The 144179-nt window shown below is 46.0% G+C and overlaps 1 protein-coding gene across 1 annotated transcript; it reads left to right on the top strand.

Moving 5' to 3' along the window:
• Positions 1-51252: 51252 nt before the first annotated feature.
• On the top strand, positions 51253-113758 carry LOC138293932 (deoxyuridine 5'-triphosphate nucleotidohydrolase-like). Its single transcript, XM_069233210.1, has 2 exons — positions 51253-51633; positions 113639-113758. Exons 1-2 carry the CDS (start codon positions 51253-51255, stop codon positions 113756-113758), a joined length of 501 nt encoding a protein of 166 aa, XP_069089311.1.
• The last annotated feature ends 30421 nt before the right edge of the window (positions 113759-144179 follow it).

Raw genomic sequence — 144179 nt, 5'->3', positions numbered from 1 at the left:
ATCCTAATTTCATTGCACTGACTTTAATAGTTAAAACTTCAAACCCAGATTAAATCTCTGTATGCATTTATTTGAACTAAAATTAGATTTTTTATATTTGAGTTTGGACTTTGCTTGGAATTAGCAGCAAAGAAGTACTATTTGGCTGTTGCAGATTTGGTTCACTCTGATAGATGGTCTATGCATTCTACAGTTTACCTGGGTCCTGTTATCCAAATAGCTTTGTCTCATGTTTCTTCTACCTTAATTCAATATATTAATTCAATATGAAGGGGTGGTAGATTTTGTATGAATATGATTGTTTTGTGTATAGTTCACAGAATTTGTCACTCAAATGCTCTGATGATTATTATAGCATCCATTCTAAAGAAGCTTGTCGTGGACCCTGACAATGTATCCCACTATTGACCCATCACTGGTCTTCCTTGCATGGCAAAGACACTTGAAACAGTTGCTACCTAAAAAGTGTCCCCCACCTACAGTCAGCCTGCTGTGTGACTTTTAGTAAAACTCTAGAGCACACTGGAGCATGGAGAAGACTCTTCTGAACTTCATGGAAGAACAGTCAATACTTCCCCTTCCTTTTTTGGCATGGCCAAAGAGTCTCCCTAACTCTCACTGTGGTCATGTTCCAGTTGGAACATTGCAATGTCTTATACACCGGGCTCCCTGGCATATTTCTCTCACAACTCTAGAGATTCAAAAATGTAATAGCTTGGATTTAAACAGCATAACCACATCCAGGGTCTGAAAGCAATCCACCTACTTTCATTAGAAGAAAGAGGGACAGACAAAACACTTACGGCCTCATTACGAGTTTGACAGTCTTTGGGAAGCCTGCCACGGTGTCGGCCGCCAAATGACTGCCATGTTGGTGGTAATCCAACTCCTGTATTAAGAGTTACAGTGTGAAGTCTGCCAAAAAACAGCAACATTTGCAAAACTGCCAGGACACTGGAGGACAGAAAAGAAGCGGTTCCATCACCAGCACCACCAGCCTGACAAAATTCCACCCATCAAAGTACCATCTATAAATCACCACAGCGGTTCTTCCATTGCGGAAAACCATTGGCGGTGAGAAACGTGGCGGTCTCAGCTCACTTCTGTCAGAACACCACACCAAATTGGATACTTTGAATACCCCACACCTGACACACACATCAACACACCAGACACACCTACTCACTGCATCCAGAAAGCCATATGCATACACGGAGAAGCCTAAAAGATAAGATTTTGTACTTGTACACTATAGGCACATATACACATTTCACTCAGCATGCACCCCATATCAGCACAACAATCACAATACACATATCACTAGCACACACAATCCACTACAACCATCTCCCACTCGCATCTCCACATCCACTCCTCACCAATTACCCAACACTGCACCCATACACTCACAACACCCCCACACACAGTCTACACAACCATTACCATGTCCCCACAAAAACACCCACGTTTCACTGATGATGAGCTGAGGGTCATGGTGGATGAAATAGTAAGGGTAGAGCCACACCTGTTTGGAGCACAGGTCCAACAAGCATATATGCCAGGAAAATGGAGTTGTGGCAAGGAATAGTCAACAGGGTCAATTCTATAGGCAGTCATCTACGCACAAGGGAGGACATCAGGAAGAGATGGAACGACCTACAGGGGACGGTGTAATCTGCGCGATCCAGGTACCAGCTATCAGTACAGAAGACTGGCAGTGGGCATTCGCCTCCTCCCCCTACTTTCACATAATGGGAGGAGAAGGTCTTGGACATACCACATGCTGAGGGCCTGACAGGCATACCTGGGGGAATGGAGTCTGGTAAGTACCCACGACATTTATGTCACACAATTGTCTTGTCCTGCATGCACCCTCACCACCTAAACACACCCTAATTAACTATTTTACTTACTACACCTCTCACCAAATTACCTAATGCCCCTCACTGGCATGCCACTTCTCCAATGAGCCCAACTGTGCTCAAACCCTCTGGAAATGGCACATTAACTACTGACTAATTATATCACTATGCCTCCCAGAGTGCACTACCCCATCATTGTGAAAATCTGGAATGTGCACACCATACCTACATGGATACCATTGCAGGGATACTGAGGGACATCAATACCACCCTGATGACTTTTTCTACACAAAATCTGGCCCCTTCCACTAGCAATGAAACATCAGCCCCTTCAACATCTGTGGCTGCTAGTTGAATGGAGGCCTTGTCGGGGAAGGTCATGCCTCAGACACCCCTCCCTCCGTAGCGGAAGAACCCCTCCTACACACAAACGTCGACATCTACCCAGACATCCAGGAGGAACAGATGCCAAGACCAAACCCACTGCAAGGAAGTAAACCTCTACTGATTAGTCCCCCTGGTGTGCCACAGATGCACCCTGTTGACTGTTCCGAAATCTAACTCAATTTTCACATGGTACAAGGACACTGGACTTGTGTTACCAACTGGTATAGCAGCTACCCTCATGAAATCATCCACCATGACTTCACCCATCACTGTTATGTTCATTTATTTTATATAATTGTTACAGATTTCCTTTTGACAATCATGGTTACACCCCACATAAACAACACTGATAGATTTCTGGCATGTACACTTCTTATGTCTGTCAGCAATTCTCATCTGCTTCTGTACACAGCATTTAAACCAAGGTTGCTGAGCCAAACATGATCTAGGCAAATCTGTGAGTAAAAGGAAAAAAGGATAGGACATTTCACAAAACATTTCTCACATCTGAGAAGTCATTCTCAGAAGTGTAAGTATGCATCTGCTGTAACGATACATGAGACTGCAGAACACTTGGTCCTGTACACAATAGAAGCATTCAGTCTGCATTCAAAACTTAGCCATAGGCATTTGAGCTCACTACACTCCTGCAGATGATGCAAGAAAGGAGGTCTGATGCCAGGCATCTACATCTGGTTGTACAATTACATCACAACAATAGGCCTAGTTCACATACCCGTCTGACAGTTGAGGTACTGATTGATGAGATCTGTCCTAGAGCCTCCAGCTTCATCTCCCTCTGGCTCTTCATCACTTGGCATATCACCATTTCCACCCACAGGTTCAGCTGTGCCTCCCTCATCTGCTACCAATGGTATCTGATCTCTCAGGGCTAGATTGTGGAGCATGCAGCAGGCAGCTATCATTTGACATGCATAGTGGGGAGAGCAGGGGAGGGCTCCTCAAGATAAGTTCCTGCACCTAAATCTTGTCTTCAGGAGCCTAAAAGTCCGTTCAACTACACAACTTGTCCTCCCATGGGTTTCATTGTAGCGAACTTCCCCTGGCGTGGTTGGGTACCTCACTGGTGTCAACAGCCAAGGACTGTTTGGATAGCCAGAGTCTCCTGTCAACACAATATGAGAACAACACAAACATGTATGTGTGACATGATTTATTGTGATGACAGGAGACATAAATCGCAAACACACATTTCAATGGTAACTTACCAAAAAGCCAGGCCCTCTCTGCGTGTGATTGTGTTATTAGCAGTGGGACATTGCTGTTTCGCTTGATGAAGGAATCATGCACTGAACCTGTATGCTTGGCTGTGACTTGTGAGATGTACTTGTCTGCCAAACACAAGACCTGAACGTTGATTTAGTTGTCGTTTTTCCCGTTCTTAAACACCTATTCATTTGCACTGAGAGGGAACAAGGCTACATGGGTGCCATCAATGGCTCCTATCACATGTGGAATGTGTCCCATCTCATAAAAGTCTACCTTCACATAGGCCAAAACCACTAGGTGGGGAAACCTGAGGTAGCTGTCCAGGTGTTTCAACAATGCACGCAGTACATTCTTCAAAACCAGACTGAACATGGGCTGAGACATCCCTGCTGTTAGAGCCACTGTATTCTGAAAGGACCCTGTGCCCAGAAAGCATAGCAATGAGAAGACTTGAATGATGGGACGTATGGAATAGGAATTGTAAAATGAAAGGCATCAAATCTGGCTCGAACTGATTATAAAGATCTATGATGGTATGACAATTTAGACAATATGTCTGAATAACATGTCATTCCTCTATGGTGTGCAGGTCTACTAGTGGATGGTACACTGGTGGTTGTCTTACTCTCCTCATGGCAGGGTAACTATGTGAAAACATGTAAACATTGTATGAGAAATGCAGAATGCACACATCATGTACAGCTAAGTACATTTTTCATACTTAACAGCTGTAGAGGACAGCTACTAAGTCTGACATTTACAGTACTGCACATAGATATGCATCCGATTACACCATCCTTGGTGCACATTGCCAACTATAGCAATGGGATAGAACTTATGAGACAACTGTCACTGTCAATGTGTGTGAGACTAAACTGTTAAACATGATTCACAAATATTGTTGGACTTCATCAACATTTTCCTGACAAATAGAAACCTCTGAGTAGCTGTACATAGCTATCACCACATGTCCTCAAACAACAAAGTATTTACAGTACAGATGTACAAAATGTCACCCAAACATGAGGGCAGTACATACAGATGTACAGCTCAACACAGGGTTAAGTAAATGATACAAATTAGGAAACACTTTCATACATGAAATGTGCTCAAAATGACAGGCACCTGACCTATTGTACTGGACAGGTAGAAGTGATCTAAGTCCACTGGAGGAAATTGTCATAGCAGTAGGCTGTCACAACCCCGTTGTAACTTGCCATTGGAAGACATTGCTACCTTTGGCAGCTTTGGCCAATGTCAATGCCACATCCTGCAGGTGACAGGGCCTCTGCCTTCAGCCCTGAAGAGCTGGAGAAGCTAGTGGAGGAGGTCCTGCCCCTGTATTAACAGCTATATGGTGCACTAGAGGAGCAGGTGAGTCCAAAATCATACCGATGTCTGATAGGTGGGGTGTTTGACAGTGTACCATTGATGTAAGCTTGTGAAGGTGTTGATGCATGCAAATGGTATATTGTGAAGGTGTGTGAGTTGAGAGGATGGGAATGTATGCCAACTTGCTGTGACTGATGTGTACTGTCCACTCCTATTGGTATGGTGCATGTGGACATCCCTGTCTCCTTTCGCCTGTGTCATCCAAGCAGGTCAACGTCCATCAGAAGAAGGAGATTTGGCGTGCCATCGCCAAGCAAGTGTGGATCACAGCTGGCGGAGCATCCACTATAGGGAGAAGTGGAAGGGCAGGAGACGCTTGGCCCGGAAGACCTCTGGGACCCAGCTGGGGATGTACTCACAACGAGGGAGGGGTGCCCGTTGGACACTGACCCCCCTAATGGCCTTTATTTTGGCAGTGGTCTACCCTAGGTTGATGGCCATTTCAGGGCAGCACAGCAGCCACAAGGGGGTAAGTACTGACAGAAACCATGTACTTTCCTCAGATAGTTTGGTGTATGCTGTCTCAGTATTGCAGCTGTGACAATGTTGTAGATGCTACAGTTATGTTGACTACTGGGAATACATGGTACTCCAGTTGCCAATGTACAAACAGAGGTATGGCCTTTGGATTGGGCATGGAAACGTATTGATGTGTTGACTACTGGGAATACATGGGACTCCGGTTGCCAATATACAAACAGATATCTGGCCTTGGGATTGTGCATAGAAACGGGTTGATCACCTGTGTCCATCAAAAAATATGACTGCATGTGGAGATGTGTAGGAAGTTGGCTCTGTATAAACTATCTCAAAGTGAGCGATAGTGTGCACAGAGTCCAAAGGTTCTCCTTAGAGCAGGGGCCTTCAAACTGGGGGGCGGGCCCCCCTTGGGGGTCCTCAAGTGATCCCGTGGGGGCACCAAGCTCTGGTCAAAACAGTTATTACACAAATAACAGTATTTTGTTTTAAGCAAAAACGTTATTGCATTTTTAAAAAGGTAACAGTACTTAACTGCAATGTTTAAATACATCTAGACATATTTAAACATTGCCATCTTTATAAAATAATTGTGAAAAAATGTTGAAGTGGGGTCACAATGATTTTTATTTTTCAACTGGGGGGGCGCAGCATTAAAAAGTTTGGAGACCACTGCCTTAGAGGTTGATAGTGGCAAAATTAGATAATGACAATGCTCTATTTTGTGGTAGTGTGGTCGAGCAGTAGGCTTATCAGAGGGTATTGTTTAGCATTTGTTGTAGACACACAGGCAATAAATGAGAACACACACTCAAAGACTTAACTCCAGGCCAATAGGTTTTTATATAGAAAAATATATTTTCTTAATTTATTTTTAGAACCACAAGATCTAAATTTCAGGTAAGTACATACATTATAAGGTACTTCACATAGGTAAGTATAGAACTTTGATTTAAAACAGTAGTACACACAGTTTTGGTTAAAATGGCAATAAGCTATTTTAAAAGTGGACTCTTCAAAAATCAACAGTTCCTGGGGGAGGTAGGTAATCGTTAGTTTCTCATGTAAGTAAAGCACTTACACAGTCAGTCTCCTGGGCATAGGGAGCCCACTGTTGGGGGTTCAAGGCAACCCCAAAGCCACAGCACCAGCAACACAGGGCGGGATAGGTGCAGAGGTCAAAGGAGGGCCCAAACCACATAGGTGCCTATGGAGAACAGAGGTGCTCCGGTTCCAATCTGCTAGCAGGTAAGTACCCACATCCTCAGGGAGCAGACCAGGGGGGTTTTGTAGAGCACCGGGGACACACACACAAGCACACAAAACACACCCTCAGAGGCACAGGGGTGGCCGGGTGCAGTGTGCAAAGTAGGTGTTGGGTTTGCTGTAGAAAACAATGGAGGGACCACTCTGGCGAAGCAGGCAGGGCACGGGGGGCTTCTCGGGCAGCCACCGACTGGATAGGTGAGAGCCCCTGCTGGTCACTCCTGCACTGGTCGGTAGTTCCTCATGGTCCTGGGGGCTGTGGGTGCAGTGCTTGGTCCAGGCGTCGGGTTCCTTTGTTACCAGGCAGTTGCGGTCAGGTGGAGCCTCTGGATCCTCTATGCAGGCGTTGCTGTGGGGTGCAGGGTGGTCGACTCAGGGTGTCCACATCTTTGGAGTCGCCTGGGAGTCCTCTATGCAGTTTTGGTTTCTCCAAACTAGAGCCGGTGGCATTGGTGCAGAGTGTGAAGACTCACGCTTCTGGCTTGAAGTGAGAGTCTCTTTAAAGTTGGTTTCTTGTTGCTGTTTTGTAGTTGTTTCTGGACAGAGCCGCTGTCCTCTGGAGGTTCTTGGTCCTTTAGGTGCAGGTCAGTCCTCTGAGTCCTCAGAGGTCGCTGGTCCCGCTGGATGCATCGCTGTGCATGTTCTTTGAGTCGGGAGACAGGCCGGTAGGGCTGGGGACAAGTCAGTTGTCGTCTCTGTCGTCTCTGTGGGTCTTTCAGGTCAGCAGTCCTTCTTCTTTCTTCAGGTTGCAGGAATGTGATTTACTGGGTTCAGGGTGACCCCTAAATACTACATTTAAGGGTGTGTTTAGGTCTGGGGGGCAGTAGCCAGTGGCTACTGTCCTTGAGAGTGGTCACACCCTCCTTGTGCCTCCTCCCTGAGGGTAATGGGGCACATCCCTATCCCTATTGGGGGAATACTCCAAAATAAGATGGAGGATTTCTTAAGTCATGGGTCACCTCAGCTCAGGACACCTTAGGGGCTGTCCTGACTGGTGGGTGACTCCTCCTTGTTTTTCTCCTTATCTCCTCCTGACTTGCCGCTAATAGTGGGTGCTGTGTCCAGAGGGGCGGGCATCTCCACTAGCTGGGATGCCCTGGGGCGGTGTACAACAGGCATGAGCCTTTGAGGCTCACCGCCAGGTGTTACAGTTCCTGCAGGGGGAAGTGAGAAGCATCTCCACCCAGTGCATGCTTTGTTCGGGCCAGAGTGACAAAGGCACTCACCCCATGTGGCCAGAAACTCATCTGGTTGTGGCAGGCTGGCAGGAACTGTTCAGCCTAGCACTAGGAGTCTGACTGGTATACAGGGGCATCTCTAAGATGACCTCTGTGTGCATTTTTCAATAAATCCCACACTGGCATCAGTTTGGATTTATTGTTTTGAGAAGTTTAATACCAAACTTCCCAGATTTCAGTGTAGCCATTATGGAACTGTGGAGTTCGTGTTTGACAAACTCCCAGACCATATAGGGGGTCATTCTGACCCTGGCGGCCAGTGACCGCCAGGGTCACCGACCACGGGAGCACCGCCAACAGGCTGGCGGTGCTCCCGAGGGCATTCTGCCTGCGGCGGTTCAGCCGCGGTCAGAAAGGGTAAACCGGCGGTCTCCCGCCGGTTTACCGCTGCCCCATTGAATCCTCCATGGCGGCGGAGCGCGCTCCGCCGCCATGGGGATTCAGACACCCCCTACCGCCATCCTGTTCATGGCGGGAAACCCGCCATGAACAGGATGGCGGTAGGGGGTGCAGCGGGGCCCCTGGGGGCCCCTGCAGTGCCCATGCCAATGGCATGGGCACTGCAGCGGCCCCCGTAAGAGGGCCCGCAAAGTATTTCAGTGTCTGCTTTGCAGACACTGAAATACGCGACGGGTGCAACTGCACCCGTCGCACCCCTGCAACTACGCCGGCTCAATTCTGAGCCGGCGTCCTCGTTGCAGGGGCATTTCTGCTGGGCCGGCGGGCGCTCTTTCGGAGAGCGCCTGCCGGCCCAGCGGAAATGTTTAAATGGCCGCTGCGGTCTTTTGACCGCGGTGCGGTCATTTCACGGCGGTACCTTGGCGGACGGCCTCCGCCGTCTGCCAAGGTTAAAATCACCCCCATAGTCTTTATGGCTACCCTGCACTTACAATGTCTGAGGTTTGGCTCAGACCCTGTAGCGGGATAGTGCTCATGCAACTATGCCCTCACCTGTGGTATAGTGCAGGTACAGTTTAGGTAAAGAACACTGATGCTGAGGCCTGGTTAGCAGGATCCCAGCACACTTTCAATCACAAGTAGCATCAACAAAAGGCAAAAGGTTAGGGGGTAACTATGCCCAGGGAGGCATTTCCCTACAAGATGCACATGTGACTGAGCCACATGTGTGACTCTACCCAGCCATATATGTTTGTAAGCTGCTGTGTCATCCTTCCCACCAAGTGTCTCCAGGTCCAATCATCCAAATAGTGTGTTATGTAGCTCTAAGGTCTCAGACCACTCCTATTTCAATGGATCTGCTCTATGTGCAACATTGGGTCTGACATATTAGCTACAGGTCCTAGTTTCTTGTGTCCTGAAATAGTTCTAGACTTCATGTGAGGCTGGCATTCAAATCAGGCAATTGGTATCACCAATATAGCACTGTCCCTATGAGGTTTCAGGAGGTGTCCTCAGTGTCACATCATAATCATACACTGGGATATGTGAAGTTTGTAAAGGATGGACATCCCACAATGGGGGATTTATGTTGTCTATTAGCCCTTACAATTTCTTGGCATTACATTGGCATGTGGACAAATAACTTGTATCCCAATTTGTTTGTTGTAGAGAAGGAAGTGGGTAGGCTGTTTGACCCTTTGCCCATGTGCATTGTCCATGCTAGATATACCAATGCCATACCTATAATAGTGCTACATATGGTATTGGCTGCCTACATTATGTCTCAATGGATACTTCGTTGATGAGCATATATAGTAGGCTATTTTTCCTAAACTTATCTTAGCTGATCTTGGCTGTTTGAACAGGTTTGATTTTAACTCTGCTCATATTAGCCTGATTTAATGGTGTAGCAGAAGTTCCATTCCACATTCACCTCTTGGTGTTGTGGGGTATGTTGTCAGTAAAACAGCTGTAGTGTAGGTGCATGTGTCATTCATGGGTACATTTGTTTTCAGTTGTGCAAGTATTAAGTCAGGACTTAGCTAGTGGGAATCATATGTCAGGATAGCTGTAAGTGATGCATTTGTACTCATGTTGTCATGTAGTGGCTTTGAATCCGCATGTCAAGTGAAATGTTATGAGCCCTCCTAGAAAATTGTATGCTGTCCATAGTTGTGTTGCTGTAACTATGCTCTCTGTGATTGTCTGTGGATGTATCATGCATGTTCTAGATAGCCCCCAGTTGCAGTACATGGAGGAGTTGTGTATTTGACAATGTCTCTGAATAGTGACTGCAGAAAATCCTGTAAAATTCTTTACAAGTATTTACATAGTTGTTTTCCACACATGAAATGTCAAATTGTGATAGCCACTGTATGGGACTGCCACATGTTGTGTATTCATCAGAGAATGTTGCCATTGTGTGAGTCATGTACAGAATGTTCAGCTAGTCATGTGGTTGGAAGGCAAGTTGCTGTGTCGTATGTGAAGTGAGATGAATTTCCATGGATCATGACTTTTGTTGAAGGACTGGGCAGGTGTGGAGTCAGAGTATCCATGCTATTGCATTATCTGTCACCTGCATTTGCTCAGACTGATAAGATGATGGACAGTGATCTGGATGGGGATTAAATGTTTGCTTTAGCCAGGTCATGATGAGCATGATGCCTTAGAGTTACAGGTGGTTTGATGGGATGGTCAAGTAGTGCTCAAATACTTGCCTTATGATGTCGGTGAGACAGATGACAAATGGGACAGTTGCAAGTGTCATTTTTTGACATGATGTATGCTCTAAAGGGTTTTTAACTAGGACTTTCCTAACAGGAGATGTATTCCTACTGTTGTGCATGTTGTAATGTGCTGTGTGTGAAGAATGTGATGAACCTCTCTCTCCCTCTCTCTCCCTCTCTCTCCCTCTCGCTCTCCCATTTGTATGCATCAGCATCGGGAGGCAAATGAGATGGGGCACAGGCAGGTTGGGAAGCTGCCTGCCACGGGACCCAGAGTGCTGAGACCACCGACAGCGAGGGACCCAGTGGCCCGGAGGGGAGTGCCACAGGGGAGACAGGATCTACATAATCATCCTTAGACTCCCCCTCCAGTGTACACTCCCTGGAGGTGATGGACCTATCTGGGACCACCTCAGCACCATCATTGTCTGCCACCCCCTTCCTACCACCACCCTCCATGTAGCTACCCACCCAGTTGGCAGTGCCTGCTCACCCAAGAAGGTGGGCATCTCTTTTTCCACAGGTACCTTTGCCTCTGCCCCAGCCAGTACTGCTGCCCTCAGTGAGGTCCATCTCTGGGGGTCAGTCCACCATCGTGAATGACATCCAGGGACTGGCAGCTCAAGTACAACAGAGCAATGCGTTCTTGGAGGGCATTCACGGTGGCCTACAGAGATCCTTTGAGGCTCTGGCCTCCACTCTGAAGGGAGCCAGTGTCCCTTTGTCTCCCGTCCCCCCCTCCACCTACCTCTTCCCAATACCAAACCTCTCTCCCCATCCAAAGCACATCTACACACAGGCATGCATCCACCTCAACAGACAAAGGTAGCTCAGACAAACACAAGCACCACAAGACCCACCACCGACATGCATACAAGCAACATCCACCTGCAGGCACACCAACATCCACTCCCTCAAATGACTCCCCTTCCACCCCCTCCTTTACAGACACAACACTAGACACACCTGTAACCACCACACCATCATTCACGGATCCAGCCACCAGTCCTATCTTACCCACAGTCAGCACAATAGCAGACCTGCAGACATCTACCCCAGTCACCACATCCGCAGCCACCACAACCACCGACACCCCACATGCAGCACATGTACCTTACCTGCAGACACCACACCAACAGACAGTCACCCATCCACCATGGCATCTCCAAGCAAATCATCTCCCCCTCCTTCCAAAACAACTAAATGCCCACACTCACCCACCCAACAGACATCCAGCACTCACAAGCATTTCACACATGCACTTGCACCCAAGTTATCCACGAAGACACATCTTACAACCACTCCTTCTCCCTCCACTCCCAAAAACTTTTGCCATGACCGCCCCTGTGTGTCTAAGAAGCATTTCTTCTCAGAGTTTTCTCTGTTCCCGACCCCTCTTCCACCCTGCGATACCTCCAAATGCCCTGTGTCCCTCCCAAGTCCAGCTCTTCCACCTCCAAGACCTTCCCTCCCACTGGGTAGTGCCCATGCCCCTCCCCCTGCCAAGAAGTCTACCACTCCAAAGCCCAGGCCCTAGGACCCACCTCCCAAACCCAAAGACCCTCCTCCCAAACCCATACCCAGGCCCAAGGACCCCCTATCAAGCCCAATCGTTCTTTACCCCCTTCACCCATAAGGTGCCTGCATGCCCCCTTGATGCCCCTACATTGTGGAGTTCATTTTGCAGGCAGGAGTCAAGTAGGGCACAGTGAAGTGCCATTTGTGCCTTTGGCAGCATGTACATTGGACTGGCCAATGGCCTTGTGAATGTAAATAGTACCTTATTTCTTTACAATTTGACCTTCTAAATACATCTGGGCCAATCTGGTGTTGGATTCAAAGGCAACATACTCGTCTTGCCTTTCTTTCTACATGACTGTTTAGTGTTTTTGTGCTTTGGTTCGTGTTTGTGTGACATGTGTGTGTGTTGGTTGTGCTAGCCGTGGCTGCATGTGTGTGTGTGGCCCTGCCATTAGTCCTACTGTCATTATGTATATTGGGTGCAGGATGTGTTTATGTTTGTTTCATACATGTGTGTAGCTAAATTGTGTATTGTTTGTGTTGCCATCTGTTATAGTGGTGTTGTGTGCCTATCTGTCATTGCTGTGTGTGCTTCCATGTGTGTGGTGATGGTTGTGTCATATGCATTGTGTGTTGTGTGGGCGTGGTATGACATATAGAAGGTTATATGGCAGTGTGTTAGTGTTGATTGGTTGTGTGGTGTTGGTACGTGTTGTTGTCAGTTTCTGTTTCCATGGGTCGGTGTGCAGTGACATTGTTTACGGAAGCATTTGTGTAATTGCAGTTGTGATTGAATTGTGTGACTCTGTGATATTGTGTATGATTGTGTTAGACAGTGGAGGTGATGTGTGTGTGCGTGGGCTGGTGTGTGTATGGCATGTGTGTGTTGGCCGTGGTGTGTGTAGTTTGGGTGTGCATGTATGTAGTATGTGTGTGTGTGTGTGTGTGTGTGTGTGTGTATGAAGTGTGGTGTGTGGTTACATGTGTGCGTGGCCATTGCAAGCCGTCCCGGCTGTGTGTGTTGTGTGTGCATGTGTACTAACGACTTTCCCTCCAGTGTGTGCTAGGTGGGTGTACTTACGGTTGTTGTCTTCATCTTCGTCGCTGGTTCCATAGTCATTGTGCGAGCAGGAGCGGTGGGAGGACTTCGAGTTGATGTTCCATGCCATCTCCGGACAACTATGGCTTCCTGAAGGTGAGTGTCTCCTTTTATTCTAATAATTTCTGCCAGTTTTTGCTGGTGGTGCGACCGCAGCAGAAACCTTGGCCGTGTGCAGCCTCGTAATGTATCTGGCGAAAACATGGTCCCCGCTGGTCTGAAGGTCCCTACTGCCGTTCCCGGTGGCCTGACCACACTGGCGGTACTGGTGGTAGTTTGGCTGTGTTCTGTTGGGAACACCACCATGGTCATAATTTGACGGTCTTCACCGCCGGGCTATTGCCAGTATGACCGCCGCCACCAACATGGCAGTCCTGAGACTGCAAACCTGTAATGACCCCCTAAGTAACGAAAAGCAGTGCTTCAAATTGCTTTGCGTTACTTTCAGGGTACTTTCCAGTGCAAAACAAGATTTGCGCTAGAAAATAAATGAGGAAAAAACATTGTGTGCTGTTTAGCATCACTTTTGTGATGCTAACCCAGCGCAAAATGTTTGTAAATCTCTCTTGTAGTTGCCAAATTTTGTGCAAATCTGTCCACAGGGTCAAAATTGGCAAATGAAAAAATACTTTCTAAATGGAATAAGTGTCTCAACCATAATTACATATATACATATCTGTATATATATATATATATTTATATATTTATATGCATTACGAATATATGTTTGTTTTCGATAGACATATTGATATATTGATATATGATTACATTTCAAAAACACATTCTAATGAATTTCTTTTTAACATTGCATTACTATTTAATTCTTGTAAGAAGAAAAACATTTTGTACAGAGTAATACATAGGTGGTCATTACAACATTGGTGGTAAAAGCTGCTTACCGCCGTGCAGAAGACCGCCAACATACCGCCACGGCCGCGGAATTCCGCCACAGCTATTATGACCCACATCTCGAAATCGGACAAAATTCAGACACCCACACAAGTCCGCCACACCAAAGGTCAGTGATAAACTGGCGAAAAAAAAACCTCCACCGTCACGCCAACAGAAATACGCCCACGCTATCACGACCCACGAATCCACGCGGCGGTCTTTCAAACGCCGTATTCCATTGGCGGTACACACCGTTGCGCTCAAAATACACACACTCCTACAAAACACTACACATTGGACTATTCGAAATACACACACCAGATACACATACACACACCACTCCCACACACCCATTACAATATAAAACACACACCCACATCACCCACAAACCCCTACGACCAATATTACAGAGAGAAGGCCAGAGAGAGACACCACCAGCCACAAGCTAGCATCCACAGGCACTCAATCACCCACACAACTTCCACAAACAAAACACCACACACCACTACATATCACCACACTTATCACCACACACACCACCCCACACATCACCTTCACCACCCCATGGCACGGCAAAGACACCCCAGGTTCTCGGAGGAGGAGCTCAGGGTCATGGTGGAGGAAATCGTCCGGGTAGAGCCACAGCTATTTGGAGCACAGGTGCAGCACACCTCAATTGCAAGGAAGATGGAGCTATGGCGAAGAATAGTCGACAGGGTCAACGCAGTGGAACAGCACCCAAGAAATCGGGACGACATCAGGAAGAGGTGGAACGACCAAGACACCACCTGGCGGTTCAGCGGACTGGCGGCGGACCCCCAACTCCTCCCCCACAACTAACAACATGGGAGGAGCAGGTCTTGGCGATTCTGCATCCTGAGGGCCTCGCAGGAGTCGGTGGAGGAATGGACTCTGATCAAATCTTTACCACTATATTCCCCACCCTTCCTGCATGCCATCACAAACTCCTACCCCTACCCTCACCCTCATCACTCCACCACCTCACATATACCCCACTATCACAAACCACCCATCCCAACACCAAGCCCTGCATGCAACCCCAACGCATGGACACCCATCACTAAAGCATGCCCACTGCACATTCCCATACAACCCCCTAAACCATCATCACACAAGTCCCCACATAGGAATGCAAGCACTGGGGTACACCGATCACCCACCCATTGTCCACCATGACACACACAGATGTAATAATTAAGCTTTTACACCCCTGCAGGACCACTACCCAACGTCACCAGACAGGAGAGTCCTGACATCTCCACCCCACCCACAGAAGAGGCCCACAGTGATGACAGCAGCTCTGTCCAACTGGATCCAGATGACCACCCCGGACCATCGTGGGCCTCGGGACAGTCGGTTCCCCTCGCACAGGCACAGCCCACCACAGACCTTCCACCCTCTGGTAACACCAGCACAGTACCCACCCAGCGGGCCCATACCTCCATCCCCAGGACACGTCAATGAGCTGTGTGTCCACCACTACAGGGAACTCAGGATAACCCACCACCCCAACAACAACAGGGAGCTGGGGGCAGTGGCAGTGGGCACACGGTCCAGGGGACGCAGGCCCAGGAACACAGGGGAACTGGGAGGGCTGCTGTGCGACAGGGGGCGACAGGCCAAGGGAACCCACTCTCCACAAGACCCTCTCCTCCATCATGGGAGCATACCACCACTCCCAGGAGATGATGGCAACGGTCCTGGCCAAGTTTCAGGAGACCCAGCGCATGCAGGAGGAACAGTATTTGGGGTTCAGGGAGGAACTCAGAACCATCAGCTCCGCCCTGGGCACCATCGTAAGGGTGATGAAGGAAATACTCAACACCAGGAGGGACACTGTGGCACTCCAAGAGGCCCCTGACACTAGCATGGACGATGAACTGCCCACCACCTCCGCCGGCGCTAGTGGACAGGAGGCACCGCCACAGGACCACCACACCAGCACCCCACCCCCTGCAGACGGAGAACCACCCCGCAAGCGGTCCCTGAGATCCAGGAACAAGACAGAGCACGATGCCAAGACCCCCGCCAAGAAATGAGACCACCCTGATTGTCAACCCACTGTCCCACTTTGTCACCCTGTCCATATTGGACCTGCCCCAGCTCCACTTCCTATGCCCATATGGGCAATGCACCTATGAGACAAATAGACTGGACTCTGCCATGGACACTCCTCCGCCATCACCCCTCACCATTTTACTTCCCCCTCAAATATTTTGTATGTAAATAAAAACAACTAAAGCACCAAAAGATCTGGAGTCTGTGATTTTGAAATAGTATATTTTCAATGACAGTGACAAAATTTCCAGGAAATAGTAATGTCGACATACCTATGGCACACAGCTCTAGTCCATGAGGAATCTAAGCAGATGACACACGTTGGAACCCACATCTGTGAAACCGTAAGGGAAAGTGACAACTCAGTGACCATACACTGGGTGAAATCGACAGACAGGATAGAGGTAGAAGTGTAAAAGTACTTGTAGTAGGCAGGAATGTATTATCACCTGTGTTTCACTGGAAATATTGCTGGATGACTGAGTCCCTGTTGTCAATGTCTTCTTCCTCTGCTTCCTCCTCATCACTGTCCACAGGCTTCACAGCTGCCACAACACCGCCATCTGGACCATCCTCCTGCAGAAAAGGCACCTGTCGTCGTAAAGCCAAGTTATGAAGCATACAGCAGGCCACGATGATCTGGCACACCTTCTTTGGTGAGTAGAATAGGGATCCACCTGTCATATGGAGGCACCTAAACCTGGCCTTCAGGAGGCCAAAGGTGCGTTCGATCACCCTCCTAGTCCGCCCATGGGTCTCATTGTAGCGTTCCTCTGCCCTGGTCCTGGGATTCCTCACTGGGGTCAGTAGCCATGACAGGTTGGGGTAACCAGAGTCCCCTAATAGCCACACCCGGTGCCTCTGTAGTTGACCCATCACAGAAGGGATGCTGCTATTCCGCATGATGTAGGCGTCATGCACTGAGCCAGGGAACATGGCATTCACAAGGGAGATGTACTGGTCTGCCAAACATACCATCTGTACATTCATGGAATGATAACTCTTCCGGTTCCTGTACACCTGTTCACTCCTGTGGGGGGGTGGACCAAAGCCACATGGGTCCCATCAATGGCACCTATGATGTTGGGGATATGTCCAAGGGCATAAAAGTCACCTTTCACTGTAGGCAAGTCTTCCACCTGAGGGAAAACGATGTAGCTCCGCATGTGTTTCAGCAGGGCAGACAACACTCTGGACAACACGATGGGAAACATTGGCTGGGACATCCCTGATGCCATTGCCACAGTTGTTTGAAAAGACCCACTTGCAAGGAAATGGAGCGCTGATAGCACCTGCACTTGAGGGGGGATTCTAGTGGGATGGCGGATTGCTGACATCAGGTCTGGCTCCAACTGGGTACACAGTTCCTGGATAGTGGCACGGTCAAACCTGTAGGTGATGATCAAATGTCGTTCCTCCATTGTCGACAGGTCCACCAGCGGTCGGTACACCGGAGGATTCCGCCATCTCCTCACATGTCCCAGCGGACGGTGCCTATTACGGACAACAGCGAGCACAGTGTCAAAAAACTCAGAGGTATGTACCCACAGTCTGCACAGAACACCAATCATACACAAAATCTGGCCTGTATGTGTGTTTAAAGTAGGCCTAGGTATGTGTGACGCAGTTGGTAATTAGGCAATGTGGGCCCCTGAAATGGCAGCTGCCTGACCTCTAAAGCGGGACAATGGGATGTGAGGTAACTGCGCCGGCGTTGTACACCGTTGCGGTAGGCGGTCAAAGACCGCAGCACAATGCTGCATTGGTTAACATTGAACCCTATGGGTCCCAGGAGCCAATGATGATGTACGTCAGCAGTGATGGTACGCACCGCCGCGGACGTGATCGCCATTTTCTAACTGTTTAATCACTTGATACCTGATCTTCGACAGGCGAGGACCTACACTGCAAGTGCTGCTGTGACGTCGGTCTGGAAGAGACAATGGCTTGAGCGTCTGGGGAAAGGGCCCCTGCCTTCACTGCAGAGGAGTTGGAGAAGCTCGTCGACAGGGTCCTCCCCAGTACACGCTACTCTACGGTCCTCCAGACAAACAGGTAAGTACACAGGGAGCATGTTGTATGGGCTATGCCTGTGTGGAGAGGGCTGGTTGTAAGAAGCAAGGGGGCAGAGTTCTGCGTGCATGAAAGACGGTGAATGCATGTGCCACATGGCAAGGGTAGGGATGGGGGCCACTCACTTTGACGGTGCAGTTGGTAATCACTTTTCTTCTTCCCCTGTACATTTCATGTAGGTAAGAGCCCACCAGAAGAAGGATATTTGGCGTGCCATCGCCAAGGACATCCGGACCCTGGGGGTCCACCACAGACGGATCACCCACTGCCGGAAGAGATGGGAGGACATTCGCCGCTGGAGCAAGAAGACGGCGGAGGCTCAGCTGGGGATGGCCTCCCAACGTGGGAGGGGTGCCCGTCGAACCATGAGCCCCCTGATGTTCCGGATCCTGGCGGTGGCCTTCCCTGAGTTGGATGCACGCTTGAGGGCATCACAGCAGACACAAGGGGGGTGAGTACACTATCATTCAGCTGACTTTGCCCGCAGTGAAGGTGTCTGGGTGGGGGAGGAGGGCTGTGGGTTCCCCTAGGCCAGGGCGAGTTCCATAGGCTAGGCCCATTCGTAAGGCATGGCCCTGTGGCCCCCCACCCCTCCTCTGTAGAGTGCCAAGTACAGCTATTCATGTCCCAGGCTCATCTATGTGTGCAGATGTCGTCCATAGCCTTGTAGGCTTTTTCCCAGGAATTGCACTGTAGAGCCCAACAGCGCGACGTAGTGCAGGGGGCTGCTGTGTCTGTCTTGTCTGCCAATGGCAGCGGTAAGCCATGCACTGAACCTGTCTTTCTTCTGTTTCCCCCTCCCCTTTTTTTGCGGACTCCCTGTTCTTGTGTGCATTAGCATCATCAGGCGGAGGTACAGTGGCACCGGAGCACAAGGGAGCTGCATCCCACATGGGCATGGAGGCCCACACTACGGACTCTGAATACACCAGTGAGACGGAGGGCGAGGGGAGCACCACGGCGGTCACAGGATCTGCAACCAGCGACACGGACTCGTCCTCCGATGGGAGCTCCCTTGTGGTGGTGGCAACATCTGTGCCCCCCACTTCAACAGGTACAGCCGCCACCCCCACTACCAGCACCGCCCTCCCAGCAGCCCTTCAGCCTTTGCCCCGTGCCCGCTCACCCAGGAGGGTGGGCATCACCTTCGCCCCAGGCACCTCAGCCCCTGTCACCTCTGCTGCCCTCAGTGAGGAGGCCATTGACCTCCTCAGGTCCCTCACTGTTGGGCAGTCTACCATTTTGAATGCCATCCAGGGTGTAGAAAGGGAGTTGCAACACACAAATGCTTTCCTGGAGGGCCTTCATTCTGGTCAGGCTGCCCTTCATCGAACCCTTCAAACTCTGGCCTCAGCACTGATGGCAGCCATTGTCCCTGTGTCTAGCCTCCCCCCTCCAACTTCCTCCACCAAGAACCAATCCCCTGTACTTCTGCCTATCCCAAGCACGCCATCAGACCAGCCTGCACACACCTCACCACACAAGGGAAGCTCAGGCAAATATAAGCACCACACATCCCACAGGCACTCACGCAAGCATCACATACATACAGACACACCAACATCCACTGCCTCCACTGTGTCCCCCTCCTCCTCGTCTCCCTCTTCCCTCCCAGTCTCGTCTACACTCACACCTGCATGCACTGCCACTACAGCCACATTGTCCCGCACCAGCACACCCACCACCACACCCCGCTCACGTGTACTCACCACCCCCACTACCATTTGCACGTCCCCTGTGTCCTCTCCCAGTGTGTCTGTGACGCTCCCTCCGAAGACACACAAATGCAGGCACACACCCACCCAACAGCCATCCACCTCACGACAGCCTCCAGCGCATGCACCTGCACCCAAATCCACAAACGTTACACCTCCTACAACCACCACCTCTTCCTCCACTCCCAAACCCCCTCCAGCTACCCACCCCAGTATCTCCAAACAACTTTTCCTGTCCACCCTTAACCTATTTCCCACCACCCCTCACCCCCGTCCAACTCATAAGTCCCGTACTAGCACCTCAGACAAAAAATCTCCGGGACCAGTGGTGCCTGTTGTTACAGATATGTGGAGTGCACCGGCCACCAGGACAGCCAGTCTTTCACGGAGCCACAGCACAGCCAGCACCAGAAGTTGGACAGTGCCCGGCGGGAGAGGGGGAAGACTCCAGCCAGCCAAGCTGCTCACAGGGGTCCCGGGGGGAGTGTGGACTCAGCCGTGACTCCTCCCAAGGTGGGGAAGGGGCAGAAGAAACCTGCAAAGTCAGTGAGGAGCAGCACGGCGGAGAAGACCGCCATCCTCCCCGCTGGCCAGGCGGCCACCGCCAGCCCCATAGTCGCTGTCCAGAAGGACACCGCAAGCCCCATCGTCGCTGTCCAGGAGGACACCGCAAGCCCCATCATCACTGCCCAGGAGGACATCGCAAGCCCCATCGTCGCTGCCCAGGAGGGCCCCGCAAGCCACAGCCCAGCTGCCCAGGAGGGCCCCGCAAGCCACAGCCCAGCTGCCCAGGAGGGCCCCACAAGCCACAGCCCAGCTGCTCAAGAGGGCCCCACAAGCCACAGCCCAGCTGCACAAGAGGGCCCCACAAGCCACAGCCCAGCTGCCCAGGAGGGCCCCACAAGCCACAGCCCAGCTGCCCAGGAGGGCCACGCAATCCACAGCCCAGCTGACCCATGAAGGACCGCCAGCCACAGCCCAGCTTAGCAATGATGGACCACCAGGGCAAGGACCGCTGAACAGGGCAAAGACCGCCATGGCAAGCACCGCTGAACAGGGCAAGGACTGCTGAACAGGTCAGAGACTGCCAACTCAAGCACCGCTGAACAGGGCAAACACCGCCATGGCAAGCACCGCTAAACAGGGCAAGCACAGCTGAACAGGGCAAGGACCGCTGAACAGGGCAAAGACTGCCATGGCAAGCACCGCTGAACAGGGCAAGGACCGCTGAACAGGGCAAAGACTGCCATGGCAAGCACCGCTGAACAGGGCAAGCACCGCTGAACAGGGCAAAGACCGCCATGGCAAGCACGGCGAGCACCGCTGAACAGGGCAAAGACCACCATGGCAAGCACCGCTGAACAGGGCAAGCACCGCTGAACAGGGCAAGGACCGCTGAACAGGGCAAAGACCGTCCTGGCAAGCACCGCTGAACAGGGCAAAGACCGCCATGGCAAGCACCGCTAGCCCAATAGCGGCAGGGGCAGTGACGCAACTGGGACCGTCACAGGGTGAGTGCTGCACTCTGGGCTCCAGTCCCCCTCCAGAACCAGTAGAGAACATCATCCATTCCCTCTGTCCTGCACAGGATGAAGCACTCTGGGCACCAGTCCCCCTCTAGAACCAGTGGATACATGCATCCACTCTCTCTGTCCTGCACAGGATGAAGCACTCTGGGCAACGGTCCCCCTCCAGAACCAGTAGAGAACAGCATCCACTCCCTCTGTCCTGCACAGGATGAAGCACTCTGGGCACCAGTCCCCCTCCAGAACCAGTGGATACATGGATCCACTCCCTCTGTCCTGCACAGGATGAAGCACTCTGGGCACCAGTCCCCCTCCAGAACCAGTGGAGACTGTTATCCACTTGAGAGACTGTGGCTTTGCACTCCCCAGGATGGTACAGTGGGCAAACCACCCACTGTAGAGACTTGAGAGACTGTGGCTTTGCACTCCCCAGGATGGTACAGAGGGCAAACCACCCACTGTTAGAGACTTGAGAGACTGTGGCTTTGCACTCCCCAGGATGGTACAGTGGGCAAACCACCCACTGTAGAGACTTGAGAGACTGTGGCTTTGCACTCCCCAGGATGGTACATTGGGCAAACCACCCACTGTTAGAGACTTGAGAGACTGTGGCTTTGCACTCCCCAGGATGGTACAGTGGGCAAACCACCCACTGTAGAGACTTGAGAGACTGTGGCTTTGCACTCCCCAGGATGGTACAGTGGGCAAACCACCCACTGTTAGAGACTTGAGAGACTGTGGCTTTGCACTCCCCAGGATGGTACAGTGGGCATGGTGCCCCCTCATGGATCTGGCGTTGTGCACTCATCCGGCTGAGGTGCCCCCCTTCCTTTCCCCCTGAGGTGCCTGTTGTATTTCTATCTGATGCCCCTGCAATGTTCTCTCCGTCATGTTCGGGTATCTTGTGTGGGCTTCGCCCACGCATTTTGGGCCCAGTGGTCCACGGACTATGAATGATGCAAAACCTGTACTACTAATCGTGGTATATATTTTGTTTATAGTGTATATATATGTATATTTTTGCTTACTGATTTTTGATATATTACAATAGTTACACTCATTTCCTTTTGTCTTTGCATTCTTCCGGGGGGGGGGGGGGTTGGTGGGTGTTACTGTAATGTATAGATATGCATTGGTGTGTGTGTTGTAGTGGGTGAGGGTGTGCGTGGGGGTGTTGCGTGTGTGTGTCCCTGTTTTTTGCCTCCCCCCTCCCCTGTGTCGTAGGTGCAGTACTCACCGTGGTCTTCGCCGCCAGTATTGGTGCTCCTCGTAGAAGAGCAGGAAGACTAGCGCTGGGAAAATATGAAGTTCCGGCTCCATGCTGTCCTCCTTCCTCGTGGAGTGTGTAGAGGTGAGTGTTTTTCATTCGAAATGCCTGTTTCTGCCGTGTTTTTACCCACTGTGAATCTGCCCCGGAAAAGGTGGCGGATTGGCCTGTCATAATAGTGTGGGCGGTACATTGTCTCCCGCCTGTCTGTTGGCGGTGACCGCCGCGCTGTTTGTCTGTACCGCTGTGGCGGTCTGAGTGTTAAAGTGGCTGTATTTGTTGGCGGTTTCCACCACGGTCGTAATTGCAAAACTGTTACCGCCGGCCTGTCGCCACTTTAACACCGTCCGCCAGGGTTGTAATGACCCCCATAATAATTTGTTTATTCACACTAACCAGCTTTTTATATTAAAACATATTACCTTTTTAATGAAGAAAACATTTAATGTAATATAAATTTGAATGAAATTATTTGTAATTATATTATCAACTGCAAAATAAAATTCTACTTGTTTTTTAAAATACATTTGAAATATTAATTGGTTTACTGCAATATACATTTTTCATTTTCGAACATAAATGTAGATGTTGAACATTGTCATCATATATGCAAAACAATATTATGTTTCTCTCTTCTTTTTAAAAAAAAGTATTTTTTAATGTCAGTTTTTCTGTTATTTAGTTTCACCATTAACATCACTGGAGAGGCTTCAGTAGTTTGTATCAGCCAGCGAGAAGGGGGCTGATTCACATAGGCAAGTCTGCATGTGGAGATCTCAGCACATGTAGATTTCTGGTTACTGACAGGTGGAAATCTCTGCCCTAATGGATGATGTGGTCAAATAGTGCCTGTATTGGCGGTAGGTAGCCAGAAGTGTGCCAACAGTATGAGAAAGCAGAACTGCATTATATATTAGCAGATATGGCTTACTTATGCTCTCTCACTTGAACGCAGCTTAACTCAGCAACTCCCCTTGCTGTGTTGCTCAGCTTCAAAGTTCAGTAAATCGGGACCCTATTTTAAAATACAGAGTTCTGTTTTTGTAAGGTTGTTTTGCATATTGTAGTTTAGAGTTTTTTAGTGGTTTGTGGTGTTTTGGTAGCGTAGGTTACACTAATGTACATGTAGTGTTTATAAATATTCTAATCCTGGGTTGTTTTCAAATAGCTGAACTCTAGTTTGCTTTGAAAGTAGGAAACGTTCTTACCCATTTTAGTTTTGAATTTCAGTGGTTGCTGTTGGACCTGTTAACCTTTTTTATAATGTTTTCTTTTCCTTTTATGGAAGATGCTAATTTAAAGGTTCTAAAGGTTTGAAAGTTCAAGTTTACATATTTTGGAGCTGAACCCTGACTGCTGAATTCATTTGTGTTGTCTTTAGGACACTATGCACTTTACCCCTGCTAACCAGTGGTGAAGTGCTTGTGCTCTCTCCCTTAAACATGGAACAATCGGCTTACACCAGATTGGCACATTTAATTTACTTGTAAGCCCCAAGTAACATGGCACTATGGGGGTCATTATGAGTTTGGCAGATGGAAAAGGCCGTCTGCCTAACTCCTGTGTTCAGGTTACCGCCAGTGGGGTCCCCTTCCCGTGAGAAGAGTTTCCTGTGGGCAGAAACAGAGATTCTGCCTGCTAGCTAAGTGGGAAACAACCTACAACATTGACGCTGGCTCATAATAGAACCGGCGGCAATGCTGTAGTGCGTAAGGGTGCACAAGCACCCATCACAATTTTCACTGTCTGCAAAGCCTACAAGTGCAACCTGCATGGCAGTGCAGTGGTCCCCCTGGGGCACACTGCACCGTGTCTCCACCAGCCTTTACATGGCGGGGCCACCCCCATGTACTCGCCAGCGGAGAAGGGACTCGTAATCCCTAGAGCAGCGCTGCTTTCAGCACTGGCCTGGTGGATTAGGACCGCCAGCACTGCCAGTCCAGTGGAAGAGAACTGGTGGTGCTGGCAGTCCGATAATGACGCAACTGCCACAGTCGTGATGTGTCTCTCAGACCGCCACATTGGCGGTGCTCCAACCGCCACCGTGGCCCTGGCAGTCTTAAGACTTAGGGCCTCATTCCAACCCTGGCAGTCTATGACCGCCAGGGTGGAGGATGCCGGAAGCACCGCCAACAGGCTGGCGGTGCTTCTTATGGCACAGCCGCGGTCTCCCAGCCGGGTCCGGCGGTTTCCCGCCGGATTTCCCCCGGCTGGGGGAATCCTCCATGGCGGTGCTGCTTGCAGCGCCGCCATGGGGATTCCGACCCCCTTCCCGCCTGCCCAGTGGGAAAGTCGGAATGACCCCCGCGGTCTCTTGACTGCGGAGCGGTCTTCCGTCGGGGTTACTTTGGCGGGTGGCCTCCGCCGCCCGCCAAAGTCGGAATGAGCCCCTTAAGGCCTAGGGCCTCTAAATTAAGTGTGACTAGTGGGACTGCACACTGATTGTGCCACCAACCTGAGTAGCCTTTTGAAAAATGTCTCAGGCCTGCCCCTGCAGCCTGCAGTGCAGTTGTAAGCTGCCATTTCGTCCTGGCTAAATAAACCTTTTCCCAGGCTTAGTCCTGCCTTTAAATACATATGTCACCTTTGGATTAGGCCATAAACAGTTCACTGAGTATGCTGCATTGCATTTAACACGTTTGGCATGTACTTTCAGGTTTTACATGTCCTGGTAGTGAAAAACTCTTAAAATGATTTTTCACTACATCAAGGCTTATCCCCATAGGATAACATTAGGTTTACTTATTACATTTAATAGGTGATAACTTAAGTTTGGGAGCAGGTAGGAAAATGATGTGTACACTCAAATGAATTGCAATTTTAAAAACTTCTTTAATGGTAAAGGCAGATTTTAAGTCACAATTCTGAATATACCACTTTGGAAAAAGTTGGCATTTTCTTGTCCTAATAAGTCAAAAAATATAGGAGGGATGGGGAGGTATTGTGGTCCAGTGTATATCCTCCCAAGGAAAACGTCAAAAACATGTGATACACTGTTCCAAAATATGTGAAAGGAGACTGAGGGCTACCGTAGAGGGGGTCCTAAATTTTAGGAGCAAGACACCTCACACATCCCGAGGGATGTCATGCTTCATCATCGGAGCAGCTCCTCGTCAGACTGGCGCTGCAATGTCTGACGGGCTCCACCCCGAAGCCCATTAGATCTACCCGGGTCCGTGTTCCCTGGAAAGTGCACTGTATATTGAGGAGACACTCATAGGTGTTTACTGGTCCTGATGAAGCATCATTGGATCCGTATGGACCACGAGGATGCGAAACATGTCGACCCACGATAGTGATGGTCCCTCCACCCTTTCTTTGATCACTTTGATATAGGGTGACTGAACATTATTGCAGTCTTACTCTTGTGACCTTTTTAACCTTGGCCCCTTTTTCTTTGCATTTGGGCTAATAGACTAAGTTACCCTGTGCTGATTTAGAGAGCCAATTTTAACCATCTCGTTCTTGATCTCCTTCTATATTTTTTTCCCACATTCGGGGTTACGGCTTCATCACCACAAAAGATCTCCGGCAAAGAGCCCCCCCTTTTCGGGGTGGAGCCCGTCAGACATTGCAGCGCCATTTTCTTGTCCTAGCCATTTCATGCCTGCTTCCTGGGTCATATTACTAGGTGTAATTGATAATTAGCCTTTGTGTATTCCTCCCAGGCAGTGACATAAACAGTTACTAGGTCTTGGCAGGATGGGACATCTTGTCAAGATGGTTGAGGGTGGAGCTGTTTCCTGCCTCTATTACATTTCAAAGGGTTGCCCCAGCACACACGCAAAGGAACTTGGCACCAGTCTACTGTGACCTCAGAAAACTCGAGCATGGGAAGAAGGAGGGAGGAAGTGTCCAGAAACCAATCTGAGGGTGGGATAGGTATTCCCACCCTCTACTTCAAAAGCTGGCATTAGTTATAAATATTGGACCTCTTGAACCAATCATCAGATCACTTCTAGACCTGTGGAAGACTCAGAAAAAAGACTTCTCTGCTGACCTGCTACTGAAAGGACTGCCCTGAGGAAGAAGGATGGCCTTGCTACCCCGATGCCCTGCTGCCTGCTGAAGGGAGACTAGACTTGCTCCTTGAACCCAGAGCTACTAGAATGATTCCAAGGGCTAAATGACTGGCCTGATTTTAGCTACGGGGACATAGCATGCTCTAGAGACCTGTCCTATATCTACCTATCTGCCCAGACTCAACTAGACCTGCCTGCTTCCTGTTGCTGGCCTCTGCTGGAGGGAGTTCTGATCCCCAAGAGTTAACCCCTATGTTCTGGATTCTTGTCTGGCATCAAAGTGTATTCCTCCTGGCCCATCTGTGTGTTCCCTTAGTACAGAAGCAGAGTGATGCAACTTGATGCAGCACGACGCAGAACCTTGCATCACAGCACCTCACAGCTCCTGATTGGCAGACTGATTGGAAACTATGCAGCATAATGTATCTTGATGCAGAACTTCACTGTGCAGCAACTTGCTTCTCCTGATCAGCAGCCTCATCGGAAATGACACAGCATGGCACAACTCAATGCAGCACCTTGCAGCTACTGATCAGAAGACCCATTGAAACTGATATAGCTCGATGCAGCACGACACAGGATCTCACATCTCAGTTCAAGTATAGCCAAGTGCACTTTTCAGGAGGTTGAACTCAGTCCTGTACTAGGCCTATCCTCCATTTCAGTCCACTTGAACTTGTGTCTTTGTCCCAGTTCACTGCAACCAGATAACCCCAAAAGATTACTCAGGCATGCTATACACAAGCCTCTATACCAAGCCAATAGCCAGGAATATATTACTGAGGTATAACAGCAATCCCCCTAGAAATATAGGAGACAACTGGCCCTTTGAGCAATTCCTATGCATCAGCAGAATTGCAATAAAAAGGGTTTTACCCATTTTGTGTCTATGGGAAAATGTGTTTGTACATATGGCCCTAAATCCCATATAATTAAAGAGCGTATACTAAAGAATTGGCTTTTTTTGGAGTCAGAAAATTTCAGGTGGAAAAACCTATGTTTTCCTTCAAGAGAGTCAGAACTTTAAGAGACAGATTGGTAAAAGCACAAATAAAATAACCATAGTGACCCAATTATTGGGACTGAGGTTGGTTACTGGACATCATCCATGTAGTAGTGGTACAGCTTATGCCACAACAAATAGTGTAAAAACATGTGTTTTGAATGGAATAACCTGTATACCTAAACAGTTTTCAAACTGAGCAGCTAAGAATGCCAATTATTGCACTAAGTTTCCAGGTACTCCTAAACACATTCGGTGGAACTTTCATGGTTATTGGGCCACATTGATGATTCTTTGGCATACCAGTCATCCTTTTTTAAGCTTTTTCTGAACTTTGTGTTTTACATTAGATTCTTCACTGGCCTATCCTTTTGGCTCTGTTTAAGATACGTTGGCCCAGATTTAAGAAAAGTGGCGCTTCATGTCATTAAGTGCCACTTTCCTTGCGGTCCATTGCACCCCCCTAATGCCACCATGTGTGCGCCATATCTAACATACAGCACACCATGGCGCAAGTTAGGGACAATAGCGTCATAATTTTTTATGCTATTGTTGTACTTTGCAGGATTAGGGCCAACAACGTTGGCCCTAATCCTGCAAAGTTCATAGAGGCCCATTAAAAATAATGGCATGCCTCCTTTTAACACATGCTCTGTGCAGGCAATACAAATGCCACTAAAATGGTGCAGTGGAATCTTATAGATTCCACTGCCCCATTTTTGTGGCCCCTTGATGCGGAAGGCCCCTTTGCACACATTGGGGGTTATTACAACTTTGGAGGAGGTGTTAATACGTCCCAAAAGTGACGGTAAAGTGACGGATATACCACCAGCCGTATTACGAGTTCCATAGGATATAATGGACTCGTAATACGGCTGGTGGTATATCCGTCACTTTACCGTCACTTTTGGGACAGATTACCACCTCCTTCAAAGTTGTAATAACCCCCATTATGCCTTGCACAGGCATAATGTGGGGCAAGGGTTTACAAAGTAGTGCAATGTGTGCATTGAACCACTTTATAAATATGGTGCAGTGTTTTTGCAGTTGGCAATGCAGTTTTCCTAATCCTTGGAGCAGCGGTGATGCACTGGCATTGACTGCAATGCACTGTTCTTGATCCTTGCAGCAGCAGCGATGCATCAGCGTCGATGGAGATGCACCAGTTCTGAGCAGCGCAACAGCGTTCTTAGGGTCAGAAGTCCAGTTCTTATACCCAGTGGTGCCTTTGAAGTGGGGAGACTTCAAAGAACAGCTTTGAAGTGCACAGAAGTCCTCCCTTCCAGACCTGGCTCCAGACTCACTACAGGGAGTAAGCAGTCCTATATGTGGGGTCAGGATATAGCCTATCCAGGTGTAAATGTGAGGCTGTGGCCAGCTCCTCCCACCCATCCTGCCCAGAATGGCTCATAACGAGGTTGATGGCCCATTAGTCACACCTAAGCTCTCTTTGTGTGTATCTGTCTAGATGGAAAGCTAGACCAACAGTCATCCCACCCCACAAGTGTATTGGTGACAGGATTCAGGCATACAGGGCTAAGAGCTAAAAAATGTAAACTTTCTAAAAGTGGCATTGCCAAACGTCTAACAACAGATGTAACTTTACCATTAAAAATGATTTATCAGTACAATTCCATAGGCACTAAAAATGACAGGTCTACTCCTTCCCAACCAGGAATTACACCTTATTAAATGTAATAAGGAATCCCCAGTTTTATCCTAAGGGAGGTATAGGCCTCACAGTAGTGAAAAAGAGAATTTGAGAGCTTTTCACCACCACGGCATGTAAAACATAAAAGTACATGTGCTGCCTTTTAATCACATAGCACCCTGACCTATGAGCTACTTAGGGCCTACCTTAGGGTTGACGTATATGTAATAATATGGAGTTTAAGGCTTGGCAAGGGGTTTAAAATGCCAATTCGACATAGCAGTGCAATAGTGCAGTCAGGCTACAATGACAGGCCTGTGACATATTGTAAAGTGCTATTTAAGTGAGTAGTACTAGTGGTGCCTCAGACCTGCTAGTAGCATTTAATGTACATGCCCTCGGCACATGTAGTGCGCTTTACTAAGAACTTATAAGTAAACTAAATATGTAAATTTTGTATATACCAATCAAATCATATTTTAGGGAGAGAGCACATACACTTAACACTGGTCAGCAGTGGTAAGGTGCTCAGAGTCCTAAGGCAAACAAAATAAATCAGCAAAATTAAGAGGCAAGCAGGCAAAAAGATTAGGGGAAGACCATCCTAAGGCTGTTAGATCTAACATATTGTAATGCTATGAGAATTTAACCAGCAGCTCCATCTTGATCGCTGACTCCATTTTGTGCTTAGCTTTACACACCATCAGCTATTTTCCGCGCACAGCTTGTGCAATGTGTATTCACGCTTTCTCACTGAAAGATGGGTACATAACACGGGGGAGTGAGGAACACGGACAATGAGATGTAGCAGGCTGAGAATGTTTATGGTAAGGCAAAGAACAGCTCAGTCTTGGAAAAGCACAGTGAGAGTTGGCCAGTCTCACCTGTACTCCTTTCCAACACTGACCTGGTGCAGCCAGCGTTTGAACAACAACTTACCCAATGGGAGGGGTGGTTTCTAGAATTCTCCTCTTCAGTTTGTTTAAACTATATAAGAGGAGGAAGCTTGGCAACTGGATTAGAAGGAACTCATTTCTGAGGGGGGACATTTTGCCGAAAAGAACACCATGCAGTTGGAAAAACTCCCTCTGTCTCGGTTGTGTGGTTCCTCTGCCTGATGCTGGCAAAGGGATGATGTTGCTGTCAAGCCCAATGGTGATGCATTTTTAATTCTTATCTTTAGCTTTGCGTTGTGCGTGCATGAATATGTAGTCCAGATATATATATATTTATACATGTAATAACTATTGTTGAGTTCTGTGATCATTGTTATTTCACTGCTATGATTATTTTCAGAATTGCACTTACATTACTGCCTTAGAAAGAAAAGCTCACATTGTTTTTGTCTGTGCATGAGACTTGAGAAGCATCTTAATAAATTAATTTCTCAGACTAAGAATGCTGCATTCTTGGCATTCCTTTAATTTCATCTCAGTCTGAAGTAGAGAAGAACAATCTGGCGTAGTCAGCAGGATTAGGGAAAGTTGAAAAGTGTAAGGTTAAAAGTTAAATGTTTGGGTAAAAGTCAAAAGCAGCTTCATTAGCCATTTCTCATCCTCATGCAAGATTCTGGGGTGGATTAAAGAGCCTTAGCGCCCACCTTTAGTTTAACTCTCAACAATTTTTGATACAGCTTCTAACCCCAAAGTAACACCTTTAGTGAAAAATGTGATTTTAACACTAATGTCTTGGAAAATTAATGGTCTTGTATTTTGGGGCTTTCAGAGTCATGGAATTAATGTCTTGGCGATGGTGAACCCCAGGATATGCTTTTATGTTTGAAATAAGTCCCTATTGAGACAGGTGGTAAGTTATCTAGTTTAGGTCGAAGGGGATGAATACCGATGTCGGCTTATAGGAAAATGCATGAAAAATATAAGCAATTAGAACATGAGAACCATCAATCAGAGAGGCAGATTGTTGAAATTAAAAATACTGTAACTATGCTGTCTTGTCAGAATAAGATATTGCAAGATAAGGACGATACCTAACAGTCTGTCGCAGAAAGGGCAGCTGGCAAAGCTGCTCAGAACAGATTTCAGAGATACAGAGTTAAAATAAATCAATCGAAAGTTCATTCAGCAATTGCCAAAACAGGATTAGATTGGAATCCGGAATAATGGGACATGAATATTTAGGATAGTACTGTCTTTTCATATTCTAGTGACAAAGAGGTTAAAAGAGGTGGGGGCCAGTTTGAGTCAGACGAGCCAAAAATGGTTCACGCACAATCCATATTTAGACGAAAAATACAGGGAACCGGGAGGGATTGAAATGCATTCTTTAGAAGATAACACTCTGCAAGAAGTTAATGATATTATGAACAGATTTAAACAGAAAAGTGGGGAAGCATTGTTTACGTGGATGGTGAGGTTGTTTGATACAGGTGCATCAGGAGTGACATTAGATTCAGGGGACTCAAGGATGTTTTCTACTCTTAGCAATGACCCCTTGATACAAGAACAATTCAGGAATTATGGGAATCAAAAATATCATACTGAATCAGATTGGCACCCAAATGACAAGCCTTGGCCCACATTGAGAGATGCTATGCACAGAATTAGAGAAGAAAGTATAAAAACTGCTATTCTATTAGATGAAACTCACAATTTGTTCGAGGCTCCAGTGACCATTTCAGTATGAAATAAAATAATTTGCCTTGCCCCTCACGCCATACCACAAATACATATGAGTCACAACCAACTCAAAATATCAACTGCCATGCTACATGGCAAACCTGTTGCAAGCTTTATCAACAACTTACTCCTTTAATCTTTTGCAGCAGATCAGGGTTATCGCATAAAGCCATGGATTATGACCCAATTTGCCAACCCAAGCACAGCAGCAAAGTGTGTGTATAATGAAGGACATTGTAAGACACAGAATATTGTGGAGAGGACATTTGGCATCCCGAAGTCAAGATTCAAGTGCCTGGACCTCACAGGAGGCAGCCTCCTATATGCCTCACATATTGTCTGCAAGACCATAACAACATGTGCTATCCTGCACAACATATGTGTGCAGCTGAACACCCCCTTGTATGAGTAGGTTGATGATCTGCCTGAGGAGGAGGATGGTGGTGAAGAAAATGAGGGGGTAACAGCACAACACAGCTGCTGGGATATACTGCAAACAGCACATAGTTGGTAACTTCTTCACTTAAAAATCACTTAAGTCACCTTCTACATTTTGTAGATGAACACCTTATTTATTCAAACAATCCTGCTATGGTCTCTTCAGTCTTCACAACATATACCTTAGGATTGTGAGAATGTTACAAATACTAATCTGAAAAGTTCTGTTGCAACATCACATGTGATGCGTAAGATTATACAACTACCATCACACACATCACAAATAGCCTAATCACTTGAATGAGACAACTGAAGGATACAATCTATTGACCACAAAATGTGAATTACATCCACATTGCCAACTTGTTCATCAATAGCTCATCACACACAACTACAACATGTCCAAATGGGAGGTAAGCAAGGGGCCCACTAATGAGGAAGTGGATGTCAAAAATTAGAAAGACAGTGATGTAGGAACAGAACACTGTCACAACTCAGTGTGAGAGTTGCAATAGTTGCATGGAGCATGTGTGACAAGGGGGGTCATCATTGATAACAATGGTCATCATAATTAACCCAGGTAGGACAAGCAATGGAAAAAGTTGGCCTGCACAGTACATCCATGGCAATCAGCCCTGCCACTGGCATGGGGCACAATCCTGACACAGGGTACACATGACCTCAAACTTTGCACTGGCACGTCTGTGTAACGTACATCAGTATGGATGAGAACATATGCAGCTAGGGCTGCATGGCCACCACACAAAACCGTCAACCATTGCTAAATGTAATGAGTTTAATCAAACATTTGTGGTCAAAACACAATCTGGGTGGAATACATTCAGTGTGTGTCATACACAATATATACCAAAGATGTACACATCAGACATATGTGTAGGCCACACATAAGTCACCATAAACTCCAAATCTACATACGAAGACAGTTGTCGGGTAACATTTCCTAGGTAGCATTGTTCAGCCGTCATCAACAATTCCTGAGCTGTGTATTAAATATTATGCTCTGCAAAACAACTTCACACATCACATAAGTTAACACAATTCACAATCACAAACCAGAAATATTGCATTGTACTGACTGCCGTACATAGCTGGATACACTGTTGTCACACGTGCATTCACATGCACAACGTGTAACTATTTGCATGCTATTGACTCTGTAACACACATCGGGGTAACAGACCAATCACACCCTCATCATATTGTTGCATGGACTACCACATATGGCCATACACAATATGCCACACTGAAGCACAGCCCATGTCATTTGTATGTTGAGACAGGGTGCATCCATAGACAATGGAACAAAAACACGCAATCAGGAATTGAGTCAAAAAAATTTATGCAAATGCATCTAAAACATCCGCAAAGGCAAAGTATATAACAAATGGGCCCCTAGCATGAATTCCACCTTCGCACTCTTCCCAATACTGATTTTCAATGAATTTGATGCATAAAAGTAATGCGTTAATAAAAACGACGTACATACGTCATGTGTTTAAAATACCCATGCAAATATCACATGCGTCATATAAATACACGAATAACAGAAAACGGGACACACAGGGATAGGAAGTGATATAATAGGAAATCCTGTTTGCAAGCATGTTGGAGTGGGTGTACTTTCACTTTCTCTTTACAGTCTGTGCCTCTTTTTGACTGTGTGGTTGTTTTCTGGAGCTGGTGGTGTGATTTCCCTGCATATTGTATCTTGTGGTGTCCCTCCTGTTGTGTTTTTTCAAGTATTGTCTGTACCTTGTCCCAGTGTTTGTATATTTGTGTGTTTTTTTGTGTATAATTGTACTTGTGCTGTGGGATGTCTGTCCGGGATAGATGTTAAGTTGGGATAGTTGGGATTAGTTATTGAGTTCGAGTTTCCTTTATATTAATTTTTTTTTTTTTTACTTAAATCCCGGTGGTCAACCTGTACTGTAATAATATGTCTGGATTGGGGAGATAGATCAGGATGGAAGAGGAGGACATGTGTGGCTTTGTGTAGCTGGTAGTCCACTACCTGCAGTTGATGTTGGAGATGGGGGGGCCGGGTAATACAAGGTTACTGGACTAGGCGGCTGCAATGTGGCAAGGTGCTCCACCACCTGAAGAGGGTATTTCAGAGCACCAGGAATGAGCACCAGCTGAAGCATCACTGGGCAGATCTAGTGGCCAGGGAGCAGGATCTGTTTGATCATCTTGGTGTGGAGATCAGTGGCCCTGTTGGTGAGTCTCCCATTGGCATACTATTTACTGTTCACCGCTCTTGAATGACAGTAGCAGATGTGTTGGAGTGCTGCATGCAATGCCTGTGGACAGGTTGCATGCAACCAGAATGAAGTGTAACTGTGCCAGTCTAGACATGGAGTTCACATGTCCTACCATTATACCAATGCAGGTCAGATGTCTGGTGAGTCATGCACAACCATCACTAAGTCACACATTTCAGGGGCCATTGCGACACCTGTGCCCAAGCATAGTGTCATGTATGATATGCCAAGACACCGCCAGCCTACCATATTTACTTGGATTGTGTCAACAAAGTAGGGCAATGCATGTATAGTGCTACATTGTCATCATTTCACACACATGATCCCTGCCAGTATGTTAGCAAAGGGGGCTTACCCGCCTTTGGGGGCAATGTATATGAGGCATTTGATACCATCAGACAACTTTGCCATATCAGTCATGGATTGCTCAACGCATGATCATTGCAAACTAATAACTGAGTGATATCTCCATCACAAAATGCCTCTGGGTGCCTTGCAGGACAAGATTCAATACCTAAGTCAATTGTCTTGCAAAGCACCAGGGTAGTGTCATGCATTTGTTACACAACTCCCCCTCATACCATGGAGTTCCATCTTCTATAGATTGGCCACATATGGTTGTTTCAGGGTGTAGCACTACATGAGTCTTAGGCCCAGTGTAAGTGTGCAAATGTGTGGCTCTCATTCACCTGAGTCTCAGTGTCATCATGACTTTGTAGTGATGTGTCTGTTGAACTGTTTTACACCAGGATAACTAGCACACTGTAATTTGTTGTCCACTAGTAGTGACAGTGATATGACACTAAGCATGGTTTTCCATTAATATCTTACTGGTGGACCTGCCCCCCACACCATTGGCGAAGTGGAAAGATTTGAGGACCCAGATGTATCCAGTAAGTGTGATAATGTGTGTCCTGTGAAGTAATCCAGGGTTTGGTGTGAGTGAGTCATGTGTGTTGCACACAATGCTAGATGTGATATGCTGTCAAATGATCCAATATAAAAGTAGGCTGGATGGTGACTTTGTGTCCCATTTAAAGGTTTTCCATGCACGAGCAGAGGGTCATATCTTGTAAGGCTTGTGGTGCTCAATGAGCAGCATTGTGTAAACAAGGTGATGACAAGCCACATGTAAGGCCACATGTGACTAAGAAGTGAAACGCTGTGAGAATATTGGCACTGGGGCACTCCGTCATTCTCACAACATAGGAATGCACCTTTTTGAACCCAATTTGGTGCATCCCTGTATTGTAATGTATATGGGGGACTGAGTGGGCAATTGCCTCCACCATGGCTCTCATAGTTTGCACTCCATGTACATAACACTTATGAGGAATGTAATAGGCGTGCATGCAGGTCAAGGCCAGACGTGTGCTGGCATGGATATGGGTGTGTAAGGAATTGTATTGGCAGATCAGGTATTGATGGGTGTCTATTCCTGGGCACATGAATGTATATGTGATAGATCTATGGATACTAGCTTCCTAGTTGGCAGCCCTCCTAACATATGGACCACTCCCTGACTCCATGTATGAGTGGGTATGCCTTGGTGGATGACCAGGACAATTGAGATGATGGATTGCATGGCCATCTCCCCTTAGACACAGGGGGAGAAGAATAGCAAATTTGTAGGTAGATGTGATACTCACAGTGTAGGTGACAGTCATATTGATCAGGCTTGCATGTGTAGCTATCAGCTCTGACCCCTTAGTGTTAACAACTGCATCTCATCTTCCCAATAACATATTCAAATTACTCGTGATGTATGGTTGAAAATTGACACAGATGATGAGGAAATGTGGACCTGATCTATGTGAGGTTTATTCTGCCTTTGCACCATTACATTTAGCCAAAAGAAATGGACAACTAATTTGGTTTGGTTCCTAATCTTGTTGTGTGTCGTTTTGGTGTCAATGAAATGATGGTAAGGCAGCGTTGTCGTTGCATTTATCAGGGCCATTGTCTTTTCCGGAATGTGAGTTGGAGTGCATGGGTAATTAGATGCAGAGTGTAAGCCGATAATCTGTACTTACTCCACACAATGCTGACACTGATGGTTGCCTGACATAATTTAACAGCTACCAACATGAGCAATGAGGAACTGCGAGGATTCCCGAAGAGGGCAGTCCACTATAGACATATCTTGGCAGTGGAATCTGGGTTCTGGAGGATGGCACGCTGCTATCGTACAGAGAGATCAACCGGAGAATGGCGGGCATTCACCCAAGAGGGCCCACACTGGCAGTGGCCACACAGAGGAGACCAAGGTCCACAGCTGTGCAGGGGGGCACAGCTGTCACAACAACTACAGACCCAGTTGTAACACCTTCCACATCAGTTCCACAGCCCACACCACCTGCTGCCATGGACCAGAAAATGATACAAGATCTGCAGAGGGACGTGACTCTAGTTTTGAAAAGGTTGGACAGATTGGAGAAGGAGGTGGCAGCAAATACCAAAAGACTCAAGTACATCAAAACAACACTCAAGAGGGCAAAATTGTGATTGGCTTTGAAATTGTCAACCCCAGTTCTGTCCCCTCCCTCATTTGTTTTAATGTTTTATAGTTGGTTTTAGGGGGGTTAGTGTTAGGTTAGAGTACGTTTGTAGTTCAGTTAGGATAAGTGGGCTTGGGGGGTGGGTTTTCTACTTTCTACCTGTTATTTTGTGGGTGGGTGGGGGTAATAGTGAGGCATATATCTGTTTATAAAAAGTTTTTTTTTTTAAATACCAAAAATATATATATTTGTTTAGATATAGTTAGCATATGTGCAGTTTAGTATATGTTGTCCTGCATGTGCCTCATAACATAAGAGGGGTCAGGGGCCAATGTTTAGAGTGTGTTGTTAAATGTGTTAGGTAAGTTTAGCATACAGTAGTTATAATTAAGTATAGTTAGGATAGGTTAGGTTAGGATAAGTTTTCTTCATTCTTATTAGTTTAGTTTCATTGGTATTTTTACAATCTTTGGGTACTCCCTTACTTCATGTGTCTTATGCTTGTGTCTCAGGGTCTTCCCATGAGTGCACAGTGTAAACTGTTTGTTGGCCTAGGGATTCAGTCCTGCCTCCAAATCCCTCTCTTGTCATGTTCATCGCCTGTTTACAACTGATCTATCACATTGGCAGCTACAACACATCTACTTGTCTATGCATCTGCCATCCAGTGTACCCACACTCAAGGTGACTAGGTTAACTTTGTATTGGACAGGTAGGTGTGGAAATCCAGCTGTCATTGTTTGGGTCCTGTGTAGGAATATTGGGCTCTGTGGCACATCTGACAACAGCCTACATTTTATATCTATCATGCTGGACTGACCCATGGCAATAATAGATGAGGTTCTGTGTTTCACACCAATGTGTTCTACTGGTACTCTCAGCTGACGATATTGCCCGAGAACTGTTTCACAGCAATTCCTGCTGTATATAGTGAGTGAAACATACATGTGTTCTACATTTTTGACATACTCAGTGAATTGCTTGTAGGGGATGAGACCAACATTCTCGTTCATCATGTAGGAACCTTATGCGTAGATATGTGCCCCCATATTCCTGCACTCTTGTACTGACACTCTGGCCCTCATTATGACATTGGTGGTAAATTCCACTTACCGTCACACTGACTGCTGCCAACATACCGCCTCCACTGCGGTTATCAGTTCACCATATTATGACACACACACACCAATCCGTCACTTTTCAGCCACAGACACAATACCCGCCACACCAAAGGTCATTGATAAACTGGCGATATCAAAACTCACATTGTTACGCCAACAGAACAACACCCACCACATTATGACCCATGAATCACCACGACATTCAATGGCGGTAAACCATTGACGGTACATGCTGCTGCGCTCAAAATACAGTACACAAACAAAACAACACCACATTAGACAATTCAAACTACACACACCTGACACCCATACATACAGCACACCCACACACCCACACTACTATAAAACACACACCCACAGTACCCACAACCCTTTATGACCACAAATCTTTGGCACGAGACAGGCACCACGAGCACAGACAAGACCAGAGCCACACACCACCATCACCTATGTACCACCCACACACCTTACATCACACACCGCAACACATCACCCTACACACCCTCACCCACACTACTCACACAACACCCATGGCACCACAAAGACACCCCAGATTCTAACGGGGAGCGAGGAGCTAATGGTCATGGTGGAGGAAATCATCTGGGTAGAGCCACAGCTATTTGGAGCACAGGTGCAGCAGATATCCATTGCTAGGAAGATGGAGCTATGGCAGAGAATCGTGGACTGGGTCAATGCCATTGGACAGCACCCCAGAACAAGGGATGATATCAAGAAGAGGTGGAATGACCTACGGAGGAAGGTACGTTCCATAGCAGCAAGACACCAACTCACTGTACAGAGGACTGGCGGTCGCCCCCACCTCCCCCCCACAACTAACAACATGGGATGAGCAAGTCTAGGCAATCATGCATCCTGAGGGCCTGGCAGGAGTAGCAGGAGGACTGGATTCTGGTACGTCAACTCTCTATTAGTATCAACCCCTACCTGCATGCCATCACATACCCCCCCTCACCCTCACTCCCATCACTCCACCACCTCCCACACACCCCACCATCACATTTCACCCATCCTGATGCAAAGCCCTGCATGCCATACCAATGCACGGACACCACTCACAGCCCTGAATGGACACCTATCACTAAAGCATGCACACTAGAGAGAATCAGCTATCCCACCACATACCAACTCACACAAGTGAAAGCTGCCAGGGCAAATACAACCAAAGAGAGCAACCCACTGATGCACAATATGTCACACACAGAAACAATAACACTGCACTTACATACCCACATGTACCCCAGCCAATGTTAGTGGAGAAGAGATGCCAACAATATCCAGTCCCGTCCCAGAAGAGGCCCATAGTGATGACAGCCACTCTGGTCGCCTGGATCTGGATGACCAACCTGGCCCATCAGGGACCTCTGGACAGTCAGTTACACAGCTACAGTTGCATACCACCACAGAGCCTCCCCCTTTAGGAAACAACACGACAGCACCCACCCAGCGTTCCCATACCTCTGTCCCCAGGACACCTCAGTCAGCAGAGTGTCTAACACTACAGGGACCCCAGGGCACATCTCACCCCCAAGACAATCAGGGACCTGGGGTCAGTGGCAGTGGGCACACGGTTCAGGGGACAGAGGCACAGGACAACAGAGACACTGGGAGGACTGCTGTGCACTAGGGGGAGGACAGGTCCAGGGAACCAACTCTCCAGGAGGCACTTACCGAGATCCTGGGAGCATACCAACATTCCCAGGATATGCTGGGCCAGATCCTGGCCAATGTGCAGGAGAACAGGCGGCAGCAGGAGGGACAGTACCAGGGGATCAGGGAGGACTTGGAGGCCATTAACACCACCCTGGTCTCCATAGCAGTGGTGCTGGCAGACATGGCCAACATTATGAGGGAGTCAGTCTTACAACAGCGGGCCCCTGCCACTAGCCAGGCTTCTGAACTGCCTTCCACCTCCGCTGCTGCTAGTGGACAGGAGGCCACGCCACAGAACCAACAGGCCACCAGCACCCCTCCCCCTGCAGAAGGTGAACCACTCTTCAAATGTTCCCTGCAATCCAGGCAGAAGCCAAAGACTATTGCCAAGACCCTGCCAGGAAATGAGACTCTTCTGATTGTCACCCTGGTCTCCCACCCTGTCAACCTGCCCACCTTGAACTGCCATTTCTCCCCTTCCTATGTCCCCTTGGACAATGCACCTGTGCTACAAATAGACTGGAACAATACCCGGGACTTTCCTCCATCATCACCCCATCCCAATGCAATTGCCCCACTCCTCCTTAGCACTTGAATAAATACCCTTTCAATAAATACAAGTATGAAGTATGTCAAATGTAGGTATTCGTTTAACCAGGTTCAAACATTGCAATTCAACTGTACAGTAATGTTCACATAGGAAAGACCTGTAGTTGGCTGCAGTGATCACACCAGGAGCGATAGTGGGGCACCAACATCTGCAAAATGAGTTGACAAAGGGCACAGTGAGTGGGCATAGAAGTGGGAAATAACATCATTCTAGTGACAAAGATAAACCAAAACATGACAATGAAATAGGAAGTAACACTGTCTTACCTTTGTGTCATTGAAAGTATTGTCGAATCACTGCAGTTCTGTTGTCCTCTTCCTCTGCCTCCTTATCCTCACTGTCCACAGGGTCCACTGCTGCCACACAGTCATCTCCAGCCTCCTCCTCCTGCAGAAAAGGCACATGGCGCCTCAAGGCAAGGTTGTGCAACATGCGGCATGCTACGATTATCTGGCAGACCTTCTTGGGTGAGTAGCACCTGTTAAAAGGAGGCACCGAAACCTGGCCATTAGGAGGCCTAAGGTAAGTTTGATAATCCTTTTTGTACACCCATGTGCCTCATTGTAACGTTCTTCTGCCCTTGTCCTGGGATTCCTCACAGGGGTAAGTAGCCATGATAGGTTTAAGTAACCAGAGTCACCTGCAAATATCGAGGGACAACATTTAGCCACTCACTATCCCATGTGGCCCATACCATACCCATACACCAACATCCACTAGGTGGGAACCAGGGTTCACCTATGAGCCACACCCTGTGCCTCTGTAGTTGGGACATCACATTTGGGATGCTGCTATTCCTCAGGATAAAGGCATCATGGACCGACCCAGGATACTTAGCATTGACATGGGAGATGTACTGGTCCACCAAGCACACCATCTGGACATTCATCGAGTGAAAACTCTTTCGATTTCTGAACACCTGTTCATTTTGCTGGGGGGGGGACAAATGCAATATGTGTCCCATCAATTGCCCCAATGATGTTGGGGATATGTCCCATTGCATAGAAGTCAGCCTTCACTGTGGCCAAATCCTCCATCTGTGGGAAAACAATGTAGCTACACATATGATTAATCAGGGCAGACAACACTCTAGTCAGCATTATTGAGAACACTGGCTGTGACATTCCTGCTGCCAAGCTCACTGTCACTTGAAATGACAGCAGCATTGCCAAGAAATGGAGCACAGATAGCACTTGCACAAGCGGGGGGATCCCAGTGGGGTGACGGATAGCAGATATAAGGTCAGGCTCCAATTGTGCACGCAGCTCTGTGATTGTGGCACTGTCAAGTCTATAGGTAAGGATAATGTGCCTGTCCTCCATTGTTGCTAAGTGCACCAGGAGTCTGTACACGGGTTATGTCTCCATCTCCTATTCATCTGCAGGGGTAGCAATCTATGGGGCAAAATAATGAGGAGCTGGTCACAAACTGTAAATCATAGCCACAACAGTACAATGCATGATGTTAATTTTTTAATGTATAAGTGGCATTTGTCCTGTATGCCCAATTGTGAACTATGACGCAGTTATAGTCCAGGGCCTGCCCCCATCGCCCAGAAATGGCATCCACCTGTCCTGTTTGGAGGGACAGTTGGAAGTGAGGTAATTCCGCTGACATTGAGCGCCGCTGCGGGAGGCGGTCAGAGACCTCCATGCAATGCCTCGTTGGTTATTATTGGCCCCTATGGGGTACACTGACCAATGGTGATGTACGCCGGCACTGACGGTATGCACTGCCGCAGACGTGATCGCCATTTTCTATCTGATCACTCACTTGCTAGCTGACCTTCAACAGGAGAGGAACTACACTGCATGTGCTCCTGTGACCTGTGTCTGGAACCTACCATGGCTCGTGTGACTGGGGAAAGGGCCCATGCCTTCACCTCAGCAGAGTTGTAGCGACTGGTGGATGGGGTCCTACCCCAGTACGAACTGCTGTATGGGCCTCCAGACCAACTGGTGAGTACACTGTGAGCACGATGCATGGGGAATGAATGCATGGAGTGGTGTGTGTGAAGGCCTCATGTGGGGGGGTTGATGGATGACCCCTGGGCGGCAGGCAGCTTGTGTGTTGGGCCCTGTGTGTGCAAATGGTGATGTGAAGGGGTATGGTGGGCCATAAGTGTAACAGGCAGGACGGTCTGACTAATACCTTTTCCTGTGTGTATTTCTCTGCAGGTCCGCACCCATCAAAAGAAGGGTAAATTGCGTGCCATTGCCAAAGACCTGCGGACCCTGGAGGTCTACGCAGGTGGAGCACACACTGTTGGAAACGGTGGGAGGACCTGAGACGCTGGGCACGGAAGACGGTGGAGGCCTAGCTTGGGATGGCCTTCCAACGAGGAAGGGCTGCCCATCAAACCCTGACCCCCCTGATTGCCAGCATACTGACAGTGGCCTATCCAGAGCTGGATGAGTGCTTGAGGGCATCACAGCAGCCACAAGGGGGAAGTTCCCCCCATAACAACTTACTCATGATAGGGGGGTACTGGGTGGGGGATGTGTGTCAGTGGGTGCTCCTAGCCCAGGCCTGACATGGCAGAGTAGGTTCCATAAGTGATATTCCTATTACCTAGCTTATAGGCATCCATTACTGGTAAGGGCTGTGTGGCTCCCAGTTGTGCTGTAGTTGGCGGTATGTGCCCCTCCCCATTCCCTGGTGGCTAGCAGTATTACTGGTAGTGCACTGCATAGTGCGTATGGCTCTTCCCTGTGTGTGTGAGGGTGGTGTGTATGCCAACGGTGGTGTTGGTGCAGCCATTGACTCAGTGTATCCTTTGTCTCTCCCCCGGTTTTAGTTTTGTCATCCTGTACTTTTGTGCATTAGCATTATCTGGTGGAGGAGCAGAGGAACCAGCGACGGAGGGAGCTGCATCCCACAGGACCCAGGAGGCAGAGTCCACCAAATGTGAGGGCACCAGTGGGACAGAGGGTGAGGGGAGCACCACGGCGGAGACTGGAGGGGACAGTTCGGACACAGATACCTCCTCCGATGGAAGCTCCCTGGTGGTGGTGGACACTTCTGTGACCACCCCAACTACAGGTACAGCCACCACCCCCCATACCAGCACTGCCCTCCCAGAAGCCCCTCACCGACTTGCTAGTGCCCGCTCACCGAGGAGGGTGGGCATCTCCTTCACCCCAGGCACCTAAGGTCCTGCCCCAGTCAGCCCTGATGCCCTGAGTGAGGAGGCTATTGACCTCCTGCGATCCATCTCTGTAGGGCAGTCAAACATTGTGAATGCCATCCAAGGGCTGCCAGCCGAAATGCAACAGGCAAATGAATTCCTGGAGGGCATTCACAGTGGCTTGGTGGCCCAACAGAGATCAATCCAGGCTCTGGCCTCCTCTCTGATGGCAGCCATTGTCCCTGTTTCCACCCTCCCCCTCCAACTTCCTTTTCCCAATCCCATTCCCCTCAACCCCAAACTAACCCAAGCACACAGGCAGATGAACATGCACACAGGACAACACAAGAGTGGCACAGGCAAATACAAGCACCAAACATCATCCCACAGGCACTCACACAAACACCATCCAGATGCAGACATACCAACATCCACTGCCTCCACTGTGTCTCCCTCCAACTCCCTCCCAGTTGCATCTACACTCACACCTGCATGCATTACACCAGCGTCCACTACCGCCATCACCACCACACCTAGCAGAACACACACCTCACTGGCAGACACCACCACCACAGCCATGCACACGTCCCCTGTGTCCTCTCCCACTGTGTCTGTCCCCCCTCCCAAGGTACACAAACGCAAGAACTCAGACACCCAACAGCCATCCACCTCACAATAGCATCCAGCCCATGCACCTGCACCCAAACACAGCAGACAGACACCTCTCACAACCACTCCCTCCACTCCCATACATTCGCCCTCTTTCTGCCCCAATGTCCTTAAACAGCTTTTCCTCTCCACCATTGACCTCAGCACTGCCCCTCCCTTCATCCTTCACGTCTGGCCAGGGTGGCAAAAACTCAGGCAAGCACCTCAGCCACACAGCCTACAGGCCCAGTAGTCTCCACACCCACTCGTGGTGAGAAAGGATCAAGGGCACCAGGCAGCCTCAAGGAAAGGGTGCCCACCCCAAGTGCTGCCCAGAAGGGCAAGGAGCCATCCCCAGCTGCTGCCAAGCAGAGCAGGGAGCCATCCCCAGCTGCTGCCAGGAAGGGCAAGGAGTCTGCACCAAGTGCTGCCCTGAAGGGCAAGGAGCCTGCCCCAAGCGCTGCCCTGAAGAGCAAGGAGCCTGCCCCAAGTGCTGCCAAGAAGACCAAGGTGCCATCCCCAGCTGCTGCCAGGAAGGGCAAGGGGCCTGCAAAAGCAGGCAGGAAGGACACGGAGCCTGGTGCAGGGACTCAGTCGGAGGCCCCACCACCAACCATGATTGTGCAGCCATTCAAGGCTGCAGAGGATGGGCTGGAGCCTCCCCCCCAACCACCAGCAGTAGCAGCACCACCACCACCAGCAGTGGGTAGCTGTCCGAGGCTGCAGGGGATGGGCTGGAGTTTCCCCCACCACCACCAGCAGCATCAGCAGCACCATCACTGAGCAGCCATCACCGCCGGCGGACGGTCTGTACTCCTGCCTCCATGGCTTGCTGCGCGGTCTGCCCCCTGCAAATCCAGTGGGAATGACACCCAACTGAGAGACTGTGACCTTGCACTCCCCAGGATCTGAAGCACAGGGCACAATGCCCCCTCCAGAACCAGTGGGTATGACACCCACTCACCCCATCCTTTCCAGGAACAAAAGCACAGTGTATGATGCCCCCTCCAGAGCCAGTGGGTATGACACCAACTCACCCCATCCTTCCAAGGAACAAGAGCACAGGGCATGTTTCCCCCTCCAGAACCAGTGGGCAGGTCACCCACTTAAGAGACTGTGGCCTTGCACTCCCCAGGACCAAGCACAGGGCATGTCGCCCCCTCCAGAGCATTTTGGGAAAGTCACCCACTTGCGAGACTGTGGCCTTGCACTCCCCAGGACCAAGCACAGGGCATGTTGCCCCTGCCAGAGCCATTGGGCAAGTCACCCACTTGAGAGACTGTGGCCTTGCACTCCCCAGGACCAAGCAGAGGGCATGTTGCCCCCTCCAGGGCCAGTGGTGTTGTTCCATCTGCCGGGTGAGGTGCCCCCCGTTCCCCATCCCCTTGAGGTGCCTGCCTATTTTCCAACGGATGCCCCTGCAGTGTTCTCTCCGTGTTGCTGCAGGAAACAAGTGGGGCCTTGGACTTTGGTATGTGGCCCTGTGGCCCACGCACATTGAGGACTGGGCAGTGTCCCTTGAACTGTACATATGTATATACCATTAGATTGAATTTTCATATATCTACTGTATTTATATTATTACACTCACTTTCATCTATTCCTGTTGTCCTTGCATTATGCATGATGGGTACGGGGTAAATATGTTTTCTTACTGCATCTGATTGTGTGTATGGTGTTGGGGGTGGGGGGGTGTGTTGTGCATGTTTGTGTCACTCTCTTCTTCCTTCCCCCCTCCCCTGTGTGCTAGGCTGCGGTACTCACAGTGGTCATCTTCAGTGTCGTTGGTGTTCGTGGTGGAGCAGGATGTAGAAAATCATTGGGAAGATATGAAGTTCAGGCTCCATGGCGGCGTTGTTGTTCCCTGTGTCTCCAAAGGTGAGTCCTTTCCCTTCTGAGATCTGTTTCCGCCAGGCTTTTAATGTCGTTGGTACCGCCCCGGAAAAGGTGGCGGATTGGGTTGTCATAATATGGTGGACAGAACATTGACTTCTGCCTGGCTGTAGGCGGCTACTGCCATGGTGGCTGTTGTTTCCGCCCTGGCGGTCAGTGCGGTAAAGTGGCTGTCTATCAGAGTTCTCACTGCCATGGTCATAATTTGGGCAGTAGTTACCGCCAGCCTGTTGGCGGTATTACCGCCACTTTATCACCGACCGCCAGGGTTCTAATGAGGGCCTCTGTGACTAAAGACATGTTACACACATCACAATTCCTAAGCGTAGTAGATGTGTCACAATACACAAAAACATGCTGGTTGTGTAGGTGGTGTTTATTTACAAGTGTCACGGTGCAATATTTACAATGTCCAGGTCTGTGACCCCATGAGTTAAATTCATACAATTGTAACACAACACAAGTCCAGGGTTGAGGGACATATCTAGGCTGCTTGGGTGAAATGTTGTTAAGTGCGGAGAAACATGATTTGCCAATTTGTAGGTGAGAAATGATGACAGTCCACAGCAGACAGGTCAGCAGTGTCTCTTCAAAGAGTGCAGATATCCAACTGTGCTTACACTGGCATGATCTCAAGCACAGGACAAAGGAAAAAAACTGTCCATGTGGCATGGGCTGGTGCTACTGGGAATTCTTACGGCTGAAGATGATCTGTTCCACATCTTCATCCCCCGATGTGTGTGGTGTCCCCTCTGCCCTTAATGGTGGTGATGGGGAAGTAGAGGGGACCACACACACTTCAGTGGTTGTAGATGTGGACTCCCAGTTTCCGGCAGCTGCTCTCTGTGGAGCAACATATGGCATCACTGCAGCAAGGAGGAACTGCTGATTTTTTAGAATAGCAGCGACATCCCTGTGGTAGGCAGCCATGTCTGCCCTGAGGGAGGCCAGTTCCTGGTGCATGGAGTCCATCTTGTTCTCAAGCATGCTGCTGCCAGTTTGGGAGGGCAGTTGTTGTGGCCTCTCCCTCATGGCAGCAGCTATGTCCCTCAGACAGTGCTGAGCTCCATGCATTGAAGAGTGTGTGCCTCGTTTGGCTGCAGTCTGTTCAGTGGCCGTAACAATGCTTGTGTGCATACCCTCTAGGCTTGCTGCCATTGTCGGCCTCCCCACCCACACCTCCTTGGCCAGCTCCCGCTGGACTCCTGCCACTGTCCTCTCAAAGCTGGTCCCTGGGTCTTCGGAGTCTTCACCTGTGTCTGTGCTGGCAGGTTGTATTATTGGGGTGTTGGGTGGGGCATCTGGGATGGCTGCTACATCATTACTCCTCCTTGCGACTGGAGATGCTGTCTGGAGAGATACAAGTACTTTTTGGAGGGTCTCTTGGCTGATGGTTGTCAGCTGGTCATCCATGTCATCAGAGTACTCCAGGACAGGCTGATCAGCAGGTGAGCCATCATCCTCTGCAATTAGATTGTTCAAAATCAATCTTTCTGTGTTGTGGCAGTTTATTGTGTCACATCAATGACTTGCTATTGGTGGCTCATTGTTGTATTAGTTCACAAACATTGTTCCAGTACTTCATGATTGCAGTCTATCAGCCCTTCACCCCACCTGAGTGTCACATGAGGGGAAGCTCAGATGGGGCAATTTGCTGCTTCATATCTACTAGGTGTGAGCTCTATCCTTTCTGTGGCTTGACACCATCTTATCATTGTCAACCCTCCCTATGCACCCATTTGCATGGTGAGGCCTTGCAATGGGTGTTGCAGTGCTCAAGCCACACCACCACCCATGTCAATATGCCCCTGTCCCAGTCTTACATGTTTCACTTACACCCATGCAGTACTGTAACCTTGCACCACCCTGAGGATAGCATTGCCAGGACACTATGCACTTGCTACCATTGATAGCTCCCAATGTTGATGTATGTGTATGTGTGCTACGTTGCAGAGCAACCATGGACCTAGCTGAGTTCAATTTCATCTTCTGTCTGTGCAGGTAGGTTCACCTTCCTACACACCTATTATCTCCCCCTCAATGCAGCCATCATTGCACTATGAGATGCAGCATGGTGGCAGTGCAGCTAATTTGACACAGCCACAGGTGTGGACCCAAGGATGGCCAGTATGGGTATAATATTTTAGCTGTGTACATCAGTATGTATGTGACAGTGCCTGATTGTAAATGAGTTTATGGTCATGGCCAGTTAACTGGAGTTGAACTTAGGTCAGGGCCTCAAGCTAGTTTGATGGTAATTCTGCAGGTAGCTATACCAGTCCCTCATTTCAAGTGTGGCAGTCCTATAACCACCTGACTGCCATTGTCTATATGACCACCCCCAACAGCGCAGGTGGTAGTGGCAACTGTTGTCAATGGGGAATGCCCCATGGGCCAATGGCCTAGCACTGGCAGGTTTTCAACATCTCACAGATTGTCAATGGCACCTGTCTTGTGACACCAGAACAGTATTACGTTTAACGCTACACTCCAGGTATGTTCCTTCATTTCAACCAGCCTTTGCATGGCGCTGAAACCCCCATGCAAAGGTTGGTGGTGATGTGGTGTGGTGTGCCCGTGGATGCCCCTGCACAGCCCATGCACCTGGCATGGGCAGTGCAGGGGGTCCCATGCCCTGCCCCTTTGCCCTTTTCCCTGCCTGATTTGCAGACCTAAGTGCAGCGTGCCCTGTCACACCCAATGCACCTCAAGACTGCCACTGACTCCATTTTATCCATCAACAATGTTGTGCTAAGTGCCCCACAGAGCTACCATGGGCAGACAGATTTCCACCCGCCATCCCAATGTGTGGCTAATTATGCCAACAGCAAAGGGTACACTGCACTGGCAGTCTTACCAACACCAGACTTTGCCATGCACCATCCCCCACCTGTCAATGTGGAATTATACACCATTATGTACACAGTCATACCCCATGTGTTTTATGTGTGTGTTTCTTTCCCCATTCCTACATGTCTCACATGGTTGTGTCAGAGTATTTGTGACCTACAGTTTGCTATCTGTTGTACATATTTTCTGTAGTGGCACATTTCTGTTCAGCATCAAGATGTGTGGTTTCACACTACACCAGTTTAGTTGATGTGGGTGGTGGCATGTTTCTAGTGATACAGGACCAGCCTGCTATTCCCCTAGTGCCTGCTCAGATAATTGTTCCCTGCACCCAGGGGTCATCCTCATTGCATGATGGAGTGGAGTGGCCTTATGTGAATGTGTTGTTAATGTGCGTGGTGGTGGTGATACCGGCACATGTCTGGGATAGTTGCAAAGAAAAGTGTGCTGTCAGATGCATCACACATATGTTTGGGCAAGAAGGCAAAGCAGTTGAAAGGTGTTACTGCAAGGGACACCACCAGTTGCAAGGTGTTACTGCAAGAGACACCACCATGACCCCAGGTATGGCATTGACTGACTACCTAGTCTCTGAAGTCTTGGTCATGTTGATAGGGTTGATATGACTATATGCAAGGAATGTTGTTATGACACAACCAGAGTCCCAGTCATTATACATGCCATCCATCCCATTTGCTGCATATGTGCATGTAGGTGTTTAGGCCTGGTGATTGACATGTGTCCAGGTTGGGTACGTGTTATGGTGCATGGCACTACCAAGGCGTAGGTACATGTGTAGCTTATGTCAGCATGGTGAAACTTGCTAAATGTGCAATGTGTCCCTCTGTGCTCCTTTGACATACATTGTGTGAGTCCTATGTGCCTCCCCTTTTTAGCATTAATTTGCCCCATGCAACTTACCCTGCATTTGTGGTGTTTTCTTGTAGACTGCGCTGTCCTGTCCTGCAATTCCAGTGACAAGTTCCTCTGGGATGACAGCTGCAACCATCTCCTCCATCTCGTCCAAGTCCTCTTGTGGTGCGAGACTACCACCTGCAGTTTGCAGTGCTGCCTTCCTGTTCCTTGCCATTATTTCCTTTGTCCTTTGCTGACAATCATGCCAGCATTTCTTGCACTCTGTTACTGTTCTTCTGACCTCTGCCACACTGTTAATCTTGTCTACTATCTGCTGCTCGCTCCTGCCAACTGGCAATTTGGAGGTGACGAAGAGTTGATGTTGAAGCTCTATCAGTTCTCTTGCCAGTATCTCATGCTCCTCCACACTGAAACAACACATTTTCTTTTTCTTTCCCCCCCCCCGGGTCTTGTCTGTGTCCTCCTGGCTTGTTTCTGGTTGACTGTGGTCCCCCTGGGGTCTCTCCTGGCTTTTTGGGTCCATTTTACCTCTGCTTTGCACTGTTTTCCCCATTAGCATCTGTATTTGATGCTAATACGGGTACAAATGGTGCCTTTCCGTTTTGCTACATGTTTACCTTTCATAAAATGGGTTAGAGTCATTTTTCCAGTGTTAACGTCATTTTGTCTTACGAGAAAGGCGCAATGGCTGACGTAAAAGAATGTTAACAAAAATGTACTCCAACCTATTTTTAGCGTCACCCAGCGTCATATAATAAATTTGACACCCAGGTGGTGTTAGAAAATGGCGCTATTCAGCACTAAACATTTTGACGCAAAACTGCGTTAGTGAGGTTTTGCATGAAAAAGTATAAATCTGGGCATTATTTTGGTTACCTGATTGTTGTGTCTTGTAAACGTGCCACCTAGTATAATACAATTAAAACTCTGGACTTGCTAATAATATATCATGGAGTACCACTCCAGGTCCAGAGTGACAATGGATCACATTTCAAAGGAAAATTGGTACAAGATTATTGTTTACAACACAACATTGCGTGGATTTATCACATTCTTTATTACCCACAAGCTACAGGATTAATTGAGAGAATGACCAGCTTGCTGAAAGCTCAATTATGAAAAATTAGATGGAACCTTGAAAAACTGGACAGAGCATCTAAATGAAGCTCTCCAAATTCTGAATAGCAGACCACTGACAAATGCAGAGACTCCATTAATGTGGATGTTAACCCTGGCATTACTGACACAACCTCATGTAGTGGCCAACACTATCATGTATTGGAAAATAAAACCAGGAGCCTTAGCTCCTTATGGAGCCACACCAGAATCTTCAGGTCTTGATCTACATGCCTTAAAAGAGTACACATTGAAACCAAGAGACATGGCACTCTGTGATACTTGTGCTGGAATACAGATTACCCTGGAGCATTTCTGTTTGATTGCTCCCAGATCTGGGTTGGCTCTAGGAGAAATTAAGATTATCCTCCGGAATGGTGGAAACACTGATTTGATGATGCAAGCAGGAGATAGAATTGCTCAAATGTTGATCATCCCAGTGTATGGAAGAATAGTGAAAAAGGGGACTGTCCCAACCCTTCTCACAGTGCGTGGGGAGCGAGGTTTTAGTTCAACTGACAAAAACCTTGGTGCTCAGGTATGGGTGGAATCCCCAAATCATCCTTGTGAACTAGCAGAAATAATAGCAAAGGGCAAGGACATGGTCCTGTTAATCATGAAGCGCCGGAAAGAGAAGTGGGAACATGTACCAACTGACAAATGTTATTAGCAAGAATGATAATTCTTGTCTCTTACACATCATACTACGAGGTGTCTGTGCACTGACTGTGCTGTGTGGTCTCCTTTTGGGCATGTGGGTGAGAAGTGGCCAAAAACCCCCAACTCCGAAATGGTTGATCAACCACGCCGATCAACACCTTTACTGCACTTGAATGAAAACGTGTGGACACATCTGGCAAGAGTCATACTCAACAGGTTGGATTTTTTCATGGCCTCCATGCAAAGTACAGTGGATGTCATTTCCACATGTCTGGTTGCAATTCCGACACCTGCAAAAGCCCTACATGAAATATTTAATGCCCCTAACCAGGATGGAGATGTTCAAGAACACAATGTGATATCCCATTTTAGCCTCTATGAGTATTGTAGGTTTTGCCAAAAACAACTAAAGAGAAGTGGGACAATCTCACTCAAATAATTGTGTACAATATCCCCATTGGAGACGTTTGTTACTATATGACTTGCAATTGTCAAGTCATTGGAAAATGTGCTAAACTGCATCTAGAGGCAAAAACGGGGTCTCCTCAAGAGATACCGTTGGAGCACCAAACCTTGTGTTATTACCTAACTGATAAACATTACAAAAACATGACCAATAACATGGCTTGCCTTCACATTGTGACTCCCGCTAGTCTCATCAATCACATAAGACTACCAGTAGGATGGTTATTTTTCTGTAGAAATATCCCTTTCACGTACATTCCAGCCAATTTAACCAGTGGACCGTGTACCTTTACATGATTAGGACTCATGATGTTTCCATTTCACTCTGTACATACTCGCTATCCAGGGGACGCAGTTCAATTAAATGAGGACTGTGACTCCGAAATTCAATTATTATCCCAATCAGAATATATAAGCTTGAGTCTCTCTATTGTAGATGTACCGGGACTAGCCATTTATAATACTCAAACTATTAATAAGTTAGCATGTTTAATGGTTAAACATATTATTCATACGTCTATTGCTTTAGCTGAATTGTTGCTAGATGTACAAGGTACGAAGAAAGCTGGATTGCAAACATAGCCGCTATTGACTATTTACTATTAAAGCACGATAATGGTGGCGCAGAACACATATCTGTTGTCAAAATGTATATAAGAAACATTTGTGAGGTATAATTATTTGTTGCTACAGTCATAGATATAAAATAAGAAAAAATTCTTCCGAATGTATTTGATACGCCTTGTTATTAATATTTAATGTTTAATTCCATATAACTTGGATTACTCTACCAACTCAATTTTGAATCTGTATAAGTGACTCCTTCAGGATCATTTGCTTCATGATTTAGTTTATGCCCAGTCTCCTGGGGAATATTGGTTAGCCTTATTGTGTTTGAACAGATTACCCCAATTGGCGCTTTGTGCCTTTTGGCGCTATTTTCACTCAAGACTTTGAAATTGCATGTCTTTAGTTCTCCTGATTGGATTTTTATTGTTCTGCTAACATTTTACTTATTAAAGATTACCCTTTTCTATATTGTTGTAGGATTTTCCTGGCATTGTGTTTTCACTTTATTATTTTTTGAGTGTTGTATAAATACTTAACAAATTTCCTCTTAGTTAAGTATGAATCCCAAGCTAACAGAGGTTTAAGCACAGATTAATTTAGTGACTCTTTGTGATTTATCCTGATGAGGACTGTGGTTGTTGCTTGAAAAGTGTTTCACTGCCATCAACCAATAACCCAATTTCTCACAGTGTAGTTATGTGCATTTCATATTTTTAGTTAATGTCTATGATATTTTAGTTGTTGACTTGTTTACTGTCAATGTTTTGTCTATTTTACAATATAGTTACCTTTTCTCGATATTTTTGATTCCTATATTTTTGCTATCAATTTTTTAAATGATATGTTTGTGTTTTTCGTAGATGTGAAGTAGTTCTACATTTTTTATTTCAGTGTTTTTACAACTAGAATTTTTAATCTATTCCATATTTTGACATACAACCTTTTAGTTCAATCCCAAATAAACAATTTGGCAAGAGATTCATTCTATACGATGACAATAATTTAAGATATCTTCTCCTACCTAGGCCTCTCACCCAGGATACAAAAGTTTTGCTCTATTGAGTTTGCATTTACTATTAATAACTCTAATTGGGTAATATTTTTGTAATTGATATTTAGGACACAGTGGCCCATATTTATGGATTTTGACACAAGACTGCGTTAGCGCAATGTTGTGTCAAAATCCATTGCACTTCCTAGTTCCATTCCATAGCACCAGCCGGGTGCCATCTTAATGGAATGGCTCATGGTGGCGCAAAGGACAGGCTAATGTCTAAAGAAAAGATGCTAGCTGGGGCGCTGGTGGGAGGGGAAAAAGCGTTAGTGAACCAGAAATGACACTCGGCTGGTTAGCAGCAATAAACATGCCGTTAACCAGCCTAGCGTCATTTACTGATGCACTACGACCCAAAAATGACTCCTGTCTAAGTAAAGACAGGAGTCATGCCCACCACCCCAATGGCCAGCACGGGGAACCAGTGTCCTCTGAGCATGGCCATAATACCCAGTGTCAGGCAGGGGGTCCCATGTAAGGGTCCCGCAATGGCACAAAAAAAAAATAATTCTTACCTATACTTACACACTATGGGTTCCCCCATCCTATGGTGTCCCTCTGGTGCGGGTGGTGGTGTTGCTGGAGCTTGGGATGGGCTTCTGGGGGCCCATTTCATGGTGTTTAGCCTTGGAAATGGGTCCCCAGGTCGCCTAATGCCTGGTCTGAACCAGGCATTAAATAATGGTGCTAGCCAGGCTTAGCACCAATATTTGGGTCCACCATCCCCGTGCATGTAATTTCTGCACCGGAGTATAAATAAGGCGTTAGGAGGTTAGTGTGATATTTTGGACGGAAACGCCTACCTTGCATCTAATTAGTGCAAGGTAGTTTGCTGCATCCATAATATGGCGCTGACCCCTATATTATGAAGCTAGATGGCTCTAGCGTCAAAATATAAATATGGAGATGCATTTGCACCGTTTTAGCAACAAAATTAATTACGCTAAAATGGCGCAAACAAAGTATAAATATGCCCCAGTATTTATTTCAGATGATTTTTAGGTTGTTTAATTCTGGTAACATATCTCAGGGAGGATATAAGTGTCACTGGTCCTGGAGATGTTCCTTTTAGATGGTGCAAACTGTCTTAATAAGACTCAGATTACACAATTTAAGAAAAAACCTCAGATCAAGTATGGCTCTAGATTTATAATCCCAATTTATAACAAACTCCACCTATGTGGAAGCTCCATCACAGTTCAAACATGCAGGCTTTGGAATATCCTCTCAAGGACCATCAGAAACTATAGAGAAATAAGGATATGCCACTACTTGAATACAGTACACAACTGAATGTCAGGCCACAATGTGTGACCAGTTTAATCAAGCCGCTTGTGACCATATCCTCATATTCCTCACAAAACATGTGTTGGATGTGCATGAATGCACCCCTCTGGAACACACTCTTCATGCTTTACACATGCCACAAAAACTCAACACTAATAAATGTGACTTAAACTAACACTTTCTTCCATCGATACACTGGTGAAAAGTTATATAATACTCATCTGACCATCTGTGAAGCAATCAAAGTCCTCAACAAGAGGTAGAAAAGTTTGATAGAAATAATACAATGAAACGAAAATAGAATACCATCAGTGACAGAGTTCGAGTGGCTCTAGGGCCGTTGTCAATAAAAGGCCCCTTAAACCACAATTATTGCTATTATTTGCTGTCCAAATAGGGTGCAACTGGAGTTTTTTTCCTAACTAGTATTAAGGAAGGTGGCACCCTTGCTACCCCACTGGTGATAGTCACTAAGGTGAGTTTCAGAATTTTTAGGACCATAATAAATATGAGCATTTTTATTGTTTATAACACATGGTCACAACATCATCTTTCCTTTAAAATACTTTTAAGTGGTTGACCGTTTGTTCTTTCTTATATCAGAAATAATGTGCTTCAGGTATGTAGAACAAATATGAAATCTGTACTGTGAAAATAACCATGCCAAGCTGCAGGCTGAAGTATGTTGCAAAAAACACATTTTAACCCCTTCTGTGCCGCGGACGTAGTGGTTACGTCCTGCGGCACAGTGCTGCTGTGCCGAGGACGTAACCACTACGTCCTCGGCACACAGCCCAGAGGGAGCGCTCTCGCTCCCTCTGTGGGGTTCCCCCCCACCCCCCCAAGTCAGGGATGGAAGGGGAAGCCCTTCCCCTCCCACCCCCGACCCCCCCCAACCCCCCCTGTGACGTCAGCGCGCGAGCGCGCGCTGATTAGTCACAGGGTCTCCCCCATCGCGCTGGAAGCAGAGCTTCCAGCGCGATTGAAAAAGAAATGCTTTTGCATTTCTTTTTCAATCCCATGGGGGATGCCCCGAGAGGCTTCAAAGGGAAGGAAATGTATTTCCTTCCCTTTGAAGTCTCTCACAGGTTTCAAAAGCCGGATTGCTTGCAATCCGGCTTTTGAAACCCCACTAGACAGCAGGGATTTTTTTTTTTTTCTTGAAATTGGCAAAAGGGAGCGACCCCTTGGGCAAGGGTCGCTCCCAGGGGGGCATTTTTGTAGGAAGGCCTTTTCTGCCCCCCCCGGGGGCAGATTGGCCTATTATTAGGCCGATCTGCCCCCAGGGGGGGCAGAAACCTCTAGGCACCAGGGACCTTTTTTTTTTTTGTTTTTTTTTTTTTGTGATGAATTCTTTTTTTTTAGGTGGGGAGCGATCCCTTAGGCAAGGGTCGCTCCCCTACGGGGCAATATATATTTAGGCCATTTCTGCCCCCCTTGGGGGCAGATTGGCCTATTTTGATAAGGCCAATCTGCCCCCAAGGGGGGCAGAAACCATTAGACACCAGGGAGTTTGTTTTTGCGCGCGAATGTCACGCAACAAAGCGACCCCTTTGGCAAGGGTCGCTCCCAGGGGGGGCAATTTTTTGGGAAGGCCTTTTCTGCCCCCCCTGGGGGCAGATCGGCCTATTATTAGGCCGATCTGCCCCCAGGGGGGGAAGAAACCTCTAGGCGCCAGGGCAAATTTTTTTTTTTGTGTTTTTTTTTTTTGTTCTTTTTTTTTTTTTAGAGATGGGGAGCGACCCATCAGGCAAGGGTCGCTCCCCTGGGGGGCAAATTGTATTTAGACCATTTCTGCCCCCCTGGGGGCAGATTGGCCGATTTTAGGTCAATCTGCCCCCAAGGGGGCAGAAACCACTAGGCACCGGGGATTTGTTTTTTGGCGCCAATGTCACGCAGGGGGAGCGACCCCGTAGGCAAGGGTCGCTCCCGGGGGGGGGGGTGGGGGGGCAAATTTATTTTAGGCCATTTCTGCCCCCCCGGGGGACAGATCGGCCTATTATTAGGCCGAACTGCCCCCGGGGGGGGGCAGAACACTCTAGGCGCCAGGGCAATTTTTTTTTTGTGTTTTTTTTTTTTGTTGTTTCTTTTTTTAGAGATGGGGAGCGACCCATCAGGCAAGGGTCGCTCCCCTGGGGGGGCAAATTGTATTTAGACCATTTCTGCCCCCCTGGGGGCAGATTGGCCAATTTTAGGTCAATCTGCCCCCAAGGGGGCAGAAACCACAAGGCACCGGGGATTTGTTTTTTGGCGCCAATGTCACGCAGGGGGAGCGACCCCGTAGGCAAGGGTCGCTCCCGGGGGGGGGTGTGCCGGTTGGGGGGGCAAATTTATTTTAGGCCATTTCTGCCCCCCCGGGGGACAGATCGGCCTATTTTTAGGCCGAACTGCCCCCGGGGGGGGGCAGAACACTCTAGGCGCCAGGGCAATTTTTTTTTTTGTGTTTTTTTTTTTGTTGTTTCTTTTTTTAGAGATGGGGAGCGACCCATCAGGCAAGGGTCGCTCCCCTGGGGGGGCAAATTGTATTTAGACCATTTCTGCCCCCCTGGGGGCAGATTGGCCAATTTTAGGTCAATCTGCCCCCTAGGGGGCAGAAACCACTAGGCACCGGGGATTTGTTTTTTGGCGCCAATGTCACGCAGGGGGAGCGACCCCGTAGGCAAGGGTCGCTCCCGGCGGGGGGGGTGTGGGGGTTGGGGGGGCAAATTTATTTTAGGCCATTTCTGCCCCCCCGGGGGACAGATCGGCCTATTATTAGGCCGAACTGCCCCCGGGGGGGGGGCAGAACACTCTAGGCGCCAGGGCAATTTTTTTTTGTTGTGTTTTTTTTTTTTTTTGTTTCTTTTTTTAGAGATGGGGAGCGACCCATCAGGCAAGGGTCGCTCCCCTGGGGGGGCAAATTGTATTTAGACCATTTCTGCCCCCCTGGGGGCAGATTGGCCAATTTTGGGTCAATCTGCCCCCAAGGGGGCAGAAACCACAAGGCACCGGGGATTTGTTTTTTGGCGCCAATGTCACGCAGGGGGAGCGACCCCGTAGGCAAGGGTCGCTCCCGGGGGGGGGGGGGTGTGGGGGTTGGGGGGGCAAATTTATTTTAGGCCATTTCTGCCCCCCCGGGGGACAGATCGGCCTATTTTTAGGCCGAACTGCCCCGGGGGGGGGCAGAACACTCTAGGCGCCAGGGCAATTTTTTTTTTTGTTTTTTTTTTTTGTTGTTGTTTCTTTTTTTAGAGATGGGGAGCGACCCATCAGGCAAGGGTCGCTCCCCTGGGGGGGCAAATTGTATTTAGACCATTTCTGCCCCCCTGGGGGCAGATTGGCCAATTTTAGGTCAATCTGCCCCCTAGGGGGCAGAAACCACTAGGCACCGGGGATTTGTTTTTTGGCGCCAATGTCACGCAGGGGGAGCGACCCCGTAGGCAAGGGTCGCTCCCGGGGGGGGGTGGAGGTTGGGGGGGCAAATTTATTTTAGGCCATTTCTGCCCCCCCGGGGGACAGATCGGCCTATTATTAGGCCGAACTGCCCCCGGGGGGGGGGCAGAACACTCTAGGCGCCAGGGCAATTTTTTTTTGTGTTTTTTTTTTTTTGTTGTTTCTTTTTTTAGAGATGGGGAGCGACCCATCAGGCAAGGGTCGCTCCCCTGGGGGGGCAAATTGTATTTAGACCATTTCTGCCCCCCTGGGGGCAGATTAGCCAATTTTAGGTCAATCTGCCCCCCAAGGGGGCAGAAACCACAAGGCACCGGGGATTTGTTTTTTGGCGAGAAATGTCACGCAGGGGGAGCGACCCCGTAGGCAAGGGTCGCTCCGGGGGGGGGGTGTGGGGGTTGGGGGGGCAAATTTATTTTAGGCCATTTCTGCCCCCCCGGGGGACAGATTGGCCTATTTTTAGGCCGAACTGCCCCCGGGGGGGGGGGGCAGAACACTCTAGGCGCCAGGGCAATTTTTTTTTTGTGTTTTTTTTTTTGTTGTTTCTTTTTTTAGAGATGGGGAGCGACCCATCAGGCAAGGGTCGCTCCCCTGGGGGGGCAAATTGTATTTAGACCATTTCTGCCCCCCTGGGGGCAGATTGGCCAATTTTAGGTCAATCTGCCCCCTAGGGGGCAGAAAACCACTAGGCACCGGGGATTTGTTTTTTGGCGCCAATGTCACGCAGGGGGAGCGACCCCGTAGGCAAGGGTCGCTCCCGGGGGGGGTGGAGGTTGGGGGGCAAATTTATTTTAGGCCATTTCTGCCCCCCCGGGGGACAGATCGGCCTATTATTAGGCCGAACTGCCCCCGGGGGGGGGGGGGCAGAACACTCTAGGCGCCAGGGCAATTTTTTTTTGTGTTTTTTTTTTTTGTTGTTTCTTTTTTTAGAGATGGGGAGCGACCCATCAGGCAAGGGTCGCTCCCCTGGGGGGGGCAAATTGTATTTAGACCATTTCTGCCCCCCTGGGGGCAGATTGGCCAATTTTAGGTCAATCTGCCCCCAAGGGGGCAGAAACCACTAGGCACCGGGGATTTGTTTTTTGGCGCCAATGTCACGCAGGGGGAGCGACCCCGTAGGCAAGGGTCGCTCCCGGGGGGGGGTGGGGGTTAGGCGGGCAAATTTATTTTAGGCCATTTCTGCCCCCCCGGGGGACAGATCGGCCTATTATTAGGCCGAACTGCCCCCGGGGGGGGGGCAGAACACTCTAGGCGCCAGGGCAATTTTTTTTTTGTGTTTTTTTTTTTTGTTGTTTCTTTTTTTAGAGATGGGGAGCGACCCACCAGGCAAGGGTCGCTCCCCTGGGGGGGGCAAATTGTATTTAGACCATTTCTGCCCCACTGGGGGCAGATTGGCCAATTTTAGGTCAATCTGCCCCCAAGGGGGCAGAAACCACTAGGCACCGGGGATTTGTTTTTTAGCGCCAATGTCACGCAGGGGGAGCGATCCCGTAGGCAAGGGTCGCTCCCGGGGGGGGGGGGGGGGGTTGGGGGGGCAAATTTATTTTAGGCCATTTCTGCCCCCCCGGGGGACAGATCGGCCTATTATTAGGCCGAACTGCCCCCCGGGGGGGGCAGAACACTCTAGGCACCAGGGCAATTTTTTTTTTGTGTGTTTTTTTTTTTGTTGTTTTTTTTTTTTAGCGATGGGGAGCGACCCATCAGGCAAGGGTCGCTCCCCTGGGGGGGCAAATTGTATTTAGACCATTTCTGCCCCCCTGGGGGCAGATTGGCCAATTTTAGGTCAATCTGCCCCCAAGGGGGCAGAAACAACTAGGCACCGGGGATTTGTTTTTTAGCGCCAATGTCACGCAGGGGGAGCGACCCCGTAGGCAAGGGTCGCTCCCGGGGGGGGGGTGGGGGTTGGGGGGGCAAATTTATTTTAGGCCATTTCTGCCCCCCCGGGGGACAGATCGGCCTATTATTAGGCCGAACTGCCCCCCGGGGGGGGCAGAACACTCTAGGCACCAGGGCAATTTTTTTTTTGTGTGTTTTTTTTTTGTTGTTTCTTTTTTTAGAGATGGGGAGCGACCCATCAGGCAAGGGTCGCTCCCCTGGGGGGGCAAATTGTATTTAGACCATTTCTGCCCCCCTGGGGGCAGATTGGCCAATTTTAGGTCAATCTGCCCCCAAGGGGGCAGAAACCACTAGGCACCGGGGATTTGTTTTTTGGCGCCAATGTCACGCAGGGGGAGCGACCCCGTAGGCAAGGGTCGCTCCCGGGGGGGGGATGGGGGTTGGGGGGGCAAATTTATTTTAGGCCATTTCTGCCCCCCCGGGGGACAGATCGGCCTATTATTAGGCCGAACTGCCCCCGGGGGGGTTGGGGAGGCAGAACACTCTAGGCACCAGGGCAATTTTTTTTTTGTGTGTTTTTTTTTTTGTTGTTTCTTTTTTTAGAGATGGGGAGCGACCCATCAGGCAAGGGTCGCTCCCCTGGGGGGGCAAATTGTATTTAGACCATTTCTGCCCCCCTGGGGGCAGATTGGCCAAATTTAGGTCAATCTGCCCCCAAGGGGGCAGAAACCACTAGGCACCGGGGATTTGTTTTTTGGCGCCAATGTCACGCAGGGGGAGCGACCCCGTAGGCAAGGGTCGCTCCCGGGGGGGGATGGGGGTTGGGGGGGCAAATTTATTTTAGGCCATTTCTGCCCCCCCGGGGGACAGATCGGCCTATTATTAGGCCGAACTGCCCCTGGGGGGGGCAGAACACTCTAGGCACCAGGGCAAATTTTTTTTTGTGTTTTTTTTTTTTGTTGTTTCTTTTTTTAGAGATGGGGAGCGACCCATCAGGCAAGGGTCGCTCCCCTGGGGGGGCAAATTGTATTTAGACCATTTCTGCCCCCCTGGGGGCAGATTGGCAAATTTTAGGCCAATCTGCCCCCAAGGGGGCAGAAACCACTAGGCACCGGGGATTTATTTTTTGGCGCCAATGTCACGCAGGGGGAGCGACCCCGTAGGCAAGGGTCGCTCCCGGGGGGGTGGTGGGGGTTGGGGGGGCAAATTTATTTTAGGCCATTTCTGCCCCCCCGGGGGACAGATCGGCCTATTATTAGGCCGAACTGCCCCCGGGGGGGGGGCAGAAAACTCTAGGCGCCAGGGTAATTTTTCTTTTTTTTCTTTTTTTTTTTTTTTTAGAGATGGGGAGCGACCCATCAGGCAAAAGTCGCTCCCCTGGGGGACAAATTGTATTTAGGCCATTTCTGCCCCCCTTGGGGGCAGATTGGCTGAGTTTAGGTCAACCTGCCCCCAAGGGGGCAGAAACCACTAGGCACCGGGGATTTGTTTTTTGGTGCCAATGTCACGCAGGGGGAGCGACCCCGTAGGCAAGGGTCGCTCCCGGCGGGGGAGGGTGGGGGTTGGGGGGGCAAATTTATTTTAGGGCATTTCTGCCCCCCCCCCCCCCGGGGCCGGCTGAGCTACAGGCCAAACACCACAGGTAGGCACCTTGCAAAAAACACCTCTGTTTTCTGTGAAAAAATATGTTGTGTCCACGTTGTGTTTTGGGCCATTTCCTTTTGTGGGCGCTAGGCCTACCCACAGAAGTGATGTACCATTTTTATCGAGAGACTTAGGGGAACGCTGGGTGGAAGGAAATTTGTGGCTCCTCTCAGATTCCAGAACTTTCTGTCACCGAAATGAGAGGAAAAAGTGTTTTTTGGGCCAAATTTTGATGTTTGCAAAGGATTCTGGGTAACATAACCTGGTCAGAGCCCCGCAAGTCACCCCATCTTGGATTCCCCTGGGCTTCTAGTTTTCAAAAATGCACTGGTTTGCTAGGTTTCCTCAGGTGTCGGCTGAGCTACAGGCCAAAATCCACAGGTAGGCACTGCTTTTTATTAAAAAATGTGATGTGTCCACGTTGTGTTTTGGGCCCTTTCCTTTCGTGGGCGCTAGTCCTACCCACACAAGTGAGGTATCATTTTTATCGGGAGACTTGGGGGAACGCTGGGTAGAAGGAAATTTGTGGCTCCTCTCAGATTCCAGAACTTTCTGCCACAGAAATGTGAGTAACATGTGTATTTTTAGCCAAATTTTGAGGTTTGCAAAGGATTCTGGGTAACAGAACCTGGTCCGAGCCCCGCAAGTCACCCCTCCTTGGATTCCCCTAGGTCTCTAGTTTTCAGAAATGCACAGGTTTGGTAGGTTTCCCTAGGTGCCGGCTGAGCTAGAGGCCAAAATCTACAGGTAGGCACTTCGCAAAAAACACCTCTGTTTTTTTCCAAAATTTAGGATGTGTCCACGTTGCGCTTTGGGGTGTTTCCTGTCGCCGGCGCTAGGCCTACCCACGCAAGTGAGGTATAATTTTTATCGGGAGACTTGGGGGAACGCTGGGTGGAAGGAAATTTGTAGCTCCTCTCAGATTCCAGAACTTTCTGCCACAGAAATGTGAGGGACATGTGTTTTTTTAGCCAAATTTTGAGGTTTGCAAAGGATTCTGGGTAACAGAACCTGGTCCGAGCCCCGCAAGTCACCCCTCCTTGGATTCCCCTAGGTCTCTAGTTTTCAGAAATGCACAGGTTTGGTAGGTTTCCCTAGGTGCCGGCTGAGCTAGAGGCCAAAATCTACAGGTAGGCACTTCGCAAAAAACACCTCTGTTTTTTTCCAAAATTTAGGATGTGTCCACGTTGCGCTTTGGGGTGTTTCCTGTCACCGGCGCTAGGCCTACCCACGCACGTGAGGTATCATTTTTATCGGGAGACTTGGGGGAACGCTGGGTAGAAGGAAATTTGTGGCTACTCTCAGATTCCAGAACTTTCTGCCACAGAAATGTGAGTAACATGTGTATTTTTAGCCAAATTTTGAGGTTTGCAAAGGATTCTGGGTAACAGAACCTGGTCCGAGCCCCGCAAGTCACCCCTCCTTGGATTCCCCTAGGTCTCTAGTTTTCAGAAATGCACAGGTTTGGTAGGTTTCCCTAGGTGCCGGCTGAGCTAGAGGCCAAAATCTACAGGTAGGCACTTTGCAAAAAACACCTCTGTTTTTTTCCAAAATTTAGGATGTGTCCACGTTGCGCTTTGGGGTGTTTCCTGTCGCCGGCGCTAGGCCTACCCACGCAAGTGAGGTATCATTTTTATTGGGAGACTTGGGGGAACGCTGGGTGGAAGGAAATTTGTAGCTCCTCTCAGATTCCAGAACTTTCTGCCACAGAAATGTGAGGGACATGTGTTTTTTTAGCCAAATTTTGAGGTTTGCAAAGGATTATGGGTAACAGAACCTGGTCCGAGCCACACAAGTCACCCCTCCTTGGATTCCCCTAGGTCTCTAGTTTTCAGAAATGTACAGGTTTGGTAGGTTTCCCTAGGTGGCGGCTGAGCTAGAGGCCAAAATCTCCAGGTAGTCACTTTGCTAAAAACAGCTCTGTTTTCTGTGATGTGTCCACGTTGTGTTTTGGGGCATATCCTGTCGCGGGCGCTAGGCCTACCCACACAAGTGAGGTATCATTTTTATCGGGAGACGTGGAGGAACGCTGGGTGGAAGGAAATTTGTGGTTCCTCTCAGATTCCAGAACTTTCTGCCACAGAAATGTGAGGAACATGTGTTTTTTTAGCCAAATTTTGAGGTTTGCAAAGGATTCTGGGTAACAGAACCTGGTCCGAGCCCCGCAAGTCACCCCTCCTTGGATTCCCCTAGGTCTCTAGTTTTCAGAAATGCACAGGTTTGGTAGGTTTCCCTAGGTGGCGGCTGAGCTAGAGGCCAAAATCTACAGGTAGTCACTTTGCTAAAAACAGCTCTGTTTTCTGTGATATGTCCACGTTGTGTTTTGGGGCATATCCTGTCGCGGGCGCTAGGCCTACCCACACAAGTGAGGTATCATTTTTATCGGGAGACGTGGGGGAACGCTGGGTGGAAGGAAATTTGTGGCTCCTCTCAGATTCCAGAACTTTCTGCCACAGAAATGTGAGGAACATGTGTTTTTTTAGCGAAATTTTGAGGTTTGCAAAGGATTCTGGGTAACAGAACCTGGTCCGAGCCCCGCAAGTCACCCCTCCTTGAATTCCCCTAGGTCTCTAGTTTTCAGAAATGCACAGGTTTGGTAGGTTTCCCTAGGTGGCGGCTGAGCTAGAGGCCAAAATCTACAGGTAGTCACTTTGCTAAAAACAGCTCTGTTTTCTGTGATATGTCCACGTTGTGTTTTGGGGTATATCCTGTCGCGGGCGCTAGGCCTACCCACACAAGTGAGGTATCATTTTTATCGGGAGACGTGGGGGAACGCTGGGTGGAAGGAAATTTGTAGCTCCTCTCAGATTCCAGAACTTTCTGCCACAGAAATGTGAGGAACATGTGTTTTTTTAATCAAATTTTGAGGTTTGCAAAGGATTCTGGGTAACAGAACCTGGTCCGAGCCACACAAGTCACCCCTCCTTGGATTCCCCTAGGTCTCTAGTTTTCAGAAATGCACAAGTTTGGTAGGTTTCCCTAGGTGGCGGCTGAGCTAGAGGCCAAAATCTACAGGTAGTCACTTTGCTAAAAACAGCTCTGTTTTCTGTGATGTGACCATGTTGTGTTTTGGGGCATATCCTGTCGCGGGTGCTAGGCCTACCCACACAAGTGAGGTACCATTTTTATCGGGAGACTTGGGGGAACATAGATTAGCAAAACAAGTACTATTGCCCCTTGTCTTTCTCTACATTTTTTCCTTCCAAATATAGGAGTGTGTGTAAAAAAGACATCTATTTGAGAAATTCCCTGTAATTCACGTGCTACTATGGTCACCCCGGAATTCAGAGATGTGCAAATAACCACTGCTCCTCAACACCTTATCTTGTGCCCTTTTTGGAAATGCAAAGGTTTTCTTGATAGCAATTTTTTACTCCTTATATTTCAGCAAATTAATTGCTGTATACCCGGTATAGAATGAAAACGCACTGCAGGGTGCAGCTCATTTATTGGCTCTGGGTTCCTCGGGTTCTTGATGAACCTACAAGCCCTATATATCCCCGCAACCAGAGGAGTCCAGCAGACGTAACGGTATATTGCTTTCGATAATCTGACATTGCAGGGAAAAGTTACAGAGTAAAACGTAGAGAAAAATTGATGTTTTTTTCACCTCAATTTCAATATTTTTCTTTTTCAGCTGTTATTTTCTGTAGGAAACCCTTGTAGGATCTACACAAATGACCCCTTGCTGAATTCAGAATTTTGTCTACTTTTCAGAAATGTTTAGGTTTCTGGGATCCAGCATTGGTTTCATGACCATTCCTGTCACTGACTGGAAGGAGGCTGAAAGCACAAAAAATTGCACAAATGGGGTATGCCCCAGTAAAATGCCAAAATTGTGTTGAAAAATTGGGTTTTCTGATTCAAGTCTGCCTGTTCCTGAAAGCTGGGAAGCTGCTGAGTTTAGCACCGCAAACCCTTTGTTGATGCCATTTTCAGGGGAAAAACCACAAGCCTTCTTCTGCAGCCACTTTTTCCAATTTTTTTGAAAAAAACGAATTTTTCACTGTATTTTGGCCAATTTCTTGGCCTCCTTCAAGGGAACCCACAAAGTCTGGGTACCTCTAGAATCCCTAGGATGTTGGAAAAAAAGGACGCAAATTTGGCTTGGTTAGCTTATGTGGACAAAAAGTTATGAGGGCCTAAGCGCGAACTGCCCCAAATAGGCAAAAAAAGGCCCGGCACAGGAGGGGGAAAAGGCCTGGCAGCGAAGGGGTTAAACATTTAAGTGTAAGTTGTTGCTTGGCATATGTGGTAACATGCTGATACGTTTCTGTTTATATGTAAAGAACGCCAGAAATATAAAAATAATCGTGTCATAATTATCTCCTCATCAACTAACAACCAAGAATTTTAGGAAACATGATTGAGAAGAAAGAGAGCTGTAAAGCTAATTGATGAACGGATGACTTTTCAAGTCAGAGAGGAGTTAGTTCCCTGGCTTAGACAGGTACAAGATCATAGAGAGTGTGCTTTATAAAAGCACAAAATTCCTTAGGGCCTGCGATATCCTTTTAAAATGAACTGTTCGAGGTACATTATCCTTTCTAATAAATGGGTGTCCACGCAATCACAGAGCTCTTAAATTGTCCCACTTCAGATCTGAGAAGTTAGTGAAGGCCTCATTTTTCTTTCTTTGCATTCTAAGAATTTGATTTTTTTGTTTTCCATTACAAATCAGCCTTACAAGTCCCATAATGCAAATAGAAGGCGAGCTGCGTGCACTGCTTATACTCGACAAACTAGGAGCAATGCATCCTTCCCAGGCATGTCCAAGTTGACGCGAAGAGCACTAAAGTAACAAAGCTTTGCTGCTTTCTTCAGCATGGGAATTACGTGTGTCATTAAATGTATTTCAGGCGCTTTAGGTGGTCATGACAGTGTTGTTTCAGGTGATCAAGCCGTGTTAAAACATTCATGTCACAACAAACGCCAAAGAAGAGTGAAAGTAAAAGTGGCTTTACTGTTAGAGTCCTTATCTCTACTGACTCTTAACAGACAGGGGCGGCTCCTCCATAAGGGTGGAGGAGTGTCACCCCCCAGCCCTCCCCCTCCACCAGCAGCAGCAGTTGCAAACCTTTACCCAAAAATCGATCACAAACTGTGTTTATGATCGTTTTTTGGGAAAAGGGGCGGGGCCACGGAGGTGAAGAGCAATGAGGAGGCATGCACTCCCCTCAGAGCGCATGTGTGTTTGGCAGGTCGTCTCGAGGCCGCCAAAAACAGACACGCGCACAGGGCTCTCTCCAGCCCAGCAACACAGTTGCTGGGCTAAAGGGAGCCTTCACAGGCTCCCAGTCTGCCTGGGAGCGCCCTGGCTGGGTGCTCCCAGACAAACCTAATGCTGCTCTAAGCAGCATCAGGATTGACGCAGTGCAGGCTGGGATCCTGTGCCTGTCTGGAACGACGAGGAAGAGAGGAGTGGAGCGGTGCAGTGTGTGGCAGTAACGTAAGTTCTTTTTTTTAAACAGATTTTTTATTTTATTTAATTCTTCACCCTGCCCCACCCCGCCCCTTCTGGTTAGCGCGAACCAAGACTGCTAACAGAATCAGTCGTTCTGTATGCAGAATCCTTTGATGCTGGAACTGAGATCCCTACTCCCCAGTCAGAGATTTACAGGAAAATTATAGTCTTCTTAATATCTTGTCCAGATTTGTAGACAGATAACTATTTTCATCAAAGGATTTCAAGTGATGTTATATGCAAAAAGAACAAAGCTCGAGTTGATGTCACTTTAATTCCTAAGGTACAAAAGTCACCATCATCTACAATTGTTTGATTTGTATGTCTCTTCCCAATGAGCAATTCAAGAAGAGGGAGAAAAGTGATTGTGAACCACATAAAACATTACCTTTCTTACTTTTAGTAATCTTTAGAAAATTATACCAAGTGTCCTACCAGCCTTCAGCACTACTATCAATAACATATATAGTCAATGAAAAAACTAAAATTAAAAATGCTATAGTTAGGAAAACTTTATTGACTTTATTATTTTTATGCAAATCCAAATTTATGGACCACCAGTGCTCATCTGTTTTTTTCATGTATGCACCATCTTCAATGTACTATGAGTTGCGCACCTCCATACAATCTTATCACCTCACTTGCTACACTACAATAACTATAAATCACCCTTTCTCTACGCACAGGTTATAGTTTTGCTTATTATATCACTTATAGCATGTGAACTCATACCATTCATAACAACACTTTTCACATCTCAAATGAGGCATGGAGAGTAGTTGGGCAGAGTACAGTGTACAGTGTTGTAGAGTGAAGTAGAGTGGAATTGCATGTAGTGGAGTTGGGTAGACTAGTTTTCATAAAGTATCGCAGGGTAAACTGAATATGGTGCTTAGTTCAGTAGCATATAGTGGAGTGATGTACAGTGAAGTGGCATGTCGTAGACTGTTGAAAAGTATCTTAGAGTGGAGTACTGTGGACTGACATAAGAGTAGAGTAGAGAGCTGTAGAGTGTGGTAGAGTGTAATGATATAGAGTGTTGTAGAGTCGAGTCACACAGTGGCGCGGAATGGCATACAGTGGAGTGGTGTACAGTCGAATAGAGTAGAGAGGAGTCACTTAGAGTGAAGTGACACAGTGGAGTGGTGCAGAGTGGAATAGCATAGAGTGGAGTGGCATGTAGTGGGATAGCAGAAGCAAAGTGGCGTAGAGTGGAGTGGCATAAATTGCAATAGCGTACAGTGACCTAGATTGGAGTGACCTAGACTGGAGTGTCATACAGTGGAATGGGTTAGGATGGAAGAGCATACAGTGGAGTGTCATAGACTGGAGTGGCATACAGTGGAGTAGGGCAGAGTGGAACAGCATAGAGTGGAGTGGAGTGGTGTACAGTAAAATAGCATAGATTGGGTTGTTGTAGAATGGAGTAGTGTACAGTGGAGTGGTGTAGAGTGGAGTGACATACAGTGGAGAGACATACAATGGAATAGAGTAGAGTGGATAGGTCTAGAGTGAAGTAGTGCACAATGGAGTGACATTCAGGTGAGTAGTATACATTGGAGTGGCATACAGTGGAATAGCACAGAGAGGAGTCGTGTAGAGTGGAGTGGTATGCAATGGAATATCATAGAGTGAAGTTGAATACAGTAGAGTGGCATCAAATGGAGTAGCAGAGTTGAGTTGCATACAGTGGAATAGCATAGATTGGATTGATGTACCGTGGAATAGTGTAAAGTGGAGTGGTGTATAGAGTAATAGCGTAGACTGGAATAGTGTAGAGTGGAGTGGCATACAGTGGAGTGGCATAGAGTGGAGTGGCATAGAGTGGAGTAGCATACAGTGGAGTGACATACAGTGGAATAGTGTAGCGTTGAATAGCATGCAGTGGAGTAGCAAAGAGTGTGCTTGCGTACAGTGGAGTGACATAGACTGGAGTGTCATACAGTGAAGTGGGGTAGAATGGAATAACATAGAGTGGAGGGGTGTACAGTGGAGTGGCATAGACAGGAGCATCATAGAATGGAGTGGCACATAGCATGCAGTGGACTGGTGTAAAGTGGAGTGGATTACAGTGAAGTGCCATACAGTTGATTAGTTCAGGGTGGAGTGGAGTATAGTGGAGTGATGTGGAGTGGTATAGAATGTTATAGCTTAGAATGGAGTGGCGTAGAATAGAATGGCATAGTGTAAAATGTGGTATTTGAAACAGACGGAGCATGAAAGTGGGTGAACAGATGTATATCTAATGTGACAGAAATATAGAATATGGAGTGTAAATGTAAATTTTTGGTAGTATGTGTAAAAAGTGTTGGTAGGCTTAAAGTTATGTGTTAAAATTGTTAGTGATATATTACTTTGCAGTACCTTCATTTCATACTACTACACATGCCGATGATGAAGGCAGTATCTGATCAGCTAATGACTATCTTTACAAAACTTAAAAGGCAGCCATGTCATTTTCAGCACATTTTCAATGCATACTATGTTTCACTGCTTGCAGGGTTAGGGCCTTACATGTAAGCAAGTCTTAGCTTTTATTGTTGTTCCCTACCTATTAGCACTTTAATACTAGGTAGAAAAATGCATTTTTTATTTTTATACATAGTTTCTATATTTTATTTCAACACTGAATGGAGGACCATGCTTTTGAAAAATTTTTGTAAGTAGCACTGTAATTGTTGTGTATTACAGCGTATTCTGTAGAGTGGTGAAAAATTAAATATGTTCAAAATTGAAAATACATTGAAGTAAACTACATTTGTAAAATATAGCGTAGTACAATGTATTTTTAATTTTAAACATATTAATTTTTTGCAACTTTATCCTAAGTACGGCTGTACTTCCAAGGAAGTACTCTGGTACTCTGTACATTTTAAAAAAACATACAGAAACTTATAAGTAATTTTACCTACCTATTGCCACTTTAATAAAAAAGAAATCGGTAGAGAAAAAGTTTAAATCTAACACTTACCTACATCTAAGGGCATGAAGTAAAACACAGCCAAAGTATATTGCAAACCATAGGGATGGCTCTATTTTTTGCAAAGGCAGTCACTACCCAATCACGTAATGCCTTGTCCTCACCATGTGCTGCAATACCTTCACAAAATCCCATACATTTTGTGAAACTACAGTGACAACAGACACCACCAATTCTAAATGGTTGTATGATGAAACAACGCATTCCATTACCACAAGTGCATTATAGTGAGAGTGCCATTACAACACATAACCTTTACCACGCATGCCTTTACAATGAATTATGTTGTAAAAGCATGTATGTTAAAGGCATATGCATGGTAAAGGTTTTCCCTTACCCCTGCTCTGAGTCCTAAATGTGGTCCCTGGTGCAACCCCCTCTGGCCCCCAGCCCTTCTAATACCTAGCTGACCCCTGCCCAAAGCCCTAAAACCAGATCACAGTGTGACATGCCCCAGCCTCCAGACCTTCTACAAACTACCGGACCCCTGCACTAAGCCCTGAAACCTGACTCCAGCGTGACACCCCCGGCCCTTCTAAAAACTACCTGACCCCTGCCCTAAGCCCTAAAACCAGACCCCAGCATGATACCCCCTAAGCCCTTCTAAAAAATACCCGTCTCCTGCCCTGAAGCCTAAAACAGTACCCCCTACCCCTGCCCCAAGCCCGAAAACCATCCCGTTGTCTACCCTAAAACCGTCTCCACCCTTTGCCCCCACCATGAGCCCTAAAACCGGGCCCCCGCCCCAAGACCAAAAAATGTCCCCACACCCTGCCCTAAAACATCCCCCGCTCCAAGATTTGAAACTATCCATACCCCAGTCCCCTGCCCTGAGCCCTAAAACCATCCCCCACTGCCCCATACCCAAGCCGAGAAACCGCACCCCCTAAAATCATATCACCACTCTAAGCTCAAAAACCATCCTGTCCCCTCCCTAAAACTATCCCTGCCCCTCCCTAAAACCTAAATCCTCCGATGCCCGAGCCCTAAAACAATAACTCCCCAGTCCCCCCAGCCCAATTCCCTTTACCTTCCTCTCCAAGACAAAGAGCCAGCTCCTCTGAGGCATGGAGCAGGTTGTTCAGAGGAAACGGAAGGATATCTCCCTTTCCTTTAAAGGCACTGATAGCCCTTACCTCCATTACCATGCATTGTCCTTACCATGCATACCTTTAAATGATAATTTGTTGTAATGATATGCATGGTAAAGGCTATTCATGGTAATGAAGCATGCATTGTAATACATGCGTGGTAAATGCTATATGCATTAACAGCGGCGTTGTAGTGGCTGTTTCCTGTTTACATGCCCTTCAACTAAGAACATACTTGCCTGTAGTCCCAAAAGTATCATTTGTACACTATAATCTACAGCCCTACCAAATTCCATGCAACTCAAACTGTGCATAAGGATGCTACAGATGAGTACATGTAAAATGCATTGTTGAGAAAACAAATTTTTGAACCCCCGTTTTCTTTGCACTTTCTTGATGAACTAATTAATGTCATTAGTGGTCAAAAATCTGACAAATTGCTATCTTTGGCAACCCAAGCTATAATTACAGAGTGGTTTTATATCTATATATACATTATCTGAATGTCGGCAAAGATAACATTCACTGCTAAGGATGGGGCCTGTTTGTGGGATTACCGAACACCCACTCCAAGCACCATCTCCAGTTTTAGAAAAGAATATGACAAGTCATTCACTGGTTGCTATTCCAATGTGTAATTTTCCATCAATGATGAGAAACTGACACCTTTCAACCTCATAAAGATTGGGATAACATGACATGATTGACTAATAAGCTATTATTGCAATCATGGTATAGAAAAAAACAACTCCCTTTAGTCCTGAAAGACAAATCAAACTTGATAGGTTACATTATCCAATTTATGCATAAATATGTCAATTCACTGTGCAACATTACACCAACAATACCGTAAATTTCTACAAAACAAGTCTACTTCTTAGTTGACATACTATAATTTGCAGTTAGATTCGAATTAATTGGAGGATGTTATAACTGATCCAGACAAGGAACATAAGAATTAATTGATTGTTCCCTGAGATGCAATAATCAAGCCATAGTGGGCAAAGTAATCCTCTAAGAACTCATTAAAATGTACATGATCCACTTGAGAGAATGTCCCATGAGTCTTAATCCCAGTGTGGTAAATCAAAATTCACAATGACATGCACCAGAAAACATAATTCAAAGTCAAAACAATCATGAGTGTGTGTGTGTGTGTGCGTGCATGCGTGTGTATGGGTGTGAGTGTGGCTTTAGGACTCTGGGCACTTTTACCACTGCTGTTATGTCTAAGTGGTCATTTCCTATCTGTGAGGAGCAGCGTGGGCATGTTTGGTATGTTTGGGATGGCACTGAGAAATCCTGCTTACTGGTGTAGATGGATTTTACATTACTGTCTTAGACATGCCACGTTTAAAAAATTGAGTTTCTCTGTGCGTATAACTCGAAGCCTGACTCTGATCCATGTCTGGGGCAGAGTGATAGCTCCATTTAGTGCATACTTTCCAGACAACCATAACACAGGAAGGGCTTAGTGTGACAGGAGGGACATCAGCATACTGATAGTTATCTTGGGCTGCATAGAGGGAGGGTTGTTCACACCTTATACGTGAATAGGTTGTGTTATGCCCTAATACAAAGGGCAGATCACCCCCTATTGATGTCTGGAGGCAGGGCGTGGTTGAAAGGATAATGTGCTTCACTTGAAAGGGCTCTTTTGAAGTTACCCCCTGAACAAATGCATTCTTGGAGTATAAGTACAGGGTCTCTGGCCCCATGATTTTAAGAGCACTTTTGGAACTGGTAATGGACCTCTGTCAAATTGACTGCTAGATAGCACAAAGGACACATCTGGACTGCTCTTCTGTGGTTGCCCTGCACCTGCTTGCTAGGTGGCATAAAGGACTCCCTGGATTGCTTTTCTGCTTGCTGCCCTGCTGGCAGCTGCTCCCAGACTCTGTTCTGCAAGGACACTACAGGTACTACCAGGTCAGACTGCCACCAGGACTGCAGAACTGGCTGTTCTGGTATACCGCCTACTGCTGCTTGCCTTGTGTTCCTCCCCCTAAGTGTCCTTTCAGGGGCCCAGTGCATGGAGAGCCTGGGTTGCTACTCCTGGAATCATAGCACATATTGACAGCATCAGCTTCACTATGATTTTACTTAGCACATTGTGAGTGCTTCCTTCCTCAATCGGCGCTATGGGGGCAACCCACTCAGCGTGTGGTGAGCGCTACTTGCAGGATCAGAAATAGCCTCTAAGCCCCACAGTCACACTCTGCCTAAGAGTTAAACGTGAATGCTCCATTCTGGGGAAAGTGCTCATGGTGAGCACTCAATTTTTAATTCACGTGCACTGTTAAACATACAGCTCCCTGTGTGCAAGAGTAATAGTTTCATCTCTTTCCCTGCCCGCACCTCTGTGGGCAGGGAACCAGCAGAACCCTCCACTTCCAGTGGGAAGAGCATTTTGACAGCTCTCACCTGCTGAAATGAGAGTGTTTGCTTTTGCTTGATGGGAGCAAAAGCCAACAGTTATGTTCCAGGGGGTGGGCACCCTGGGACATAGTGAGAGCTGGCCCTGGGGGTGATGCTCCCCAGGGCCATATATGACTCCACAAGGGGGATCGTGTGGCCCTCTCCATTGGTTGACTTAGCCTCAGGGAGGTGGTGGTCCCCAGGGATCCACGATGAACACCCTTCATCATGTTTTCTCAGGCCCCCGCTTAAATTTCATATTTAGCTTCCTGGAGTAGGCAGCCCCAGGGTCTGTGGGGAGGCAGTATGAGCTCCCCCATTAAAAATTACCATCATACCTTGGGAGGTGGTGGTTCCTGGGGCATAGGGGGCCATGAGGCACCCTGCGGGGAGGTGACAATCCCCAGGGCTTTGGAGAGCCCTAGGTGTGGGGCCCTGTGCACCCTTCTCCCTTTTTTAGCCCACAATGCTCCTGGAAGCTGGTCCACCCTTAGGCAAACAAAAGAAAAAGCATGGGAGACAGCACTTTTATTTTTTTTAAAACCTTGGAAAAATCATGCAGATGCCTCTGCAGATTTTTCTGAGATTTTGTATAAATAAAATGTCTTGCAGCCCTGGTGGGGTCTCTCAGGGTGACCCTAACCTGGCCCCTTTTCTTTTTTTTTTTTGTGGGGCCCTGCTGAAGCCGAGTCCCAAGATGGCTGCCAACTTCCTTGTTGTAGTGTCAGCAGCCAATCAGATATCTGCACGGGGAGAGTTGGATCCATGAAGGATCCACATCCGTAGATATCTATATTTTAAAACTCTAATATCTCTAAAACTACTGAATGGATTTATGCTAAGTCACAAAGAGCATGCTATCAGGGCCAAGAGCTAGCTTTCTGCCAACTTTGGTGAAATTCCATCTAGCAACGTGGGCTAGAGTGGTGTTCAAAATCAATGCATGGGGAAAATGCCTTTTTCTCAGCCCGGCTTGACGGATTACCCAAACACTTCCTAGACAGGAGCTGAACTTACTACAGTATATGTTTTGAAAACTTCATGAAGATACGTCAAGCGGCACAAAAGTTATTGTCAAAACAAATGTTTTTCTTCCTATAGAAACTAGGTACTAACTATAACTACCTACTGGAGACTGCCAATAAGTAATATGTATTCAAGAGTGACCTCTATCATGAAACTGTAGTGGAATATTTGTACAGAATAAAAATGAAATGAGAAGGAGAAAATATAATTTATCAGAACAAGAAACGGAAGCTCTTAAAGTATTTCAAATTGACAAAATGATTGATATAAAATTTGCAGATAACAGTGGCAACATCGTGATTTTAAACAAAAGTGATTATATAAAAGAAGCAAATCAACAGTTATTAGACAGCACTTGCCATGCACAGTTGAAAAAAAAATCCAATTGAATTACATAAGAAGAAACTTCAGGAGAAACTTGTCAGTTGGGTGGAACACAATCTTATAGATTTAGATGAAAAGAAAGTATGTGACTGTGAAGAATCCCATCACACCGACAATATATTTTGTACCAAAAAATCACAAAAAAACAATTAGCTCCAACTGGAATACTAGTAATTTCAGCCAAACGGTCACTTCACTTTTTGATCTGGTCTCTATTTATGTGGATTACTTTTTAGCCCCTCTAGTAAGAAACTTAAGCACCTACTTGAAAGATACAAGAGACCCCCTGTGACATCTTCATGAAACGCCGTGGCAGAGCAAGTACCAATTAATAACAATGGAAATGCAACCTTTATACACAAGCATTGCCAAAGTGTGGTATACTGATGTATGAGCATATCCTAAAGATGAGGAAGATTAATGTTTATCAGTATAACCTCGTGCTATTAGATATGCTTAGAATGTGTCTAGCTAAGATAATTTTTGTTCAACAAAGGGTTGTACCAACAAATCAGAGAGGCGCAATTAGTTTTTCTGCATCCCCCAGCTATGCAAATCTAACAATGGGATGGTGGGAGGAACATTTTGCATAGGCTCCAGAAAATGATCAATATGTGTGTGAGATCATAACGTGGCTAAGGTTTATAGAAAATATGTTCATAATCCAGGATGGAACTGCAGAGGAGTTTCAGAAATAGTACACCATCCTAAACAACAACACGGCTAATCTGAAATTCATGTATGAACTGAGTGATACAAGAGTGATCTTCCTGGACTGAGAAACTTATACAGGAAAGCCACAGCCACTAATGCTATCTTAGATGCACAAAGTTTTCATCAGCCAGGTTGAAAGTGGAGTATGCCCTCCAGGGAATCCATTTGCATCAAGGGAAATTGTTCTCAAGAAACTGAACAAGAGAAACATGGCGTCATGACAAAAAGATGATTTCAGACAAGAGGTTACCCAAAACAGTTAATTGATAAAGGCATGGATAAAGAGAAAACAATGGAGAGAACACAGATCTTGAAAGAAAAAGAGAAAAACCCAGAAGGCAAAAAGATCAGATTGTTCACAACCTTCTCCACAGAAAATCCAATAGACTAAAAAAAAAAGTAATACATTGGGGGCTATAAAATTTTAACCAACAATTTTCAACATTGTGGGGAACCGTCCCGACAAAATGTTCAGGAAATCAAGCAATTTGAAGGATTTAAATTTGTCCACAGTCACTTTATAAAAACCAAAGGCATTTGGATGGTTTGCACTGGCTTTTGGAAGTTGAAGATCAGACAAAATATCATGTGTAAAAGTACATTTCTGTTGGTGTACAATTGAGTGTCCATGCAGCCTTAAATATGTTGGGTGTATGATTTGTAAGGTAAGAAAACATATTTTAGAGCATGTGCAAGCTATGGCTAACAAGAATAGGAGTAATGCAGTTGCAAAACATATTGAGCAGTTTCATCAAAGTGATTGGGATGAGTTAAGATTTTATGCTATTGATGATGAAAAATGAATGTGGTGTTGATAGAGAGCACAATATAAGATAGAGAGAGTCATGTTACATGTTGATATTACATACACTCACCCCCAAAAGTTTAAATCAAGACGAAGAAATGTATGTCCATCTACAATAATGTATCAAAAAGGCCCAGTAAGGCACTGTACACCTGTCATCAGACAAGAGGATAACAAATGACAAAAGAGGCTGAATCCACAAAAGTGGCTAAATTCGGTGACTCTGCATGTGGAAACACCTTCAAGATGGGAATTCCATGTCAACAGTCTGAAAGGGATGCCTTATAAGAGGATCATTGTTGCAAAGACCACTTGAGGTTTAATAAGGATGGAATAAACAGGAAGGTTGTGATCCTGTGGGAGCAAACTTTCAAGAACCATAAGCAACTGTTGGCTTCCAATGAATAAAATTTTGATTGTCGCAAGACACTAAAGGGATCAAAAAGACAAAAAAACAATAAAACAAAAGATCAAGCAACCATGAAATAGTAACTTGTAAAAGGGTCAACATTATGAATCCAGTGAACAAGATGTATGCAAGAGGCATCCCAAAATGTTGGCGAAATTGATCAATGAATAGTGACATGGAATGTCTTAGATCAAACAGCGTGCATCAGGATATGAAGTATCTCACTGCCTTAATTGACTAACAAACAAGCTGTACCACTGATAACACATGGAAATTATATGGGTGACCAGGCACCTGAACTTTGTGGAATGTGGAAAACTGATGTGTAATGTAATGCAAATATGAGAAGAACAGGGGCGAGGAGAGGCCTGAAACTGCAATAAGCACATAATGTAGGCGGACTATTGAATGACATTCTGTGGATGGAAATATGGTAAATGAATGAGGCGACCTAACACCTGAACCATGATGGAAGCGATAGAATTTCACACATTATTGAATCATTATGAATAACATTATAAAAGTTTTTAAAATATTATGTAATCAAGTGATAAGTGTTGTTTTTTAGATATGACCATGTCCCGTAGGTTCACATTATCCTAATGAGACTACTGAATTTGGCCAGCAGAATCACCTGTACTGCTGAAATCTGAGTTTGATCACGCAGCATGTGACACCTGACGGCTTAATCCAGGTTTTGTTCAGGCTAGCTAGAAGTGCCTCATCTCTACCCAGGAGTAGGGATGATTCGGGCAACCGGGCGCATGACATAAATGACTCCTCAGGGGAATCGTGGTCACTTAGATCTCATCCATTTCTCTCACTTACATTAGTCTCACACATGCAAGGACAATCAGAGGCAGAGTATTGTTCAATAAGATTTTATTGAAGTAACTGCATTTTAGATAATAAAGCATGTATTGCAAAAACTAGGACAATGAAACAGAATAAGATTAGGATTGTTACAAGGAGAGCAAAAACGCAAAAATAACGCTACCATGTTGTCACTAAGGTCTTTAAGGATAGTTCCTACCTAAGCTATGTTAGAACACTGCATGTTAAGCTCTAATTCTGCCTTTCGGGTTTCCCCTCAGAAGACATCATCCCTCATACCTGAGCAAGAGGCCTGTAGTCTACATAAGCAGCTGCAGCGAATAAATCACCATTCAGCATACAGATGGGGTCATCTGGCTCGAATCTCCCTCTAACATACTTGGGTTAAAGTAATGTTTTTATAATAATACAGCTGATGTTCCAAAAAAGGATCCCCACGTAAGAGTGTGTATGCTTCTGTGAACATTGAAGACAAAGCATACCACTTTTGTCGGCAACCTATCTTACTGCAGCCTTGAGAAAAGCACAGAGTGAAAGAAATGTCTTGTTTACGTACGCAGTGCTGACCTAGGCAAAGAACAGCTAGGTAGAGAAAATAAAACAAGAACGAAAATGTGGCTACTGTTAAAATAATATAACAAAGCTAAAATAAAACGTATGTAGGTTAAAGTGCACAGCAGCAGGCCTAGTTTGCTAAAATATTCAAAAGTCAGAGTCATTTTCAAAATCGCCAATTGAATCTGGGATAATTGAAGACAGGAAATCTTCTACTTCGGCAGGTAGTAAAGTAAGAAGTTCAAGGCCAAGGAAAACCAAGGAGAATATGTGTTCCAAAGCCTGAGCTCCAGCAGAGGCACCAGCATTCCATGATGTGCCCAACAGTGAATTTAGAGCTGCATGATCCACAAAGGGCAACTCAGAGACAGCTTCCCTTAGCAAATGCACTCTCAACATGCATGTCTGGTAATGAGCCCTCAGTGAGAACATCAACAGATCAAGGTCCAATGAAAGCATGCGTTGCGGACAAAGACAACCTTTCAGTGCACATCAAAAGGGCACCAGAGGAACTGAAACACGGGCTGCACACAATGCAAAACCGGTCACACTCCAATCGCTCCAGGAGTGGTGCTCCAAAGTACTGCATCATGTGCTCACGCCACAGCTGTGCTGGTGGAAGTGGTTTCAGTCCTCCTTGTTGCAACGGGACAGCCATTGCACATAAAAAGTAGCATTAGAAAAATGCCACCTATCATAGGCAAAGTTATCAGAAATCCCCCGCAAATACTGGAGAAGATTGAGTGGATGGCTGAAGGTCTTAAGCCAAATATAGAGAAGGTGAGAATGAAACCAGAACCAACAGCTTAAATAAATTTGTGATTCCAGTAGTACTGGACGCATTAAATATTCGTCCCACAAGCTCACCAAAGTGTCTCGGAAAGTTAATTCTTAAAAGGAACTGTATCTCTGCGGATGACCTGGCAACCTGAACCACATAGATCTCATGTGCAGATGTAAATGCCACATGTTTTTGAAACAGTAACGCCTTCAGTCTGCTCAACTTGTCCAAATTAAATTCACATATGAAGTAGCGATATGGGGCCAAATCTCAGCTACTTCCCTCTGTCTTGTAGGAGGGAAAATTACATTCCACAGCATATAACAATTTTGGAGACTGAAATGACATAAACTTTTCTGGCTCGCATCCCACAACAGTTCTCACTATTGAGGAGTACATAGCTGCCATTCGAGAGCACCTAGAACGCAGATCTAATCCTGGGGACTGGGACTCCCTTCAGCTAATAAGCCAAGTTCGCTGCCGAAGCGTTGCACGCCCATGCAAGGACAGCTGTTTACAAACCATTGAATGACTGACAGAAGTCTCACATTCACTTCCGCTAAGAAAGACCTCTTTCATGCCATTGAGACATTTGTATGAGAAGGGTGGCTCCCACACCTCGTGTATGTAACTATCTCCTTGTTGTTGCATCAAATTAAATGAGGAAAATATGTCCATCATGCTGACGTGTTGCCAGGGAACACGACCTGCCTTCAATGTTTGTAGTGTCCAACCTAACTGCATAATGGATCTTAGCTGACTCTGTCCATGGTGTAAAGAAGACATGTCACTCCGTACTATGTTTATTGCAGAAGAAACAATGTTGTTTAAGGTGTATATTCGGTTGGACAGGGTATTAATCCCATTATCTACAACATCTAATGCCTTCTGTAAATTTTCCTCATCTAGTTTCCTATTTGCCTAAACTGGGCATTAGCTTCTTGTTGAGAAAGCTTCCAAATTTTATTATAGACTGCATAAAAGAAGCGCGATCTGCGTTGTTTTCTAGAGCCTAACAGGAAATCCTGTAGGTCAGTGTTATTAGACAGGGGACTGAGGTGTTCTCCAACAGCATCTAGTGAGGAACTCTTCAACCATTGCTGTCATAGTTTTCCTACACTGTATGTTGTTACTATACCCATGTGTTCAGACAACACATAGCGAGGATTCTAAAAACCCCGTGGAGTTTACAAAATGTTTATGACACCCATTGGTATCTATTGGCCACAATAACAACCCACCAGGACATGAAAGTGAAGCATTAAACGTGCCGTTCTGGACGCATTCATCAAGCTGATCTTCAGTTGCATTTATATACTTTTGCCATTTGTGAAATGCTGTAGCGGCAGGAATACTGGACCCAATCAAATCCTTAATTTTTCCTAAGCCTAAACAACTTGTCTGTTGTACAGTTTAATTTAAAAATATCATTTGAACATGCATCATGCATGCTCTAAACAAAGCTTCCTTTCTTCTTATTTGTCAATGTTTTGTACCTCACACACTTTTTAAGTTAATCGACTTCAACCAATATTCATAGCCTTCTATAGCCAACTGGGAAACAAAGGAATCAGAATGAATGAATTTTTTATCTGTTAGTGATATATGCACATTTTCCATAAATGGCAATTTGAAATAATATGATTCAGCATTTTCAACATTGTGCCCAGAAAAATATACAAATTTTTAGAATACGTTTTAGAACTCCCTTGTGGTGGAGTTGGACAATGTTCTCATTGTGTGTAGTTAAAAATAGTTTTTGGGGTACTTGCTTTGTGAATGAAATGGTGTCCATAATAATTATAGCAGAACATGTCACCATAATACTCTTTGGATTGATAAACATCCTCACTTTTAAAGACAGTAAAATACTGCAACTCAGTCACCATAGAATCAACTGATTTCACATCCCAGTCATCAGAAACAACTCCATGTATTATTTCTTCATTCATAGAAAGCTTAAATAAATATGGTATTTGAATGACCTTCGTCGGGCAGTATATATCAAATGCAACTTTGTCCCAGACAATCCCATCAGGAATTGGTAGAGTTGAAATGTTCACGTAAAACAAGTCTCTGCGGACCTTGTGAGAAGAAAAATTGTGTGTTTAGGACCTCCTCCACCAGTTCAACTGTTGATCATTCAGGAAGGTAATGACAATGTATTAATAGAAAGAAAATATTAACAAAGCCAATCCAAAGGAGGAAAGCTAATACAGCTAACCCAGATTCTGAAGGATGCATTTTGGTTTAACGCTCAATTCTCACAATTGACTGCAGTCTCATCATCATCCATGACTGGCAGTTTTTTACAAATCAAATGCCATTATGAACCTGAGCGTTACATGGACACATTACTTTCCCCACAATCATGTGCATTGTATATCAGATTTAGGATAGGCTCTCTTCCTTTGCGCACTGTAATTTACAAATGGTCCAATACAAGCTGCAGCTCTAAGATGTGCCCGAAGGGTTCCGCCAGGGAAGAATCCATAACCCATGTCCTCTTCCAATGTTTTGCATACCACAAACAGAGGGCTTCTTGGATCATTCCATTATGTAAAAAAATGGGTTTTAGGAATTGCCTATTGGCTCTGAGAGTTTTTAAGTCTGATCCATCTGTTTTAGTGGGTTGCTGTTTGGCAAAATTTTTAGAATCTATTTGGCACTACAGACTGAATATGTTAAAAAAACAGGAACAAATCCAACAACAGATGATGGGTGTGGCCATAGATGAACTTACTTGTGAATTATAATGTATGCATGCACCAACTTCCTATCGTCTAATGAATTTTCCGTGCTTTTATATTCTTATATGTTTTAAAGGGAAACGTTTTCTACTTTCATCTTATTCATTGTTTTTAGTTAGGTAAATACTTGATTTATGATATTTATTACGAAAAACTTTGTATTCTCGCACAATTTTATAATATGGTATGAACTTTTATAGGGAGAATGTTTTATACTTGAGGATTTTTACACACAGTCTAATGTTCTATATTCAAGGACTTTTATATATAGCCTGTTTTTTGTAAAATCGTGAACTTGTGGTGTGCTTTTATGGTATTTACTTTTACCGAAATAAAGATAACTTGACACTCTACAGTCAAGGAAAGCCACAGATAGTTCCATGGGAAAATAAAATAATTTGTTTAAGCCAATTTATCAGCTTATGTGTTTTTGGCTGTTCAGATGAAGAAGAGGCAAATGAGTCCGAAAAGGTGTCATTAATGTTAGCAAAGTATCCAGAAGCAGTTCATGCAAAAACTGGAGCCGTATTTGAAGGAGGAGAACTGGTAGGAGTTTCCTGTGGTGGTTCACTGTAAATGATGCCATCCGTTTGTGTTGAGGTCGAGTCAAATCGATCAGCAATTTCCATGTTGCTTGTTGCAATAGATGTTAGTGGAACTAATGCAAGATCATTTTCCACTCCCCCCAAGCTCAGAGAGGTGTCAGCGTTGTTGCTTATAACATCTTGACCAGTAGTGCGAGGAATTCGGGTACTACTGGTTGTTCCTCTTGGTCTGCTGTGCAGGATCGGTCACCTGGTGTAACTTGACATTGTCGATGAAAACAAAGCGGTTTTCTTTAGAACCAGGCAGTGGTGGTTGAATAACAGTTCTGGTACCGTGTATTACCAGGACTGGAACTGGTGCATGATTAGAAGGACCAAACTCCTTTTTCACAGCAACTTTTTCACGTATTAGATCCCCAACCTTTGGAATCCAGGTGGTAGGTGTTATGGGTACATTCTTAGTACCTACGGAGGCAGCACTGGCAGAAGCGTTGTCATCACGGAACTGTTGTAACTCTTGCAAGACAGTGACAGGTTCATTTATGTCAAAAGGTGTTTCTGCCACCTCCACACCAGGACCATCAAGATCTGGAACATACATTTGAGTTCAAAACAGGCACTCATCTGACGTACGCCCCCCCCCCCCCAGTGACCTTCTAGGCAGACTATGAGGTGCTCTCTAGACTCCATACAGTTGATTAAGCCAACTATGACCCATACCTAATACTCTGGTTTTTAAGTATTGCTTCAAATCTCAGTTTCCGTGCTCCATGAGACTATTTGCCTCAGGATGAAATGGAGACGAGTAATGGAGATGGACCCCTAATGAAGCCATGGCATCCCTGAATGCCCTTGAGGCAAAAGCTGGGTCCTGGTCCGAGTGGAAAGCCGCAACTGCCTATGTGCCTATAAAGACTTGCAAATCTTTAATAACAGTCCGAGCGTCAGCCGAGCATTGCGGCCACACCCATAGAAATCTGGAGCAGGAATCAACAGCCACTAAAATGTATGCACTGTCAGTTTTCAGGAGACCACAATGGTCCAAGTACACACATTGTAATGGTTTGTTAGAAATTAAGAGGGATGTCTGCAGTGGGCGTTTGATGGTGGACCCTTTAATTTGTTGGCAGATATCACAACAAACGACATACTGCTTGATCTGTTTGCATAGACCTGGCCACCAATAACAAGCCTGCAACAATGATATTGTAGCCGCCACTCCCGCATGGGCATAAGCAACCTCCTCATGCGCTGCTTTGATCAACTTTGGTCTTAGGTCTTAGGAATTACTCGAACTCCCACACCTAATAGTTTTACTTCTGCGTCAAGGAAGCCTCCCATCCAGTAGGAATATTGAATGGGATATCCTTCAGGTAGGGGTGTGCCGTCAGCCGAGGCTTTCACAGCAGCCAGTAGTTCATGGTCCAGTTTAATTCTAGAATGAGTTACTGCAGCAACAGAAGCCGTAGCTACTGCTGATTTGGCTGCTTCATCGGCTAATGTATTTCCTGCAACGTCTACTCCAACGCACGGGTGTCCAAGTGTATGTACAACATGGACTTTTGATAGCATTTCCTTCAGATCTGCTACTTTCCCCCACAGAAGTCTGAGTTTGGTGGTGTTACCTTTGGAATCTCTGAACCCAATCTGGTGCCAGTAATGCAGATATTCAATGAAGAACTGGACACAATAGTAAAAATCATAGACAATCATCATTAGCTGGTCAGGATCCATATGGTCCATTGCCATCACCAGAGCCTTTAGCTCTGCTAGTTGTGCAGTGCAATCCCTTAGGGTTTGTGTAAAGGTATGTTGTGGATAGAATTTACTGTCCTCCACATAGCCGCTTACGACTGCTCAAGCAGGGCAGTATTGATGCTTTGTGCCTATCTCAGGTTGCTCAGAGCCATTGGTGTACATGACTCTTTGATATTGATCAATAGGCAATGTATTTGCCGGAACTGGGTATTCTAGTTCATATTGCAAAAATTCTTGAGTTTGTAACTTTTGGTCAAAAATATAGTCAACATCAGTGGCTGTCAAGGACGTTGCACATTGGATCCAACGTGGATGTAATGATTTAGCATTTGGAACGCTGGCTTTGGTAACAGCCTCAAGGGCTGGAATTAGAGATACAACAATAATGCATTTCCCCTGGGCTGGTGGTATTTCTTTAATGACACCCATCTGAACAGCAGTGCGAATTTTCTAAGTGGGGCAAAACGTTGTTCTGCTGTTGAATATAAATGGGATTTGTATGCAGTCGGGACTCTCTCACCCTCGTTGAATGTTGCATAGGTGAAACCAATGGCACTAGCAATTACTCTGATGACCAGATGTTTTTTATTGTCTCTTATGTGTAAATGGTGTGCTGCAAGCATGTCTTGTTGCAATGCTCTGAGAATGCGTGTGTGATTGACTGTCCAGAATTTACTGAAAAAGTCAGGGCATATTAAGCCATATAAGGGTTTTATACGTAATGCGTAATCTGGAATGTATGTTCTGTCAAAATTTAGAAAACCCAATAGAGATTGGAGTTTTTTAATGGTATTTGGAGGTTGTAAGGGTGAGCATTTTTCTAAGAATTGTGGCGCTAGGTTCTTTCCTTCACTTGATCATTTGTATCCCGGAAAAAGGACACTAAGGAATGCTATTTTTGTTTTCTCTAAGTTTAATTTATAGCTGAATTCATCAAATCCTACAATAATAAGGGCTACCCGTCTTAGATGTTGCAGTAATTCATCATCCGTAAGGTAGATATCATCTGCAAAGGACAATCCTTCAGGGTCAATGTTGTGCAATATTGAAGCCACACGAGCCGCGAACAGTCCTGGGCTGTTCTTGTACCTCAGTGTAAATGACAAAATTTCTTCTGGCAGCCTAGTGTGCTGAAACTTGTTAGGTCTCTACTCTCGGGCGCTATAATTTGGCAGAAGAAGTCATTGGAAATATCCAACGTTGTTTTGTATTTTTTGCGCACCATGTTGTTCATAAATGTTCTGCTGTGAGAGTTTTGTATAGCATATGTGCGTGTATGACTGTTTAAGTGTCTGTAATCTAAGACTATCCTGTATGAAAGGTCCAGTTTAGCTACAGGCAATAGAGGATTAGTCATTGGTGAGACACAGGGTTTGTTACGCCCTGGTACTAGTTGTGTGAGGATTACCCTCACAGGTGCTTTAGCATCATGTTTTATTGGGTACTGAGGCTGAGGTTGGGGTTGATTTTTAATTGGAATTACATGGTATGGGGAATCTTTATCACACCCTACGTGATTGTGATAAAAAGCTGGTGCCTGCACCAGTGCCCAATTAAAGGCTTAGGATTCTGCGAGCTCATCAGGAACAAGACCTCTTCCCCATAAGGGCAAGTACAGACAAATTCAGGTGACCAATCCTTTTTGGCAAGTAATATATCATAACTGTTAATGACGCAGTCCCAAAAGATGGCGTCAATTGTACGTTCAATGTCTCCTTCTAACTGTATCGTTACTTTGTACACAATGTCAGGTGTGGAGACACGCATTTCCACAGTTTCAACTTGTAAGAAGTCATCAGTTGTTTTCACCTCCAGATGCTCTTCAAGATTCCGGCGAACTACTGTGACCGCTGCTGTGCTGTCTAGCAGAGCTCGTGTCCACGTCTTGTTCTTCAATAGAGCCCTCTTCTTGAGTGGCATGACGAATCGCAACTGCTGCCACTTTTTTCTTTTTAAATTGGGGTTTGAGTTGGGGAAGTGTCTCTTCTTTTTTAACAGAAACTTCAGTTGAGCATTGTGATTCCTGTCTAGGTTTCACGTACTCAGTTCTTCGCTCTGACTGCCCACCTCTCTCACTGTGTTTTTCCAGTGAGTCGTGAAAGGAGCGAGATTGGTGTGTATCAGTATTGATATCTGTCAGGTGTTTTTATATTACCTCTATTTCTGAGATTATATCTATTCTGTGGGGTCTCGGTATGCAGAGATTCTCCCCATTCTTTTTTAGTTGTTTGTTGCAGTTTATCCCAGCGTTTTTTAGAACCCTCAGGTGCTTGCTTGGTAGAATCTTTATTAGATTTACCCTGAAACTGTGGTTTCGTGGGTCTGGTCCCCAGACTATCTTGATCAATACTAGAGTAGGTCTCCACGATAATCTTTGGCAGATCACATTCTTGATCCTGTGGAGTAACGTCCCTGAGCCACATACGCACTGTTAGTGCAACTGCTTACCCTTTAAGGTTACTTAATATAATTGAAGATAAAGTGGCAAAATTGCCCTTAAGTTGTATCCCAAAGTCCAGGCCCGGGACAGCCCTGTATTCATCTTGAATCTGTTTTAACACTTCCGGTAAATTGGCAAGTGTCTGTGTATTTTGTGCGGTAGTATAGAGCGTGGCAAATACCGTGCCCCAAGTATTGCAGTTATCTATTGTGGGAACCAGCCCAAATGGCAAGCACATAGATATTATTCTATGATTATCGTGAGGTCCCATATGAGAAATGCTGCTTCCAGTGCATTTATTTTTTGAGCTAACCAAAACGGAATCTCTTCCTGTTTGGTGGGTACTTTGTCCATGATTGAATGTACAGTCGCAGGATTAATGCCTAGCGTTACTGCATGTGGTTGCGCTGGGAAAGGACGTGCTAGGTTTGTATTTAATGTTTGCATGACAAACTGTACTAACAGTCTGTATATTGCCGTAAGCTCAGTATATAAACGGCGAACCACCGCTACCGTCAATGTTGCTGCATCAGGGTGCAGTGTTTATGTGGCCGATAAAGGCCAGGTAGGACCATCATTACTTAGAGGACCTAACCTAATGTGAAGGATTGTATGTGGTAGGGCACCATCAGGCTAATTGTTATGGTATTGATAAAATAGAGGTATTTCTAAATCTGCATATGCTCTATATTGTGCAGGTGTATAGTGGTGAAATTCATTTGTGTTCCCATTGGCTGCTGGAAATGTGACCCAAGAATAGAAAGTTTCTGTTCTATAGGGTGGATGAGCCTCAACAACAAATGTAACTTTACCCCCCCTCGGCTGTTAGGCCATGTGCCAAAAAATGTGCAGTAAGGGATGGTCGCATATTGACTGCAATTGCTACCCGTTTCGGGTTCGTCATGATAAATGGTAAATATTGTTCAGAGAAAAGCACACCAAATGGGGTTTATCCTTTTAGGGTTCAAGCTTGAACAATACCACGGACGTCTCCATAAATACTGAGGTGTCTGTCAGAGTCACCAGATCCTCGGGTTTGTGCACGTTCCCAACACGTCCACCACTGAACAGCTCCAAGACTCTGATAGATAAATCACAGAGACTGAGAGAGTTCAAGGGGGAAGAGCGGATTAGGAAGGGAACGGCTGGGAAGGAGACCTCTAGTAAGAAAAAGGTTAAAACACACAATATGAAAATTATATCTCCTGAAATCAATACTAAACTATGATTCTAAGCCTAGTCGCTCTGAAAACATGAACAATCTAGAGTTAAGTTTAAAATGACTAAGTTTCACGATGGCCGGATACCTGTAGGGGAATCAAGATGAATTAAATGAAAACTTTCTTATTCAAGTACTTTCCTTTACATGAGAATCAGCAAAAACATTCTGACTAAATTTTAAACCAGTCATATAAACCCTGTTTTGAGAATGTATACTAGGACCATACAATATTGCATCCAGAAACTATGGCCTTCAGTGTACTCTTAAAAGTTTTCAACACTAATTACGAATATTGCATATATATATATATAGATATAGTAAACACCATAAAAGGATTGTGCACCATGAATAACACAATATGGATTCAGGAAACAAATCACATAACTTGTCAACTCAAATATTACATAATAAATATCTCAGAATAGTGGCATACAATAAACAACATGAATTAAACTCGAGGAGAGAATCGTGCGTCTTGCCAATTCAAGTGTTACCATGTAAAATACCAAGAAATGGTAACATGCAATAAATATCAAAGTCAAATCCTCATTAATCGAATCGCGCGTCTTGCCGATTCGTAAAACACGGTATAAATGTCAAGGATTAACATCTCACAGTAAATAACAAGATCAAAGTACAATGAAACAAATCGCGCTTCTTTTGCCGATTCTTAAGCCACCATGTAATGTCAAGAAATGGTAGCGGGCAATGAACAACAAAGTTAAATGCTCATAAAACAAGTTGAGCGTCTTGCCAACTCATAAAACATCATGTAAATGTTAAGAAATATCAGCGCGCAATGAACAACAATGTCCAAACACCATAAAACGAATCACGCGTCTTGCCGATTCTTAAGCCACCACGTAAATGTCAAGAAATGGCAGCGCGTAATGAATAACGAAGTCAAATCTTTATGGAATAAATCGCACGTCCTCCCTATTTGCAAACCACCTTATAAATGTCAAAAAATGTCAGCGCGCAAGTAATCTGTTATTCATTTAAGAATTAAAATCAAGAATATGAAAATTCTCAATAACAATGTTGGGAAATGTCCAACCACCGTCTTACCGCCTGGAAACAATGATCACCAATGAGAGATGCGGGCAGAAGACTGCAAGATCCAAATAGGCCGTCGGGACAGGGGCTCAGGAGGGAGCTGCTGCTCTGCACCGGGACCTCTGAATAGTAAGAACTGGGAGTTGGGCTGACTCTCTTTTAGTCTTGGCCCAGCCCAGAACCACGCCTAGGCATGTTGCAGGGAAAGTCTCTGGAAGGAGAACAAAACTCCAAGGACTGGAGAGGGTCCAAAGTCACTATTCTCCTGTATTAAATGCCTACTTCATGAGATGGGGGACTTGACCAGAGGACAAGGACCCACGTCCTCTAAAAAGAGTATACAATATAAATAGAAGGTGAAGTCCCACTCAGGAGGTTCTTGAAATTGTAAAAGTAAAAATGTATTTCATTGTTGTACAGGCGTAGTAGTTCCAAATATTCAAGGAGTCACTTATTTATAAAACAAAATGCAGAATCCAAGGTCCAAAAGTGATGACAAGAGAAAAAGAGAGGATCAGCCAACACGTGTTTCACCCCCTCTGGCTATATATAAGCCGGGGCTTTCTCAAGGCTGAAAATAAAAATAAAAATAACATTTTCAAATAGAGTTGTTCATATAAAAGGGTAAGATACCATCAAAAGCACCATCAAAAAAGTGAGCAAAGAGAAAATCCTGTGCAAAAGTAAATTCGGATGTGATAATCCAAAATGAGAAGCTTTTATTTAGACCTATTGCATGACTAGAAATTAGTAGGTAATTAGGATAGAACTCAAAGCTTTGGAAGTCCATAAGAATCAGGAAAGCAAACAGTGACATGTCATTCGTGCTCCCAAAAGGTTGTGATGTTAGAAAAATTGTGATGTTTAGGAAAAAGATTTTTGAAAAAGAGAAAATCTGCGATTGCATCCAGTGTACCCAAAGCCAGAGAAATCAGAAAATGTCCCTAAATAAGCCAATGCTTGAAAGTGAGAAATAGTAATAAGAGAGTACTGAAATATTAGCAAACATACCACGAGAAGTAAGGCAAACATTTATGGGATGAAAACTGAAATAGTCATTTTCTGTAAAGAAACAATAATCTATCGGATGAGGCATTCTAAACTTTTCAAAACTATGATAGAGGATATTGGAAAGCTTATAACAATCGTATCAGCTATGGTACAGATAATTAATAAGTTAAGAAATACATACAAGTTATATTTAGGTGTATTAAACAAAACAGTTGACATTCACAGAGTTTAATAGAGAAACCACCTTCTGAAAAGTAAGCTATATTACGAAATTCGATGAGAGCCAATCTTAGAAACTAAGTCGAATGAGGGAAGATTCTGCGTATTAAAAAATCATTATACAGGTAGCGGGAGTACTCCTATCCTTACCTTATTTAGAGTGCACAGAATCAAAACGCCGTACAAATATGGCCAAAAACAGAGAAAACGGGACGGGCGTGCACGCGTCTAGGTCGCGTTCAAATACCTGTTGCTGGATAAAGCGAAATAAAGATAAAGAACGGACTCACGGTCTACAGGGCGGAGAGCGCCATCTTGGTGAGCAACGAGGAAAGCAGCTGCCATCTTTAAGTGGCTGAGTTAAGTCATCGGAGCGAGTAGCACCGTCTTTTGGAAACCATGTACTACCAAATTTATATAGTAAAATAATGCTCAGTGAAAATCATAATAAGTAAAAACTAGGTAAATTATATCGGAAAGATAGTGAAATACGTGGAAAAGAAAAAAGAAAAAAGAAGAAAGAAGAAGAGGGGAAAGTGCCAAAGAAAATGATTGAATACAGATAAAGAAAAAGAAAACTAAAAGACTGCTAATAGAAAAAAAACAATGCAATTGGGAACAACATTGTTGCTAGATATCAAGGGTACAAAAAAACAAGACAAAAACAAAACAATAGATCGAGCGTGTACATTTTCAGAGAAAAAGCCTAGAGTTGAGCTTGGCAAATGTCAAACATGTACTCTTTTCAGTTCCTGGAAAGCAAAAGAAGGAAAAGGCAGGAAACCTTATATTATTTACATTAGCCAAAAATGCCATTCATGATCTTTGTTGAGACCATTATTAACTGTATCATGTTTAATTATTAGACGGCTCTCTTCTTGACGTAATCGCAGTGGTGTGTTACCTCCTCTCGGGGAGGATGTAATACGTCGTAAACCACTAAAAGTAAAAGTGCGTTGATATTGATGGCACTTGATAAAATGTTCAACCATAGGTGCTTGAATATCAGACTTTTGTATGTTCCGAAAATGTTCCTGTATTCGAGTTTTTAAAGGACGGACCGTGCTGCCAATATAAGTTACGTTGCAGGGGCACCAAATGGCATAGACAACAAAAGTGCTGGCACAGTTAATAAAGTCAGTGATCCAATGAGTACAGTTGTTGATGTTGACTGATGTAGATTTGGAAAGACCCAGTTTACATACAGAACATTTACTGCAGGTGTGAAAGCCTTTTGGTTTGGATGGTAAAAAAGTAGCAGAAGACCTTTGTTGAAAAAATGATTTTTCCACCCATGGATACCACTTCCCAGGAACATTTACAGAAATGGGAAACCAATTTGAAAATGGCATCAATCAATATGATTAAACAGCTAATTGAAATCTCTGAGGAAGAGTATGATAAACATCGCAAGGAAGTTGATAATTTGACTCAACGTATAGAAGAAGCAAATTGGGGAGAAATCACCACAAAAAATTATGCTATTCTTAACAGTGTTATAGACCGATATGAGGAAGACATAATACAGAGAAAGAACAGAAAATTTAGAAGGCACTTATTTGATTATCAACACGGGAGAGTGTATACTTTTAGTAGGAAATATGATAATATCAAGGATTCGAATCTCTCTTTAGATACACAAACTAGTCATGATACCCCTCCCTCATCTGAAGCTGAGTCAGTAGATGACTCCACAAACTGCACTCTGACAAGGCCACAAGTACATTTTTTAGAAGAGGAAAGACGTCATCGCCTGGGAACCCTAAAGGATACAAGAGCAAAGCCACCAGATATCACTCAAGTTACCCCAAGTACCTCAGGCATACAAACCAGAGATCGGAGCAAAACAATTCAACCCTGATCTCAGAAAACCTAATTGTAAATCTTTCTAATTATGAACTATCTTCCACTGATCAACTAATCCTTAACCGGGGCCTGTCCTTTTGTCCAACTAACCTCTGGGACATCACTCAAACCAAAATTGATTTTTTCAAATTTATTTGTCATCTGAAACTTAAGTCTTTTTTCGCTTCTATACCTACATCTCCTATCTCACCATCTTTTACTGACCCTTCACAAGACATTACAGTTCAAGATCTGTCTGATATTTCTTTTCTTTGTAATATTTCTAACACCACTGAACCAGAAGCTACTCTATCCTCTATTGCTCAAGAACTTGATCTCAACACTAATCAATACTTTTCTTCTGATCTCCGTCCTAAATCTACATTCACCCCCACTCTTCCGGCGGGTAATTCCATTGACCTGTTCTCCACAGCAGTACTACATGACCTTGATCGTGAATACAAATGATACTGTGACCAACGTAGATATCTACCTACCAATACTCACGGTGACCATACAGCGGCGATAAAACAGCTGAGATCCAACAGTAACATTATCATCAAAGAGGCCGATAAAGGTGGAAATATTGTTATCCTCAATACTGATGACTATCTCACCGAAGCCTATTGCCAGCTCCAAGACAAGACATGTTATAAGAAACTCTCATATAACCCAACAGCTGAAATACAACAGAAACTGCTAGAACTCCTGGAGCACTGGCACTCTTGACATACTCTTTCCAGCTCCGAAAAGACTGCCCTTTTTCTCCAACATCCTACCATTCCGACTTTGTACCTTTTACCTAAAATTCACAAGGCAGGACATCCTCCAAAGGGCAGACCTATTATCTCTGGAGTAAACTCCATATGTTCGAAACTGGGATCCCTTATCGACCAAGAGCTTCAACCATTCATGACCAACTTGTCTTCCTATGTTAGAGACACTAAATATATTCTACAAAAGCTACAAGATATAGAGTGGCAATCAGACTTTTTTCTTGTAACTGTTGATGTTGTCAGTCTCTATACTTCTATCAAACACACTGATGGCCTAGCAGCAGTGAGCAAATGCTTGTCTACCAGATCAGTTCAGTATTTGACACGGAATACAATGATTCTGGACTTTCTTAAATTCAGTCTCGAAAATAATTATTTTCTTTTTGATGGAAATTTTTATTTACAGCTCCAAGGGACTGCGATGGGGGCAAAATTGGCCCCACCCTACGCTTGTATCCTGATGGGAGCTGTTGAAATTTATTGGCTCTGGTCAGACCGCTCGGAACACTTCATTAAACACATCATCTTTTGGGGACGATATATTGATGATATCTTGCTTATTTGGCAAGGCTCAGAGGTCCACCTTCACCAATTCATTCAGTCCCTAACACCTAACCCTTGGGAGATAGAGGTAACCTATCAAATTTCTAATTCTTCAATTGAATATCTAGATCTATTGATCTTTGTTGAGGACAACAAACTCCAGACAAAGTTTTTTCGCAAAACGACATCTGCTAACTCGATTCTTAATGCCACCAGTTGTCACTCGTCTAGTACTATTCGGAACATACCCAAAGGTGAATTTAGACGAGCCAGACTTAATTGTTCTAACATTTCTGATTACGATAAAACGTCCTCTGAAATGACCATGAGACTTAAATCCAGGGGGTATAATCGGGCCTCTTTAAATACCATCAGAAATGAAGTGAGAAATATGGACCGGAACTCTTTGTTGAACAAACCAAAAAACATCAACAAGAACATAACTATCTGCTTTATCACAGCCTTTCACAATGGTCATAATCATATTTGAAAATCATTGAGAAAATTCTGGTTCTTACTTCTGAATAACCCTTCGAGTAATCAACATATCGCTAACCATCCACAAATAGGCTTTAGGCGGGCACCTAACCTACGCAATAAACTTTGTCCCTCATTTTTTCAACAAAGGTCTTCTAGTACTTTTTTACCATCCAAACCAAAAGGCTTTCACACCTGCAGTAAATGTTCTGTATGTAAACTGGGTCTTTCCAAATCTACATCAGTCAACATCAACAACTGTACTCATCGGATCACTGACTTTATTAACTGTGCCAGCACTTTTGTTGTCTATGCCATTTGGTGCCCCTGCAACGTAACTTATATTGGCAGCACGGTCCGTCCTTTAAAAACTCGAATACAGGAACATTTTCGGAACATGCAAAAGTCTGATATTCAAGCACCTATGGTTGAACATTTTATCAAGTGCCATCAATATCAACACACTTTTACTTTTAGTGGTTTACGACGTATTACATCCTGCCCGAGAGGAGGTAACACACCACTGCGATTACGTCAAGAAGAGAGCCGTCTAATAATTAAATATAATACAGTTAATAATGGTCTCAACAAAGATCATGAATGGCATTTTTGGCTAATGTAAATAATATAAGGTTTCCTGCCTTTTCCTTCTTTTGCTTTCCAGGAACTGAAAAGAGTTCATGTTTGACATTTGCCAAGCTCAACTCTAGGCTTTTTCTCTGAAAATGTACACGCTCGATCTATTGTTTTGTTTTTGTCTTGTTTTATTGTGCCCTTGATATCTAGCAACAATGTTGTTCCCAATTGCATTGTTTTTTATTTATTAGCAGTCTTTTAGTTTTCTTTTTCTTTATCTGTATTCAATAATTTTCTTTGGCCCTTTCCCCTCTTCTTCTTTCTTCTTTTTTCTTTTTTTCTTTTCCACGTATTTCACTATCTTTCCAATATAATTTACCTAGTTTTTACTTATTATGATTTTCACTGAGCATTATTTTACTATATAAATTTGGTAGTACATGGTTTCCAAAAGACGGTGCTACTCGCTCCGATGACTTAACTCAGCCACTTAAAGATGGCAGCTGCTTTCCTCGTTGCTCACCAAGATGGCGCTCTCCGCCCTGTAGACCGTGAGTCTGTTCTTTATCTTTATTTCGCTTATCCAGCCACAGGTATTTGAACGCGACCTAGACGCGTACGCGCCCGTCCCGTTTTCTCTGTTTTTGGCTGTATTTGTACGGCGTTTTGATTCCGTGCACTCTAAATAAAGTAAGGATAGGAGTACTCCCGCTACCTGTATAACGATTTATTAATACGCGGAATCTTCCCTCATTCGACTTAGTTTCTAAGATTGTCTCTCATCGAATTTCGTAATATAGCTTACTTTTCAGAAGGTGGTTTCTCTATTAAACTCCGTGAATGTCAACTGTTTTGTTTAATATGCCTAAATATAACTTGTATGTATTTCTTAACTTATTAATTATCTGTACCATAGCTGATACGATTGTTATAAGCTTTCCAATACCCTCTATCATAGTTTTGAAAAGTTTAGAATGTCTCAACCAATAGATTATTGTTTCTTTACAGAAAATAACTATTTCAGTTTTCATCCCATAAATGTTTGCCTTACTTCTCGTGGTATGTTTGCTAATATTTCAGTATTCTCTTATTACTATTTCTCACTTTCAAGCATTGGCTTATTTAGGGACATTTTCTGATTTCTCTGGCTTTGGGTACACTGGATGCAATCGCGGATTTTCTCTTTTTCAAAAATCTTTTTCCTAAACATCATTTTTTCTAACATCACAACCTTTTGGGAGCACGAATGACATGTCACTGTTTGCTTTCCTGATTCTTATGGACTTCCAAAGCTTTGAGTCCTATCCTAATTACCAACTAATTTCTAGTCATGCAATATGTCTAAATAAAATCTCATTTTGGATTATCACATCCGAATTTACTTTTGCATGGGATTTGCTCACTTTTTTGATGGTGCTTTTGATGGTATCTTACCCTTTTATATGATCGACTCTATTTGAAAATTTGATTTTTATTTTTATTTTCAGCCTTGAGAAAGCCCCGGCTTATATATAGCCAGAGGGGGCGAAACACGTTTTGGCTGAGCCTCTCTTTTTCTCTTGTCATCACTTTTGGACCTTGGATTCTGCATTTTGTTTTATAAATAAGTGAGTCTTTGAATATTTGGAACTACAACGCCTGTACAACAATGAAATACATTTTTACTTTTACAATTTCAAGAACCTCCTGAGTGGGACTTCACCTTCTATTTTTAAAGTCTCTGGAAGGCCCTGGAAAGGGGCCACACCCTAGCACACTCTATAAACCTGCAGCAATACATTGCAAAGGAACAGTATTTGAAAACATATTAAAAATAAGTTGTCAGGATTGAACTCTGCAATGCAAAAGGTTAAACCACAACATATCAGCACAATGCATAAATTACGTTGTTTTGAGAGTTCTGGGTTTTTGCATTTTTGTCGCCAATAGAGCGCGTACTGCTCTGGTGTTGACAGTACCTTTGCATGTAGTGAGCAGCGATACTTAGGAGGACCCAAATATTAGTACCTGACCCAACATTGGCGGTGCCATGTTATGTAGGTTCTCGTTATCCTAATGAGACTACAGGATTTGGGCAGCAGAATCACTTGTACTGCGGAGAACTGAGTTTGATCCTGCACCATGTGACATCTGTCAGCCTAATCAGGGTTTTGTTGCAGCTAACTAGCAGTGCCTCATCTCCACCCAAGAGCCAGGATGATTCGGGCAACTGGGGGCATGACATAAATTACTCCTCGGGGGAATCGTGGTCACTCAAATCTGATCTGTTTCTCTCATTTACATTAGCCTCACATATGCAAGGACAATCAGAGGCAAAGTATAGTTCAATAAGGTTTTCTTGAAGTAACTGCATGTTAGATAATAAAGCATGTATTACAATAACTAGGACGATGAAACACAATAAGATTAGGATTGTGACAAGGAGGAAAACACAAAAATAACGCTACCATGTTGTCACTAAGGTTTTTAAGGATAGTTCCTACCGAAGCTACGTTAGAGCACAGCATGTTAAGCTCTAATTCTGCCCTTCGGGTTTCCCCTGGGAAGACATCATCCCTCATACCTGAGCAAGAGGCCCGTAGTCTACATAAGCAGCTGCAGTGAACGTACATGGGTCAAAGTAGTGTTTTTTTAATAAAACAGCTGATGTTCCAAGAAAGGATCCCCACGTAACAGTGTGTATGTTTCTGTAAACATTGAAGACAAAACGTACCACTTTTGCTGGCATCCTGTCTTACTGCAGCCTTGAGAAAAGCTCAGAGTGAAAGAAATGTCTTGTTTAAGAATGCAGTGCTGACCTAGGCGAAGACCAGCTAGGTAGAGAAAATAAAACAAGACCGAAAAATGTGCCTACTGTTAAAATAATATAAGAAAGCTAAAATAAAACATATCTAGGTTAAAGTGCACAGCGTCAGGCCTAGTTTGCGAAAATAAAATGTATAACTAGAGCTAAAATGGCTACACAACAGCTAAACTGTGACACTCATGTGTATAGGATAAAAGATCTTTCCTAATATAAAATGCACATTGTCACTATATATTATTTTTCTTGTAAGCATGCTGAGTGCTAGTCCTCGTAAGTCCTTTCCTTGTAAGCACGCTGTGTGCTAATTTTTACTGCTCTGGCGCCATATTTGAAAGGTAGTGTTCCTTATTTTAATTATTTTATGTTTTTACAACTTCTCTCTTTTAATTCATATGCACTGTGAAGCACTGGGCGTGTTGCCACACTCTTCCCTTGCATTGAGAGTTATTTAAGATCACATCCATACAGCTCTGATTCAACTGGAAAGGACTTCCTGATAGCCCTCTATCTTTTCCTTGTGAGCACGCTGCATGCTAATTTTTAAGGAGGTACCTGGCTCCTACTGCTGGGGCACCATATTTAAAAGGGAGTATTCCCTATTCCAATTATTTTGTTTTTGATCATTTCTCCCTTTTAATTTAATTAGTTTTCATTTACCAGTACTGCTCCCTCACAGGGGAGCCTGTGAGTGGAGTACGGGGTTGCTGGACCCTGGTTTTCCGCACCTTTTGTTTTGCCCTACCTGTTTGTACGTATGCGCTGTGAAGCGATGGGCCGGCTGCCAAACTCCCCCCTCTAGGGTTACTGAAGACAAAATTGAGTGCGTCTGGGTGCAGCAGGCATGCTGCTGGCACACCAAAGGAGTGCCAAAGGCAAGCCCATCTGCATTCATCCACACCCGGACCGTACTTAGTGCACGTCCCCCTGCTGGTTTTGAACCCCTTGTAAAATATACTTACTGTTTCTCTAGATCTGAGCTACATACTTTGAACACTAAAGGTAAGACCCCAAACTGTATCTGCCTGGAAGTTGGGTCCCTCAATAATGTTACCAAGACTTTATGTGAAGCATGCAGAACACAGATCTTTAATATGCCCAGCCAAATATCTCACAATGCTAGGAAAACAAACTCTCACTACAACAAATAAGTGTCTTAAAGGTATATCACGCTGTGCTCTTCTAAATGCAAGATCTGTAGTGAAACATAGCATTGAATTTGCTGAGTTCTTAATAAATCAGCAACTTGATATAATGTTTGTTACTGAAACCTGGATGGATTCTTAATCAGGACCAGAGCTTGTGGAGATTATTCCAATAGGTGTTACCTGTTGCACGTTAGACAGACCACTCAAAAGGGGCGGAGGCCTATCAATTATATACTGCGATTTTATATCAGACACCTTTGACACCGCATCTTCCCCAGCATGGGAAGCTCTCTCTTTAGACTTACAATTATCCAAACAAAATTTCTTAGGGAATCTTTACTTTATCGTCCCTCTGGCCTAAGAAGTGCCTTCACGCTGAATATTGGTTCATTATTAGAAGATCGCCTATCAGCTAAAGATTACACTGTGATTGGTGACTTACATTTTCATCTTAAACTCTCAGAGGATTGCAATACAAAACTCCTCCATAATATTATGTCCAGTGCAGGCCGTGCACAATTAGTTTACGGCCCCACTCATTCTGTGGGACATTTGTTAGATTGTTTTTTTTCAAACAATGCTCCTCTTAAACTTCAAGATTCCCTGACATGGTCAGACAATAATGCGGTTATGTTTGATCTCGAGCGCCTGTTTAAATCACAAATCTTTAATGCTCCTGAGATGCATAAAGTTCGGGCCAAGAACAGGATTAATCAAGAGCAGTTTGAACACATGCTTAACTGTTTACAGCCTGTCTACTCTTAAGATTTGGACCAAACTATCTCCACAGATATATGCCAAGTTTGAAATATCCAACGATGAAAGGGAAGAGAAATCTGGGCACGAGGTGCCAAATAATAAACTTACCCACTTCTCAGAATTTAGTGCTTTAATGTTCAAACAAGTTCTGAGTGAAACCCAAGTGGCTAAGTCTGGGTCCCCATGGGACCCTCTTGGTAATCAAACTTGCTCATGTAATCCTGGCAAAAAACCTAACCACTATATTGAATAAGATGTTTAAATCAGGCTACTTTCCCTGAGCATGGAAAGTGGCATCCATTTTTCCTTTGATAAAAAAAGATCCAGCTTAAGTCCAAATGAACCTGACAATTTCTGCCCTGTTGACGCCTTCCGCTACTGGTCAAACTAATAGAAAAAGTTAGGAGTTCTCAGATATCTGACTTCCTTCAGGATTATCAGCTTCTTGATCCCACTCAACACGGCTTCAGAAGTGGCCAAAGCACTGAAACAGCACTGATCAAAGCATCAGAAGACATCAGAGCATCCATGGATGGTGGAGGAAAAGCTGCCTTGGTACTGCTTGACCTATCGGCAACCTTTGACACTGTCAATCATAGCCCTTTGATTGATAGTCTGGCTAGGACTGGAATGAATAGAACAGCATTAACTCTACTCTGTTCCTTCGTCTTGGAGCACACTCAATCAGTAGCACTCAATTCTTTTGTGTCAGACCCCTTCTGTTTGCCATGTGGAGTCCCATAGGGGTTTTTGCTTCATCCCCCATTCTTTTACATTTATGAGTCTTCACAGGCTCCATTGATAAGATAGTTTGTTTTTTCACTCACTCTGTATGCAGATGATGTGCAAATTGTTATATCACTGTCCAATAATGATGAAAATAGAGGATCAAGATTTCACAACTGCATGCCGGCCGTCAGTACCTGGATAGAAAAATTGTTTTAAAAACTTAATTCAGACAAGGCGGAAGTCATCCTTTTTGGAAATCAGATTTCTTTCTGGTCACCTTCATGGTGGCCAGAAGACTTGGGCACCCTCCCAAGACCGGTGTGAAAGGCCAGGAATTTAGGTGTTCAAATGGACAACAAGCTCAGTTTTGGTGACTGAGTGAACACAGTTATTTCAACTGCCTTTGTTACATTGAGAATGATAAAAAGAATCCTCAAATATATTCTGCCTGACTTATGAAAAACAAGTCGCATCTGTGGTGCTTTCAAAACTTGACTACTGCAATGGATTATATCTCAATATGCAGCAATAACACCTGAATAAATTCCAAATGCTACAAAATGCAGCTGCAAGATTATTAACTGGGACCTTGAAATTTAACTCAGTAACCACAGCAAATCAGAAGATACACTGGCTACCTGTCAGAGAGCATGTTAAGTTTAAAGTGCTCTGAACCGCCTCAAAAGCTTTACATGACCAAGGGCTCCATTATTTGGTGCACAATTTTACCTGGTGCAGGCCCAACAGAAATCTTCACTCTGCAGGTTCCAAGACTTTTGTTGTACCTAGATTCAAGAGGGCAAATTGGGGTGGAAGAGGCTTTTTTATCAGCAGTGCCAAAGTATGGAATCAATTACCCTTCCACATTAGATTCACCTATAGTCTGTTACCTTTTAGGAAAGAGCTCAAAACATGGCTTTTAGGGAACAGGGCTTCAGATACTTCAGGTTTATTCTCAGAGCTAGTGCCAGGACACCTACAGGTAAGTGAGCGCTCTATAAATATTTCTAACATAACATGACACATCAACCGCAATGCACTGTCTTGGATACTTGAATGTGAACTGGGAATAATAAACACCAGGTGTTATGCAAAACAGAGCTTTTTTGCATCTGTCTCTTGCTGGTCATTTTATCACTGACGTCTATCTTTCACACAACCACTTCTCACAACTATGTCAGAGCATGAGCACTTTTAGTGCACACTAAAGACTTGCATAAATGAAACTCAAATCCCCAAAGTAGAGAAATAGAAGTATGTCATATAACAAATGATGAGGGGGGGTTTTAAACAGTAAAGAAGGACTGTTGAAATTACCCCTGCACAAGGTCCAGGATGGACTGAAACACATTGGGTGTTGTTTGCTGTTTTCTGTGCAACTCAATTTAATGGATTAAAGAATTCTTCTGTTTTTTCTACTGAGCCCAAGTTGTGTGACTCATCTTTGTTGTTTTAAGGAACAACGACTTGGCAAATATTTGTAAAAATAACGTTTAAACCTCTTATCTAATACAGCGGCCATCTTTAAACATGTTTTATCGTGCCTTTGAACCATTCGTTCCATAATACATTTGTTTCATTATTTGTTCAGCTACGTTTATTCCATATGGTCTATTTTTTTATCAATATCTCAAACACTTATATTCATTTAATATTGATCTTTGTTATCTATCATTTACAATTTTATCAAACATAGATTTCTACTGATGCCAAACATATTCAAAATATTTCCAAATATTGTATATATTTTCTCGACTGCCCACTATTCACATAACAAAGAACAATATTAAATGAATGTAAGTGTTGTGAGATAATGAAAACTCATGAAACAAATGTATTATGGAATATATATATAACAATGCCAACATATTATTTTGATCGAAAAAAACACGAATTTCACCAGTTATACTTAGCAGAGCTAACTATGATTTGTGCTTCGCCATGCGCTGCTTATGAACTCACCTATTGCATCATTCATGACGTGTTCTATGATATCATTTATAAAATCCCTGCCAGGGAGGGGGTCATATGATCCCCAGTTCCAAGCCACTATTGGTCCCCATCCCTAGACAAAAACATTTATATTAGGAGTGTAGGGGCACGTTGTCCTCTATCCTGAAGCCCAAATGGGCCCTGGGTATCCTTCCGCTGAGGCCATACACTATTGGTCCCCCTCCATGAGCCCCATCCCTGTGGCCAAAGTCTAATTAATAGAGGAAGGTGCATGTGGCCCTACTCCATGAGCCTTAAGATCCCCCCCAAACATATATATTAGGGAGGTCTCAGACAGGAGGTTAAATCCTCCTCTGATCTTCCACAGGTTCAGAAATGTTCTGAAGTGGGTGCCTAGAAATGCCACATTTATGCGTGGTACGAGCCAAGGGGTGGAAATGACCCCTCAGGATGCCCTGTTCAATGGGCAAAATGTTCCTGGGTTAACCCTACCCACTTTGGGCATTTTCAAGAAAATGTGGTTTGAGAACAGAAGATGTGAGTGAGGAGTGTTATGTGGTAATCCAGGTGTCCTCCCACATCTAACACTAAAATCCAGTTTCGGCAGTCCTTAAAACCTTGACAAAATGAAGGACAGAAGTTGGTTGGACAACGTTGAGCTTTCAGTAACTAGACAGTTGCAAGACACAAATTGTTCTGCCATTCTGTTTCCCTCCCTTGAAGTGTGGTGACAATGTTATATCACAAACCCCAGCAGGCCTTCAGGCAGGTCTTGACAGTCTTGACAGTCCAGAATGATCTAACTCTATGCTGTCAATAAGAGGTCTACTGTTATGGATGTCAGTCTGACTGGAGGAACAAAAGAAGGGTGCAGGCCTGGGTGTTAGCTAGGTCTGCTTGTGACAGGGTAGGACTATTTGAAGTCAATCAAGTCTTTGGGCTCAGCCCAAGGCTATATGACAAGAACTAAGCAATACCTCTCCAAAGCCAAGGCTTTTTGTCCCTGTTCTAGGAGAACTTTCACACCTTGTTTAAGCCAATTGAAATGATAATTACTGACTGGTAGAAACATGAGCATGTGAGTTTGGCAAAGAAGAATTTACGTATCTTAGATTCATGCCCAATGCATTTGTTCTTTGTATGATTCCCAAGAATATTTTTGCTATTTTGGTTCAGCCCTCATCTACAAATGTTAAAGGGACTTAAAGTTTCCTAGGGTTTAAAAACGTATCAGTTCATTAGGAATTTGCAGATGTATCCAATGGTATCCCTTCTGTTAAAAAAACTAAAACAAGAACCATGGATTTCGCTTGGATTATCAAACTGAGGAATCTGCTGATGGCTTAGAGTGGATACTTTTTTAAAAATTACTATTTATTTTCCTTTGCCCAAATTGCCAAAAGCTAAAGAAAAGACCCTCTGTTTTTCATTGATATTTTTCTATTTCATAGTTTGCCTCATACTAACATTTTAGTTAGAGGTACTCAATATCTTCCACCCTTCAGGAGAGGTTTCTGAAAAGCATTATATTCTAAACAAACTCTTTCTTCTAGTAACCATCCTTAGTTAAATGGGCAAAATGAGTGAAGTAATGAAAGTCTGGCGCAATATCCACGATGCAGTACTATGCAAGATAAGGGAGTCTCTTACTTGCAACTTTTGGAATTGCCTTATAACAACTCAACTTGTGCTATTAAAATTTCACATATTTTTATGCAAGTGTTTCATTCAACAGTTTTTCAATCTCCTGCTCTTATTGATCCTTTGATTTCTCCATCTCCTGATTATTTGAAAGAATTGTAGAAACATAGATAGCCTATTTCTCAAAGGTTTAATTCTACTTCTTTTGATCCTGGAGAGGGGGTTCAGTTGTTGCCTCAATTTCTTTGCTAGTCAGGTTTGACTTTGATTGTTGGGACATTTCTTACACCTCATCAAATGAATCCTGTGGCAATCTGGCTGAACTTCCTGCATACTTGAAAGATTCACCCTATTATTCATTCATTTAAGTTGGTCAAGAATGGTGGCAGCAGGATTTTGAAATGCAGTGCTGGGTGAAAGATGTCAAATACGGGCTTCTTATTAGCCTACTAAATAAATGCCTTGTTTGTCAGAAGGTAGGCTTGGTGAACCCTTCTAATATTCCCTTTCTTAAGACAGAGGTCTGTCCCAAGGATGTCATCAGGGGATCCCTGTCCAAGATGAACTATGGTATTTTTTCCTTTGATGTCAGTACCCTTTAGACCTCTATATATGGAGACAATGTTAAGTTAATTATCCATTGGCTCTATTGTCCTTTCCTATACCCAGGACAAACAGTTTGGTGCTTTGCTATTCTGTCTGGGGCTTATTTGCAGGCAGCCTTTGCTACCAGGGCATCACTTTATGTGATGCACCAGCAATAAAGGCTGCCGACACATATCTACAAGGCCATGCAAAGCCACTTTGCATGGCTTTTCATGGCCTTATGGATATGGAGTAAGGCAATGCAACAACGCTGCCTTACTTTGCATCAGGGACGTATTTCCATGGGTGTTATGAGGGTATTCCCATGCAAAATCTTTCAATTTTGACGCATTCCCAGGTTTGCAAAGTTTTGTAAACCTGGGAATGTGTCAAAAGCCTATGCTGTAATAGGGGTGGTGTAAGGGTGACACAACAGGGAGCAATATCTTTGTTTCTCCCCGTTTTTTCCTCTTTCTAGGTGTGCTGCATTTTGCAGCACACATAGGAAGAGGAAAACACCTCTTGTGATTGTTTTTGTGTAGGAATGTGTCCCTTTCTGCACAAAACCAATCATCACCACAATGCAGGCAGCCTTGCACCATGGTGCACCATGATGCAAGGCTGCCTGCATTGGCACATGACAGCAATTTGTGCACCAGCACAGGAAGCAAGCACAGGAATGCACTGTATCTTGTAGATACTGCACGTTCCAGCTCTTTTCTTTTGACACAGAGCAGTGCTGCAAGAAGGCTTGCAGCGCTGCCCTACGCCAAAAGCTTGTAAAGGAGGTCCTTAATTTCTAATCTTTGTCACTAATCTACATTCATATGATTCCCAAGAAGGTTGTTTCCTCCTTTGTGGATTTTCTTCATATTTCGGACGATCTTATGGAGACACTTGACACTTTTCATGTTTACTGCTTTGTGCAGGTTGGCAATGTGGGTACTGGATGGAGTTGCTGTTTCTTTTTGGCAATCCAGAAGCCCACTCAACAGATCGTCCAAATGTGCAGTCCTTGACAAAGGGTTCCACAAGTTTCATAGATCATGGTCTTGTTAATGAGGCCATGAGCTCTACACATACAAATTGGCACCCATCTTTTGCGGCCTTGATAGCATGACTGTTTACCATAGAATTCATGGACCAGTGTTGGGCCACATTCCATAGTCTGCAGTTGTGGTACTGAGAGAACAGACTGTCGATCAGGATTGGAGATAGGCATGTGCTTGTCTGGAATTACAGACCACACGTCAAAAGCAATTTCTTTATTCCAAACCTGGGGGCCCTTCTCAGGAACCCCACTTAGGCCTATGGATCAGATGTTATCCATTGCCCTATTATGTGGACATTTGTTTTTATTTTCAGGGTGTTTTCAGAGTGTAATGTTGGCTGTAAGAGAACATTTCCTCTTGCAGCCAGCCAATGAAAACCTTCAAGCTCGTGGTCTCTGTTTTGAGTTTTTGGAATTAAAAAGGGGGAGGAGAGAAAAAGCTCCCTTGTACAATAATATTTGTTCTTTTACAAATTTGGGTCAGTGGACTGACCTTGAACTCTGGTTCGTGGACAGCTCATGGACTAATGGTCTTTATATCTCTATCATTTTAATCCTTCAAAGCTCAACCAGCACAGTTTTGTAATGCTCAGTTTTACCCCTAAACAAGCAGAGGCACTTCAATCAGAAAAGTTCTATTTTCATGTCAAATTTGGTGTAATTCAGTTTAGTTCTTTTTTTCCACAGGGGGGTAAAAAAGGGAAAAAGCCACTTTTTGGAGCCTACCTGTCCAAACAGATCTGCACAAAGCTTGATGGTGTTGCCAAACTGAATGATCTTTTTTAGGAGGGTTTCTGCAAATTTGTTAAAAGATTTCAAAGCTATTAAGAATAGAACAAACAATGGCTTTTCAGTGGAAATTGTGACCTAACCATAAACACACTGGCAATGAATATAGATAACTTTTGAGAAGACATTGGGGTAATTGTGCATCAATTCTGGACCTTTCATTTTCGAGCTGAATGGAGCGAATGCACAATTAGAAATCTTAAATAATTTATTTTGAATGGTCACCGGGCCTAATTAAGCGTATATATATATTTCCTAAGCGTAGGATTACCGTAGAACACTTCCCATTTACATATAAAAAAATTATTTTATGGATTTAACAAAGCTAGGCACTTAGGAATTGATTTAGAATTTGTTAAACAGGTTACTACATCACAAATGTGAAGGATAGCCCATACAACTTATGGCAAGTGCATTATAGCACTGTAAACATATAAACACAGATAAACAACTGCAGGTCCACAAACCAAAATATCATTCAAAGAAAATGAAGTGAGAGAGACAGTAAAAATGTTATTTGTTCATGAAGGGGCCATAACAATCTGACTTTGTTAGACAAGGCAGCAACAAGAAACAGTAGTTAAGATTAGTCTGCTGACATTTTGCTGCTTAGGGTTGTCACTAAAATATTGTTTCTCTTTTCTTGTTTCAGTTTATGTGCTTGGCTTACAGGTGCACAATTTAAAAGCATGGTGTCAGGCCTGATCTAATTATTTTAAAAACTGCAGGAAATCTGGGCATCTCAAAACCATATTTGTTCTTTTGGCAAGCTTAATTCTGTTACTATTTGATGAAATAGCCCACTTAAAGGTATGTTGAACAATATGTATTATCATATTTTTCCAAAATGCAGAATGATTAAACACCTCTGATACATCACATCCCTTTGCTCACAAGCCAGTATTGACAGCAGGCAACTGCAAAACACCTCATGTTTTAAACATTCATTGTGAAGTGCAGTGACAGGTACATGTGAAAAGTGTGTTCGCATACTAAAGCAGCATAACAGCAAACTTTCATAGTTACAAGGTGTCCCTTTGTCATGTGTGATACATTTGGCCAACATTGTTTTTTAGCCACCTTCACTTTACTCTTAGGTTTTATTGAACCCATGCTTACGATAACATTTCAAGTTCCTGAATACAAAGTGATGTCAGTAAAGTCAGGGCCCACTTTAAGCGTGACACTTGGCAGCTATGAATCTGCATGCAACAAAAGTATCACCACTTTCATATAGAAAGGCAAAGAGTATAGAAAAGCAATGACAATCATGCTGAAAACCAACCTCATGGTTCACGTTTTTTAGAATGCAGGGCTACAAATTATTCAGATGTAATTCAAAGTTTAAAACTTCTGTAATGTCCTATGCTGTTTGCATATTTGACTAACACTTACAATGTCATAATATTTAAGAAGGAGCAGGTGAATTAACCCCACAACGGTATCCAGGAATATTTTTTTTTTTTTTTTTTTAATATAATGCTTGCGTTTCTTATCAACTTAGTGTCATGTAACCGAGACAGAGTGGTGTGACAGAGACTGTGGAGGAGGGTCTGTGAGAGTATGCTAGAATCCAGTACCCAGACTTCTATGCTTAGCACAGTCTACCATAAGTCCATAAGTCCATAGGACACACTGCCAGTAGGAATATTCTACATTCTCTGTAATAATTCTTGTCAAGCACTAACCTAACCTACCCTTATATCCTGTGGGGGTGAGATGCAAGTCCAAGATGCTTAGTCCCAGCTCTGCCCCTGCACCAAGGCCCCAGCTGCAAGACCACACAGCCAAAACTCAGGTCAAAAAGGGGAAAGAGGAATGGACACTGAGAGATAGAGAGAGGGTTGTGTGAGTGGTCTGTTGCAGTTCTTTCCATGGAATGTGGTGGGTTCTGACTTTCCTGCATGCTCCCAGGAATCAACTAGCTGGTATTCCTGGAATGCAAGGGAGTAATGGAGTAAAAGTTAACTCTTCCTTCCAGCCCAGCACTTCCCAGCCCTTCTAATTCTCTCTTTCTCTCCTTTGATGTTCCCTCTCTTGTAGCAGTTGAGGTATGGATGTACAACCTTTAATTGAAATAAGATTCAACAGCCAATATAATCTAATCAAACATCAATCACAATGCTAGTCAGGGTAAGGCACAAGCAAATCCCAAATTAACCTGTGCTCAATTCCCTGGCAGCTTGCCACAGAGCAGCCAAGCTTAATTTAAAGACAATGGCCCTCATTATGACATTGGCGGTAAGTGATAAAGTGGCGGAAATACTGCCAACAGGCTAGTGGTAATTACCGCCAAATCATGACCATGGCGGTGAGAACTCCCATAGACAGCCACACCATCCGCCAGGGCGTTAACATCACGCACCACGGCGGTAGCCATCAATAGCCAGGTGGAAGACAAAGTACCGCCCACCATATTATGACACAGGAAAATGCCAGGATTTCCGGGGTGGTGCCAACGCCATCAAAATCCTGGTGGAAACACAACACAGAAAACGAAAGACTCACCAACAAGTATACAGAGGACGCCTCCGTCCCCATGGAACCGGAACTTAAAGTGTTCCTCATGCTCATCTATGCCATGCCCCACCTGGAACACCAACACAGGCGAAGACGATGATGGTGAGTACAGCCGCCTAGCACACAAGGAAGGGAGGGAGGAAACAAGAGTGACACACAAATGCACAACACACACCAGACACACACACACCATACACACAACCAGCTGCAGATGTAAGCCAATCACACATGACACATGGCATAATAAAACATGGACCAAATTTCAGAAGTACTGAAAATGTATTAGCAAGGGAAATGTCACCACATGAACCTGATATGTACAATTGTCCACAAAGGGCCAATGCCCAGTCCAAAGTACAAAGGGCCCACATGGCCACAGGGCACAGTCCAAGGCCCAACTTGTCTCCTGACATCAACTGCACAGAACTCTGCAGGGGCAAAATTTTGTAAGTGGGCAGGCACCTCAGGGAGATGGGGGCAAGGGGCACCTCAGTCGAAATCCGGAACTTTCCCGATGGTTCTGGAGGGGGCTCCATGGACATTTCTCTGTGCTGGGGAGTGCAAGGCCACCGTCTTCCAGGTGGGTGACTTTCACACTGGTTCTGGAGAGGGCTTCATGCCCATTTCTCTGTGCTGGGGAGTGGTAGGCCACAGTCTCTCAGGTGGGTGACTTGCCCACTGGCTCTGGAGGGGGTTCCTTGTATAGCAGTCCCAGGAGCGTAGCCTACATGCCCTCTGCTGGAGGTGAGGGCTGCACTGTCTCATTTGGAGGTGAGGGCTGCACTATGTCAGCAGGTGAAGGTGCATTCTGAGCAGCCTTTGCTGGAGGCGAGGGCTCTGTGACCACTGGTGGTGGTGGAGGTGGTGGTGTCATCCTGCCAGCCTCTGCTGGAGGTGAGGGCTGCACTGTTTCAGCAGGTGAAGGTGCCTCCTGGGCAGCCTCTGCTGGAGGTGAGGGCTGCACTGTCTCAGTGGGCGAAGGTGCAGCCTCTGCAGAAGGTGTGGGCTGCAAGGCCTCAGCTGGAGGTGAGGGCTCCTTGACCACTGGTGGTGATGGTGTCATCCTGCCAGCATCTGCTGGAGTCAAGGGAATCTTCCCCTTCATGGAAGATGTTGAGGGCTTCTTCCCCTTCATGGCAGGAGTTGAGGGCTTCTTCCCCTTCATGGCAGGAGTTGAGGGCTTCATCTCCTTCGTGGCAGGAGGTGCGGCCTCCTTCCCCTTCATGGAAGGAGTTGTGACCTCCTTCCCCTTCATGGCAGGAGTGTCGGGCTTCTTCCCCTTTATGGCAGTGGCTGTGGGATCCTTATCCTTCCTGGCTGGTGGAGTGGGAACCATCACTGTCTTGCCTCCATGACTAGGAGGTACCTCCACTGTCTGCGTGGACTGTTTGGCTGAGGTGCTGGGCTGGGTCGTTGGGACCCTGCTCTTATGGGCAGGATGGGGAGGGAAGAGGTCAAGTTGGGCAAGGAAAAGCTTTTCAGGGACGGTGGGGCGGTAAGAAAGAGGAGGGATAGGAGTACAGGTTGAGGGAGTGGTTGTTGGAGGAGTACGTCTGCTGGACTTGGGTGCATGTGCATGGAGAGTATGCTGATGTGAGGTGGATGGCTGTTGGGTGTCTGAGTGCTTGCATTTGTGACCTTTAGGAGAAGGGGGGACAGACAGGATTAGAGAGGACAAGGGTGACGCGTGGATGGATGTTGTGGAGGTGTTTGCTAGTGAGGTATGTGCTGATTGGTGTAGTGATGCTGGTGGTGGATGTTGAAGCAGTGCATGCAGGTGTGAGTGTAGATGTGACTATGAGGGAGGTGGAGGAGGAGGAGGGGGAGACAGTGGAGGCAGTGGATGTCATTTTGTCTGCAACTGTCTGGTGTATGCGTGAGTGCTCATGTGTTGAAGTGTGGTGCCTGTGTTTGAATGTGCTACTCTTGTGTTTTGTCTTGCATGAATGCTCATCTGTATGTGTGCATGGGATGGGTTGGGGTTGAGGAGACTGCCACTGGGAAGTGGTAGTTGGAGGGGGGATGGTAGTGACAGCGACAATGACTGCCAACATAGAGGAGGCCAGAGTCAGAATCGATCTCTGTTGGGCCGCCAATCCACCATGGATGCCCTCCAGCAATGCATTGCATTGCTGCATCTTGGATTCCAGCCCCTGGATGGCATTCACAATGGTTGACTGCCCTACAGAGATGGATCTCAGGAGGTCAATAGCCTCCCCACTCCTCAGTCAGGGCAGCAGGGCTCACTGGGGCAGGGCCTGAGGTGCCTGGGGCGAAGGAGATGTCCACACTCCTGGGTGAGCGGGCATGGGCAACTCACTGAGGGGCTACTGGGAGGGCAGTGCTGGTACGGGGGTGGCAGCAGTACCTGCTGCTGGGGTGGTCACAGATGATTTCGCCACCACTAGGGAGCTTCCATCGGAGAAGGTATCTGAGTCAGTATTGTCACCTTCTGTCTCCGCCGTGGTGCTCCACTCACCCTCTGTCCCTCTGGTTACCTCGGAGTCGGTGGACTCTGCCTCCTGTTTCCTGTGGGATGCAGCTCCCCCTGTCGCCGGTGCCCCTGCTCCTCCACCAGATGGTGCTAATGCACACATGGACAGGATGACAGAAGATAAAGGGGGGGGATAGAGAAAGAGAACACTGGGTCAGTTACTGCACCAAGATGAGGGCCAAACACCGCCAACTGCATGCCTCCTGGGACCCACTATGCCCTGTCTGACATGGAATGCAACCTAGCTAGGTTACCTTGTTTTCCCTTTCAACCATTACCCTGGAGCTGGATCACGCTGCAATGTTTGGCCTGGCATTCAGGGGCACCCGCTAACTGACACCCTCCCCCCCGGATCCCATGCCACCTACCAATTATTGTAGTAATGAACAATGTACTCACCCCCTTGTGGCTGCTGTGATGCCCTCAAGCGCCTATCCAGCTCTGGGTTGGCCACCGCCTGTATGTGGGCCATTAGGGGGTCAGTTTTGGACGGACACACCTTCCTCGTTCGGAGGCCATCCACAGCTGGGTCTCAGCGGTCTTCTGTGCCCAGCGTCTCAGGTCCTCCCACCATTTCCGACAGTGGGTGTTCAGCCTGCCAGAGACTCCCACAGTACGCACGGTCTTGGTGATGGCACAACAAAATCCCTTCTTTTGATGGGCGCTGACCTGCAGAGGAAATACAAATGGGAGGACACCATTACACATACAATGTCACAGATATGGCCCACCAATTCCGTTTCCTTCTCCATTGGCACACTCATTGGCCGGTGCACACCATGTACACCACCATATGACATCACCCCCATGACATGATGCTTGCACATGCATCTCCATGCATCCTTCCCACATGCATCGTGACCAAGGTGTACTCACCTGTTGGTCTGGAGGCCCATCCATCAGTCCGTACTGGGGTAGGACCCCATCCACCAATGGCTCCAACTCCTCTGAAGAGAAGGCAGGGGCCCTTTCCCCGGTCACATGGGCCATGGTAGGTTCCAGACACAGGTCACAGCAGCACACGCAGTGTAGGTGTTCTCCTGTTGAAGGTCGGGAAACAAGTGAGGAGTCAGATAGAAAATGGCGGTCACGTCTGCGGCGGTGTACACCATCACCGCCGGCGCATATCCCCATTGGCCACTGTACTCCACAGAGCCCCATATTATCCAATGAGGAATTGCACGGCGGTGCACGGCCGCCTTCCGCCACGATGCCCAACGTCAGCGGCGTTACCTTACTTCCACCTGTCCCTACATACAGGACAGGCGGTCGCCATTTCATGGTGATGGACAACCATCAGATTATCCTTTACTGTGTCACTGCCTACATTTTCACATATCTGTCATTCCCATTGTCCCATCACATAAATGCAACATGTACACTGGGGTTGTTGTTCCATTTTTCAAATTGTGACAGTCTACTCACTCTTGTGTCCCTTAGATACCTACCGCTGCGGATGAATGTGAGAAGAAGACAAACCCCCGTGTACAGACCCCTTGTGGACTTGGCTACACTGGAGGACAGGCACATAATACTCACCTATAGACTGGACAGGGCCACAATCACAGAGATGTGTGCCCAATTGGGGCCTGACCTGATATCAGCTATCCATCATCCCACTGGGATCCCCCCTCTTGTGCAGGTGCTATCAGTGTTCCATTTCCTGACAACTGGTTCTTTCCAAGTGACAGTGTGCTTGGCATCTAGAATGTCACAGCCAATGTTTTCTATTGTGCTGGCAAGGGTCTTGTCAGCCCTAGTGAAACACATGTGCAGCTACATTACTTTCCCCCAGGTGGAAGATTTGGCCACAGTAAAAGCAGGATTCTATGCAATGGGCCATAACCCCAATATAATTGGTGCGATTGATAGTACACATATTGCGTTAGTCCCCCCTGCCAGAATGAACAGGTTTTCAGGAATCACAAGAGTTTTCACTCACTGAATGTGCAAATGATTTGCCTGGAGACCAGTACATCTCCCATGTCATTGCCAAGTATCCTGGGTCGGTGTATGAGGCCTTTGTCTGGTGAATAGCAGCATCCCAAATGTGATGGCCCAACTACAGAGGCACAGTGTGTGGCTAATAGGTGAGCCAAATCCCCCACCCATGTATGTCAGGGTATGCCTTCAGGTGTTCTACCCATAGGATTGTGTAAGGTTAAATGTCCCTCAATACTTGCAGATGACTCTGGCTAGCCAAACCTATCGTGGCTGCTGACCCCTGTGAGGCATGCCAGGACAGGGCTGAGGGCCGTTATAATGAGGCACATGGGCGAACCAGAAGAATAATCAAGCTGGCCTTCCGCCTCCTGAAGGCCAGGTTCACGTGCCTCCATCTGACAGGTGGATCCCTGTGCTACTCACCCGGAAAGGTCTGCCAGATAGTAGTGGCATGCTGCATGTTGCACAACCTGGCCCTCAGATGACATGTGCCTTTTCCACAGGAGAAGGGGACTGGAGATGACCCTGTGGCTGCAGTGGACCCTGAGGACAGTGAGGATGTGGAGGCAGAGGATGAAGATGAGGACAACAGAACATCAGTTATACAATACTACTTCCGATGAAAAACCGGTGAGACAGTGGAACTGAACATTACTCTGACTATTGATTTATCTGTGTGCCTGTGGCATGATGGCATTCACTTCTTTTGCATCTCAACTTACTGTCACCTATGGCTTCTCATTTCCCAGATGTTGGTGATATGACAACATTGTCCTGATGTGATTACTACAGACAGTTCCAGTTCATTATTTTTTAGCTATCACAGTGTTCAGATTATTTGCACTCGATGTGACTGTTCCCACAAATGCACATTTACGATGCATAAAACAGTGTTACTCAAATTGTGTTCAAGGGTGTTTATTGTAGTGCTATAAAATTGAGGGTAAAGTGCAATGGAATGGGGTGATGGTGGAGGAAAGTCCAGTGTATTGTTCCAGTCAGTTTGTAGCACAGATCCAGTTTCCAATGGACCATAGGAAAGGGAGCAATGGCAGTTCAAAGTGGATGAGGTGACAGGGTGGAACACAAGGGGGACAATCAGGAGAGTCTCATTTCCTGGTGGTGGTCTTGGTCTTGGCCAGTGTCTCTGGCTTCTGTCTGGTTCGCAGGGAACGTTTGTGGGGTGGTACACCTTATGCGGGGGAGGGTTGCTGGTTGCCTGAGTGTCCTGTGTCATGGCTTCCTGTCCACTAGCAGCAGCGGAAGTGGAGGGCTGGTCAATAGACTGGCTAGTGGTAGGGGCCCGCTGCTGTGCAGTCCATTTCCTCATGATGTTGGCCATGTCTACCAGCACCCCTACTATGGAGATCATGGTGGTGTTGAGGGCCTGCAAGCCCTCCCTGATCTCCTGATGGTGTTCCTCCTGCAGCCGCTTGTTCTCCTGCATTTTGTTAAGGATCTGGCCCATCGTGTCCTGGGATTGTTGGTAGGCATCCAGGATCTTCATGAGTGCCTCCTGGAGAGTCGGTTCCCTGGTCCTGTCCTCTCCCTGGTGCACGGCGGTCCTCTCAGGGTCCCTGTTGCCCTGTGACCCTGTCTCCTGACCAGTGTGCCCACTGCCACTGACCCCAGGTCACTGATTGCCTTGGGTATGAGGTGTGGACTGTGCTCCCTGTACAGGTGGGCACACTGCTGATTGACGTGTCCAGGGAACAGAGGTGTGGGTACGCTGGTTGGGTGCTGTGGTGTTGATAACCGACGGGGGAGACTCTGTGGTGGACTGTGAGTGGGCTGGGGTGACCGACTGTCCAGTGGTCCCTGATGGGCCAGGTTATTGATCCAGATCCTGGAGTCCAAAGTTACTGTCATGGGGGCATCTTCTGTTGCGGGACTGGATAGTTGTGGCACCTCTTCTCCACTGAGATTGGATGGGGCACCTGTGGGGATGTAAGTGATGCATTATGCTTCATGCCTGTGACAAGTTGTATATCCCTATCTTTCTCTCTATGGTTGCTTTTGCCCTGTCACCTTTGATTGTGTATGGTGGTGTATTGTGGGATAGTTAGTTCCCCTCTGCTGTTCATGGTTTAGTGATGGGTGTCCATGCAGGGCTGGGAGGGCTGCCCATGCATTGGTATGGCATGCAGGGCTGGGCATTGGAGTTAGTCATATGTATAGGTGCAATGTGTTGGATGGAGTGGAGTGATGGAAGTGAGGTTGAGGGGGTGTGATGGCATGCAGGAATGGGGGGTGATAGTGGTAAATGTTGACTTAACAGTGTCCAGTGCTCCGGCTACTGCAGCGAGTCGCTCAGGATGCAGTAATGCTAAGACTTGCTCCTCTCATGCTGTGAGCTGTGGGGGAGGAGGTAGGGGTCCACTGCCAGTCCTCTGTATGGAGAGCTAGTGCCTTGTTGCCACGGAATGCACCTTCCCCCATAGGTCGTTCCACCTCTTCCTGATGTCGTCCCTTGTTCTTCGATGCTGTCCCACAGCATTCACCCTGTCCACGATTCTCCGCCATAGCTCCATCTTCCTTGCAATGGATATCTGCCGTACCTGTGCTCCAAACAGCTGTGGCTCTACCCTGACTATTTCCTTCATCATGACCCACAACTCATCATCTGTGAAACACGGGTGCATTTGTGGGGCCGTGGGTGTTGTGTGATGTGTGTAAGTGTGTCGGTGTTGGGTGGTGTGATTGGTGTGTGCAGTGGAGTGCATGAGAGATGTATGGGTGTATGTGTATTTGTCACAGTGGTCTTGATGTCTGTTTGGTGGCAATGATTTGTATTCGTAAAGGGTTGTGGGTAATGTGGGTGTGTGTTTTATAGTGGTGTGAGTGGGTGTGTGTGGTGTGTGAATGGGTGTCAGATGTGTACCGCCAATGGTTTACCGCTGTTGAATGTCCGCCGTGGTGATTTGTGGGTCATGATGTGGTGGGCGTTGTTCTGTTGGCGTAACGGTATAGGTTTTGGGACCAACAGTTTACCACTGACCTTTGGGCTGGCAGATTTATGTATGTGGCTGTATTCTGTCGGTTCGGTGTGTGTGTGTGTGTCGTAATATGCCGAACTGATATTTGCTACAGCACCGGTATGTTGGTGGCCGTCAGCGTGGTGGTAAGTGGTTTTTACTGCCAATGTCATGATGAGGGCCAATGTGTAAAGTATCTGTGCAACACTTCAAAACAGTAAGCAGTGAAAACACCACACAAACCATCCCACACCAGGTTATAAAAATAGACCAGAATTTAATGAATAAAACAAGACCAAAAAGACAAAAATCCAATCAGTTGAAGTAGTCCATAAAAACAGAAAGCACCCGCTGAGCCACAGCAAGGGTATAGGACTTGTGAGGCACCTCTTGGTGGTCAAGAACTCATTGGATACAGATCCAGGAGCTGTGTGGAGCCTGTTTTGCACCTGAGACTCAGATCAAAGGGTGGTCAGCAGACTAGCCCTTCAAGTCACTTTGGGATCCTGGGTTCAAGAGGGAGTGCAGGTCCAATTTTTCTTCCCAGGGCAAGAGGGCAGCAGGTAAGCAGAGCAAGGTAGCAGCTTCTCTGATGTAGCAGTCCAGCAGTGTGGCAGTCCTTGTAGTGGAACAGCAGTCCTTCTTCCTGGCAGAGTATCCACAGGGCCAAAAGTGTGCTGAAGAGATGGTGTCTGAGACCTTTCTTTTATGAAGTGGTGCCAGGTTCTGGAAGGTGGTAGAAGCTTATAGTCAGTGTCTTTGAAGTGCATGTAATTCCATACCTTCCCTGACTCCAATTGGCTTAAGTGACAATGCAGGGCTGTCCAGCTCTTTGTGTAGTGGCAGCACACAGCCTTTTCAAGTGTAAGTGGGCTGTGCCTGTCATGAACTGCACTTGACTTCTCACCTCTGGATGCAGGATTGGAGAACACACCCGGTCTTCTACAGGTTCTGGATAATCCCAGATAGGGCAACTCTTTCTAGTAGTCACGGTGCGCCTGACAGGGAACGCCAAAGCAGACCGTACCCTCCAGAAGGAGTCCCAGAGGAAAAAAAAAACTAGAACTGGGGAAAAACCTCAAACAGGAACTCCTAAAAAAAGAAGAAGAAAAACAGGACTTGAAAACAGGAAAAACAAGACAAAAAAACACTCCAAGGCAAAAAACAGGAACAATGAACAGGAGCGGAGAGCACAACCAAAGGGAAGTGTTTGCAACGCAAGATAGAGCAAGACTGAATGGCTTATATACTGAAAAAGGGGAAGTGACATCACAGGAAATGAAAAGAACACCATCTTGAATTGGGAAAAAGCCCATAGACAAGAATAGGAAAAAGAAGGCAGTATATAAGAAAGAGAGCATGCTGGGAAATACAAACAGGAAGAAGACAAGATGGACACAACATGAACAGGAAAAGGGCAGAATACTGAGGCAAGGAAAAAGAAAAAGAAAAAGACCAGAAGAAGGCCACCACCGACAGGGGAGGGCGCTCTGAGAATCGGCAGCGAGTTCCTACCGTGGAAGCAAAAAGAGACGCTGCGTTGAGGCGCAGGGTTACAGTGCCCAGCTCCTCCCTTCCATCTTGCCAGTGATGGTCTATCAAGTCACACCTAAGCTCCCATTGTGTTTGGCTCTCTAGGAGGAATACACAAAGCCCAGCTGCCAACTACACAGTCATGTGACCAGAGATAGGTTACAGGCACCAAGGCCCTGATGTACAACCAAAAGTCACAAATCGGTCACAATTGGGTTTGTGAATGCAAAACCAGATGTGTGTGATGTACAACAGTCAATTGCAAACCTGAAATTGTGATGCAACCTATTTGTTAGTCACAAAAAAAACCTGTGGAAAAAGTGACTTGCATTTAGCAAGTCATTAAATGCAACCCGCAAAAATGCATGTACAAACGAGCTGCAATTTGCGAGTAGTCGCACAATGGGCTGTTTGCACATGCAATTTAACACCAATCCAAAATAGGTGTTAACTCAAACCAACCTACAAAAAAAGGCCCAGTATACATCAGTGACCACCCACAATGGCTACCCTGTACCTGATGATGAGGAGGAGATGGATGATGGCTGACCAGCAGAGGAGGCAGAGACAGGAGAGGATCTTTAGGGTCAGACAGCCCCTGTTTGACAAGACAGAGGAGGCAATATTTGAGCAGTACAGGCTGAGTAGTGAAATGATCCTTGAGCTTATTGCCACCCTAACGGCACACCTCGAGAGCCCAACACTGCACAGCAATGCCTTCCCCATCCATGTTCAGGTTCTGTGTTCTCTTCAACTATTGGCCACTGGTAGCTGCCAGCATGTCATAGCATTGGCAGAAGGAGTATCGTAAACTGGCCTGTCGCGATTTTTCAACAACTTCCTAGATGCCATTCTCCTGCACATACGCCACCACATCTACATGCCCAGGGACAACCGGGAAATGCAGCATACAAAAACACAGTTTTACCAGATTGTGGGATTCTCACAGGTCATTGGCTGCATAGATGGGACCCATGTGCCCATATGTCCCCCATCCCATATTGAATACATATTTAGGAACCGTAAGAACACTCATTCCATAAAAATACAAGTTATGTGCAATGCTCAGAACATCATTACAGAACTTGCAGCAAATACCCAGGGAGTACGCATGCCTCACATTTATTCAGGCACAGTGGCATATACCAGCATCTAGAAAGAGATGACTTCGATGAAGGACTCCTATTAAGTGATTGTATGAATGAACACAGAAACGTTAACTTGTATATATGTATAACTACATATATTTAATAAACCACACATGTGTCTCTACAGGTGACAGTGCATATGATCTGTGTCCTTGGATCATGACACCCTACTTGACTCCCATCACTCCCCAGGAAAGGTGCTACAACATGGCACATGGGCACAAAAGGACAGCAAGTGAACATACATTTGGCCTCCTGAAGTCACGTTTCAGGTGTCTACACAAGAGTGGGCGAGCCCTGCAGTATGCCCCTAAAACAGTGTGCAAGATAGTGGGAACCTGTGCAATATTGCACAACATAGCCTGCAGGCGTGACCTCAACATAGAGGTGTCCAAATCAAAAACAGAGGACAGAGGACGATGACCCACCTCCAACCGCACCACAGCCAGTTGATGGGAGCAGAGCAGCAGAGGGAAAAAGGCGCAGTGACCACACAACAGCACATTATCATGCACTGTAAGAAATGCATGTCCCAAATAACCTTCAATAATGACAAAGGAAACTGTTGTTTCTAAACGCGAAAGGGCAACACTTTAATTACAGTGTTGGCAACAAGAGGGTTGGACAAACGGATCATCATAAGTGAAAAGTAAATAGTGCCTGCACATGTTGAGGGGTTACATCACAGCATGGGGAACTACCCAGAATGTGGCAAGACATGCACAATGTGAGTCTGCAGTCATTTTCTGCCACTTCATCCAGCATGTGGGGTGCCAGATGAAGGTGGTGCAGATAGGAGGCTGCTGCTCCGTCTTGGGACATGTGGCTCAGCAGTAGACATACTGCTCAGGCTAGACAGCTCACTGTCTGCTGCCTCACCTATTGCACCACTGTCGATGCTGGCAGCTTGGATTGCCTCAACTGCTGCAGTAATTTGATGCAGCCCTCGGGCCACATCACAGCTGAAGTGGCCCATCTCTACCTGCAGTGCGAGGGCACATCTGCTATGATGTGTAGTGGCTGGGACCAGCCTGCCAATTGCCCGGGTGAGAGCATCCATCCTTGTAGCATGAGTGTGCTCACGGTGCCTTAACTGGTATCCATCCTCTGCCATCTCCCGGCAAAAGTTAGTCCAGGGAACCTTTGATACCATCTTATTTAGTGCTGAGCTCAGCCTGGTTAGCAGACATCTGTTGTAATATGTTGTCAAAGCCCAGGGTAATTTTTTTACCAATAATGCGCACCTGTTGATTCTGCAGGTACTGAATACTCAACATGAATCGCTCAACATTTCCTGGATTGGACTGCTCCCTGATTCCTGCCTGTGCTTGTGCAGTGCCTATTGGTACCTTTGGACTCTTTGTCTATCCCTTGAGTGGTGCACTGCTGGGAATCAGATGTACCCCCACTTCCAGCTGCATGGGATGGTGTGTGCTGCATTTGAATGGCCCAGCGATGTACCAGGTGGACTCATGGTGAGGTAACCCTGCCCTTCCTCCAGATGAGACTGGGACTGGTCGTATCCTTCTACACGTAGCTCTTTCTGTCTGTCACCATGTGTATCTGTTTGGGAAATTGTAAACAAATAAAAAATATATATGTAAGACACTGCCTCATTTAATTGGATCTGGGTTCAAAAACTGCATGAGTCACATCAGGTTGTCTGTACTTGACTATATGTACCATAATTCACCAACTCTGCTAATTCTCTCCTTTAAATGGACTTTAGAGGCAGTTAACTTTGTGTGAGTGTGTTACATTCTTGTTGTCAGCCTTGGTGTTGATGCCAGCTGGTGATATGAGGGAATTTGCACTTACCAGAGGTTGTTGGGGGTCCGGATGTGTCCAGGGTTCCAAATCTACAGACTGCCTCTGGCTCCAGAGTTGTTTCGACCATCACCTCAGCAGCGTTTGGGGGTGCCACATTGGAAGGTCCTTCTCCTGTCCAATGCACATCATGGGCTGGGCTGCAACCCTCTCCTTTGCCCTGCAGCGCAGGTCATAATACTTCTTTTTTATTTCTTCCACTGATCTGTTAGCGACTCTCATGGCATTAATCGGGATTTGGATTTCCTTCCAGATTTTTCTTTTGTCTGCCTCACGGACAGTCTAGAACAACCTCCCAAACAACTCCTCATGGTAGCTGCAGCAGTACTCAGTGAGGATGTCCAGTTCTCTCTCTGATAACTTCACTTTCCTTTTGCATTCTCCAGCATCTTTGCTCCCCTGTTGGCTGGCTATTGTTGTTGCTGTGGAGCCGTGACTCTGCAATGTGGGCCTGTGCTGCTGACCTGGACAACGCGCTGCTCCTCCACTGCAGGGATCTCCGGGGGCAGCCACTTCCTATTTAGGGGTCCTTCCAGTGTAACAGGAAGTGTTTTTTTCCCTATTTGTATGCTTGGTCACAAACTGCGACTTAGTGTCATGATTTGCGATTCTCGTTGTCGCAAATTGGGCTCACAGTCGCTTTTTGAGAGCAGTTACTGATTCACAGATTGCGTTGTTGGTAACTGCGATGCAACCCTTTTGCAAGGTGCCATTTGTGTCTCAATTTTTTCCATACCTGTGAAATAATGAGTCGCAATTTGCAAATCGCTATTTCAGACGGTCTTACATCAGGCCCCAAATAGATAAGGCAAGAAAATGACAGCTTTCTAAAAGTGGCATTTTCCAAATTGCAATTTAAAATCAGTCCACACCATAAGTTAGTATTTTAAATTGTGGTTCCAGAGACACCAAACTTGAAGCGGCCATTTGGAAATTCCACTTATAATATTTAAAAAGGCAACTCCAATGCTATCCTATGGGAGAGATTGGCCTTGCAGTAGTGGAAAACTAATTTAAATGCTTTTCACTACTAGGACATGCAAAACGTTAAGGTACATGTCCACATTTTTCAATACATTGCACGCTGCTCTCTGGGCTGTCCAGGGCCTACCTTAGGGGTAACTTATATGTATCAACAAGGAAGATTTCGGCCTGGCAAAAGGCGTATTTTGCTAGGTAGACATTGCAGTTTAAACTGCACACACAGGCTCTGCACAGGCAGGGCTGAGACATGTTTAAAGGGCTACTTAAGTGGGTGGCACAATCAGTGCTGCAGGACCACTAGCAGAATTTAATTTAGAGGCCCTGCACACATGAAGTGCACTTTACTGGGGTCATATAAGTAAATGAAATATGCCAATTGGTTATAAACCAATATTACCATTTTTAGAGGCGAGAGCTCAAGCACTTTAGCACTGGTTAGCAGTGGTAACGTGCAAGGAGTCCTAAGGACAACAAAAATGAATTAATCAAAAATAGAGAAGTGAAAGCAAAAGGTTTGGGGATGACGATACAGAGAGGGTTATTTTCAACAGCCACCATTCCTTGCTGAACTTGGGACTGAGAGCAGTAAACAAAAGGTTGGACGTGTTATAACTGGTCTCATTCTAAACTTGCTAGGAGTGCCCGCCCTTTGGTCTCTATTGGAATTTGGTCCTGAAGATGATCAAATTTTTGGGTCAAAGGCTGGGTACCCTTCTGTAAATGATCTATCATGTTGGCCAAATTAGGAAATATAGGCCCTCAGTACAACCCTGGCGGTCGGTGTTAAAGCGGCAGTAATACCGCCCACAGGCTGGCGGAAAAAAAATGGAATCATGACCATGGTGGAAACTGCCAACATAGACAACCACTTTAACACTCCGACCGCCACAGCGGTAGAAACAAACAGACAGGCGGAGGACAAAGTACTGCCCACTGTATTTCAACACGCCTATCCACCACCTTTTCTGGGGTGGAACTAACACTATCAAAAGCGCGGCGGAAACAGTACACAGAGGGGAAACCACTCACCTCTTGACACCCAACGAGGAACCAGGACGCCATGGAGACCAAACTACAGGTGTTACCAATGCTGCTCTTCCTCCTGCTCTATCAGGAGCAGGACAGACGGCGTTGACGACCATGGTGCGTACTGTACCTACAACACAGGGGAGGGGGGAGGGAAAAGAGAGTGACACACACACGCAACATGCAATACCCCCACCCCTACCCTCACCCACAACAACAACATACACACAAATACATGCAGCAACATTTCATATACACCCCATCACCCCCTGGAAGAACGGAAGGACAAACTTAAATGAATGTAACAATTGTAATCATGAAAAATCTGATAGTCAAAATTCAAAATTCAGTATATACAAATATGTACAAGTCCAGATCGTGTACCAATCATTGTCCCTGGACCACTGGTCCCAAAATGTATGGGCGAAGACCACAGAAGATACCTGACTGGAAACGGAGAGAACACTGCTGGGGCATCAGATCCAAAATAAATAGGCGCCTCAGGGGGAGAGGGAGGGGGGGCATCTCAGCCAGATGAACGCACGACACCACTGCTGCACAAGGGGGCTCCATGCCCATTGATGTATCCTGGGGAGTGCAATGCCACAGCCTCTCAAGTCTCTCCAGTGGGTGGTTTGCCCACTGCTTTATCCTGGAGAGTGCAAAGCCACAGTCTCTCAAGTCTCTCCAGTGGGTAGTTTTCCCACTGCTTTATCATGGGGAGTGCAAAGCCACAGTCTCTCAAGTCTCTCCAATGGGTGGTTTGCCCACTGCTTTAGCCTGGGGAGTGCAAAGCCACAGTCTCCTAAGTCTCACTCTCAAGTGGATGTCATTCACCACTGGTTCTGGAGGGGGCCTGGTGCCCTGAGTGCTTCATCCTGCCAAGGATTGAGGTAGTGGATGTCATTCTCCACTGGTTCTGGAGGGGGCCTGGTGCCCAGAATGCTTCATCCTGCCAAGGATTGAGGTAGCGGATGTATTTCTCCACCGGTTCTGGAGGGGGCCTGGTGCCCAGAGTGCTTCATCCTGCCAAGGACTGAGGTAGTGGATATATTTCTCCACTGGTTCTGGAGGGGGCCTGGTGCCCAGAGTGCTCCACGTGCAGTGTGGCCAATACCATTCCCTCACCTGGGTGTGTGTGCTACGAGATTGCTGAGGAACAGGTGGCATGATACGCCATGGAGGCAGCGACATACCCCACACTGCTGCGGCTTCGCCTTCCACCTGCAGGTGCAAACAGTGATGGAAGTCATGCCTCATGGAAGCTGGCCAGGGTCCAGGAACTCTCCTCCAGCCTCGGACGACTGACCACTGGGGATGGTAGCCATGTCAGCGGTGGTGCCACTGTACGAGCACGTCGGGGAACTGGTGGCAGTGCTTGCGGCGGTGTCTGTGGCAGCGGTGCTGGCGGTGGTGCATGGGCCAGCACCTGCTGAGGGACACAGCAGGACGTCTCCTGCAGCCTCGGGCGGCTGCCCACTGGGGAAGATGCTGGGGACTGTCGCTGAGGCTGTAGACGTGCCGGTGGCTGTGCAGGTGGCGTTGCAGGTGTGGTTCTGGTGGCGGCACAGGTTGGTGTTGCCGTGGACAGAAGGGGTGACACTGGTCCCTCAGTCGGTGGCACCGTGCCCTGCCCTGACCTGCTCTTCTGCTTTTGTCCCTTCCCCACCTTTGATGGTGCCGCAGGTGTCTTGCTACTATCCCCATTTGTTTTTGCAGAGCCCTTGGTGACTGGTAGGTGCGGCTTCTCCCTCTGGGATGTGGGCACCTTCTTCACCTTGGCAGGTGGCGGAAGGTCCATGTCCTCTCTACGTGGCACACTGGCAGCCCTGATGGGTGGCGCACTCGATGACCCTGCAGTTGCTGGCACCACTGTGCCTGGGGATTTGGTGGCTGAGGTGCTGGGCTGTGACCTGGAAAGCCTGGTCCTAGAGAAAGGACGGGGGGAGGTTTTATAGACACACTGGGATGGGAAGATGGAGTGGGTTTGGGAGTGGAGGAAGAGGTCATGGTTGTAAGAGGTGTACGTCTGCTGAATTTGGGTGAAGGCGCAGGCCGGAGGTTGTTGTGAGGTACATGGCTGTTGGATGGGTGTGTGCCTGTGTTTGTGTACTTTGGGAGGAGGGCTCACAGACACACTGGGAGGGGACACAGGGGATGTATGAATGATAGTGGGGGTGGTGATTGCATGTGAGCGGTGTCTGGTGATGGGGGGCTGGTGATGGAGGTAGTGGCTGAGGATGTAGTGCATATAGGTGTGAGTGGAGACAAGACAGGGAGGGAGGAGGACGTGGAGCAGGGTACACAGTGGAGGCAGTGGATGTTGCTGTGTCTGCATGGGGATGGTGCTTGTGTGAGTGCTTGTGGGATGTGTGGTGCTTATGTTTGCCATGTCCACTCTTTTGTGTTGGCTAGTGCATGCTGGTTTGATGGTATGCTTGGGATAGGCTGAGGTACAGGGGATTGGGTCTGCGTAGTGGAAGTTGGAGGGGGGAGGCTGGACACAGGGACAATGGCTGTCATCAGTGCTGAGGCCAGAGCCTGAAATGCTCTCTGTTGGGCCGCCTGCCCAGAATGAATGCCCTCAAGGTATGCATTTGTTTGCTGCAAATGCCTCTCTACACCCTGGATGGCATTCAAAATGGTAAATTGCCCAACAGTGAGGGATCTCAGAAGGTCAATAGCCTCCTCACTGAGGGCAGCAGGGCTGACTGGGGCAGGGCCTATGGTGCCTGGGGCGAAGGAGATGCCCACCCTCCTGGATGAGCGGGCACAGGACACGTGCTGAGGGGCTGCTGGAAGGGAGGTCCTGGTGGGGGGGTGGCGGCTGTACCTGTTGATGCGGTGGGCACAGAGGTGCCCACCACCATAAGGGAGCTCCCATCAGAGGAGGAGTTGCTGTCACTGGTGTATGCTCCTGTCCCCGTCGTGGAGTTCCCCTCGCCCTCTGTCCCACTGGTGGCTTCAGACTCCGCTGCTTCACCCTCCAGGGCCAAGTGGGTTGCAGCTCCCTCCTGCTCCGGTGCCACTGCTCCTCCACCTGATGATGCTATTGCACACAAGAACAGGGAGACAACAAAAACGGTGGGGGAAGACAGAAGAAAAACATGTTCAGTGCATGCAACACCACTACCGTTGGCGGACACAACACACAGGGAGCAGCCCTCAGCACTACGCCATGCACTAACAGTTCCTAGAAAATTCACATGCCCATGGGGTACGAGGCCTAAGCCCAATTTCTGCACACCTGGAACTCTTACCACTAGTGGGGTTGGTGCGCCTCATAGCCTGCCTCACAAGGGACCTTGCCTACCAAGTTCGCCCTGGCCTAGGGGTACACACTGCCCACCTCCCCCACCCAGACACCTCGTAATGCGTCAGCTGAATGAGAGTGTACTCACCCACTTGTGGCTGCTGTGATGCCCTCAAGTTCACATCCAACTCTGGATAGGCCACCGCCAGGATCTAGTACATCAGTGGGGTCATGGTGCGACGGGCACCCCTTCCACGTTGGAAGGCCATCCCTAGCTGGGCCTCCGCCGTCTTCCGGCTCCAGCGGCACAGGTCCTCCCATCAATTGGCAGTGGGTGCTTCATCTATGGCAGACTCCCAGGGTCCGGACGTGCTTGCCGATGGCACGCCAAATACCCTTCTTCTGGTGGGCGCTGACCTAGAGGAATGGTACAGGGGGAAAGGAAATGACTGACCCGTCTGGACCGTCATACTCATTGCCCACCAGTTCCCACCCATACCCTGATGCACATACACTCACCATCCGCACATGCAGGCCTCAGCCCCTCCCCCATGTATCTTCCATCCACACCACTCAAAACAGGCATTGCCCATGCAGCATGCTCACAGTGTATTCACCTGTTTGTCTGGAGGACCGTACAGTTGCGTGTACTGGGGGAGGACCCCATCCACTAGTTTCTCCAACTCCTCCGAAGTGAAGGCAGGGGCCCTTTCTCCAGACATTGTAGCCATTGTCGCTTCCAGACACAGGTCACAGCTGCACTTGCAGTGTAGGTCCTCTCCTGTTGAAGGTCAGGTATCAAGTGAGTGAACATACAGAAAATGGCGGTCACGTCTGCAGCGGTTCGTACCGTCACCGCCAGCGTACATCGTCATTGGCTCCTGGGACCCATAGGGCCCAATGTTAACCAATGCAGAATTGCGCCACGGTCTTCGACCGCCCACCGCAACGGTGTACAATGCCAGCGCAGTTACCTCATTTCCCCTTGTCCCACCTTACAGGTCAGGCAGCCGCCATTTCAGGGGGTCACATGGGATGGATAAAAACTGCGTCACACCTATCTAGGCTGGGAATACAGACAGATACCGGCACATTGCGGATTACAAACATTTCTGCAAATAACACATTGTGATACCTCAGTGTTGAGTCTCTGCTCACTGTTCTCCTCCATAGGGCATGTCTGCTGGGGCAGGTGATGAGATGGCAGCATCCTCTGGTGTACAGACCCCTGGTGGACCTGTCGACAATGGAAGAAAGACACATCATAATCACATACAGACTTGATTGTGCAGCAATCCTGGAACTGTGTGACCAGTTGGAGCCTGGCCTGATGTCAGCTATCTGCCATCCCACAGGAATACCCCCTCTAGTGCAGGTCCTGTCTGTACTCCATTTCCTGCTAGTGGACCTTTTCAAACAACGGTAGCCATGGCATCAGGGATGTCCCTGCCAATGTTCTCTAACGTGCTGTCCAGAGTGTTATCTGGCCTGCTGAAACACATGTGCAGCGACATCGTTTTCCCTCAGGTAGAGGATTTGCCCACAGTGAAAGGTGACTTCTATGCCCTTGGCAGCATCCCTTATGTGATGGGGCAACTCCTGAGGCACCGTGTGTGGCTAATAGGTGAGGCCAAGGTCCCAATACAGTTGACATAGGTGTCTGGGTATGGGGTTGTCCCTAAGGGTTAGTGTGTGTCTAACAGTTGTCCCTCGACATTTGCAGGTGACTCTGGTTACCCCAACCTGTCATGGCTACTGACCCCAGTGAGGAATCCCAGGACAAGGGCAGAGGAACGCTACAATGAGGCACATGGGTGAACTAGGAGGATTATAGAATGCACCTTTGGCCTCCTGAAGTCCAGATTCCGGTGCCTCCATCTGACAGGTGGATCCCTATACTACTCACCGAAGAAGGTGTGCCAGATAATCGTGGCCTGCTGTATGCTGCACAACCTGGCTTTGCGATGCCAGGTGCCTTTTCTGCAGGAGGATGGGCCAGATGGTGGTCTTGTGGCAGCTGTGGAGCCTGTGGACAGTGGAGAAGAGGAGGCAGAAGAAGAGGACATCGACAACCGAAACAACATCATCATGCAATACTTCCAGTGAGACACAGGTAAGAAGATGTAACTGCTTCCCACATCTCATACTACAGGGAGTGCAGAATTGTTAGGCAAGTTGTATTTTTGAGGATTAATTTTATTATTGAACAACAACCATGTTCTCAATGAACCCAAAAAACTCATTAATATCAAAGCTGAATATTTTTGGAAGTAGTTTTTAGTTTGTTTTTAGTTTTAGCTATGTTAGGGGGATATCAGTGTGTGCAGGTGACTATTACTGTGCATAATTATTAGGCAACTTAACAAAAAACAAATATATACCCATTTCCATTATTTATTATTACCAGTGAAACCAATATAACATCTCAACATTCACAAATATACATTTCTGACATTCAAAAACAAAACAAAAACAAATCAGTGACCAATATAGCCACCTTTCTTTGCAAGGACACTCAAAAGCCTGCCATCCATGGATTCTGTCAGTGTTTTGATCTGTTCACCATCAACATTGCGTGCAGCAGCAACCACAGCCTCCCAGACACTGTTCAGAGAGGTGTACTGTTTTCCCTCCTTGTAAATCTCACATTTGATGATGGACCACAGGTTCTCAATGGGGTTCAGATCAGGTGAACAAGGAGGCCATGTCATTAGATTTCCTTCTTTTATACCCTTTCTTGCCAGCCACGCTGTGGAGTACTTGGACGCGTGTGATGGAGCATTGTCCTGCATGAAAATCATGTTTTTCTTGAAGGATGCAGACTTCTTCCTGTACCACTGCTTGAAGAAGGTGTCTTCCAGGAACTGGCAGTAGGACTGGGAGTTGAGCTTGACTCCATCCTCAACCCGAAAAGGCCCCACAAGCTCATCTTTGATGATACCAGCCCAAACCAGTACTCCACCTCCACCTTGCTGGCGTCTGAGTCAGACTGGAGCTCTCTGCCCTTTACCAATCCAGCCACGGGCCCATCCATCTGGCCCATCAAGACTCACTCTCATTTCATCAGTCCATAAAACCTTAGAAAAATCAGTCTTGAGATATTTCTTGGCCCAGTCTTGACGTTTCAGCTTGTGTGTCTTGTTCAGTGGTGGTCGTCTTTCAGCCTTTCTTACCTTGGCCATGTCTCTGAGTATTGCACACCTTGTGATTTTGGGCACTCCAGTGATGTTGCAGCTCTGAAATATGGCCAAACTGGTGGCAAGTGGCATCGTGGCAGCTGCACGCTTGACTTTTCTCAGTTCATGGGCAGTTATTTTGCGCCTTGGTTTTTCCACACGCTTCTTGCGACCCTGTTAACTATTTTGAATGAAACGCTTGATTGTTCGATGATCACGCTACAGAAGCTTTGCAATTTTAAGAGTGCTGCATCCCTCTGCAAGATATCTCACTATTTTTGACTTTTCTGAGCCTGTCAAGTCCTTCTTTTGACCCATTTTGCCAAAGGAATGGAAGTTGCCTAATAATTATGCACACCTGATATAGGGTGTTGATGTCATTAGACCACACCCCTTCTCATTACCGAGATGCACATCACCTAATATGCTTAATTGTAGTAGGCTTTCGAGCCTATACAGCTTGGAGTAAGACAACATGCATAAAGAGGATGATGTGGTCAAAATACTAATTTGCCTAATAATTCTGCACTCCCTGTATTGTTGGAGCTAGCATAAGTCTGTCATTTTCACTCAGTGTATGGACACTGACTTGTCACTTTGACTTTCCATTTCACAGATCTAGGTCCCACTTTGTGCCCTCTGCTATGCTTACTGCTGGCCTACAGCTGTGTTACATTGGTATGTGAACAAGTAAATTGACATTGCTATATTCCATAGATATTGCACTTACACATTTGTGAAAGCACAGACTGACTCCAGATTGTTTTCTGATTGAAGTGTGTTTATGTGCAAATAAGTGGATGGGGTTGTAAAGTGGGCTGGGGTGATGGTGGAGGTATGTCCATGGCAGAGTCCAGTCTATTTGTTTCACATGTGCATTGTCCAGAAGGGCATGGGAAGTGAAGCAATGGTAGTTTAAGGTGGACAGGGTGACATAGTGGGACAGAAGGGTGACATTCAGGGGGTCTTATTTCCTGGCGGGGTCTTGGCAATGTTCTCTGTCTTGTTCCTGGATCTCAGGGACCGTTTGCGGGTTGGTTCTCCATCTGCAGGGGGTGGGGTGCTGGTGGCCAGTTGTTCCTTTGGCAGTGCCTCCTGTCCACTAGCGCCGGAGGAGGTGGAGGGCTGTTCATCGTCCAGGCTAGTGTCAGGGGCCTGTTGGTGTGCCACTGGGTCCCTCATGGTGTTGACAAGGTCTGCCAGCACCCCTGCAATGGTGACCAGGGTGGTGTTGATGGACTTCAAGTCCTCCCTGATCCCCAGGTAGTGTTCCTCCTGCAGCCGCTGGGTCTCCTGAAACTTGGCCAGTACCGTGCCCATGGTCTCCTGGGAATGGTGGTAAGCTCCCATGATGTTGGAGAGTGCCTCGTGGAGAGTGGGTTCCCTGGGCCTGTCCTCCCCATGTCGCACAGCAGTCCTCCCAGCTTCCCTGTTATCCTGTGCCTCTGTCCCCTGAACCGTGTGCCCACTGCCCCCAGGTCCCTGATCGTCCTGTGTTGGTGGGGTTGCCTGGGTTCCCCATAGTGGTGGACACACTGCTGATTGACGATTCCTGGGGACAGAGGGATGGGCCCGTTGGGTGGGTGCTGTGGTGGTGTTTCCTGTGGGGGGAGGTTGAGTGGTGGTTTGTGACTGTGTCAGGGGAACCAACTGTCCCGAGGTCCCTGATGGGCCGTGCTGGTCATCTTGATCCAGGCGTGCAGAGCTGCTGTCATCACTGTGGGCCTCTTCTGTGGGGGGAATGGATATGTCTGGCACCTCCTGTCTGGTGACGTTGGGTAGGGTTCCTGTTGGGGTGTAAATGCATAGTTATTGTATCTGTGTGTGCCATCTTGTGCAATGGGTGAGTGACCCTCTACTCCTGTGCTTGCATTATTGCAGTGGCCCGTGTGTGATTGGTGATTTTGGGGCATGAGTGAGTCTCTCTACTGGACATGCTTTGGTGATGGGTGTCCATGCATTGGTGTTACATGCAGGGCTTGGTTTTGGGATGTGTGGGTTGTGTTAGTGGGGTATCTGTGGGTTGTTGGGGTGATGGGTGTGAGGGTAAGGGTGGCGGTATATGTTGGCATGCAGGTAGGGTTGGGGGGATAAAGTACTAAAGATTTGCCTTACCAGAGTCCAGTCCTCCTGCTACTCCAGCGAGGCCCTCAGGATGCATGATCGCCAAGACTTGCTCCTCCCATGTTGTTAGTTGTGGGGGAGGAGGTGTGGGGCCACCGCCAGTCCTCTGTACAGCACTCTGGTGTCTGGATATCACGGAACGTACCTTCCCCCATAGTTCGTTCCACCTGATGTCATCCCGTGTTCTTGGATGCTGTCCCACTGCGTTAACCCTGTCGACAATTCTGCGCCATAGCTCCATCTTCCTTGCAATGGATGTCTGCTGCACCTGTGATCCGAATAGCTGTGGTTCTACCCGGACTATTTCCTCCACCATGACCCTAAGCTCCTCCTCAGAGAAGCTGGGGTATCTTTGAGGTGCAATGATGTGGTGTGGGTGATGTGTGAGGTGGTGTCTGTTGTGATGTGTGAGGGGATGTGTTGGTTTGTGTTTTTTGAGGTGCGTGGATGTTGTGTAAGTGATGGTGTTGTGTGTCTGTGGATGCTGGTGTTGTTTTAAGTAGTCTCTCTCTGTGGCCTTCTTTCACATTTTTGGTTGTATGGGTTTGTGGGTGATGTGGGTGTGTGCTTTATATTGGATTGGGTGTGTGGGTGTGGTGTGTATATGTGTATCAGGTGTGTGTATTTTTGATTTGTCCAATGTGGTTGTGTTTTGTTAGTGTGTGTGTATTTTGAGCGCGGCGGTGTGTACCGCCAATGGTTTACCGCGGTTGAATGACCGCTGCGTTGTTTCGTGGGTCGTGATAGTGTGGGCATATTCTTGTTGGTGTAACGGTGTAAGTTTTGGTATCGCCAGTTTATCACTGACCTTTGGTGTGGCGGACTTGTGTGGGTGTCTGTATTGTGGCAGATTTCGAGCTGTGGGTCGTAATACCTGTAGCGGAATTCAGCGGCCGCAGCGGTATGTTGGCGGTCTTCTGCACGGCGGAAAGCAGGATTTACCGCCAGGGTTGTAATGAGGGCCATAAAATCTCAGGGCTTCTCCAGCCCTTTCTTGACTGTTTTCCCCAAGTGTCTGATGTGTACCTTCTAGTTCCGCTTTGCCAACTTTGATGCTCCCTCTCTTGTAGGGATTGAGGTGTGGATGTACAAACTTCAAAAGAAATAAGATTAAACAGATCATATGTTCTTAATTATCTTTGCATGCCTATTAACACTGTGGGTAAAGTTTTCCTTTACATACCAGAGTCTTCTGATTCCTCATCTGTATTGATTTGAAAATTCTAAGCGCAATGCTTTGTAATATCTGCTTACAGTTCTATTGTATTTATCCGCAAACAATATTATATTAATGAGATTGTTTTATACAGCAAGCGCTCAACACTATGAGGGAGATTCTATCATAGAATGGGCGCACTTGCAGTGTCTGGGAAATGGTTAACTCAAATGGCAAACATTCTAAATATTATTTAAAAAGTATAGTTAACGCCAAACATTATTGTGCCAGTTTTTGATTGTCTGCTATATATTTCTTTCTCCTTTAGGGTTCTGTGCTGACTTGCAGCGACTAACTAGTGTGATAAAAAGTGGGACCTATAATACTATCTGAGCTTTTGTGATACTGCCTAGAATTGCAAAACTTCATGGGTCATTTGCTTTTTTTCAGGTATTGATGGTGTTCCACCGAGTGCCGCAGAGCGGCGATGGAGCAAGAAAACTTTCATATGAGTCCTAAAATAGCAAGCAAATTCTGGAAGATGGGTGTGGCCTTATATAGCAGCAGTGCCCAACATGGCTGCTTCTTTTCGCATGATTTCTTAATCATATGGGAGTTCGGATGGATCCAAAATCAATCTAATTTCCCCTCTACTGCTGCTTTTTCAAAAAAAGGCAGGGACGCTGGGCATTTCAAAGGCACCAAGGTCTTGCGTGTGTGGAACCCGAAGTGTCTGGGTCGTTTTGGGAGCAATGGTGGATTGCACCAGACGCATGAGTCAGGGGGGTTGCAGGCTCAACAATTCTTCATTCAGTTCAATACGTGTGTTGTACCAATCACTGCAAGAAAGCAACTTGTTTTTTAAATACTGTCTATATAGGGGATAGGCAGTCGAATAACCATTTATAAACACCGGTTGGAAAGTATAGAAACCACTGGGAACACTCCGCTGAAATCCAAAAAATCATAAACACTGAAAGCTGAAAAGCCTATGTATAAAACAATGTTAACTCAGACCAGTTCTGCTGTGTCTGTAGGAAGACCCAGTCACATGTATTTTTGTTGAGATTGTATCTTGAGCTGCAAACACATTTCTGCCAAGCATCATCTTGCAAAAAATGCGTATGGGCATACCTCCGTTTCTTGGGTCTCAACCTGAAAGTAGAACTATAGCCATAATTTCAGAGTTTTGCAACATATTTCAGACCTAAAGAAATTGATTTGGGCTTAAGAGGGATCTTAACTCTTGCCTACAAGCTGTAAAGTTATCCTCAACTGACCCCAGAACCCTAGATGTTTATTTACTATTTCCTTAGTAGATTCCAAGATCACCACTGTTTCATTTGTCTATGTACCAGGAAACTTGTTAGCTGACACTCCTGTGGAGGATAAAAGGTAGGTCTATTCACACCGCTGAGATGTGAGAGAAAGAAGGGGTTTTTTACTGGCATCGTTATTCATTTTTTGTGAGCCGTTTGTCTAGAGATCTTTATAGCTGGCACTCTTTCCATCTGTCCTATCTAGATTCCTGTATTTTTCGGTGTTATAGGCCTAAGCATTTGATTCTGCAAAGGGTCTGTCAGAGGTTGGTTTCGCCATAAAGCAGAGCCTCTTTTCTTTTGTTTTCAGATGCTGAAACACTTACCTAGATGTTCTCTGTCCTAATTGACCAGGAGAGCCGTGTACCCGTCTTTGGGACCCTGAGGACCAACCAAGGAGGCTAAGAGTTGGGGGGCTGGCTCATTACTGCATTACTCCAGAACAATTTTCGATTCCTGGCTGACTGAGGGTTCAAGCATGTACAAGACGGTAACTGTCATAAAGAGGAGCACGTGCAAATAGTCCCCAAATCCTCCATAATAATCCAAAGGAATTATTTTTAGAACATATATAGGGGACAGGTAGCCAAAAGGGTAAAACTCTTCGGTATTATCATCCACTTACAAACTCACAAAACGCCTCTAAAGTGATATATTTCCTTATTCTATATCAAATTTGGATAAATTAAATCTGGAGTCATTTAGACCTTTTATGGGGATGAACACGTGTTGATGATGTTAAATCAGATTTGCGCGTGCCCAACCTTCACAGTGAAAAGTGCACATTGTTTTACATGTTTCCGCATCCATAATGATAAACTTAGAACACAAGGTTTAGTACTATTAGCATATTACATCAGATACCACATGTTCAGTTAACATGCACTAGTTTCTATGTGGACCATTAGATGTAGTTGTGATTGTAGAAGTGATGTGTAGCCAAGTTGTTGTGTGTGCATATCGTCATGCATGTTGTCAGCAACAATGGTGTCTGAGTGCGGATATAGAAAAGATTCACCTTTAATCATTGAATGAATCTTTGTGTAACTTCTGCTACAAGGCAATATTGTGCAACATGCAGCAGGCTAAGAATATCTTCCACACTACTTCATAGGATGCAGATTCAAACCCCTTTGCAAAGAAGGCATTTGAAGCGTGCCTTGAAGAGACCAAGGGCCTGATTACGACCCTGGCAGAGGGGATTACTCCGTCACAACGTGACGGATATCCCGTCCTCCGTATTACAAGTTCCATGGGATATAATGCAACTTGTAATACAGCGGGCGGAATATCTGTCACGCTTCTGAGAGTAATCCCCTCCGCCAAGATCATAATCAGACGCCAAGTGTGTGCTTTATCATGTGTCAGGTCAATGTGGTTGCTCTATTGTATCTCTGTTGTGGCACAGTGATTGGATGCCTGAAAGGGTGGGAGGAGACGATGAGAGGTCATATGCACAATCAACAGTAAAACAGATATGGATGAATACGGTATAGTGTCTACCAACTCTGGAATGCTTACACTTCACACATGAATTGATTCAGAGAGACCACGAGGACCCTGTTTGTGAAAGGCAGATGTGAAGTGTGAAAATCACTGCAATGCCATATTGCTATTGCAAAGAGTATTTAAATGGGATTTTGCTGTAGTGCAACAAAAGAAAATGTTCTTGATGAAATACTGACAAAAGTCCAACCACTGGAAATCTCTTAGATCGCATTTCAGTTATTCATTTTTTCTGCACCCACTCTAGACAAAGAGCAATCGTATGCAAATTAGTGTTGACCCTATTCCAACAGGAGCTGTCCTGCCTGAACTTTTGGGCCATGTTTCCTCTGAAGGGGGGCATAAACAATTCCAACTCAATTTCAGCCTTATTGGGTCTCATTAGTGAAATGCAGTTTGGATCTCGCATGCATGTCTGGGTCCCTTGGTCATTGTGTGGGGCACAACTGAAACAAATATCACAAAAAAAATATTGCAGGTAAGAATAGCGCATTTTAAATGTTTAATATTTTTTAACATAAAGCTGTTTATAATATACATTTCGTATTGTTTTGTAACATGTGATTTTGTGTGTTTTAAGTTATTAGTAAGCTTATTTTAGTAGTTTGTCATTTTGAGAAGATTTGTTTGGATAAAGATATGTTAATGAGTTTTTATGTTTATATATATTTGTGTACAATGTGTTAAATTTAATTGGTTAATTTAAGTAAAGCTTTTAATTGTTGTATTATGTAATTAGTTTAACTATGCTGTTTTGACTTAAGCTAGTGTTAGGGTAAACCAGTGCTGCACAGTCTGTGTAGCCGGAAGGCTGGGTTTACTGCTGTCCTTTTATCTTCACTGACTCTGCCTCTTTTCCCCTGTACGTCATGCCGTTAATCTCCTGCCGACGAGGAGTCAGTGCTTTTGCCGCTGTTGGATAACCCTACTGCCAGAACTTATTCAAATGTTAAGCTTCTGTAAGTGGCAGGATGAACCTCGCCATCCACATAAATAATTTTGACATGATAAGTATGCCCGCGTGATGATAACAGATAAGTGAAAGCAATTACCTTGCTTTTTGGATTGCATTAAATGAAGATTCTGATAGAGTAATGAAAAGAGGCGAAGCAGACAAAACGGCATCTGTAGAGCTTTTGGGCACTGTGCTATCTCTATTATACCACATTGAAATGGCGGCCCTATCACCAGTCATGCTTCCTGTGTAACGTCGAGCCTGTAACAGTGAACAATGAGCACATTGTCACACAAACCCAGCTGATAAATTAGGATTAGCAGAGCTTTCTTTAAAAGTACAAATACATTTAGTAGCATCCCTCTCTGTCTTGGGAGATAGACCGCGTGGCACATAATGTCGTCAATGCTGCAACATTGCTCCCCAGTTCATCAACATTTGTTTTTCTCTGCATTAACTACGACAGCTGATCAGGAACTTCATAGCGGTGTTAGCTTTAGTAAGGTCATTTGTCAATATGTGAGCCTGGAGGTGTTGCACGATGCGGCTTTGTGTGGGTTAAGGACTCACGGCTCTTTTAGTCTTGAGGATCATCGTAGGTCTGACGTTAGTCAACAACGTTTGATTTCAGTAACATATTTGAACAAAATATGTAAAATGAACATTCAGCCAGTCCTCTTCATCCTTACCCTGTTTTTGTCATTCACATACTTCTTCCACCCGCAGCAGAATACAGCCAGAGACAATGGGCAGTGCCCTTAAGTAGGGGGATTCTGCAAGATCCCGGTTCTGGCAGCTATTTCGGGGCTCAGTGAAACATGATTCTGAATTTGTCCTGGTGTCATTATGTCCTGGTTCAACGCGCCTGCACATTGTCTTGCTTTCTGAACGGAGCAGCAAGGGACAGGCGCAAAAGGCCTTTCTAATTTTCCTCTCCAGCTGGGCCCAAAGCAAAGCTCTGAGTTAAAAGGCCACTATCCCATTTTTATTCAAATATCATCTTGGCTGGGAGCTATCTAGAGCCTAACAGCTTGATGCCAATATAATGGACAGTTTAATGGACATGCACAGTTTTTTCATCAAACATTTTATTGCAAATATTACATTGCTGTTATCAATGATGTTATCAAAGGTGTCATGAGTGCAGTCAATTTGTGGGGTAATTAGCAGTGCATGGCGAGGGTGAAAAATATTGTTACCTTAGGGCATGAGTTATGGTTGCTTGAGATAACTATAGCTGTAACTGGTGAATTTCTATGGTTTTGTGTGGGTACATTCAGAACCTAACTTTAATGTCCCTGTAACCTTTGGGGCCATATTTATACTTTTCGACGCACAACTGCGCCAACGCAGTTGTGGTCAAAAAAGTTAACGCTGGCTAAAGCCATTCTGAAGCGCCATGCGGGCGCCGTATTTATTCAATGACGTTAGCCGGCGTTAGCCGGCGGAGCTGCCTGGTGTGCGTAAAAAAAAATGACTTACACCAGGCAGCGCCGGCGTAGGGGGAAATGGAGCTTGGGCGTCAAAGAATGGGGCAAGTCAGGCTGAGGCAAAATTTTCGCCTCAACACGATTTGCGTCATTTTTTTAGACTCCCAACCCCCATTGAAATGACTCCTGTCTTAGCAAAGACAGGAGTCATGCCCCCTAGCCCAATGGCCATGCCCAGGGGACTTATGTCCCCTGGGCATGGTCATTGGGCATAGTAGCATGTAGGGGGGCACAAATCAGGCCCCCCATGCCACAAAAAAAATAAAAAAATACTTACCAGCACTTACCTTAATGTCCCAGGGGTGGGTCCCTCCATCCTTGGGCGTCCTCCTGGGGTGGGCAAGGGTGGCAGGGGGTGTCCCTGGGGGCATGGGAGGGCACCTCTGGGCTCCTTCCGAGCCCACAGGTCCCTGAACGCCTGCCCTGACCAGGCGCTAAAAAACGACGCAAAAGCGGCTGGACGTCATTTTTTTTGACCCGCCCACTCCCGGGAGTATAAATACGGCGCATATGCCTCGGAGTCATTTTTTCGACGGGAACGCCTACCTTGCATATCATTAACGCAAGGAAGGTGTCCACGCTAAAAAATGACGCAAACTCCATGAACTTTGGCGCTAGATGCGTCTAACGCCAAAGTATATATATGGAGTTCGTTTTGCGTCGAATTTGCGTAAAAAAAACAACGCAAATCCGGCGCAAACAGAGTATAAATATGGCCCTAGGTTTCTTAAGTGAATTTCTATGTGTTTTTTAAATTCTATTTCCAACTATAACGTCTCTATAATCTTTGTTGTTTTTCAGTGAATATCTATGTTTTTAAAAAAAAGTAAAGTAATTTTCATTACTATACATTAATCCAGCCACTGCCAAACGCCGTATGTGGCGGAGGTTGGCCGCAAGCCCTCTGGGCAACCCCTTATAGGGCGACAAAAACAAAAAGAACAGATGATGGACGGAGTGCTGAACAATGCAAACTTTCATCTCCAGTCACAAAGATCTGGGTTTAATCCATCATTTTTTTTTCCTAACACGCCACCCCAAATTGGACCCTACCATATGCAAATCAGTCTTGACTTGACCCACCACGAACTGCAAGGCCAAGTCCCCCATGGACCGGAACCAAGCATCCTGGAACTGGTTTCAGGATATCACCCTCAATCAGCCAGTCTAGCTTAAATCCAAATCCCCTTTAACCACCCATCCTTGCGCCGCACACCGGTCATGCATAGTGAAGTTGGTCGCAGGCCCTGAGAGAGAGAGAGTGAGAGAGTAATTGAGGGATTTAGAGAGAGAGAGTGATTTAGGCTTTGAAGAATGAAATACATAGAAGGAGATTTTTTAGTTCAAATTAAAAAGAAAGTGTATTTGTCATTTAAAACGAATTACATCACCTTTCAGTATGAACCTTTAGCTCTTAAATGTTAAATTTTATGATAAATTAAAGAAGGAACAATACCTCAGAGACAACTGGAGTAGAACCCTTAACTTTCAGTGTGAGGGTTTATGACCTTAATCATTACACCACAGATGACTCCGTACCCTGCTGTTTCCAGACATGCCTATGACAATCAACCCATGCATGTGATAGGAAAGAAACATGAATGTTTCTTCACTAGGAAGGTTTTATAGTCAAAACACTAGTTAATAAACAAACACACTGACAGGCGATAATAGAATTTTAACCAACCTACTGAGTGACAGCACAAGACCTTGACCATTAGGCCATCGGTGACTCTTTTTCACTCTGCATCCAAATGTAACTATAATATTTGTACCAAGTGTCTTGTTAGTTTGATGCTTTGAAGTCATTGCATGGTGAGACCACTGCAATGACAATCTCTCTCTCTCTTCCATCCCATCATGGTTCCTGGGGCTGCAGCCCCCCCACAACATTGAATTTCATTAAGGCAATGGGGAGGTGGTGGTCCCTAGGGCCGTGGAGGCTGCACAACCTCTCCTCACATTAGATTTAATTTGAGACCCAGGCAGGTGGCAGTCCCTGAGGCTGCAGGGGAGCCGTCCACCCCCCCACATTCTTTTTCATTAAAGCCCAGTCGTCCAAGCTAGCTCCCCACATCCTGTGGGAGTCGGCATTGCTCCCACAAGCAGGGAGCTGCTTTAAAGATCTGTGCGTGCACGGAAACAGATGAAACTTGACTTTCTGCAAGTGACAGCTGTTTGACAGCTCTCACTTGCAGAAAGTGAAGTGTTTGCTCTGACTTGGTGGGAGCTTTCAAAGCTCCCGCCAAGTCAGCTCAAATGGCTGTTACTCGGGGATGTGCACTCTGGGACTTAGCAGGAACCAGCCCAGGTTGGTGGCTGTCCCCAGACCCACGAGTGGCTCCTCAAGGGGGCCACGCAGCCCCCATCAAATGTAAATATCCCTGGAGAGGTGGTGGTTCCTGGTGCACGGAGTGAGCAACGGACCCCCAATCTTTTCAAAGCTAGCCTGGGGAGTCGGTAGTCCTCGGGCTGTGGGGGGGGGCAGTCAAATAAATGATATGGGGTATCTGGGACCACAGGGGAAGCCTCAAGACCTCCCCCACTTTCCCGTTGCTTCAGCAACCAATGAGCTGCTTTTAAGCAGCAGCTCAATGGTTGCTGAAGCAAACCTTTCAACTCTGTCCCCTGCATGTGTGCAGGGGACAGAGATGAAAGGTCCGTTTTTTGGCAGAGGGACCTGCTTGACAGGTCCCGCTGTCAAAAACCAGAATGTTTTCTGTGGGTTGGCCTCAGCTGGAAAGCTGCAGCCAAGCTACAGCAAACATCTATGTCATGGGGCTGGGCACCCAAGGACATAGCAGGAGTTGGCCCTGGGGTGTGGACGTCCCCAGGGCCATCTGTGGCTCCATGTGGGGGGGGTTTGTAGCCCCCCTCCCACATGCACATAGCCCCTTATCAACAATTGCTCAAAATGTCTTACACCTCTCCATTCTACATTCAAGTTGAAAAGCCCAGGATACTGTAACAGCCGGTGCCTAGACAACTGTTAATAGGGAGTTTTACTACCATTACATCTTGATGTCATCAGTTTCTCCCATGCCTTTATAAACCTACATGTAGTTCTGTATCTGCATTAAGTCCCCATGGTATCTCCTTCACCATGATGATGATCCACTTAGATTCTGATCTACGTAACAGTAACTCTTGATCACCTCCTCTGAGGTCTGGAGTAATGTGTTGAATACCATAATATCTTAATCTAGATCTACCACCCTCATACTGTTCCCAAATGTGCTTAGCCATTGAATAGGTTGTATCTTTGTTACTGATGGCTCTGAGATGCTGTAGTATGCATAATTTCAGTTTGTTAATTGTGCTGCCCACATACTTTTTTACCACAACCACACTCCAAAACATAAATCATGTGCGAGGTCTTACAGCTTATCCATTCCTTCATCTACATCACCTCTCCATTGTTTAGTTTAAACGTTGTCATGTTTTGCAAAATGAACAAGCTTTACATTTGAAGCATTTCCAGAAGCCTAATTGTTTTTGTTTTAACCAGTTTGAGCCATTGTTTTTTTGTGTGCCAGAGAGCTTTTTGTTAAGTAATCACCCAATGAGGTTGCTTTTTTTATAGGTGATCTGTGGGCGGTCCGGCAATATCCTTCTCAATGTCTCCTCTATCAACAGCAAGTTCCAGATCGTTTTCAAAATTTCTCTCATTTTCTGACTTGCAGCATCAAAACGCAGAATGTACATGATCTCATTTTCACATGCTGTATCATTGGCAAGGTTTGATTTTGGTATCAGTAACTCTTCTTGTTTATGTCTCCTAGCTCCTGTCATAGCATCTACAAGCACTGATTAGGGATATCCTCGATGGGTGAATCTTGTATACATATCCATGGCTTGTACCTCGAATTCTTCATCCTCTGAACAGTTGTGTCTGGCTCTCAAGAATTCACCATGTCGAACACTCCACTTTAGAGCCTAGTTAAATAGAGATAGATAGATAGATAGATAGATAGATAGATAGATAGATAGATAGATAGATAGATAGATAGATAGATAGATAGATAGATTGAAATTATTTTTACTTACCTGCAAAATACTTATAATTACCATGATTTTTTAGGTAAAAGGCATCTGTGGTGAAGGTATATCCGTTGTAAAAAAAATTGTTGTAAAAGACTTTCGTGGTAAAACCTTTTTCGTAGTAAAGCTTTCATTTTCAAAGCATCTCGCTGCTTAGCCTTCGTTGTTGAGACTGTTCCCCTTACTGCATGTATGAATAATTACACTGATATTGATTTAAAAGGCCTTACTAATTTATTGCTTCTTTTATTCTTTTATAGTTGTCCTCATCCCAGTGTAGGGTGTCAGGGTGCTTTACATAACATGTAGAGACACAATAAATCAAACTAGGGGTGGGCGGTGAACTCCGCACCGCTCGTGAAGTTTGCAGAGTTTTTCCCACTCCACGCTCCGCTTAGAGCGTGGAGTTCTGAAAAACTCCTCAGAGTGGAGTCTTTTTCCTCATTCGTGCTCGCCATCATTAAGTTAGTGAGCATGACTGAGGAAAATCTTACTCAGACCACCTCCCAGTGAGATTTCTCAACACCTGTGGTCGCAGTTGGTCGCTACCCCTTGCGTTGAGAAACCTTCCGTTCATGTTGAGGAAGGTGCCACTCAATAGAAAACCTACTCGAGTGTCAGAAAAGAAGCAGCGCCCTTTTGCACTGTGTGTGGTGCCGTTTGCGCTCATTTATCAGCAAGGGACAAACACCTGGCCCTAAAACTAAGCATGAACAGCGTGCCCTAACGCACTCTGCCGCCTGCGGAGGAAGGCAGAGTTGTGTTGAACTCCACAAAACCCACCCTGACCTATACATAACACAATGAGGGTATCAGGTGTAGGGCAGCGGTTTTTAACCTGTGGTCCCTGGACTTCTGGGGGTCCATTAAGCTTACTCAGGGGGGTCAACTACTCTTTAAAAAAGTAACTAATATTAACAGATTAATAAAAGTGTATATACAGAAAAAAGCAAAATGTAACATTTTTAATTTTAAAACGTTCTTTTAATGTGGCGGGATTTGAAATTAGAGGCTAACAACTAAGTTAGTATCCTCACATTGATTCATGGGCTCAGTGCAAGAGCATCAAACATAATATAGTACGGACAATGAGAGATCTCAGTCGAGTTTGGAAACACTCCAACTTTCCCATTAAAATGAATATTTCATTTTTATATTTGTTTATCAATTAAATTAAATATTTCATAATTTGTGCATTTTGTTTATGAACGTTTTTTTCTTTATTTTTTGTGTATTGTTTTTCAGTTCAAATTATCAAAGATGCTTAGGCCACGGTCCTCGGCTTCCACTAATGACTCAGTTGTGTTACCTAGGATCCAATAATGATTTGGTGGGGGTCCACGGGTTCTACTAATGATTCAGTGGGGGTCCACAGTAGTCAAAGGTTTAAGAATCACTGGAATAGCAATCACATATCATCCATATTTGTGGACATTAGAGCCCTCATTACGACCCTAGGGGTAAATCCCGCTTACCGCCAAGCAGACCGCCGCCAATTTACCGCTGCGGCGGCAGGTATCCGTTCACCATATTATGACACACACACACCAATCTGACAGAATTCAGCCACATACACAAATCCGCCAGCTCAAAGTTCAGTGATAAACTGGCGGTATAAAAACCCACACCGTTACACCAACAGAACAACGCCCACCACATTATGACCCACAAATCACCACTGCGGCCATACAACGGTGGTTAACCATTGGCAATGGACACCCACAGACAAAAGAACACCACATTGGACAATTCAAACAACACACATCTGACATCCATACATGCACCACATCCACACACCCACACCACTATAAAACACACACCCACATTGCCACAACCCTTTACAAATACCAATTATTGCCACCAGACTGACATCAAGACCACTGACACAACTACATACACACACCACATACACTCATACATCCCTCATGCACCCCACTTCACACATCCTAACACATTACCCAACACACCCTCAGCAATCCATATCACATAACACCCATGGCACCACAAAGGCACCCCTGTTTCACTGAGGAGGAGCTAAGGGTCATGGTGGAGGAAATTGTCAGGGTAGAGCCACAGCTATTTGGAGCACAGGTGCAGCAGGTATCAATAGCCAGGAAGATGGAGCTATGGCGGCGAATCGTGGACAGGGTCAACGTCATGGGACCGCACCTCAGAACAAGGGACGCCATCAGGAAGGGGTGGAATGACCTACTGGGGAAGGTACCTTCCATTGCAGCAAGACACCAGCTCACTATACAGAGGACTGACAGTTGACCCCCATATCTAACAGCATGGGAGGAGCAAGTCTTGGCAATACTGCATCCTGAGGGCCTGGACAGAGTCGGAGGAGGACTGGATTCTGGTAAGTCAACTCTCTAATATTATCACCCCACATACCTGCATGCCATCACATACCCTCACCCTCACTCTCATAACTCCACTACATCCCACACACTCCACCATCACATCTCTTCAATCACAATGCCAAGCCCTGCATGCTGTACCAATGTATAGACACCCTTCACAGCCCT

This window comes from Pleurodeles waltl, chromosome 4_2 (assembly GCF_031143425.1).
Source record: "Pleurodeles waltl isolate 20211129_DDA chromosome 4_2, aPleWal1.hap1.20221129, whole genome shotgun sequence".
In the NCBI taxonomy this organism is placed as follows: domain Eukaryota; kingdom Metazoa; phylum Chordata; class Amphibia; order Caudata; family Salamandridae; genus Pleurodeles; species Pleurodeles waltl.
The sequence above is the reverse complement of the archived record's forward strand: the minus strand, read 5'-3'. Positions and strand labels throughout refer to the sequence as shown.

Bases quoted from the DNA above. Each gene is read 5' to 3' on its own strand.
- LOC138293932 (XM_069233210.1), top strand. From the start codon at position 51,253: ATGTATTGGAAAATAAAACCAGGAGCCTTAGCTCCTTATGGAGCCACA. The intron at 51,634-113,638 runs GTATGGGTGGAA...CCTTTTCCACAG, and splicing joins ACAAAAACCTTGGTGCTCAG to GAGAAGGGGACTGGAGATGA.